The sequence below is a fragment of the Vitis riparia genome, chromosome 11 (assembly GCF_004353265.1).
Source record: "Vitis riparia cultivar Riparia Gloire de Montpellier isolate 1030 chromosome 11, EGFV_Vit.rip_1.0, whole genome shotgun sequence".
NCBI lineage: Eukaryota > Viridiplantae > Streptophyta > Magnoliopsida > Vitales > Vitaceae > Vitis > Vitis riparia.
The window spans coordinates 12,301,291-12,424,796 of record NC_048441.1 but is presented as its reverse complement, the minus strand read 5'-3'; the positions used below and the strand labels follow the sequence as shown (position 1 = coordinate 12,424,796).

The window sequence follows — 123,506 nt, the reverse complement described above, 5'->3', positions numbered from 1 at the left end:
TCTTTGATTTTTTTCTAGCACAAAAGAACAAAACCTTAGACCATTTGTGAGACAATCCCATTGATGACAGGAACTTCTCTGAAAAATCTTTCATAAGAAAATTCTTCATCAAATACAAAAACTCCAGGAAATTCAAGTGTCATTTTTACCAACCTTTTTCTCAGCATACCAAACAGATCGTGTAGAAATAGCCTACTCCAAGGGGGAAAAAAAGATGTAATGGCGTTTGGAGGCGGGTTCGTGGATAGGTAAAATGGGGAGCTAGGGGAGGAAAAAACACATCCCGTAGACAACCCAAGAAGCACAAAACCCGTACTATGATGCCATCATTTTCCCGAGAAAACACGGGAAAATTTGTTGTGTAGGGCCGGAATAGCAGGGCACCCTGTAGAGAACCTACAAGTTTTTCAGAGCCACAGAATGAAATGACTCTGCCCTTTTGCATTCAGCCCTTGCAGCCATTCAACAAAACTGAAACCCTAAATCTTCGCCAAAAAATCTCAAAAAGTAACAAATCTCTGTAGTAAGTCTCACAAAAGAAGCTCACAGACCCTATTCCTAACCCTATTAGGTGAGAGACTGAGAGAGGCGCTCCTGAGAGTTGTGCCCTAAATCTGGAGACGGAGCCAGATACAAAGGGGTCCGATCTGGAGGCTAAATGGGCATAAAGAATGAGGACCGGCCCATCGTCTTAGCCCACACGTCCATCGAATATTGAAGATGCCATGTATCTCATTAACACATTGAACACCACCCATCGAGTGGTGCTATATATATAATTCAGTTCTTATTATTTTTTACCAGAATCTTATTTATCTGTATCACGTATAGCCTTTCATTATTTTTGTATCTTGATTTCATCGTAGTACACATTGGTTTCATTAATTTATACTCCTAATCTACAACATTTTTTGCCACTTTGAAATGTCTCTTAAAAAGACACCTTCCATTATTTTTATATCAATGATACACGTTCAAAATAAATGAATTTACATTGAAGGTATCTCTTCAAGAAACACATTTCACAATTTTTATATCCATAATGCACGTTAAAAAAAATTGAATTTACATTAAAAATATCTTTTTTAAAAGACACTTTTTACAATTTTCATATTAGTTGCATAGTGAAAAAATTTGAATTTATATTAAAGATGTCTCTTTAAGAGACACCTTCTATGATTTTATAAAATTAAATTATATTAAAGACGTTTCTTGAAGAGACACTTTCAACAATCCTCATATTAGTTATCCATTGAAATAATCCAATTTATACTAAATGTGTCTTTTCAAAATACTCATTTCACAATTCCACAATTAAATTTAGGTTTTCCTTCGAGAGACACTTTTAGAATAAATTTAATTTTTTTCATAGGTAATTAATATAAAAATTATGGAAGATGATTTTTCAAAAGGCACACTTAATATAAATTCAATTTTGTGGAATTGCAAGCACGTCTTTAATATAAATTCTTTATATATATATATATATATATATATATATATATATATATGAAAATTGTGGAAGATGTCTCTTCAAAAAACACATTTCAAAATGATAAAAAAAAATGCTGTAGATTTATCAATAGTTTTGTAACTATCATATTTTACTATTTTTTAAACTAGTTGTAAAAGTTAAAAAAAAAACCCATTAATTGCAACTAATAAACCACAATAAGGTGACCATTTCCACTTCATATAAGATAAAAAACTATAAGCCATTATGGCTAAAAAAATTTCTATCATGAAGAGATTTGTTTTCTTAACATTAAATCTTAGTGGGTGTTTAGTAAACAAACTTAATAATTTAAAGTGACTTAATAATTTAATTTAAGTTATTAAGTAAATTAAGTATGTTTGGTAAAATAACTTAATGGTGTGACTCAAAAACAATTTTAAGTAATAAATAAAAATAATTAACTTATTTTTAAATTTACATTTTCATTTTATCATTTTATTTATCCTAATTACTTCCATGATTTCTTTGCTTACTCTACGACCTCTATTATTACTTGATTTCCATTGCCCTAATTATTAATTATGAAGATAAATATGTCAATTTTATAATTTAGAATAAGTTTTAAGTTAATTTTATTAAACAATTGTAATACTTAAAATAAAAATTAAATAATAAGTTTTAAGTCAACAATTTAAATATAACTTAACTTAAAGTCAACTTAAATCATTAAGTAATAAGATTAAGTTTTATCAAATATCCCCTCATGATAAGTATTAAGGAAAGAAAAAATATTAATGAAAGGGAAAAAATATAAAGGCTTCGGGATAAAAAAAAAAAAAACAAATAGAATAATACAAAACATAAAAATAAATAAGTGCATCTCTTTCTAGAATCTAGTATTACTTCAATAAATATAAATTGATAAATAGAAGATATTATAAATGAATATTTTATTTATTAAAAAATTAATAATCTTAAAATAATAAACTTATATAACATATAAATAATATATAAAATTGTATAATTTATTAATTTAAGATATTCAATTTTTTGTTTTTTAAGATATTAATTTATTTGTATTATGATAAATTTGTCTTTATCGAAATAATAGTATACTTTTAAGCCATAGTTGCTAACTGAGATTTCAATTATAATTTTTTTTTACTTTCAAATTTAATTAAAAACTATTAAATTAAAATTTATTATTGAAATTAAAAATATATACTTTAATAATAAATTATTTATATTTAAACTATTATTTCGATAAAGATAAATTTCTCATAATACAAATAAATTAATATCTTAAAAACAAAAAATTAAATATCTTAAATTAATAAATTATACAATTTTATATATTATTTATATGTTATATAAGTTTATTATTTTAAGATTATTAATTTATTAATAAATAAAATATTCATTTATAATATCTTCTGTTTATCAATTTATGTTTGTTGAAGTAATACTAGATTCTTAAGTTTAAATATAAATAATTTATTATTAAAGTATATATTTTTAATTTCAATAATAAATTATAATTTAATAGTTTTTAATGAAATTTGAAAGTAAAAAAAAATTATAATTGAAATATCAGTTAGCAATTGCGGCTTAAAAGTATACTATTATTTTGATAAAGATAAATTTGTCATAATACAAATAAATTAATGTATTAAAAAATAATAAATTAAATATCTTAAATTAATAAATAATACAATTTTATATATTATTTATATGTTATATAAGTTTATTAATTTATTAATAAATAAAATATTCATTTATAATATCTTCTATTTATCAATTTATGTTTGTTGAAGTAATACTAAATTCTTAAGTTTAAATATAAATAATTTATTATTTAAGTATATTTTTTAAATTTCAATTATAAATTGTAATTTAATAATTTTTAATTTAAAAAAAAAATAACTAAAGTCTCAGTTGGCAACTGCGGCTTTAGTTGAAAAATGAAGCCTCAGTTGGCAACTACGATTTTAATTCAAAAATGAAGTCTCAGGTGCCAATTGAGACTTTAGTTTAAAAATAAAACATCAGTTGATAATTGCAGTTTTAGTTAAAAAAATAAAGTCTCAGTTGTCAATTGAGACTTTAATTAAATTGATAAAAAAATATATTTTTTAATGATACGACGCTTACGTAACACTGAAGAGACTAATTTGAACATAAATTAAAAAAAATGGTTAAATGTTATATTTTTTTTTTAATAAAGGGCTCTTTTTGACCAAAACTCATTCTATGAGTCTACATGAAAGATACTTTTATTGGGAACGTCATATACAGAGGAAAAAGAATCTTTTTATTAATTAAAATATCAGGAAAATGGGAACTTCATACACACAATTTTGGGTATGTGTGTTTGAGTTTCCCTTTTCATTTCTTTTTTTGTACATTTATATTTTGTGTACGTTGCCAATAATTGTCTAGTATATATATATTATTATTTTATGTTTGACGTGCTCATTTTGATTTGTCCAAGAACATGCATGATTAAAAAGAGGGACGTAGAGAGAGAATTTGTGATAACAATGGATGACTAATGTGACTTCAAAAAAGCACATGAAATGTGACGTCCAGTTAGCATTATCAAGGCATCAATGTGAAGGAAAAATCACAGGCTATAGTCTCCTTGAATCTTTCGCAACTAAAAATTAATGGAACACAATGAATTTATTTATTTATTTATTTTTCAATCAAGTGAAAGGTCCCAGAACCTCCACCAGAGAGCATGCAGTTGGGTTGTCTACGTCTGCTCCCTTGCGACATCATGAGCTAATTAACATGAGCATGCAGGTGGCCGTGTTCAATGCAACTCCAGCATTTTCTAAGGTCCCACAATAGATGAGAAGTTCATGAGAATTAGTCCAACCCTATCCTTACGCCTTTTGAATTCCCAATTCCTCAGGTTTCCCGGAAAATCATATATTACTAACATAAATAACAAACATTTACAATCTTATCGGAAGGCTAATAACAACAACACATGATACCCAAAATCACAAATTATCATTTCTTCATATTAGGACAGTCTGCACCATCACCGTGGTACCAAATCAGAAATGGTGGCATCATTGACTGATAATACATCTTGCTGCGAAGAAGTGGTGGCATCATTGACTGATAATTTATCTTCATTACTTTTGATTGAAAAAGCAGGCCTTAAAGGGGCAGGCATGGCTGCAGTTTCGCTTTTGAGCATTGAAGACACTTCCAACATTGTTGGTCTGTGGTCCGGATTTTCTTGGATGCATAACAGAGCTACTTGCATGCATGCCATGAGTTTACAAGACGAAGATGAGTCATCTAGTGATGGGTCCATAAACCTCATGCCTTCTCCCTCTTTCCACAACTCGTATGCCTGCAACAATTTGGTTTCATCATCTCTTATAATGATTTAAATCTCGTACAACAATGGTGGAAATGCTCAGTAAAGTGACTTACATATTCTAGAAGGTTTAGGTTTTGGCTCAAGCCATATGTGCATGAATTCCTCCTGCTACTAATTGTTAGAGATGGTTAGATTGTTAGTTATGGATTAACGGTTAGTTATGGATTAACGGCCCTAAGTTTGTTGTAGAGATGGTTGCAAACTGTTGAAACTGATTTCTGGTAAAGCTGTGTAAGATACTCTGTTTAAAAAGACTTGCTGATCTATTCCTGTTCAAGAAGATGCTTCTCTTATTCTTTGCTTCTCTTCTTAATATGGTATCAGAGCAGTAGAGAATAGAATAGTGGAGACCTTTGTCCAACTCAACTATGGAGGCTTCTTCTTCTTCCAATTTAAAATTCGTTCCAGTCACTTTTAACCATACAATCTCAGTGAAGCTGGATAACGACAATCATCTTTTATGGAAGCAGCAGATCATGGCAACCATTAGAGGACACAAGCTTCAGGATTTTCTTGATCCAACCAAGGAAGCTCCACAGAAATTTCTCTCAAATCAAGATGAAGCGCGGGGGAAGATCAATCCAGAATTTCTTGAAAGGGAACAACATGATCAACTTCTTGTGTCTTGGCTTCTCTCCTCGATGACAGAGAGTCTTCTCACCAGGATGGTAGGATGTGATTCAGCTGCTCAGATTTGGCGAGTGTTGGATCAGTATTTCGCTTCTCAAACCAGAGCCAAGATCTCTCAGTACAAGACTCACTTACGGAATACCAGGAAAGGATCTCTCTCAATCAACGAATATCTTTTAAAAATAAAGAATAATGTTGATAAACTTGCCTTTGTTGGCTATATAATTTCTTTGTCTGATCATATAGAAGCAATTTTCAATGGCCTGACTAAGGAGTATGATACTTTTATAGTATCAGTGAATTCAAGGACATATCCATATACTATAGAGGAAATCGAGTCTTTGCTGTTAGCACAAGAGGCTCGTATTGAGAAACACAACAAGGAGTTAGATTCAGCTTCACCAATAGCTAATCTGACCACTTACAACAGGAGGCAGAATCGAGGTGGCTATAATGGATCCAATTTTAATCATCAGAATTTTAATTTAAGAACTGGAAGAGGACAGAACTCACAATCCTCTAGAGGAAGTTTCAATGGTAGTTGTGGTTTTTAGAAGCAGAACAATGGTGGTCATGGTGGTCGTAATGGAAAACAATCCTGGAATTCTAATAATCGTCCCCAATGTCAGTTGTGTGGAAAGATCGGTCATGTAGTTATACAGTGTTGGTATCGTTTTGATGAGAATTTTGTTCCACAAACTCAATCTAACTCCACCAGCAATCCTGGAAATCCTATGGCTGCAATGCTTGCTACTCCTCAATCGGTTTATGATACCAACTGGTATCCTGACTCGGGAGCAACAAACCATGTTACACCAACAATCAGCAACCTGATGACATGCATGGATTACACTGGAAATGATCAAATCCACATGGGAAATGGAACAGGTTTGCAAATTCGGCACATTGGTCAATCAAATTTCTGTTCAAAATTCAACTCTAGAATTCTCTCATTAAAACAACTTCTACATGTGCCTTCTATTACCAAAAATCTATTCAGTGTCTCTAAATTCTCCTCTGATAATAATGTGTTTTTTGAGTTTTATCCTAACTATTGTTGTGTGAAAGATCAGGTCAGCAAGGCAATCCTAATGGAAGGGAGAGTTAAGGATGGTCTCTATATTTTTGATCCACCACAGTTCACTCCAAATATCCTACAGCAACCTTCAAGAAGTCAAGAGTCTCAAGGATCTTTTCTGTCAAAGTCTGTTAATCAATCTTGTTCAATAAATTCTGAGCTTGTAAACTCAAAAATATCCCTTTGTAATCTGTGGCATGACAGATTGGGTCATCCTTCCTTTCAAGTTGTACAAACAGTTATGTCTAGTTGTAATCTGCCTTCTGTCAACAAAACAAATTTTGATTTTTGTTCTGCTTGTTGCTTAGGAAAAAATCATAAGTTCCATTTTTCCTACATCTACTACTGAATATCACACTCTACTCCAATTAATCCATACAGATTTATGGGGACCTTCACCAACACCTTCTTTTCATGGCTACAAATATTACATTCTTTTTACTGATGCTAAAACCAGATTCACTTGGATTTATCTTCTTAAAAATAAATCAGATGCTTTTCCAACATTCAAAAATTTCAAGAGTCTTGTTGAACTTCAATTAGGGCTCAAAATTAAAGCCATACAGTCCGATTGGGGTGGGGAGTTTAGAGCCTTCACTGAGTTTCTCAAAACTGAAGGTATTCACCATAGAATTTCTTGTCCTTCAGCTCATCAACAAAATGGTTTAATTGAGAGAAAGCATAGACATGTAGTAGAAAATGGGCTAACTCTTCTAGCAAATGCTTTCTTGCCTCTTATATTTTGGGATGAGGCCTTCAGAACCTCTGTTTTCTTGTTCAATAGATTACCCACACCATTGCTTCAAAACAAGAGTCCTTTAGAAGAGTTGTTTAAAATAAACCCAATTACTCTACCTTAAAGGTTTTGGGTGTGCTTCTTACCCCAACATCAGACCATTCAATAGACATAAACTTCAATTCAGATCCACTTGTTGTACTTTTCTTGGTTATAGTCTTAACTATAAAGGTTACAAGTGCTTGGACTCAAATGGTTGAATTATCATGTCTAGAGATGTAATTTTTGATGAAAATTAATTCTTTTCCCTATGCTGTCAAAAAGTCTTCTCTATCTGATTTGTCTTCTTTCTCCAAGTCCAATGTGGAAGTTTTTGTTAATCCACCTACCATTCCTTTGTCTTCTTCCATTGATCCTTCTCCTCAAGTGCATAATTGTCCCTTTCTTTCTCCTCTTCCACATACTTTTATTGACCATAGTCCTGAATTGGCACCACCTATTTCACAACCCAACTTGGATTCTAATCATCCTTCCCAGGTGGTTGCAGGTCCCCCACATCCTATGCAAACTAGGGCTAAGTCAGGCATTTTTAAACCAAAAGCATATATGTCTTCCCGTGAACCAGCTACTGTAGAAGATGCCTTGCAGCAGGACATTGGAAATCAGCTATGCAAGATGAATACTTGGCCCTAATGAGGAATGAGACGTGGTCATTGGTTCCCCTTCCTGCAGATAGACATGCTATTGGCTGCAAATGGGTGTTTAAAGTAAAGGAGAATCCTGATGGTACAATTCAAAAGTATAAGGCAAGACTGGTGGCCAAGGGGTTTCATCAGGTAGCAGGTTTTGATTTCAATGAAACTTTCAGTCCAGTGGTAAAGCCTACCACAATTAGAATCATTCTCACTATTGCTTTGTTTAGACAATGGGGCATAAGGCAACTTGATGTAAATAATGCCTTTCTTAATGGTGATTTGAAGGAAGAGGTGTTCATGGCACAACCCCATGGTTTTCTTGATCCTAATCATCCTCAGTATGTTTGCAAGTTGCACAAGGCTTTATATGGCTTGAAGCAAGCTCCTCGTGCGTGGTTTGAGAAGTTACATGGAGCTTACACTCATTTGGATTCAGCTCAGCCAAATCTGATCAATCTCTTTCTGTTCGGATCACTCCTAGTCATTGTATGTATCTTCTTGTGTACGTAGATGACATTTTAATTACTGGAAGTGATTCAAAAGAAATTGTAGCCTTAGTTTCCAGTCTACACAACACTTTTGCCTTGAAAGATCTGGGGAATTAAACTATTTTCTTGGTATCCAAGTGACCAAGACTACTGCTGGTTTGCATTTGTCACAGAAGAAGTATATTACTGATTTGCTCTGTCGAGCAAAAATGCAATATGCCAAAGGGATCAGCACGCCTCTGACCAGTGGACAAAAGCTCACAGCCTTTGGGAGTGACTCAGTGAAAGATGTACAACTTTACAGAAGCATTGTAGGAGCACTGCAATATGCTACAATCACACGACCAGAAATTGCTTATGGTGTGAACAGAGTATGTCAATTTATGCAAGCTCCTCTTGAGTCTCATTGGCAAGTTGTGAAAAGAATTTTGAGATACCTATCTGGCACTTTAGATTATGGAATTTACTTGAAGAAAGATTCAGCTACTCTTCCTCTTATTGGATTCTCAGATGTAGACTGGGCATCAGATCCAGATGACCGGCGTTCTACTTCAGGTTTTTGTGTATTCTTAGGCTCTAATCTGGTCTCATGGCATTCTAAGAAGCAACACATTGTGTTCAGATCAAGTACTGAAGCTGAATATCGCAACTTAGCGAACCTGGTAGCTGAAATGACTTGGATAAAGGCACTTCTTGAAGAGTTGCAGGTTTCTTGTAGTAAAAGACCTGTCATCTGGTGTGATAATCTCAGCACCGTTTTACTCTCAGCCAATCCAGTTCAGCATGCTTGAACAAAACATATTGACCTGGACATTTACTTTGTTCGTGAGAAAGTTGCCCGAGGAGAAATAGAAGTTCGTCATGTTCCAGCACAAGATCAAGTAGCTGATATCCTAACCAAAGCTATCTCAAGTGCAAGGTTCAATGAATTACGTAGCAAACTCAAAGTTGAATCATTATCCAACTCGAGTTTGAGGGGGGATGTTAGAGATGGTTAGATTGTTAGTTATGGATTAACGGTTAGTTATGGATTAACGGCCCTAAGTTTGTTGTAGAGATGGTTGCAAACTGTTGAAACTGATTTCTGGTAAAGTTGTGTAAGATACTCTGTTTCACTCTGTATATAAAAGCAAAAACAGAGCATGGTGAAAAAGACTTACTGATCTATTCCTGTTCAAGAAGATGCTTCTCTTATTCTTTGCTTCTCTTCTTAATACTATTTATCTGCAGAAGTAGAACTCCGAAAATATAGTGATGCATGTTTTTCAATTTTGATACATCAAGAAACATGGCAGTCTACATTTTGTTTTTCAATTTGTTATTGGAGCCAACTTCTAGAATTTCCATTTTGGATTGGTCAACTCATCACTTAAAAGTGATGCAGGTTTTTTTTTGCTAAATGTCAACATGGTGATGCAGTTTGTTTGAGCGACACCGACTGGGTCCCGTGTTTGGATTGACTTGAAGGTAGTGAATCATAGATATCCCCTTATCAACATGTTTGATAGTGGATTACTCTTTTTAGGGTATTTTATGATAGATTAAGAGGGTGTTTGTTTTTTTTTTTTGTTTTTTTTTATTTTTTCACAACTTATTATAAATTTTTTATTAAATAGAAAAAATCAAAATATATAATTTTTTCTAAATAAAAAAAATAACATATTGTTTTTTTTTTTTTACTTTTTAATACTTAATAAAAATAAAATACTACAAAAAACAAATAACCTAATATTTAACATTATTAAACATTAAAGTTTTATTTAAAATTAAGTAAAAAAACAAACGTCATCTTACCCTTTTTAGGGGTATTTTATTTTAACAGCATCAACTCGTATGTTCAATGATGAATGAGATCTCACAAATATATTATATACATTGTTTAGCATCGGTTTTTCTTTTCTTTTAAGCATTCTCCATAATTTATTTTTAAAAGTGGTTAAAATTAATTTGAGTTTGAAGTTGAAAATGAGTTTAAAAATTAATTTGATTATTGGCTAATGACAATGAATAAACTCATCAAATATCGATTTTAAATTATAAAAAATGGAAGTCTTAAAATATGGATTTGATTTGACTTTTATATGTTTGAAAACGGAATCAACGGAATGAGTAAGTTTTTAAAACTTTGCCACCGAATTGACTTTTATTATCGTTGAAAAATGAGCTGGAACAATTTTGTGGAATTTTCGATTTTGACTTACACCCCCATGGGGCTAAGACAAGCATTGACTTTGTGCTTCAGGCATTGACCGTGAGATTAAATATGCCACTCCTTTTCAAATGGGATTAGCTAGTAAAAGGCCTAGAACCGAATGTGATCTTAAAAACCATTGCATTTCCGAAAAACATCTCAATATCGTATTTGTCTAGGAGAAAAACAAAAATTGTATTTTCATTATGATCTTATAAAACACCGATTACTTGACTATGTTCATAACATGGGAAAAGCAAAAGGGGCGATAGGTCGGGTTTTACTCCAATTACTTGAAATGCGTTTGTGAACTATGCTCTCTTCATTCATTTGTGAGTTTTCCCATGTGTTAAAATTTAGTGTTCATAATTGTTGTAATATGTACATGATTAACATAAATGCCTCTATTGGGGTTCACTGAGCCACTCAAACTCAGAACCTTTCTGCCTCAGTACTGAAGTTCTCAGCGAGGCAAGACTTGGGAGATTGTTGTAACATTGACCGAACCAATTTCATGGCACGATGCAGATTTACCGTCTGCCTCAACTTCATCTCTTTTTGCTGCAAAGGCAGGCCTTCTAGGAGTAGCAATGGCTGCAGTTTCATTTTTGATCATCCAATCGACTTCTAACATGGGCGGTCTATCGGCTGGATTTTCCTGGACGCATAGCAGTGCTACTTGCATGCATCGTGTCAGTTTACACGAAGAACATGCATCATCCAGTGATGGATCCATGAACTCCATGCTCTTACCATCCTTCCATAGCTCATATGCCTGAAGTAATTTAATGCTAATTAGCAAGCCATGCTGTAGAGCATATACAGAATTTGAAATCAAAATGAAGTGAGGGAAGTCTCAAAGTAACTTACATATTCAAGAAGGTGTAAATTTTGATCCAAACCATAGAAACATCTATTCTTCTTGCCACTGATAATTTGTAATAAGAGAACTCCAAAGCTATAAACATCAGACTTCACAGAATAGGTACCCTTTTGCACGTATTCAGGGGAGACATAGCCACTGCATTGAATGAACAAATGGGATTGTGTGAATTTTTCCGAGAATTTGAGGGGAAAAATTATGGGTAAAATCGATTTTGAAAGGAAGTTTTACTTACTATGTCCCAACAATTCGGCCGGTGTTAGCTTCATTCTCATCTTTTTGGAAAATTCTAGCTATCCCAAAATCTGCAATCTTTGGCTTCATTTCACCGTCTAGTAAAATGTTGCTAGCCTTCAAATCTCTGTGAATTATCCTTAGTCTTGAGTACTCCTGTAGATATAGAAGCCCCTGAGTGATCCCTTCAATGATGTGTATGCGTTTTCCCCAGTCTAAGAGAACCTGTCCCTCTGGGTCTACATCAGATGGATTTAGAGCAAATAGTTATATTTCTTATCTAAAGAATAAAATGAATCAACATTGGCTTCTTTCAGGCTGCATAGGGGAACCCTTTGGACACCATTCTGCATGGAGTTTAGCCCCTCATATCAGAACTTGTCTTTATAGGCTGAGAACTTCCATCCAATTTCTAAAATGAGAAACAGATGGGTGTTCCTGAATTGACCTTATTCCTTGGATGCTTTGATTTGCCAATGGGATGAATTGTGCATGGAGCAGAGAGTGATCATCAAAATGGTAGAAAGTCTCATGCTGTTTGGGGGAGGCAACCCCTACAGTAACCAGCTCTGCAGTAAGCAAAGCTGCCAGGATGCATAGGATGAGTTGGTCTTTTGGGAAATGTTTTCAAAAGCAGACTCAAAAGTGATTTTTGGGAGTAATTGTTAAAAACACCTGTTAATTAATTTGAGGAATAAAATTTTGTTTAAAAACTCAAATATAAAAGCAGTTAATTTCTGGACTTTTTCTCTTGAAGGATTAATTTTCATATTTTTAATTATTACTCAAAAACATTATTAAAAAAAAAAAAAAAAAACCAACCTTAAAACGCTTGAAATTTGTTTTTGAAAACATCACACTTTTAGATAAACTTATCAAAAATATTGTTTTCTATGAGAAGTTTCTCAAACTTGTTTTATGAATAAAAAAATTAGGTCATGTTTGGTAATTATTTTTTTAAAATAGTACTTTTCTATTTGTATTTTCATTTATTTTTTGAAAATTGTTTTAAAAAATAATTATAATAACATAAAGAATAAATAAACATAAAACATTACATCTAAAAATTATTTTTGAAATATATTTAAAAGTCTAAAAAATAAATTAAAAATATTTTAAATTTCCAAACAAAAATTTATTCTATAAAAATATCAAAGAAAAGTTGTTCAATTTATTATAAAAACTGTTTTTCATAAAGGTTTTCAAATTTAGACACCAGACAAACAGGGTATTACCTCCTATTCTAAAAAAAAAAAAAAAAAATTGTTTTAAGAACAGTTCCCAAACAGATTACTAGAGTTCTAGCATTCCAAATGAAAAAGCCTACAAAGAGGACTTTGGTTTCTACTGCTGAGGATTATCAAAGGGAAGTTGATTTGCCATTGTTTTTCAGGTCCCTGATTCTAAGGGCATGGTGACCACTACTAGTAGGAAGTTCCTTCTTATGCCATCGCCCTTTAAGATACCGAGAAACTACAAAACTTCAGGCCCCTCAACATTTTCTCACTAACTACAACTGGAAGATTAAAAGAATACACGTACCAAAGAGGTAGAAATCCAAGCTTTTGTTTGGCATGCATTCGTAGATGAGCATTTTCTCCTCCCTTTGGGTGCAAAAACCCAAAAGTTTAACAAGATTCACATGCTGTAGTGTTGCAGTGAGTGTAACCTCATTCTTGAACTCCTCAAGCCCTTGATGAGAAGTTTTTGAAAGTCTCTTCACTGCTATTTCCTGCCCTTTCGGTAATTTACCCTACAAAACCACATCCATGGTCACCATTTTCTGCTAAAAATTAAGCTACACTTCAGCTCATTTTAGGTTTCAATTTCTATACAAGTAACAAATGTGTTACTACTCAACAGAACTCGGCCATGATTAGATCTCAACTGGCTCTGAATTTGGTTCTGGACATCAGGTAAACCAGCTGCTACTAACCTTCAAAAATGTCTTAGTAAAGGAGCTACTACAAAAAGGTTAGGCAACTAAAATTAGATTATTCATAATTTTCTGGAAAGCTAAAAAATGTCTATATAGTAAAAGAACCCAAAGAATTTTTTTTAAAGTTCAGACTAATGAGGTTGATTATAAATGGGCAGGGTGAATATATGGGCAACTAAAGATTTTAGACCTTCCATGTCCCCTGCTATCCTATTGTTCCATGATTTCATATATATAAGTTTCTCTTAACCAAGTAAACACGTTTTTAAAACAGAGAGGACCCTTTTGACCTAAAGCTGGGAGAGGGTTGTTACAATTGAAAAAAAAAGAATGACAAAAACAAATAGGGTATATTACGAGAGATTACCTTGTAAACAGGTCCAAATCCACCCTCCCCAAGCTTATTTTCACTTGAAAAGTTATTCGTAGCCACTTTAATAGTAGTGAAGCTGAACACTTGCAGATTAGGATCATCACTGTTGGCAGATGATATATTGCTTCCCAGTTTAATAGGCAGTGACTTTAGTGTGGTCTGCATCATGACTAAGCAAAAAGAGCAAAAGAAAATAGGAAAAATTATACTCATTTGTTAATCTTGGCAAGAAATAGTTGGAAAACTTACCTTTTATATTGAATATTGGTCTCCTTTTCCATCGATGACACATTATGGAACTTACTAGGAGAACAACTATAGCAATTGGAAGCAAAATAATTACCAACAATCGCTGCTTGTTTCCTTCATCTTGATCATCATCTTGAGCTGCAAAAGTAGGAGGCTACATCAAAACTTTTTTTGCTTTCAGTTTGTTGAACCTCTCAACACTTCATTAGATGTCCTTATAATTCTCTGTTGTAGAAATGCTAATTAATATGCTATACACTTGAGCAACCAAAGGGTCTTCAGGGATTGAATAGAACAATATGTGATAACCTTCAATCATGTGGAGTCATTAGAAATGTCTTCGGAAAAAGAGTGACAGGGTTGATACAGTAAGCACTAAAAAATAGTAATTGGAAGGTAGCTTTCCTTCAATTTTCTCAATGAAAGATGGATGAAAGAGAGTGATGTTGTGTGTCAACCAGTTAGGTTCACCAATCTTCAGTCTGTAATTCAAATTAATGCAGCAGCCTGCAGTCTCAACCTCTTCTTAATTTCTTGATGGCCAGTGAAGGGATATAGCTGAAAAATCAGCAAACCCAACTTCCATGAGAATTCATTTCTCGGAGAACAGTTTTGAGCAAATGAAGACTGCATGGAGTTAACCTGGTGTGGACCCCCATTGTATCCTAACTCTCTATTTTTCTAAAGGTCGACCCTGAAGAACTGACAGGGGAGGCTAGTGAATGCCTAAATGTTGCCACTAAACTCTCATCATGGAGTATAGGAAAACACTAAGCTATTCTTTGCACATGGGCGGCTAGAAGGTGAAATATAGATCGTTAAATAAAGGTAGAATTATATGATACCAAGCTATAAAGGAATAAAATTGAAGTACAATGAGATAAGATCAAGATAAAAAGTAATGGACCCGAGTATAAAGAATAAGACCAGAGCATAAATCAATAGGACCTGGGTTACACAGGTAGCATATGGCACAGAGCTGGGTTCAAGTCTTTGAGACCTTCTCCACCTACTTCTAGCACAAAGAAGACAAAGGGATGACTATATGGAATACAAATGGCAAACTATTACCCACCTGCCAGAGACAGCACCCAATTCTCATCATGAGAGACTTCCCACACGAAGTAACCAAGCAGCCCCTTCTCCTTTGCATAAGAAACCTTAGTTCTTATAGCCTCAACATCATCATAACCAATCCATGTTGCTCCAAAGCTGCAGTAATTCACTACATATGTAGCATTATACACAGAAGCACATTCATAACTTCGAATGAACAATTTGATGTATTTATAGCTCACAGATCCGTCTCGTGTCATGGCCAAACCTGATGCAGGTGCTCCAATACCATTTTCCTTGGGGTTCAAGAGTGTCCATGCATACCCATGGTACGCCAAACCCAAAACCAGCTTCCCAGCCGGAAACCCTCTGCCGATCCATTCCCCTATACAGAAATCAGTATTAACCCGACTCACTGGGTCGTATAGAGCAGCATGGGCATGTGTGAAGTTCACACTTGAAGGCAGATAATAGTCATAAGCCGCAACATGAACCCAATCCAAGTTCCTTCGTATCGAATCAACCTCATAACTCACTGACCCAAGAGTTGGCAAGCAATGAACTTTCAGTGTCAGAATCAGTGGTGACTCACTAGGGTCTCTTGACTCAGAATTTACTGCTGCTCGCCATTCATCAAAGAGGATTCCCATGTTGATCGTGTTGGATACTGTTCTTGGCCAATAACCACTAAGGTCTAGACCCTGGAACCCATAGAGCCTAGCTGTTTTTATTGAAGATTCAATGAAGGACTTCCTGTGTGAAGGCTGGCTGATCATTGAAGAAAAGTTTGTGGAGTCATTTTTTCCTGCCCAGATGGATAGAAGTGTTGTGATCGATGGATTCCTCTTTTTGACTATGTTGGTGAAGGTCGCGAAGTATTGTTCATCAGAGGGGGAGATATAGATCTGGTAGGTAGAAGAGTCGAGCCAAGCAAAAGCACAGAGAAGGTGAGTAAACAAAGCAGAGTTTATATCAGGAACTGGAGATTCATTACCGGAGTACCAATAACCTGCTTTGACCCAGGTCTGTGAGTTCGAAAGGCGGAAATGGAAAGCAATAAACAAGAGGAGGGCAATATTTTTGGAAGCCATTGAGGAAAGCTAGCTACCCTCATGCTTGTTAGCAGATCTTTAAATAACCTGGGCAAAAGTCCAATTAATGTGATCACAATTTCAAGTTTTGATCTTTGTCAGGTTCTTCCCTGGTACTTATTCAATGTGGTGAACTTTGTGGTGGTGTAAAACGATTCTAAGAATCAAGCAGGAATGTTGAAATTGGATGGTTTCAATCCCATTAGTCCAAGCTGATTTTTTAACTTCTCATATTTAGAACAGTAAACTGGATCCACCACTTCGAGGATTTCAAATTCTTCGGTCGACCATAATTTGATCATTTTTCCCCATAGTCAGTTTAATTGGCAATTGGAGGCATGTACTTATTACATTGATGGCCTTCAAAACTAACAATTGTGATCTTAAATTTCAAAGAACTACCCCACTTAATGGGAAGCAGGTTCCTTAATTTCTCGGCTGATGGTTTGGCAGGCTGGAAACTTCACCAACCAAACAGAAGATGAACAATACGGAAGAGATATCTAAAGTCGTTCCTACCTAACCTCATTTTCTAGGTTTGAAATTTCGTAGCCTAACATAAGACAAAGTCTTGCATTACGATCCTTTCAGATGCTTGCTCTCTCTCTCTCTCTCTCTCTCTACACCCTTCTTCTTACCAACTCAGTTTATCACATGAAAAAAAAATAAAAAAAATTCATAAAACCCACAAAGTCTAATTCATACCCATTCCATCTCCTTCATTTTTTTCAAGCACATAAACCTATAAGCCCTCCCATCTGCTTTTTCTTCCTTCCTCTCATTTCCCGGAACCTACAAAAGAATGAATCTAATCTTACTCTTCTCTTATATTTGAAAAGTAGTTAATAACATCTGTCGTTTTTATTCAATACAAACAAAATCAAAACAACGTAGTCCGCTTTTCCCTTGATTTATGCTATTTTTCCTTGTTATTTCATAAATATTATATGACAAAATATTTTTATTTCATTTACATATAATAATATTCACAAAATAAATAGATATTTTATTCAATATTAATATACAAAATCTCTAATTGTGTTTGGTTCCTAAAAAATACTAAGGAAAGAAAAAAAAATATAAAGAAAAATGATTTTTTCATATTTGATTCTCCTACAAAAATATAAAATAAAATAAATAAAATAAAAATTTTATATATGATTAATTATTTAATCTTTATATCGATAAATTAAAATAAATAAAATGAGTTTTGAGATAAATATATAAATAATTGATCGATTTTTAATATATTTATTATTTTCTTTTACTTTTTCTTTTTTTCTATTTTTCTTTTATATTTTCATTCCCTCCGTTTACAAAATCTCTAAATATCACATACCCTCTAAACTATAAATAGTAAAACATAATTTCTTAATCTAAACTATAAAATATTTGTATTTATTATTAATATTTTGAATTATTAAATGTATCATTTCTATAAGATAGGATTTTTATTTCTTTTTTTTGTACATTTATATTTTGTGTATGTTGCCAATAATTGTCTATTAGAACATGCATGATTAAAAAAAGGGACGTAGAGAGAGAATTTGTGATAACAATGATGACTAATGTAACTTCAAAAAAGCACATGAAATGTGACGTAAAGTTGGCAATATCAAGACATCAATGTGAAGGAAAAAATCACAAGCTATAGTCTCCTTGAATCTTTCGCAACTAAAAATTAATGGAGCATAATGAATTTATTTCTTTATTTTTCAATCAAGTGAAAGGTCCCAGAACCTCCACCAGAGAGCATGCAGTTGGGTTGTCTACGTCTGCTCCCTTGCGACATCATGAGCTAATTAACATGAGCAGGTGGCCGTGTTCAATGCAAGTCCAGCATTTTCTAAGGTCCCACAATAGATGAGAAGTTCATGAGAATTAGTCCAACCCTATCCTTACGCCTTTTGAATTCCCAATTCCATCGGGTTTCCCGGAAAATCATATATTACTGACAATAAACATTTACAATCTTATCGGGAGGCTAATAAACAACCACACATGATACCCAAAATCACAAATTATCATTTCTTCATATTAGGACAGTCTGCACCATCACCGTGGTACCAAATCAGAAATGGTGGCATCATTGACTGATAATATATCTTGCTGCGAAGAAGTGGTGGCATCATTGACTGATAATTTATCTTCATTACTTTTGATTGAAAAAGCAGGCCTTAAAGGGGCAGGCATGGCTGCAGTTTCGCTTTTGAGCATTGAAGACACTTCCAACATTGTTGGTCTGTGGTCCGGATTTTCTTGGATGCATAACAGAGCTACTTGCAAGCATGCCATGAGTTTACAAGACGAAGATGAGTCATCTAGTGATGGGTCCATAAACCTCATGCCTTCTCCCTCTTTCCACAACTCGTATGCCTGCAACAGTTTGGTATCATCATCTGTTATAATGATTTAAATCTCGTACAACAATGGTGGAAATGCTCAGTAAAGTGACTTACATATTCTAGAAGGTTTAGGTTTTGGCTCAAGCCATATGTGCATGAATTCCTCCTGCTACTAATTATCTGCAGGAGTAGAACTCCGAAGCTATAAACATCATATTTCATGGAGTATATCCCTCTTCGAACGTATTCAGGAGGAACGTAGCCACTGCATGGATCATCCAAAAATACAAGTACTTAAGAAATTAAGATGAAACATGTTATAGCACTGAAAGTTGAGGGCGAGAGGGCTTAGTGACTTACTACGTTCCTACAATCCGGCCTGTGCTTGCCTCATGTTCATCCTTTTGGAAAGCTCTAGCTATGCCAAAATCTGAAATCTTGGGCTTCATCTCGCTGTCCAGTAAAATGTTGCTAGCTTTCAAATCCCGGTGAATTATAGTGAAGTTGGAGTATTCTTGGAGGTAGAGAAGTCCTTGAGTAATCCCTTCAATGATGGCGATGCGCTTTGTCCAATCTAAAAAATAGCGCCTAGTAAGATCTAAAACAAATGATGGATTAGTTAAGAATACTTCAACTATAATGCATAGAAAAAAAGGAGCACAATGGACATGTGGAAATTAAGGAAAATCTTATTAACTATAGTTGGAGCAGAAAAGGTTGCAGACCAAACAGATAGAAATCCAGGCTTTTGTTGGGCATGTACTCATAGATCAACATCTTTTCTTCTCCTTCCGTGCAACATCCCAGAAGCCTAGCTAGATTTACATGTTGCAGTTTGGCTGTAAGTGTAACCTCATTTATGAACTCCTCTGCTCCCTGATTAGAAGTTTTCGAAAGCCTCTTCACTGCCATTTCCTCTCCCTTCCGTGATTTACCCTAACAAAATCAGCACCCATGGTTAGTAGTGCTAGTATGCATACATGGGAGCATGAATAGACATGCTTAATCTACTTTCACTTTGCGATGCAGTCAGCTTGGGCTAATATGTTCTCAATCAGCACCTCAATTTTCCGCGTTTTCTTCTTTTCTTTCCGTTATCCTTGAAAGAGTTGGCAGAGGGGTAATAGTGTAGGTCATGGCCTAGGGTGATGACTTGCTCTGTGGCTCACTCTGTTTTACTGGTTCAAACCATTTTTCTACATGGACAAAGCTATAGCAGAAGTTGAAGATGTGCGTGGAATTTCGCTCCTGTTTCTAGTTCTAATGAATCATAACTAGGTTATCTAACTGAAAAAAGAGCATACTTAGTCAAATCAGTAATCGGGTGAGGAGCTCCCTAATCCCTTTTCCTACATTTCCTGTTCTCCCCCTATCAAGACCATTCCAAATATCTTGAGAGAAAACATAAATAAATAGTTACAGATAGTACCTTGTAAACAGGCCCAAATCCACCCTCTCCAAGCTTATTTTCAAAGGAAAAGTTATTTGTAGCCTCTTTGATCTCAGCAAAACTGAATACTCGCAGATTAGGAGCATTACTGTTAAAATTTTCAACACCTGATGATTTGCTTCCTACTTCAAGTAGTGATATTTTGCCTAAATTCTTGGTCCCTGTAAGCAGAATGGGAAAGTTTTGACAAAACATTAGTCTCTGCATATCATATAAAATGGGAAAAATGTTCTCATAGTGAACTCTTACGGTTAACTAAAGTTACCTATTGCTTTGAGTACTCTGCTTTGTGAGTAACAACACATTATGGAGCCTGCTACAAGAATAAGTACAGCAATTGGAACCAGAATTTTTACCAATAATTCCTGCTTCTTGTGATGATCTTTGTCATCATCTTGAGCTGTTACAGAATTGATCACATTAATGGGAATGAACCATGAAGAGATCTTTACCATCTGCTCTTATAGTTTCCAAGATCATTGTAATGGGAAAAATACAAGGATGTCTTATTGTTGTTCTCTTTACTCAAAAGGTTACTGCATTAAGAGAAGCATCTTATGAGCAAACCATGAAGATCAATTTGGCCACCCACCAAACCAACACAGACTCTGGTTCAAGTTTCAGGCTGGTCCCTTAATACCTTCTTGACCAATTGATAGAAAGAGATGAAAATGACGAATAAATCAGAAACCATTACTAACCTGCCTGAGAAAGCGCCCAATTGTCGTCATTGCTAACCTGGAACACATTGTAACCAAGTAGCTTCTTCTCCTTGGCATAAGAAATTTTAGCTCTGATAGCCTGCACATCATCAAAACCAATCCAAGTTGTTCCAATAGTGACGTAATTCACTACATAAGTAGCATTGTACATTGAAGTAGCCCCATAACTTCGAAGGAACCACTTGATGTATTTATAGCTCATGGATCCATCTGCTGTCATGGCTATACCTGAAGCGGGTGCGCCAATGCCATTGTGGTTAGGGTTCACAAGTGTCCATGCATATCCATGGTAAGGCAACCCCAAAACCAGCTTACTAGCAGGGAACCCTTTACTGATCCATTCCCTAATACCAAAATCAGTGCTAACATTGCTCAATGGATCATACAGAGCAGCATGGGCGTGTGTAAAGTTCACCCTTGAAGGCAAATAATAGTCATATGCTGGAATATGTGCCCAATCCAAGTTCCTCTGTATTGCCTCAAAGTGGTAGCTCACTGAGTAGAGAGTTGGCACATAATGAACAGCCATAGTCAATATCAGTGGTGCCTTACCAGAATTTCTAGACTCCAATTTCACAGCTGCTCGCAGCTCATCCAGGAGGGCTCCCATATTCTTCATATCAGACTCGGTGTTAGGCCAAAGCCAAAACAGGTCCAGGCCATGAAACCCGTAAAGTCTAGCTGTTTTCATGGCGGATTCAATGAAAGATTTTCTGTAAGAGGGCTGCGTAACCATCAAAGACACCATGGAAGAGTTCACCCTTTCACCCAAGATGGACAAACCCGTGGGCCCTTTTCCTCCCCAGATGGACAGAAGTGTTACAACAGAAGGGTTCCTACGCTTGACTATGCCGGTAAAGGTAGAGAAGTAGTGTTCTTCAGAAGAAGATATAGAAAGCTGGTAGGAGGTAGGGTTAATATCAGCAAAAGCACAAAGAAGATGAGTGAACAACCCAGAATTGATATCAGGAATTGGAGATTCACTACCGGCATACCAGTAACCAGCTTTAATCCAAGTTTCTCCATGTGAATAGGGCAATCCGAAAGCAAGAAACAAAAGAAGGAAGTTGACAATTTTGGCTGGCATGGAAGAAAGCAACCTTAACTATGAAACTTCATAGACATTAAACCAAAACACAGGTCTTACAAAATTTGTTGGCTGTGGACTGTAGCGTACTACTGTTAGTAGTTGAAGACTTTTAGGGAACCCTGTAGGTACGGACGCCCTGTAGGAGTGACGCTGGGATTGATAGACTAAGAGGAGAGACCAAAAATCCTATGAGCCTGTTTGGGTGCTTTGAGAACAGTTTTTAAAAACAATTTTTGGTGTTTTTCAAAAAGAAATTGTGTTTGAATTTTAGAAAATAGTTTTTGTTTTAAAAAAAAAATATATATATATATATATATATATATATATATATATATATATATATATATATATATATATATATATATATATATATATATATATATATATATATATATATGTTTGATTGAGTTAATAAAATTTTTTTTAGAACAATTAAAACAAAAAATATATTTGAAAGATGTTTTTTTTTTTCCTAATTAATAAAATGTTTTCTTCAAGTAACTTTATATTATAAATTTATAAATAATTTTGAGATACACAATTCATTTAAATTAAAAAAATTATTTATTTTATTAATTTTAAAATAAAATTATTTTTTATATTTTTTAAAAATAAATCAAACATGATAAAATCATTTTTATTAACTTTTTTTTCTTGATTTAATCTTTAATTTTATTAAAAATTATAGTATATTTTATTAAGATGAGATAAAAAATTTAAAAAAAAATTAATTTAATTTTTACAACTAATTTTCACCTAACAAGTAAATAGAATAAATAGAACATGAAAATAAATGCAAAAGGAGATGGTCACTTTCCAAGGGATCCCACGGGGAGACGGTGTTTTGCTTTTACCACCTAATATGTTTTGAAATTTGCCCTTTATGTATGAATTTTTTTTTTTTACCAACCATGTCCCTTCAAAATATCTATGCAAATTCCACTATTGAGAAAAATGTTTACCCAATATTATTACCTTATTTACAAATGACTACCCTTATTCTCAACCGTCTCTCATCTTCTTCAAAACTTAGAAAAAGTCACATCTTTCTCTTCCATGTCCTTAAACAAGTTTTTTGTTTTTTTTTTCTTACACTTGATTAAAAAAAAAAAAGCTCAGATCTTAAAAAAACACGAAGAACAAATGTTCTCTTTATGACTTTTTTTTTTTTTGTTCTGTAAACAGGAAAAAAAAGGGGCAAAACACCATTTTTTTTGTTCTCTAAAAAGTGTCATTTTGAGAATACGGGAACAAGAAAAACAAAAAAAAACTTTCTCAACCAAATAAGATTTTTAGTGTTTTTTATTTTCAAGAACAAAAAATACCAAAACAAAAACAACTTTCTCAACTAAACAAATTTTTAATATTTTTTGTTTTCAAGAACAAAAAACACCAACCAAACAGGCCTATATTTTTCATGGGAGAATTGATGGAAAATATGAGTTATACTTGGCTGTGTTGCATTGGCCCACTAACCTAGGGACTGGAGTCTGGGTTAGCGATTTGGAGTGTGATCCAGAGAAGTAACCTTGTTTCACAATGAAAATTCAGTGAAAATTTTCATCTCCTGCCATGTTCTTAGTGATTAAATTTAACCATCAGAATTTTCCAATTCCTTTTGGAATATGTTTTTTTTTTTCAATTTGCTGAAGATGTCAATAAAGGCCAATTTTTGTTTTTTTTTCCAATTTGCTTCTCTCGTTAGGGGCCACATGGCAGCAGGCGAGAGGGCGGAGAGAGCCAGCTAGTACCGTCGAATTTGGGCCGGTTCTTGCCCCACCATTGGGGGCTTCTCTCGACCATTGGGCTAAAGACCCTAACAATGACAACTCGTATTTGTTTTGCTGGCTCCGCCACCGGTGGCGGAGACACCACCCCCCCCCCCCCCCCCCCCCCCCCCCCCTCTCAACCCCACCTAAAATTCTGACATTTCCTCGTGTCAAACTCAAAAACCCCGTTCCATCATTCTCAAAAACCCCGTTTTGCATTTCACATGACTGTAAACAACCAAATATATCCTAACAGTTCAACCCTCTCCCTCGGGGACTGATATAAGATTGGGTTTTGGAGAGTCAAGTATTCCATATCAACGATCTTCAATCCCTCGATTTATCAAGTTTAATAATATCTTCTATGAGGATCTCAAGAGGCCTCTCTCTTTGATTTTTTTCTAGCACAAAAGAACAAAACCTTAGACCATTTGTGAGACAATCCCATTGATGACAGGAACTTCTCTGAAAAATCTTTCATAAGAAAATTCTTCATCAAATACAAAAACTCCAGGAAATTCAAGTGTCATTTTTACCAACCTTTTTCTCAGCATACCAAACAGATCGTGTAGAAATAGCCCACTCCAAGGGGGGAAAAAAGATGTAATGGCGTTTGGAGGCGGGTTCGTGGATAGGTAAAATGGGGAGCTAGGGGAGGAAAAAACACATCCCGTAGACAACCCAAGAAGCACAAAACCCGTACTATGATGCCATCATTTTCCCCAGAAAACACGGGAAAATTTGTTGTGTAGGGCCGGAATAGCAGGGCACCCTGTAGAGAACCTACAAGTTTTTCAGAGCCACAGAATGAAATGACTCTGCCCTTTTGCATTCAGCCCTTGCAGCCATTCAACAAAACTGAAACCCTAAATCTTCGCCAAAAAATCTCAAAAAGTAACAAATCTTCGTAGTAAGTCTTCACAAAAGAAGCTCACAGACCCTATTGCTAACCCTATTAGGTGAGAGACTGAGAGAGGCTCTCCTGAGAGTTGTGCCCTAAATCTGGAGACGGAGCCAGATACAAAGGGGTCCGATCTGGAGGCTAAATGGGCCTAAAGAATGAGGCCCGGCCCATCGTCTTAGTCTCCACGTCCATCGAATGTTGAAGATGCCATATATCTCATTAACACATGAACACCATCTTATCATTCATGGTTTCTTATTGAAATATGCTTTTTCAATATCCATTGAACACCACCCATCAAGTGGTGCTATATATATAATTCAGTTCTTATTTTTTACCAGAATCTTATTTATCTGTATCACGTATAGCCTTTCATTATTTTTGTATCTTGATTTCATCTTAGTACACATTGGTTTCGTTAATTTATACTCCTAATCTACAATATTTTTTGCCACTTTGAAACGTGTCTCTTGAAAAAACACCTTTCATTATTTTTATATCAATGATACACATTCAAAATAAATGAATTTACATTGAAGGTGTCTCTTCAAGAAACACCTTTCACAATTTTTATATCAATAAAGCATGTTAAAAAATAAATTTACATTAAAAATATCTCTTTTAAAAGACACATTTTATAATTCTATAAAATCGAATTTATATTAAAAATGTCTCTTAAAAAGACACTTTTTACAATTTTCATATTAGTTGTATAGTGAAAAAAATTGAATTTATATTAAAGATGTCTCTTTAAGAAACACCTTCTATGATTTTATAAAATTAAATTATATTAAAAACGTTTCTTGAAGAGACACTTCCATGATTTCTTTGCTTACTTTACGACCTCTATTATTACTTGATTTTCATTGCCCTAATTATTACTTATGAAGATAAATATGTCAATTTTATAATTTAGAATAAGTTTTAAGTTAATTTTATTAAACAATTGTAATACTTAAAATAAAAATTAAATAATAAGTCTTAAGTCAACAATTTAAATATAACTTAACTTAAAATTAACTTAAATCATTAAGTAATAAGATTAAGTTTTATTAAATATCCCCTCATGATAAGTACTAAGGAAAGAAAGAATATTAATGAAAGGGAAAAAATATAAAGGCTTCGGGATAAAAAAAAACGAATAGAATAATACAAAACATAAAAATAAATCAATGCATCTCTTTCTAAAATGTTTGTTTACATTCTTTTAATTGATATATTTATTTCAAATTGGTTTTATCATGTGCTTACAATCAATTAGAGTCATGTAAATAATAGATAAATAAATTAGGGAGAATTGTGTTTTCAATCCAACTAAGTTGGGTAATTGAAGTAAGGTCTTTCCATCACTCATAATTAAATTCAAAACCCAATGAAAGAGTATAAATTAATATGAAGGATATTGTCTTTAAAAAATCCCTAAAATACCCTTGACTATATTAAATGAAAAAACTAACCAATCATCTCACCTTTCTCATTCTCTCTTTGACTCTTTTACCATTCTCTCACCTATTTAATAGTGGAATAAACTTGAATCATTTTTCTTCATCAAATTGAATATGAAAAATGGTTAAAAATTATTATTGCCAAATGATTTTTGAAGTGAATAACTTTTAAATACCTCATCAAATTTTTTTTTTAAAAAAAACTTACATAATATATAATAAATATTTTTTAAATATGTTGAAAAATTACATAATATACAATAAGTATGATTCTTTATTTCAAACTTATATTATTTCTCATATATATTAAATAATTTTTAAACACCTCATAAAATATTAGTATTATTTGTTTGTTCTAACTTGTAAATTAGGTATCATCAAATATTATATTTTTTCAAATTTATAGAACATATAATAAATACTTTTTAAATACCTCATAAAATATTATTAATTTTTTTTTTTCGAACTTGCAAATTAGACACATGGTGTTTATTATTTCAAAAATAATGTAAACACTCACATGCATGTGATTCCACAGTCCAATGCTGTCTGTCAGCCATTATCACTCAGTCGAAAGTAAGATTCCTGTCGAAAAGTCTAAAGTGTTACAGTAAATGTTATTGTTCACTTTTACTATTCATGCACGAGTTAACTATTCACAACAGTTGGTCAAAAAGTAAATAGTGTTTTGTCTCCTGATTGGTACTATTTAATATTCTCTTTTTGGCTATTTAAGGAGACTTGATCCTCATTTGTAAGCATTTCTCATTTTTCATTTCCAGTTTATACTCTCCCTTCTCTCTTCTTTCTCTCTCATCATGTAAGCCTTCCAGCCTAAAGCTTTCTTCAAAGCTTTCCTCCTTTCTCCCATTGTAAGATATTTATCTCCTTATATAAGTATGTTTTATGTTATACCTCCTATCATGGATGATTTTTAAGCTATGTAATATTATATAAGTATGTTTTATGTTTCCATTATACCTCATATTATGGATGGTTTTCAATTTATGTAATTAAAAGTTTGTGGTTCATTCTCTTTAAATTTCTTATTATTTATCTGGTGTATTTTCTGATTTCTCTTCTTTGTTTTGAATTTTGGCATAATTCATGTTTTCATTGCATACAACCTTGTCCTGGGTGTCTATGGTATCAGAGCCATGTGAAGGGAAGTTGGGTTTGTTTTGGGTGTTTTGAGCTATCCTAGGATAAGTAGTAGTGTGTCGAGGAGTGCGATCCCTGTCGGGTTGAGCCTGTTGTTAGCCGTGGATAGGCGTTTGTTAGGGTTGTAAGGGGCTAGGGAGACGTCTCATTAGGTTTGTCAATATGCTATTAGGCTCTAAATTAAAACCCTAAAATGAGTTCGATTTTCAGAACCATGTCTAGGAGATCCACTGATTCTCAAGATACTATTGTAAACAGTGAAGATATTAATTATCCTAAGATCCAAAATGATTTAGATGATTGGAAGTTACTCAAGGTATCTAATCAAGAAATTTATAAGAAATGAATCTTTAAGTTCTTCACAGACTACACCATTAGAACCTTTGAAATGTTAGTAAGTTTAAAACAAGACGATAAAGTCATAAGACTCTTAGATAGTAAGTCTGTTGAGAAGCATAAGAAAGACCACTACAACTTTATACACTTTGGTATGATTCAAGTTGCAGCTAAGCCTTTGATAAGATTAGGTTTAAACACCTCTATTGTCATGTGCCTAAGAGATAATAAACATCTCGACTATCGAGATTTTATTATAGGTGCAGTCCAAGCTGGACAGAATGATGGCCTTATTTACTTCTAGTGTTTCCCTAACTTCACAGTTAGACTAAGAGATGCCAATATCTTAGATTCGGTTGTCCTTCATGTTAAGACCCATAACTTTAAGTTCAAGAAAGGAAACAGTCTTGTTTCCATCATAACTAGGTTTGCATATAAGAGCATGACCACAAGCGTTGGATCTGGAGCACTGTGCACTAGTCCAAAGGGAGAGACCACTCTCTTCCACTCATATCTGATAAACAAGTCCAATTTCATAGTCCCCATGAAAATCAAGTGGAATGAGGTTGAGTTTCCTAAAAATTGGCATTTTGCTAATGCCGTTCCAGCCATTTAGTAGATATCTGAAAGGATTGAACAGATTATTCAATATCCTGATGGAGGAGGAGATCTGATTTTCTCCAACTCTTTTCGTTATTCTAGCAGCCTAGAATTTCAGATTTTGAACCCTCTAGAGCTTCAAGCTCTTCTATCCCAATCAGAACCACTAGGGAAGAAGAAGGTTCCAGTTCGACAAATCCTAAGAATATTAAGTTAACAGGTGTTAGAAGTCACACTAACGTGGTCATACCATTTTACACGGAGGATTTCAAATTCTTTGAACAACCATAATTTGATCATTTTCCCCATAGTCAGATTATTTGGCAATTGGAGGCATGTACATATTACATTGATGGCCTTCAAAATTAACAATTGTGATCTTAAATTTCAAATAACTACCCCATTTAATGGGATGCAGGTCCCTTAATTTCATGGCTGATGGTTTGGTAGGCTGGAAACTTCACCAAGCAAATAGAAGATGAACAATACGGAAGAGATATCTAAAGTCGTTCCTACCTAACCTCATTTGGCTAAATATCTGAAGTCTAGGTTTGAAATTTCATAGCCTAACATAAGACAAAGTCTTACATTTCGATCCATTCACATGCTTGCTCTCTCTCTCTCTCTTTCTCTCTCTAACTCTCTCCCCCTAATATTCTATGTGATGACTTGTATCCTTGGACCGCTGTTTACTAGTCCCTCGTGCCCATTCTATGGAGTTTTGGGTCAAAATGACTCATTTATTAAAAAAATATATAACATTTAACTACTTTTTAAAACTTATGTTCAAATTGACCTCTTTGATGCCACATAGGCATCATGTAATTAAAAAATACATTTTTTTCATCATTTTAGTTAAAGCCTCAGTTGACAACTGAGATTTTATTTTCGAATTAAAGCCGCAATTGCCAACTAAAACATCATTTTTAAACTGAAGTCTCGATTGACAACTGATACTTCATTTTTGAACTAAAGCTGTAGTTGCCAACTGAGGCTTCATTTTTAAACTGAATCCTCAGTTGGTAATTGATGCTTCATTTTTTAACTAAAACCGCAGTTGCCAACTGAGGCTTTAGTTAATTTTTTTTAAAATTAAAAATTATTAAATTACAATTTATGATTGAAATTAAAAAAAAAAATACTTAAATAATAAATTATTTATATTTAAACTTAAGAATCTAGTATTACTCCAACAAACATAAATTGATAAATAAAAGATATTATAAATGAATATTTTATTTATTAAAAAATTAATAATCTTAAAATAATAAACTTATATAACATATAAATAATATATAAAATTGTATAATTTATTAATTTAAGATATTTAATTTGTTGTTTTTTAAGATATTAATTTATTTGTATTATGATAAATTTATCTTTATCGAAATAATAGTATACTTTTAAACCATAGTTGCTAACTGAGATTTCAATTATAATTTTTTTTACTTTCAAATTTAATTAAAAACTATTAAATTAAAATTTATTATTGAAATTAAAAATATATACTTTAATAATAAATTATTTATATTTAAACTATTATTTATTTTTCAATCAAGTGAAAGGTCCCAGAACCTCACCAGAGAGCATGCAGTTGGGTTGTCTACGTCTGCTACCTTGTGACATCATGAGCTAATTAACATGAGCAGGTGGCCGTGTTCAATGCAAGTCCAGCATTTTCTAAGGTCCCACAATAGATGAGAAGTTCATGAGAATTAGTCCAACCCTATCCTTACGCCTTTTGAATTCCCAATTCCACCTCGGGTTTCCCAGAAAATCATATATTACTGACAAGTGACAATAAATAAGTAATAAACATTTACAATCTTATCGGGAGCTGAGGCTAATAACAACACATGATACCCAAAATCACAAGTTATCATTTCTTCATATTAGGACAGTCTGCACCATCACCGTGGTACCAAATCAGAAATGGTGGCATCATTGACTGATAATATATTTTGCTGCGAAGAAGTGGTGGCATCATTGACTGATAATATATTTTGCTGCGAAGAAGTGGTGGCATCATTGACTGATAATTTATCTTCATTACTTTTGATTGAAAAAGCAGGCCTTAAAGGGGCAGACATGGCTGCAGTTTCGCTTTTGAGCATTGAAGACACTTCCAACATTGTTGGTCTATGGTCCGGATTTTCTTGGATGCATAACAGAGCTACTTGCATGCATGCCATGAGTTTACAAGACGAAGAAGAGTCATCTAGTGATGGGTCCATAAACCTCATGCCTTCTCCCTCTTTCCACAACTCGTATGCCTGCAACAGTTTGGTATCATCATCTGTTATAATGATTTAAATCTCGTACAACAATGGTGGAAATGCTCAGTAAAGTGACTTACATATTCTAGAAGGTTTAGGTTTTGGCTCAAGCCATATGTGCATGAATTCCTCCTGCTACTAATTATCTGCAGGAGTAGAACTCCGAAGCTATAAACATCATATTTCATGGAGTATATCCCTCTTCGAACGTATTCAGGAGGAACGTAGCCACTGCATGGATCATCCAAAAATACAAGTACTTAAGAAATTAAGATGAATCATGTTATAGCACTGAAAGTTGAGGGTGAGAGGGCTTAGTGACTTACTACGTTCCTACAATCCGGCCTGTGCTTGCCTCATGTTCATCCTTTTGGAAAGCTCTAGCTATGCCAAAATCTGAAATCTTGGGCTTCATCTCGCTGTCCAGTAAAATGTTGCTAGCTTTCAAATCCCGGTGAATTATAGTGAAGTTGGAGTATTCTTGGAGGTAGAGAAGTCCTTGAGTAATCCCTTCAATGATGGTGATGCGCTTTGTCCAATCTAAAAGATAGCGCCTAGTAGGATCTAAAACAAATGAAGGATTAGTTCAGAATACTTCAACTATAATGCATAGAAAAAAAGGAGCACAATGGACATGTGGAAATTAAGGAAAATCTTGTTAACTGTAGTTGGAGCAGAAAAGGTTGCAGACCAAACAGATAGAAATTCAGGCTTTTGTTGGGCATGTACTCATAGATCAACATCTTTTCTTCTCCTTCCGTGCAAAATCCCAGAAGCCTAACTAGATTTACATGTTGCAGTTTGGCTGTAAGTGTAACCTCATTTATGAACTCCTCTGCTCCCTGATTAGAAGTTTTCGAAAGCCTCTTCACTGCCATTTCCTCTCCCTTCTGTGATTTACCCTAACAAAATCAGCACCCATGGTTAGTAGTGCTAGTATGCATACATGGGAGCATGAATGGACATGCTTAATCTACTTTCACTTTGTGATGCAGTCAGCTTGGGCTAATATGTTCTCAATCAGCACCTCAATTTTCCGTGTTTTCTTTCCGTTATCCTTGAAAGAGTTGGCAGAGGGGTAATAGTGTAGGTCATGGCCTAGGGTGATAACTTGCTCTGTGGCTCACTTTGTTTTACTGGTTCAAACCATTTTTCTACATGGACAAAGCTATAGCAGAAGTTGAAGATGTGCGTGGAATTTCCCTCCTGTTTCTAGTTCTAATGAATCATAACTAGGTTATCTAACTGAAAAAAGAGCATACTTAGTCAAATCAGTAATCGGGCGAGGAGCTCCCTAATTCCTTTTCCTACATTTCCTGTTCTCCCCCTATCAAGACCATTCCAAATATCTTAAGAGAAAACATAAAGAAATAGTTACAGATAGTACCTTGTAAACAGGCCCAAATCCACCCTCTCCAAGCTTATTTTCAAAGGAAAAGTTATTTGTAGCCTCTTTGATCTCAGCAAAACTGAATACTCGCAGATTAGGAGCATTACTGTTAAAATTTTCAACACCTGATGATTTGCTTCCTACTTCAAGTAGTGATATTTTGCCTAAATTCTTGGTCCCTGTAAGCAGAATGGGAAAATTTTGACAAAACATTAGTCTCTGCATATCATATAAAATGGGAAAAATGTTCTCATGGTTACGGTTAACTAAAGTTACCTATTGCTTTGAGTACTCTGCTTCGTGAGTAACAACACATTATGGAGCCTGCTACAAGAATAAGTACAGCAATTGGAACCAGAATTTTTACCAATAATCCCTCCTTCTTGTGATGATCTTTGTCATCATCTTGAGCTGTAACAGAATTGATCACATTAATGGGAATGAATCATGAAGAGATCTTTACCATCTGCTCTTATAGTTTCCAAGATAATTTTAATGGGAAAAATACAAGGATGTCTTATTGTTGTTCTCTTTACTCAAAAGGTTACTGCATTAAGAGAAGCATCTTATGAGCAAACCATGAAGATCAATTTTGCCACCCACCAAACCAACACAGACTCTGGTTCAAGTTTCAGGCTGGTCCCTTAATACCTTCTTGACCAATTGATAGAAAGAGATGAAAATGACGAATAAATCAGAAACCATTACTAACCTGCCTGAGAAAGCGCCCAATTGTCGTCATTGCTAACCTGGAACACATTGTAACCAAGTAGCTTCTTCTCCTTGGCATAAGAAATTTTAGCTCTGATAGCCTGCACATCATCAAAACCAATCCAAGTTGTTCCAATAGTGACGTAATTCACTACATAAGTAGCATTGTACATTGAAGTAGCCCCATAACTTCGAAGGAACCACTTGATGTATTTATAGCTCATGGATCCATCTGCTGTCATGGCTATACCTGAAGCGGGTGCGCCAATGCCATTGTGGTTAGGGTTCACAAGTGTCCATGCATATCCATGGTAAGGCAACCCCAAAACCAGCTTACTAGCAGGGAACCCTTTACTGATCCATTCCCTAATACCAAAATCAGTGCTAACATTGCTCAATGGATCATACAGAGCAGCATGGGCGTGTGTAAAGTTCACCCTTGAAGGCAAATAATAGTCATATGCTGGAATATGTGCCCAATCCAAGTTCCTCTGTATTGCCTCAATGTGGTAGCTCACTGAGTAGAGAGTTGGCACATAATGAACAGCCATAGTCAATATCAGTGGTGCCTTACCAGAATTTCTAGACTCCAATTTCACAGCTGCCCGCAGCTCATCCAGGAGGGCTTCCATATTCTTCATATCAGACTCGGTGTTAGGCCAAAGCCAAAACAGGTCCAGGCCATGAAACCCGTAAAGTCTAGCTGTTTTCATGGCGGATTCAATGAAAGATTTTCTGTAAGAGGGCTGCCTAACCATCAAAGACACCATGGAAGAGTTCACCCTTTCACCCAAGATGGACAAACCCGTGGGCCCTTGTCCTCCCCAGATGGACAGAAGTGTTACAACAGAAGGGTTCCTACGCTTGACTATGTCGGTAAAGGTAGAGAAGTAGTGTTCTTCAGAAGAAGATATAGAAAGCTGGTAGGAGGTAGGGTTAATATCAGCAAAAGCACAAAGAAGATGAGTGAACAACCCAGAATTGATATCAGGAATTGGAGATTCACTACCGGCATACCAGTAACCAGCTTTAATCCAAGTTTCTCCATGTGAATAGGGCAATCCGAAAGCAAGAAAGAAAAGAAGGAAGCTGACAATTCTGGCTGCCATGGAAGAAAGCAACCTTAACTATGAAACTTCATAGACATTAAACCAAAACACAGGTCTTACAAAATTTGTTGGCTGTGGACTGTAGCGTACTACTGTTAGTCGTTGAAGACTTTTAGGGAACCCTGTAGGTACGGACGCCCTGTAGGAGTGACGCTGGGATTGATAGACTAAGAGGAGAGACCAAAAATCCTATATTTTTCATGGGAGAACTGATGGAAAATATGAGTCATACTCGGCTGTATGACGTTGCATTGGCCCACCAACCGCCCTAATTGCGTTGGCCCTGGGAATATTGGAAGCCGATCTGCCACGTGGAGACTGGAGTCTGGGGTAGCGATCTGGAGTGTGACCCAGAGACGTAACCTTGTTTCACAATGTAAATTCAGTGAAAATTTTCATCTCCTACCATGTTCTTAGTGATTAATTTTAACCATCAGAATTTTCCAATTCCTTTTGGAATATCGTAAAAGGTTTTTTCATTACATATGGGAAAATTATAAGGTTGGAATACGTTTTTTTTTTTTTTTTCAATTTGCTGAAGATGTCAATAAAGGCCAATTTTTGTTTTTTTTCCAATTTGCCTCTCTCGTTAGGGGCCACATGGCAGCAGGCGAGAGGGCGGAGAGAGCCAGCTAGTACCGTCGAATTTGGGCCGGTCATTGCCCCACCATTGGGCTAAAGCCCCTGACAATGACAACTCGTATTTGTTTCAAGGCTACCCCTGATCTAACCTGCTGGCTCCGCCACCGGTGGCGGAGACCCCCCCTTCCAACCCCACCTACAATTCTGACATTTTCCTCGTGTCAAACTCAAAAACCCCGTTCCATCATTCTCAAAAACCCCGTTTTGCATTTCACATGACTGTAAACAACCAAATATATCCCAACGGTTCAACCCTCTTTCTCTCTCGGGGACTGATATAAGATTGGGTTTTGAAGAGTCAAAGTATTCCATATTAACGATTTTCAATCTCTCGATTTATCAAGATTAATAATATCTTCTATGAGGCCTCAAGAGGCCTCTCTCTTTGATCTTTTTCTAGCACAAAAGAACAAAACCTTAGACCATTTGTGAGACAATCCCATTGATGACAGGAACTTCTCTGAAAAATCTTTCATAAGAAAATTCTTCATCAAATACAAAAACTCTAGGAAATTCAAGTGTCATTTTTACCAACCTTTTTCTCAGCATACCAAACAGATCGTGTAGAAATAGCCTACTCCAAGGGGGAAAAAAAGATGTAATGGCGTTTGGAGGCGGGTTCGTGGATAGGTAAAATGGGGAGCTAGGAGAGGAAAAAACACATCCCGAAGACAACCCAAGAAGCACAAAACCCGTACTATGATGCCATCATTTTCCCGAGAAAACACGGAAAAATTTGTTGTATAGGGCTGGAATAGCAGGGCACCCTGTAGAGAACCTACAAGTTTTTCAGAGCCACAGAATGAAATGACTCTGCCCTTTTGCATTCAGCCCTTGCAGCCATTCAACAAAACTGAAACCCTAAATTTTCGCCAAAAAACCTCAAAAAGTAACAAATCTTCGTAGTAAGTCTTCACAAAAGAAGCTCACAGACCCTATTCCTAACCCTATTGGGTGTGAGACTGAGAGAGGCTCTCCTCAAAGTTGTGCCCTAAATTTAGAGACGGAGCCAGATATGAAGGGGTCGATCTGGAGACTAAATGGGCCTAAAGAATGAGGCCCGGCCCATCGTCTTAGTCTCCACATCCATCTTCTGGATTATCTTTTGTGAATATTGAAGATGCCATATATCTCATTAACACATGAACACCATCTTATCGTTCATGGTTCCTTATAATTCTAAAAAATCGAATTTATATTAAAAATGCATCTTAAAAAAGATGTTTTTTTTTCACAATTTTTATATTAATGGTATAATGAAAAAATTTAAATTTACACTAAAAATGTCTTCTTAAGAAACATATAATTTCAACAATCCTCGTATTAGTTCTTCATTGAAATAATTGAATTTATACAGAAGGTATCTCCTCAAAAGACACCTTCTACAATTCTATAATTAAATTTACATTGAAAGGTTTCGCTTCAAGAGACATTTTTAGAAAAAAAAATTTAATTTTTTTCATAGGTGACTAATATAAAAATTATGAAATGTGTTTTTTGAAAAGACATATTTAGTATAAATTCAAATTTGTAGAATTGTAAACACGTCTTCAATGTAAATTCAATTTTTTTTTTTTCTGTGACCAATATGAAAATTGTGAAAGGTATTTGTTTAAGAGACACCTTTAATATAAATTTGATTTTATGGTATTATGGAAATGATATTTTTTCAGTATAAATTCAATTTTTTTTTTTTTTTTATAATTTGTATGACTAATAAAAAAGGTTAAAAAATATATTTTTTGAAGAGACATATTTAGCATAAATTCAATTTTATGAAATTTTGAAAGGTGTCTTTTAAAGAGATACCTTTTTTGGCAAATATCATGGATATAAAAAAAATGAAGGTGTCTCTTCAAAAAACACCTTTCAAAGTGGCAAAAAAATATCGTAGATTTATCAATAATTTTGTAACTACCATATTTTAAGAATTTTTTTTTTCCAAACTACTAATTTTTTTAAGAATTATTTTTTAAACTAGTTGTAAAAGTTAAAAAAGCCCATTAATTGCAACTAATAAACCACAATAAGGTGACCATTTCCACTTCATATAAGATGAAAAACTATAAGCCATTATGGCTAAAAATAAATTCTATCATGAAGAGATTTGTTTTCTTTACCATTGAGTCATAGTGAGTGTTTGGCGAACCAATTCAATAAATTAAAATGACTTAATAACTTAATGGTGTGACTTAAAAACAACTTTAAGTAATAAATAAAAATAATTAACTTATTTTTAAATTTATATTTTCATTTTATCCTTTTATTTATCATAATTACTTTCACGATTTCTTTGAATACTCTACGACTTCTATTATTACTTGATCTCTATTGACCTAATTATAATTTATGAAGATAAATATGTCAATTTTATAATTTAGATTAAGTTTTAAGTTAATTTTATCAAATAATTTTAATACTTAAAATAAAAATTAAATAATAAGTGTTAAAGTTAACTTAAATCATTAAGTAATAAGTATTAAGTTTTATCGAATATTTCATAAGTATTAAGAAAAAAAAAATATTAAGGAAAAGGAAAAAATATATATATAAAAAAACGAATAGAATAATACAAAACATAAAAATAAATCAGTGCATCTCTTTCTAAAATGTTTGTTTACATTCTTTTAATCGATATATTTATTTCAAATTGGTTGTACCATGTGCTTACAATCAATTAGAGTCATGTAAATAATAGATAAATAAATTAAGTCAAGGTCTATCTAGCCTCCAATCATGCAGCACATGCAAGGGTCGGTGCCCGATAGGCCATGTACTCAAATCCGACGGTCATCATCTTCCAATCAGGTCAACTTTGGACCTATGAGATGATCCCAGCCCCTCAATAAACTTCTATTTTGTTCCCTGACCATAAACAGACAGATGTAGGAGAATTGACTTTGTAAAAAAAACAAAGCAGAGGTCATACTATACAACTCCTTCATCCATTACCAAAACGCGCTTTCTATATTTTTAAACACCCTAAAACAAGCAAACCCCCCATTCTTCTGGTTCCCATTGATTCATCCCTTGCATTCTCAGAAACCCTGTCTGCCGGCCGTTAGAGAAAACAACCCAGATTTTGACTAGGACCTTCAAGCTCAAAGAGAGCCCTTCCATCTCTGGGAGAGAAAGATGTGTCCTCTGAGGTTCATTTTGGTGTTCTTCTCAGCAGTTTTAGCCGGGTATTTTGCATGGAGGACGGTTCGCTCTTCTCAGGAAACTGGCTTGAGTTTGGAGGATTCCAATCTGGGAAATGTACCATCTAAGGATAAGCAAGAACTCAATTTCAAAAGGGTATGTAGAACTTACATAGTTTATTTGATTTCCTGGGGGATTGTGTGGTAGTCTGTTTGAGTTTTTATGGTTTGATTTTCAGATGATTCGAGATGGGTTTTGGGGTTTTGTGGACATGGCCAGTGGGAGGTACTTGTGGAGAAATCTGAGAGAGATGAAGAACAATGAGAAAATGAAAAGCTGCTAGAATTTGGTAATTTCTTTTGTATTTAATATACATGGGATTAATTCTTGATCTCTACGAGCATTTTGGGCTGGGTTCTCAAAGGAAGAATCAATGGGATGTAATTAAAATTTCACAACTATTTCGTAACTATTCCACTTTTTCAGAAAATTTCATTTTAGATATAATGGCAGGGGAAAAAGTTAATTTATTTTCAATGAAAGAATTGTAACAACCCTATACCCAATGGTGTAAATATTGTCTCCTCCTCGTAACTTTAAAATGCATTTACACAATGCGTTTATATGACTAAAAGGAGGGCATACTTATACAATGGTAGGGACTCTCTCCCCTATCCAAATATCACAAAAAGGCTCTGCAGAATATTGTTCTTATAATGAACAGATGGGAAGTAAATTAGTGCAGCATAAAATATTCAAATATTAACAAAAACCAAAGAGTTTATTCCTTATTTTTCTTATTATAGATAACAAAATATTGATGAACCGTTGTAATAGTTCTGGAACAATCTCATAATAGTACGTTTTTTAAGATCTCATAGAGTGCAATGTTCTTTCTTCATGCTTCCCATGTCTGTGAAGCTGCAAAAACACAGTAGAAACCACTATATTAGGTATGTGATTTATTGTACAGAACATATGAATGATATTCCTAGATGTGTTTCTCTGTATAAGGTCTGACCATGTCTAGATTGCAAACTTAGACTACTTAAAAGCTGAAAAAATTTGTAGTTAATTTTTTAAGAGTACTAACCAAGTTGAGACAGAACCCAGTTGTCATCCGCTGCAACATGCCATGCGAAGTAACCAAGCAACCCTTTTCCCTTAGCGTACGAGACCTTGGTGGAAATACTCTGAGTATATCATCATAACCTATCCAGGTTGTTCCTGCATAGCAATAGTCCCCAACAATGCTTGCATTGAACACCGTTGCAGCTCCATTCTGCGCCATAAACTGCTTTATCTGCTTATACAGCATTACCCCATCAGACCCTGTTCCCTCTCCTTTTGTCGGTGCAAACAGACCATGGTTATCAGCGTTCACCAACCTCCATGCATAGCCATAAAAGGGAAAGCCCAGCACTAACTTCTTGGCAGGCAAGCCCGCTTGAATCCAAGCTACAACCCCATAATTCCCATTATATTGACTCTCCGGGTCGTATAATGCAGCCGGAGCACGCGTCACTTGGGACCAGCTCGGGTCATAAAAATCACAGGCCATAGCGTTGATCCAGTCCAAATTTGTAGTTATTGAGTCGATAGGGTAACTCAGTGACTCAATTTTGGGTGCGTAGTAAAATGCTGCAGTTAGAAGTAATGTTGCCTTGCCGGAGTTTGAAGACTCGGCAACCACTGCATCACGCCACTCTTTGAGGAGTACACCGAGGTTGGTCATGTCGGTGTCAGTGGCGGGGTACTCCCAGTCGAGGTCTAGGCCATGGAAGTTATAAGACCTTGCTAAGTTTATTGCAGAATCAATGAAAGTTTTCCGTGAATTAGGCTGGCTAGCCAAGGAAGAGAAGTGGTTCTTGATGTCTGCCGAACCTCCTCCCCCGATGGAAAGAAGGGTTTTGACAGAAGGGTTTTTTTGTTGGACAGTCGTGGTGAAGGTGGAGAATGCATTTGTGTTTTGGGATGCAACAGTAACTTGGTAGTGATAGGTCCCAATCAAAGCTACTATAATCAGTAAACAGAATTCTTCTTAGGGCAAGAACGAGCCACAATATTTGGATTTTTGAATGACCTTTTTCTTCTTGCTGCATACTAAAATAGTTTAAATATACAAGGAAAAACCCACCTTCTCCTACTCTCACGACCATAACTACTGAAAATAAGGACTCAACCATTATTAACAAATAAATAGCTAATACTTATTCAAATAGCATAATAATAGCTAACAAACATCAGACCAAGTCTTCTAACAGAACTATGCCAGCAATTAATCTCTAACAGCTCCTTGCACGATCATCCTACTTTCTCTGCATGTTTATCATGTTATGAACCTTGGGTTTTTCTTAGGAACACGTTGCGATCTTCTTGGCTCATCAATACCCCTGTCTTGCACTGGAACCTTGTCCTCAAGGTTCACATTAATGAAGCGATCCCGCAACATTTGAGTATCCTCCCACGTAGCATCATCGAGTGGTAGTCGTTTCCATTTAACCAGGCTTTCTTCAAAAATACGTGAGCCTCTCTTAACCCAGCGTGTATCCAAGATTCCTTCAGGTTCTAGGACAATTTCTCCTTCATCATCAGTAAGAGGCAATTCAACCATAGTATTGTTGGGCTCACCCAATTTCTTTTTCAGCAGTGAAACATGGAAAATGGGATGAATTTTGGATCCTTCTGGAAGGTTTAATTTATATGCTACCTTGCCAATTCGTTGTTCTATCTGATAAGGACCATAGAATCGACTTGCCAATTTCTGAGAAGCTCTACAAAATACCGATTGCTGTCGATACGGTTGTAGTTTAAGGAAGACCATGTCGCCTACTTGATACTCAATATTTCGCCGTTTGGAGTCAGCCACCTGTTTCATGCGATTGGTAGCAGCATGTAAATTGGTCTTGAGTTGGTGTAATATTGCATCTCTGGAGGCGAGATTTTGGTCGACTGCATGAACTGGATTTGTGCCCATCAGATAGTGTGGAATGTTTGGGGGTAGACGCCCATACAAAGCTTGAAATGGTGTCATTCCTGTTGATGCGTGGTAAGTTGTGTTGTACCAAAATTCTGCCCATGGAAGAAAGAAACTCCATTTTCGTGGTTGGTGATGGACATAGCAGCGAAGATATTGTTCGACACATCGGTTGACGACTTCGGACTGCCCATCCGTTTGCGGGTGGTAGGAAGAACTCATTTTCAATTGTGTGCCTGATAACTTGAAGAACTCTTGCCAAAATTGGCTCATAAACACTGGATCCCGATCACTAATGATGGATTTGGGCATGCCGTGAAGTTTGACTACTCCCTCAACGAATTTTTCAGCTACCATTTTTGCGGTGAAAGGATGGGCTAAGGCCAAAAAATGTGCTGATTTACTCAAGCGATCTACCACCACAAAGATTGTATTCTTGCCGTTGGAAGTTGGCAGCCCCTCTATAAAATCCATTGTAATGTCATCCCATACTAGACATGGAGTGGGCAATGGCTGTAAGAGTCCCGCTGGCGCAAGAGTTTCAGATTTAACTCGTTGGCATACATCACAAGAAGAGACAAAGTCCTGCACTATTTGAAACATTGATGGCCAATAAAATTGTTGTGCAAGCCTTTTGTATGTCCGTAACACCCCTGAATGGCCCCCGATTTGAGAATCATGGAATTCTCGCAATAATTGCTTGATTATCGGAGAGTTTGGGGGTATCACCACTCGATTTTTATAGCACACTAGCCCATTTCGCCATGTGTAAGGAGCACCTGGCCTGTCCGTTGCCAATTTGCCAATTTTGTCCATGTATGGATGTTTGATAGCCTCTACTTTGATTTCATCCCATAAAGGAGCTTGTGGAACAAATAAAGCATTAAGACTAGGACTGCTTACCACTCTTGATAGTGCATCTGCTGCTGAGTTCTCCCGTCCTGGTTTATAAGTGATTTCATAATCATATCCCAGCAATTTTGCCACCCATTCTTGCTGCTCCGGTGTTGTTATTCGTTGCTCTAGCAAGTATTTGAGGCTTCTTTGATCTGTTTGGATATAGAACTTTCGTCCTAACAAATATGGTCGCCAAGTTTGGATGGTGTGAACAATGGCCAACATTTCACGAGCATAGATGGACCATGATCGTTTAGACACTCCTAAGGCGCGACTCATGAAGGCTATTGGTTTTCCTTGTTGGGTTAGAACCGCACCAATCCCATCTCCGGAAGCATCAGATTCAATGACAAAAGGTTCATTAAAATTAGGCATAGCAAGTGTAGGGGTTGAAGTCATAGCCTGTTTGAGTGCTTGGAAGGCTGTTTCGGCATCCTTTGTCCACGCGAATTGTCCTTTCTTCAACAAATTGGTAAGGGCCCGAGCAATGATGCCGTAGTTACGAACAAACTTCCCATAGTAACCTGTTAGGCCTAAGAACCCACGCAATTCAGAAATATTAGTAGGCCGTGGCCAATTTAACATTGCTTTAATTTTTTCTTGATCTACTTGTACGCCTTGCGGAGTCAAAATATGACCTAAATACTCCAACTCTTATTGGCCGAATGCACACTTGCTGATTTTAACAAAGAATTGGTGTTGCCTTAATATTTCAAAAGCTTGTTTAACATGTTCAAGATGCATGTTCCAATTGGGGCTATAAATCAAAATGTCATCAAAAAATACTAACACAAATTTGCGGAGATGTGGTCGGAATATAGAATTCATAATCACTTGAAAGGTAGATGGTGCATTAGAAAGACCAAAAGGCATGACCAAATATTCGTAATGACCATTGTGAGTACGGAAAGCAGTTTTAGGAATATCTGGAGAATGTACCCGTATCTGATGGTAGCCAACTCTGAGATCGAGTTTAGTAAAGTAAGTTGCCCCATGGAGCTCATCTAGCATATCATCAACTGTAGGAATTGGAAATCGGTCTTTGATGGTTACGGCATTAAGTGCTCTATAGTCAGTACAAAAACGCCACGTTCCATCTTTCTTTTTAACCAATAAAACAGGAGATGAAAAAGGACTAGTGCTTGCTCTTATAAGCCCCAATTTTAACATGTCATGAACTTGTTTTTCAATTTCAGCGTTTTGAAAATAGGCATACCTATAGGGTCTCACGTTGACGGGCTCGGTTCCTTCTTTCAAAATAATTCGGTGGTCAATCTCTCTTGCTGGAGGTAGTTGATTTGGCTCTTGAAAAATGTCCTCGAATGCTTCAATCAATTGTTGCATGTCTAGATGGATAGCTTGTTGTACTTCATTTGATGTTGATTGCAGGCAGATTGCGAACATAGAACTTCCTTGTCGTAATTCTTTTGAAACAGCTTTCAAGGATGCAACTTGAATGGTTTGTGTATTTGTCCCTTGTAGCTTATGTGTCTGATTTTCCCATTGAAACTCCATTGTCAGTTTCTTCCAATTGCATACAACTGTTCCCAATTGTTCTAACCATTGTACACCTAGCACCAAGTCCAACCCGGTTAGTGGTAAAGAGTAGAGAGTAAGAGAGAAAGGAATACCCTGAAGTATCACATGCACGTGCTCAAACCTCCCTTGGCACTTCAATGGTGTTCCGTTTGCCACCTTAACAGTGAATGGCTTGGTTGGAACCACAGGTAAGTGCAACATGTCGGCTACTTTCTCACTAATAAAGTTGTGTGTGGAACCACTATCAATGAGGGCAACCACCTCATGCTGCCCAATCTTAGCTATAATCCGCATGGTCTTGGGGGTTGACCATCCAGTTAGAGCATGGAAGGAAATTTCGGGTTCAGTTTGTTCGTTGATAGCGGGTTCTTCGATCTCCTCATCTATATCATATTCCTTATTTGGAATGGAGTTCCCTTCCAACAACAAGAGTTGCGGTCCTCGGCACTTATGACCCGCGGTGAATTTGTCATCACAATTGAAACAAAGGCCTTGTGCTCACCTTTTCTGCATTTCTTCCCAAGTGAGACGTTTCATGGTTGGTGTTGGCTTGGATTTCATTTGAGTAGAAAAGTCAGGCTGCGACTAATTGGGTTGCAAAGGTCGTGTGAATCTACGTTGGCGAGTTAGCTGGTCGTCTCTCATTCGTGCCAGGCTGATTACTTCTTTCAATGATTTGGGTTTGAACATCCGGATGCTGTCGGCAATTTCCGACTTAAGACCACCCATAAACGTTCCAACCAACTCCTTTTGTGTCCATCCTTGCACCCGATTTCCTAGCTTTTCAAACTCCCTTTGATAGTCTCGTAGTGAGCCCATCTGTTTCACCCTTGACAAAGCCTCATCAAAATCTTCACACTCTGTAGGTCCAAAATGAGCCCAGAGTTCCTCTTCAAAATCTGCCCACGCCACTTCTTTCCCTTCTTCACTGTAGGAGCGGCGTAACCACTGCCACCACTGATTAGCTTCACCCTCAAGATGAAATGACGCCAATGACACCTTTTGCGCTACTGGGATGCCTTGATATTCAAAGAATTGGTCCACTTTGTTGAACCATTCAGTTGGATCGTTGCCAGAGTACCTTGGAAATTCAAGCTTGGCCAACTTGGATAAGAACATTTGTTGTCCCCCTTCCATTTGTTCCTTAGAGTTGTCTCTATTGTTGCGGACACGACCCTTACGATCGTTGGTATTGCTACTGGATCCTTCTTTGTTGGAAAGCAAAGCTTCTGATAGCCTGTGGATGGTTTCCTCCATTTGATGCAACTTGTCAGTCAGACCAAGTTCCATTCGACTCATTCCGTCTTGAAGTCCTCCTAGCCCAACCTCCAATTGTTCTATTCTTTCCTTGTTAGTTGCCATCAGAGTAACCGAGCTCTGATACCAATGATAGGTCCCAATCAAAGCTACTATAATCAGTAAACAGAATTCTTCTTAGGGCAAGAACGAGCCACAATATTTGGATTTTTGAATGACCTTTTTCTTCTTGCTGCATACTAAAATAGTTTAAATATACAAGGAAAAACCCACCTTCTCCTACTCTCACGACCATAACTACTGAAAATAAGGACTCAACCATTATTAACAAATAAATAGCTAATACTTATTCAAATAACATAATAATAGCTAACAGACATCAGACCAAGTCTTCTAATAGAACTATGCTAGCAATTAATCTCTAACAGCTCCTTGCACGATCATCCTACTTTCTCTGCATGTTTATCATGTTATGAACCTTGGGTTTTTCTTAGGAACACGTTGCGATCTTCTTGGCTCATCAGGTAGGTGGTGGGATCTACATCTGCAAATGCGCAGAAAAGATGGGTGAAAAGGGTGGAGTCGATGTTGGATGCGGGAAATTCATTGTCTGGAAACCAGTAGACGGCTTTAACGGAGCTTTGGGCGGCAGAGGAGTGGAGATGGAGCAGAGAAAGGAGGGAGAAGAGGAGGAGGAAAATAGAATTAGAAGCCATTGAAGAAGAGGGGTGGATAACTATCTTGCTTGGTACGATAACAAGCCCTGTGTCTATTGCCATTCTTTGTACTTGACTAGCAGACCAACAACAATGTGGAATTTGATTTGGCGTGGTAGACTAAAATTAGGGTGTGGAAGTCAAGAAACAAGTAAAAATTAGCTAGTTTGAATTTTGATTTAGAGATTGATGTGTAAAAATCTTTCATTCAAATAAGCTGTGCTACAGAAAATTGATTAATCTCATTTAAACGCTGAAGGAGATTGATGCAGAGGAGGGTCGAGTCCTGGTGGAAGGCCAGAAAAGTCTAGGATATTCCTTCACTGGTGGGAACAAATTTCTGCCGTCAAGGATGGGGCCTTTCCATTTCCCAAACATGTTTTACAATTTGAACACGTATACGTTGCCCGTCTTTGACGTTTGTATTGACTCACACAGATCTTTCCTAGTGTAAAAGCATCGCAAGTTGCCTAACGTCAACTTACTGACATTGACGAGGTTCCAGTTGTCAAAAATAATTAGTTTCCACCATGACCTAGCAATAGTTTGATCTCCCCATAGGACGTACATTCCTTCTTTGGTAGGGAATTTCATGTTACGATGGCTTGAGTATGAGATTGCCTACATGTCGTGACCCCATGGTCACCCCATGATGATCTTATACATAGAGGGTTTGTCCACCACAACGGATAAAGTGGGACAAGTGACCAGCCCCACTGTTACAAGTAAAGTGATTTCCCTGATGGGATCGACAAGCATACCATCTAAGCCAAGTAGGGACCATACTTGTATTGGATCATGATCTCCTTGGTATCATTATTCCTATGCGGGTGGACATGAAAGGTCAGTTGTGTTCCAGGGTCGATTAGCACTCGCCACACCTTAAAATTGGCTACCCTCAGTGTAATAAGTAAAGGGCTATAATGACGATTTTTTGATTTGTCATAACTCAAGATTAGAAAATGTGAGCTGATTATGTGGCATGTAATCGCAAGTGATAGGAGCGACCACTTGGGAGGTCATTCTCTGCTCGTCTCTGTGCTTTCATGGTTCTCTGAGCTTTTGTTTTTTATTTCATATGATCAAAGGTCCTCCATTCATTGTGGCTATGGTTGTTATAATCTTTATTCCTTATCTTGATTTTCTCCCATTTAAGTTCTTTGCTTACTAACTCTTCTAATTTCTCATTTTTTACCTTTCTCCACATATTGCTTCAAATTGGGACACTCATCAGTTTAGGTTATGTTTGATTCTCAAAAAATTTTAAAAAAAATATCAGGGAAATAAAATAAAGAGAAAAGGCAAGAGGGAAGAAAACATGAAGATTATGTTTGGTTCGCAGAAAATACCAAGGAAAGAAAAAATACTAATAAGGAAAATGATATTCTTAGTTTCATTATAAAAATATAAAAGAAAATAAAATATAATTAAAATTAGTTAAAAATTTATGTATTTTAAAATTATATAATCTTAATATAATTAAAAAAAAAATAAGTAAAATGAGTTTAAAAAATTATATAAAAATAATTTATTAGCTTTTAATCTATTTTTTATTTTCCTCAATTTTTTCTTTCCTTTTCATTTTCTCACAATTTTTAAACCAAACATAACAGACGGAAAACATAAAAGTGATTAAAAATCAACGGTCATCCTACATCATTGCATGTTTTTGGGTTTTATAGAACATGAACAAGTAAAGTTATGCGTTGCATTTTAATATAATGTACTCAATATAATGCAAATTATGTGTTTCCTATTAGTTTTAAATTTGATGTGTTTTTAAATTCGATATATTATTATTATAAAATGTCACAAATATATATTATACATATATTGGGTTTTTTTTATAAAAAAAAACTTGAATATATATATTATTTCTTATTTACCATTTTTTTAGAAATTTTCTTTAAATTTTTATTCATTTTAATTGATTTTCGACCTAGTAATATATGACAAAATATTTGTTAATATTTTTAGATATATCCGTAAAATCAAATTATTGATGTATCTTTCACAATTGATATTTTCATTCTTCTCAAATCAACCTAAAAATTATTGACCGGTGAGTTGGTTTCCATTTCTCTTCCATGAAAAATGAAATGTTTGTGGTGCCTTCCTTCTTCCTTGGGTATCCTATCCATCGCTCATGGGACAGTAATTCGTGGAAAGTTATTTGAAGTTAGCTCACAAGTCATAACAAGCTAATTACATATAGTGGCCATCCTAGGAGTAAATTTGGTATAAACTTTTGTTCACCCATTAAAAAATTAGGAGCAGAAATTAAAGAGACGGTTCCTTATTTGCCTTTATGCATGTAGAAAATGGTCAAAATACAACATTTCATAATTGAAATAATATTATTCTTCTATTTTCTTGAATAACTTATCAATGGATTCAATGCTTCATATTTAAGCTTCCAAGTCTGCGAAGCTGCAAGAACAATAAAAACAATTGTATTAAGAGTGGAGAAGAAATGATTTTAGAAGAAGAAACAAAAATAAAAACAATGAAAATTTAAGGGATTGTTTGGAAATTATTTTTTAGAATAGTTTTTTGTTCTCTAAAACAAAAAAACTATTTTATGTTTTTTGTTTTTAAAATCAGAAAATATGATGTTTTCAAATAACATCTTTTAGTTGTTTTTTATTATTTTTATTTATTTTTTTTAGGATTGTTTTAATAAATAATTATATAAATACGTAAAATGATTAAAAATAAAATACTACATATAATTTTAAAAAAAAACATATTTAAAAATACTAAAAACAAGTTAAAAACATTTTATATTTACAAACAGACTTTTGTTCTACAAAAATCAAAAAAAAAATTTCAAAAATTGTTCTTAAAAAATATCTTTTAGAATTGTTTTGGAAAACAGTTACCAAACAGATCATAAGTCTTAAAAAAAACTAATATTGTTGTTAGGATTTTAATCCAAATTAACTTGATAATTATTTTTGTTTAATACTAAGGTAGCGTTTGTTATTTATTTATTTATTATCTAAATTATCTTAAAATCGGTGGAAAAGTGTACTCCAAATTTCTAATAAAATTTTTTAAAAATAACTTTTTTCATATCCAAAGAAAGTATCTTGAAATCAATAAAATTCAATTCAAACAGCAAACAAGAATAGGTAACACTTACTGAAGACTTAAAAAAAAAAAAAACAAACAGGAAATTATTATAAGCATCGATTGAAAATCAAAGTATATATTTGGAGCAAAGTCTTTAAAACACCATAAAAGAAGACAAAATTAAAAGAAAATAAAAACAAAAGCAAATTTATTAAATTAGAGTTATTGAAAAACAATTTTTGAAAATTATTTTTTAATATTTTATAGAAAAAAAAAAACATATTTAAAAATTTAAAATGTTTTTAACTTGTTTTTAATATTTTTAAATATGTTTTAATTTATTTTTTTTTGTCTACTGTTTCATTTTTAATCATTTTATTTATTTGTATAATTATTTTTTAAAACAATTCTTAGAAAATAAGTGAAAATAGTATAAAATAATTGAAAAATGTGATTTGAAATACTCTATTTTCCACTCTTAAAAGCAAGAAACGGTTTTTAGTTAATAAAACTTATTTTCCTGTTTTTTGTTATGAAGAACAGAAAACTGTTGAAAACGTTTACCAAACAATCCTTACTCTTTACATATTTGATTTATCCTAATATTTCACACATTATTTTATTTCAAAATGCAGGATGTTGAATTACGTTTAAGAATAATTGCTATTTTCATAGATTCAAGTTAGCATATTGTGCATATTTCATAGATTTTAAAGGAAAACTAAGTTATGAATATATATATATGATACGTATTAGTAAGAAAATCCATTTAATTAAACAAACATAAAAATGAGTAAGATATTTTTACCTGAAGGATTCATGCATACTATCCAAGTTAAGAGAGGACCCAGTTGTAATCCACCCCGACGTGCCATGCAATTAACCAAGCAAACTCAACCTCAGCATATGAGACCTTAGTGGAAACACTCTTGAGTATCATCATAACCGATCCAAACTGTTCCAGCATAACAACAGTCCCCAACCATGGTTGCACTGAACACTTTCACAGCCCCATTCTGCTCTATAAACTGCCTTATCTGGTTGTAGCCCATCGACCCATCTCCAGCCGTAGCCGGTCCATTAGCTGGAGCCAAAAGACCATGGTTACTAGCGTTCACCAGTCTCCATGCGTAGCCATAGAAGGGAAAGCCCAGCACTATCTTCTTTGCAGGCAAACCAGCTTGAATCCAAGCTACAATCCCATAATTCCTGTTATAATATTGATTCCCTGGATCATACGGTGCAGCCGGGGCACGTGTCAGTAACGAGAAATTTGGGCTATGAAAATCATAGGCCATTGCATTGATCCAGTCCAGACTCGCTGCCATTGAGTTAACAGGCTAACCCAATGTCTCAATTCGGGGTGCATAGTAAACTGCTGTTGTTAGAATTAATGGTGCCTTGCCGGGTTTTTTGGACACATTAGCAACTGCAGCTCGCCACTCAGTGAGGAGGACGCCATAGTTTTTCATATCTGTGGCCGTGGTTGGGTACTCCTAATCCAGGTGTAGGCCATGAAAATTACATAACCTGGCCAAGTTTATTGAAGAATTGATGAAAGTTGTACGTGAATTTGCCCGGCCTGTCATGGAAGAGTATTGGGTCTTTGTTATTGTTGTTCCATGGAAGCTTTGATACATATTAATAAGGTTAATTCAAGAACATAAAGATAAAATAATCAATATAATGGTACATGAGGTTTTAATGTGGTTTGACCAATCATATCTAGTTTACAGATAAAATAAAATATTTCCACTATATAATAAAGAATATTACAAAATATAAAACCAGATACAATTATTGAGTTCTTCAAATATCTCATATTTCCCACTTTCTTATATCTATACCCTATCACGAGCCCTTTTATTCCATTATCTATCTCTTATTTTTTCTTATATCTCTATCCATCTTATATAGTCTTTAAAGACTCATCTCCATCTCATAACTTTTTTCCCTCGTAGCCTAAATAATTTATAAAGATATTTTTAATAATTTCTCTAATTCCATATGATATATCAATTTAGGAAATATCTTATACAATATTCTTTATAAAAACAACGTTTACTAATTAGGAACTTATTGCCGCAGCACTTCCTCACCAATGGAGAGAAGGGTTTTGACAAAAGGGTTCTTTTGTTGGACAGTTCTGGTAAAGTTGGAGAATGCATTTCTGTCTTTACGGACAACTATAAGTTGATTGGTATTGGGATTGAGATAGGTAAATGCGCAGAAAAATGAGTGAAAAGGGTTGAATTGATACTAGCCAGAGGAAATCCGCTGTCTGGAAACCAGTAGGCGGCTTTCACAACGCTTTGTGCAATGGGGGTGTGGAGATGGAGTAGGGAAAGAAGGGAGAAGAGAAGGAAGAAACTAGTGTTGAAAGCCATTGAAGAGAAGAGGCAAAACAGATGATTAACTTTCTCTGATCAGAAGCATGTCGTACCTGATCTACAGCTCATATGATAAGCCTTGTGGCTGTTTTAGCTGATTTGTGGAGTGATGCAAGTAGTGAACTTGTCGAAATTTTAATGTGAAAATATTTTAGGAGAAGATATCTCTCAATTCAATAGTACTTCAAATAAGTAAACCAATTGATTTCTCTCCCAATTATTAAAATAACCATGCTAACTTGTTGCCAATTGAGATTCTTTTTTTCTTGGCTAAATTATTCTTCAGCAATACTCTCTAGCTAGGATGTGTTTGGCTAGAGGGAACTGATTAAAATACCGGGTTTGTCCAAAAGAGAGAGAGAGAAAGAGAGAGAGAGAGAGAGAGAGAGAGAGAGATGGCATGTAGTGATATATGGCAACAATGTTTTATTATTAAGAAATACTAAAATGCTTCACGTATTTCCTACTTCTCTCTCATCGTGACATCAAACAAATAAAAAGTCCATGTCCTAGGTTGATTTGTTCACCCGGGAAACATTAATTATACTTGACTTTTTAATCTATATTTTACAAAATGGAACTTCATGCATTTGAGCTCATCTTTTAGCATATTTTACAAAATGTTGAATTTGTAAGAGTGTTGTTATTTTCTTCAATTTAATTATTAAAAAAACATTATAAAATTGATTGAGATTTAATAAAATAAATTACTATGAATTTTTGTGTATCCATAGGATCTTGTTTCTCAAGGTATAGCTTCGCTCTACGGAGGTGGATCATACGATCAAGCTGATCCCTTTTCTGCTTTGATTCAGTTCTAACAAGTAGTTGAGAATTAATTAATTCATGTCGGTATCACATTTAGGAAATGAATTGAAAATAAATATGAGCATCATCCAACGTCCAAATATCAGTAGAAATTAATGAGATTATTCCTTATTTATCATGCTACATAGTACAAAACATTTCATAAAGTTGTTTTTGTTATTATTGTTTCATTTTGAATAATCTCGTACTTCCGCATTTCTTGGATCCCATGCTTCAAGCTTATGAGCCCCACGTCTGTGATGCTGCAAAAACAATAAAACCCAGCATTAGAACACACTGACATTTGGCATTTATTGACAAATGAATTTGAGCAGGCGCCTTAGCTATGGAAGAGTCAACGAATTGTAATTTGAAAGAAAAACAAAATAATATTATATGTATAAATAATAAATATACTTACCAGTTTGAGAAAGGACCCAGTTGTAATCCACTCCAACGTGCCATGCGAAGTAACCGAGCAACCCCTTTCCCTTAGCATACGAAACCTTGGTGGAAATACTTGGAGTATCATCATAACCTATCCAAGTTGTATTAACATAGCAGTAGTCCCCCACATAGGTTGAGTTGTACACTTTCGTAGCTCCATTCGCTATGACCTGCCTGATCTGGTTGTAACCCATCGAACCATCTCCCGCCGTAGCTGCTCCGCTCGTGGCAGCGAAAAGACCATGATTATTAGCATTCACCAGTCTCCATGCATACCCATAGAAGGGAAAGCCCAGTACTATCTTCTTGGCGGACAGACCTGCCTGAATCCAATCTACGATCCCATAATTGCCATTATACTGACTCCCCGGATCGTACAATTGAGCCGGCAAACGGGTTACCTGAGACCAACCGGGGCCATAGAAGTCGTAGGCCATAGCGTTGATCCAGTCCAAACTCGCTGAAATTGCGCTAACAGGATAACTCAATCCCTCGTATTTTGATGCATAATAAACTGCTGCGGTTAGAAGTAATGCAGCCTTGCCGGAGTTTTTGGACTCATTAGCAACTGCAGCTCGCCATTCAGTGAGGAGGGTTCCGAAGTTGGTCATATCGGTGGTGGTGGTAGGGTACTCCCAGTCGAGGTCTAGACCAGAAAAGCCATTGGACCTTGCTACAGTTATGGAGGAATCGATGAAAGCTTTACGTGAACTAGCTTGGCTGGCCATGGAGGAGTACTGGGTCTTATTAGAGCTTCCTCCACCGATGGAAAGAAGGGTTTTGACAGAAGGGTTTTTTTGTTGGACAGTGGTGGTGAAGGTGGAGAATGCATTTGCGTTTTCGGAGGAAATCGTGACTTTGTTGGTGCTGGGATCGAGATCCGCAAATGCACAGAAAAGATGAGTGAAAAGGGTGGAATTGATACTGGAGGCAGGGAATCCGCTGGCTGGAAACCAGTAGGCCCCTTTCACCACGGTTTGCGCAGTGGAGCGGTGGAGTTGGAGCAGAGAAAGGAGGGAGAAGAGAAGGCAGAGAATGGACGTCTTGGAAGCCATCAAAAAAGAAAGGATAATGTATATGATTATCTTGATTTCTTTGAGATAAGGGATTGCCCCTGAAACGACTTAAATACTGACCTCTACTGTGGAATTTAGCACCTTCTTGCCTGGATGATGATGATGTCATGGAATGCCTGAGGTGTCTTCCGTAGCTGATCAAAATTAACGTGGGTGGAGAGATTTCTTAGATAAAGATGCGTAGAAAAGAGAGGCTATAATAAAATAAAATCGGTTTTGCAGCGCAAGTAGTTGAATTTTTCACTGGAGATGGTGGGACAATAGTTCTGGTGGATTCCAAATGTAGCAACAATTTAAAAATGTTTTATTTAAAGTAAAATTATTTTTATATTTTTAATATCTTAATAGAATTTTGTTTGTTCCATCACATTTGAAAAAAAAAATTAATTTCATATAATTTTGGTTGATATATAGGATTTTTCATTTATTTGAAATTTTATTAAATACTTTTATTATTATTTTTTATTTTCACTCAAAATATGAGAATATTTGATAAAATTTTCAACCTATAAAAATTAGGTGTATTTAATTAATCAAATCTTAGGACTATGTGACTAAAATTAAATCTAAAAAAATTGTAAATTATGTATGAGATCTATGAATAATATCAATGACTAATTTTAAAAGTTGTATTTAATTATAAAGTTTATAGTTGGTTTTCAGAAATTTTGATTATGTATGGTTTTGGAAAATTTCAAAGAAAATGAAAGAAAATTGAGAGTAAAATGAAAATAAAAAATAAATTTAATATCAATAACTCATTTTTATATTATATTTTAAATTCATTTTATTTATTTTAAATTTTTTTATATAAACATTAAATAATTTAAAAATATATGAGTTTTTAATTAATTTTACTTTCATAAGATATTTTTTATTTTTATTTTTGATAAAACCAAGTATAAAAAAATAATTTTTCTTTATTTATTTTTTTCTTAGTAATTTCATAGAACTAAGCATAACAAATGTAAAATGTGAAAGAAAGAGTGAAAAAAAAAATGAAAAAAAAAAACAAAGGAATATAAAATATTCAATTTAAAATTAATAAATTATTTTTATATCATATTTCAAACTCATTTCACTTATATTTTACTTTTATATAAAATAAATAAATTTTTATATAATTTAATTATATTTTATTTTATTTTTATTTTTATAGCAAAAACATTAAATATAAGAAAATTATTTTTTATTATTTTTCTAAAACCAAAAATAATTTCTAAAACCGAATTGATTACTCTCCCATATATACAAAGTTTTACTGTAATCTTTGTCAACTTGTTATAGATTTTAATGTTGGGCCTGTTCTTTATCTAAATCCTAGAATCTATTTGCCTGAGGGAAAAAAAAAAAAATCAAGAGTGGGTTTTTCGAATTCTAAGGCTATGTTTGGTTCCCGGAAAATACAAAGGAAAGAAAAAAAATGCTAAGGAAAATGATTTTCTCATGTTTGGTTGTGCTATGAAAAATATCAAAGAAAATCAAATATAATTAAAACTAATTAAAAACTTATGTATTTTTAAATTATTTAATCTTTATATTGATGAGTTAAAATAAATAAAATGAGTTTGAAGTAACAAAAAAAATAATTTATCAACTTTTAATCTATTTTTTTATTTTCCTTCACTTTTTCTTTCCTTCTACTTTTCCTTTGTATTTTTTTCCCTCGCATTTTCCCTCAAATTTTCCGGGAACCAAACATAGCCTAAAAGGTTGTATGGTTGGCCAAACATCAAATCATTCGAGTCCTGGAAAAATTGGAAAAATTGGTATCACTCGTTTTCATTTTTAGGCGTACACAAATGCGTGTAGATTTGGGTCTAGAAATTGACTGGGATGCTTTGACAAAATATCGGTGTCGACATAATTTATAGCCATCAGATAAGAACGGTTGAACCAATCGTTCGGAACAGATCATTAAATTTGATTGTCTTTTACTTCATGCACTCACCACTGCCATGTATTTTTGCTCCACTCCCTTTTTTTCATGACTATCATGAGTTTTGTTAGCTGTTACCATTCAAAAGAAATGGCTTGATTTTAGCAAAAACTTGAATTCATTTTTATGAGCGCAGATAATTGAAGTGGTATGATCTATTTTGTGAGGTTTGTTGATATTTTTATGGTTTGAGATTAGATTTACTTATATACTTCATAAAAAATAATATACTTTTAAGATATACAGAGATGAGGTTTGCATTTTTTAACTTCAATTTAGATAAAAATTATTAATTTATCATAAATTAAAATTATAAATTAGTGATGTATCAGTATCATACTTACAAAATGTATGGAACAATAAAATATTGGAGGCAAATAAAAACTACTATATTTTTTTTTATAGAAAAATCTAATTTATGAATAATTTTTTTATTAACAATTCTATTTTAGTCTAATTGCTTTCTTAACACAAATAACTAAATTAAAACCACTCATTTTAAATGAATAAACTTAAGAGAGTCGAACTTGACATACATATTCAATCTATTTTATATTCATTTTCATATATTTGAAACTTTATGATTATGAATTTCTAATCAACAATTAAACATATACAACCAAATCTACCATTTTCTTCCTAAAATGTGGTTGCAGTATGGTGCAATCTTCAAAATAACAACAATTGGAAGGAAAATATTTTCACACCAATGAACATTTGAGAAAAAAAAAAACATGCATCTGTAAATTCTCCCTTCCTATTTAAAAAGATGTGAATGATCTTACAAACTGAAATGAAGAAGTGCTCCAACCTACTTAGATTAATTAATAATTTTGTTCTAATTATGAACTAATCTAACACGAGTTACTTTCTTAGGTCTCAACATTTTTTGGTTGGGTTTAAGCTACCCTAGCATCAAATTTGAAGAAAACGAAAATGAAAGAAAATAGAGAGCAAAATGAAAAAGTGAAAAAAAATAAAATAAATCAATGAATTATTTTTATATAATATTTTAAATTTATTTTATTTATTTTTATCTTTTTTATATAAATATTAAATAATTTTAAAATACATAAGTTTCTAATTAATTTTAATTATATATGATATTTTTTTATTTTTATAATACAACCATGAAGAAAAATAACTTTTTTCTTAGTATTTTCGTAAAACTAAATATAAGAGAGGAAAATTATGAAGGAAAAAATAGAGGAAAAATGAAAAAAAAAATTAAAAATACTTAAAATTAATATATTTGTGGATCCTACATTTTTCACGTACGTTCCCACTTGACGACAATATTCTAATCGCCACTTATTTTTGTTTTATTTTTTTAAAGGGAAAACAAAATAAAAAAGAAAACTATGTGTGACTCCTTATTTGGAAAATACATATCTACGAAAACCGAATCTGGATCCGGAGGTCAAGTTACCTACAAAAAAGTTACAGTGATGAGTCATAACACCCCTATAAGCCTGTATACATACGGTTTCTACTAAACGAATTAAAAAAATTATGACAATTAATTAATTAATCATAAACACCAAGATTTAAGGAACGAAACAATATATACAAAGATGATGACAAAATAAAATTTCAAGAATGTACAAAACAAATGACAATAGAATCATGCGAATTGATTTATTAAATTAATTAGAAAAAAAGATATTTGAAAGAATTAGTTTTCAAGAAATTTCAAATGATTTTATTAAAAACAATTTTGAATTAGTGATTTCAATTTATTTATTTACAAAAAAAGAAGTTTCAATTTATTTTCAATTAATGATTTGATTCAATTTCATTTGTATTTAATTTTATAAAAAAAAAGTTATTTGCACTTATTGTATCAAAAGAATTTATTACAAAATTTCAATTTAAGCACAAAAATTACTATAAAAGAATGAATTTTTATAATTTTATTTACAAAAGTATTTCAATTTGTTTTAATTTAAGAAAAGTGACTTATACAAATTATTAAAAAAATATAACTTTATTTGCAAAAGAATTTTTAATTAAAAATTAATTTTGGGACAAATTTATTTATAAAACAATTTTTGACAATTATTATTATACAAAGAAAATTTTAGACAATTATTATTAAAAAACAAATTTTCAAATTCTATTAAAAAGAGTTTTTTTTTTTTTTTCTAAAAGCATTTTTCTGAATTTTTATTAATAAAAAAACTTTCTTTTATTAAGAAGAATATTTTAAAATTATTATTTTATTAAAACATATTTATTGAATTATTTCTAACAAAATTTCTGATTTGTTCAATATTCAATTCTATACATAATATATAAATATACACAAATAAATATTTATAGAAACCAATATAAATAAAACCAAATATAAGTGGGAAATCAAATACATATACTCAAACAAGCTTACAACAAGTTCAATGTCTTCCAACAGCTTTTCGATTTTCACTTTCTTTCATGAAATTCTATGTACCACATGTTATAAATTCGTACTCAGCCAATAGAATTGCAGAATAGATTCATGCAAAAACAAAAATAACTTAAAGTGTAAATATCTAGAAATATACAAAATCTCAAACAAATATTCAAACCCATGTTCAAATTGCAAATTAGTCCAATAAATTTTGCCGATTAAAATGAGCCCAAATTATTATAGGTCTTAGCCCAAAATATTCAAATTAACAACCAAAATAGAAACACAATCAACCAAACCTAAAATTGGATAAATTAAAATAAATTCTACTAGGCCTAAATTTAATATCTCATAATTCAAGCCTAATTTAATATACACCACAATTGTCCCATGTCCAAATTAAATAGTTCAAATTGGTCAAACCCATATCAAATATTCAAGTCATCCAACAAATTTCACCCACATTAAGGGTCCAAAATTCATATCAATTAACAAGCCTACATTAATAATACAGATGGTCAAAGGAAAAAAAATGTCTCAAGCCCAATCCAATAAGTCCAAATAAATAACCAATAAGCAATAGGTCCAAGTCTAAATAAGATAAACAATATGCAATTCATATAATCCAAATATCCCAAATTAATCACCAAATGCAATATATCTACAAACCCAAATTCTATATATATATATAAATAAAAAAAACAATACATTGTAGAAATCAAGAATTTATTACAATAAGAAAATAAAAACACATAAATAATAAATAAAGAAATGAAAAGTTACGTGATTTCAAAGAAGATGAGAGTAGCAGTGGAGGTGTGGAGGGGGGAAGTGGCACCGGCAACCGGTCGATAATTGACCAACAAGTGGAGCGGTGTGGTAGGTTTGGGTGGAGAAAAAGAAAAAAATAAAAGAAAAGAGAGAAAATGGAGAAAAATGAAGGAATAGGAGATGGTGTGTGCTGAATATGGGTAGATGGCGGATTCAGGAAGGAAAAAAAATCTAAGAAGAGAAGAGGAGTCCAAGGGGGTGTCACGAAGAAGAAGAGTTGGTGAGCTTGCGAGAAAAGAAGAAACCAAGGCAAAATAGTGAGAAAAAAAAAAGGCAGAATGAAGAAAAACAGAGAAGGTCGAGAAAGAGCATCTTCAGGTAAGGTTACTTGGCTTTTACTGAGTTTTCGTTATTATCATTGTTTTTTTATCTTTTCTTCCTACAACTTGAGCTATTTTTATTGATTTTTTATGCTTGACCATCTTAAGCTTTGTTGATTCTGACCTGATTACATGTTTGTTGTTGTTGATTGATTGGAGCTAAAATATGTGCTCTAATGGCACATATTCGATATGATTTGTGCACCAAAGGACATTCAAATCACCCAACTTGACCTAAATCAATGCTAAGGCCCTAGCCATGAGTTTAATCTATACTTTGAGATTTATCTCAGGTTCAAGGGAAGAAAATTGTGCAAATTGAATGACTTTAGATTTTGAAAGATCAAGAAGGGCTAAATGAGGAAATAAGTGAGTCAAGACTCATTGAATGTAAGGAAAGGCAAAACAAGGATATCATGAGGTTGGAGGATGATAAATTACCATTATGGAGTAACAAAGAAGGCAAGAAAGCATGGGAAATGAGGCATAAAGCAAGATTGAGCTGCATGGAAATTTAGAACTCAAAAATCTGATGGCATTATATACTCTGACTTTGAGGACAAATTTGGAGCACTTTCTGGAGTCATTATATATATACTATATATCGTTTCGAAGATCGGGAAGTCAGGAGTCCAACGCTTCAAACGGTTTGCAAATCGGAGCTGAAATGAAGAAGTTATGGCCATTTGAGACAACTACACCAAGCTGAGGTCATTTCGAATGATTTCGAAATTCAACTTATGATTTCGAAATTCAACTTGTGAATTCGAAATCCACTTCGAAATGACACCAATTTCGAATTCACCCACTGCCACTTTGATGTTCCACCTCCTCCACTTCGAAATGACACCAATTTCGAATTCACCCACTGCCACTTGATGTTCCGTCTCTACTCGGGAATGCATCTAAAGCACTCCATCCGCCCTAGGTGGACCCCACACGACTAGAAATCACCATTTTATTGCTTTTTAATCATTTTAGAAATTATTTTGTAAGAAGTGGCCAATGAGAGTGTGCCACATGTTAGGTAATTGAGAATATTATATAAACTCTCTCAATTCTAGGTTTTAGGATCTTGGATTATTTTTCTAGAGAGTTTGACATTGAAGGTGGAAGAAGACGAGAACTTTGGTTTGTTTTCTTTTTTCTTCTTTATTGAAATATATTTAGTTTCTTTTGATTCAAATTATGGATTTTTACCCTATTATGGATTGTGAATGTGACATCACCCCCATGAGAGGCTAAGAGCCAGCTTGGGCTTGAAGCATGAAAACCTAAGGGCTAGGAAATCTATAGGACAATGGGTAAATTACTATAACAATGAGATTAATTATTGGTTGGATGACAATTTATTATTATTTTTATCCTATCCTTGTGAGTTCGTTTAGGAATAACACGTTATTACTCGATACTAGTGATTCTTGGTAATTCTTGATCATTTGTTTTCCTCGTCTTACCAGCCGTTATTTGCCCCTAAACAAAGCTATAAGGAGTAGGAATGGTTAAAAAGCTAAATCTTAAATTGATAATCAATCTCATTCATTTGATGGTTTTTAGGAATCTGTTTTGAAAAAGGAAAAATTAGGTTTCGGATGCAATTTTGAGTTATAGAACCCAACTTGATCGCGAGTGGCCAAGGATCCCAAAACCCTAAGATCATTACTTAAAATACCCTTGTTTTCTATAATTTCTATACCCTAGGTTGGATTGTGGAAAACCCCAAACTTGAATCAATTGAATTTAAAATCAATATTCATTTTCTCTTATTAATTGAATTTCTTTTACTTGGTTTCACATTATTCACATATTGTTTTTCACTTAAGGATTTAAACAAAAACAATTCATTTATTCTAGTATTGACAATTTTCATAAGCCAGTCCTTGAGAACGATACCCGGAATACTACAAAAGCCGTAGTGACTCTTTCTCTAGTTTTTCTTGACCAGATAACTACGTAAAAAGGCTAAGTATTTTGGTACAATAGAGAAATTTCGTCAAGAAAATGGCGCCGTTGCCGGGATTGGCAATCGTCATAACTAGGATATAGTGAATTACTTTGTTTTAGTTCTTTTATTTTTTTTTATCTTTATACATATTTTCTTCTATTTTATGCTTGGTTGGGAAAGAGATCTTTCAGGTAGACTTCAAAGAACAATTGAGAATCTCGACCAGATATGGAGGACACTGAAGAATTCAACAGTAATAACAACAGGCCACGACCACCTGTGCAGGGCCAAAGAACTATGAGAGAGCTTCTAAATCCTCCCAGGTTGAGCACACCATCGTGTTTATGCTACCTCAAAATCATGATCATGTTACCATTCGGCCTCAAGTGGTGTCTCAACTACCCATTTTTAAGGGGACAGAAAATGAAAATCCATACTCTCACATCAAGGAATTTGAGGACATCGTTTCAATTTTCCGAGAAGCCAACACTCCTTTGGAGATCTTTCGCATGAAGCTATTCCCCTTGTCATTGAAGGATAAAGCTAAGACTTGGTTAAACAGTCTTAGACCCTATAGTATCATAAATTGGGGTGATCTACAATCAGTGTTTTTGCAGAAATTCTTTCCAACACATAGAACCAGTGCATTGAAAAAGGAGATCTCGAATTTCAAGGCTATGGAGGATGAGAAATTTTTTGCATGTTGGGAAAGATTCAGGGAGATTGTTGCAGCATGCCCCCATCACGGATTTGACAATTGGATGCTAGTTTCGTATTTCTATGAAGGCATGGCACCACCAATGAAACAACTTCTCGAGACTATGTGTGGAGGAGATTTCATGAATAAAAACCCCGATGAAGCATTTCAATTCCTTGATTATGTTGCTGAGGTATCTAGAAGTTGGGATGAACCAATCGTCAAGGAACCATCTAGAGATAGAACAATGAACAGAGCAAGAGCTAGTGGAGTGTATACCTTACCAGAGGGTTTAGATGTCCAAGCAAAGTTAGCAACCGTTATGAGAAGGTTGGATGATTTGGAATCCAAGGGAGTTCAAGAGGTACAAATAGTCAATGAGGGGTAACTCAACTATGCTTGATATGTAAGTCTACGGAACATGGTGTGCAATCTTGTCCCACTCTACCTGCAGTGCAAGATATGTTTACGGAGCAAGCCAATGCCTTAGGGACATACAAGCAATATTCTAGCAACTCTCCATATTCCAACACTTATAATCCGGGTTGGAGGAATCATCCAAATCTATCATGGAGGGGAGGTAACAATGGCCAGTTTCAACAGCAAGGAAACCGATTTCAGGGTAATCAGACTAATGGGCAGCAAGGCTTTCAACCACAAGGTATGCCATCTCAGAATTTTCAACAGCAACATCAAACCTCATCATCTAACTCAAGCCTGGAAGACATGATGAGAGAGTTTATACAGAAGCAAGACAAGCGTAATGAAGATCAAAGTAGGATAAATGCTCAAACATCTCAAGAACTAGTGGATATTCGAACCACTTTGAGCCAACTTGCTGAGTTTATCTCAAGAGAAAGAAAATTCCCAGCTCAACCACAAAAAATCCGAGAGGAGTAAATGAAGTTTCTGAAGTGCAAAAGGAAGATTGCAATGCAGTTATCACACTCAGAAATGGGAAAGAATATGAAGGGCCCAAGTTACCTATAAGTGAAGATATTCCTGCTAGAAATGAACCAACTGTGGAGAAAAATGTTAGAAATGAGAAAGCGTCTGAAAATGAGGAAGTCATTGTGAGCAAAAATAAAATGAGTGTTTCCAATCATTTGCCTTTCCCTTCAGCTATGCAGAGACACAAAGTGGGGGATAAGACTTTAGAGATTTTGGAAGTTTTGAAGCAAGTGAAGATCAACATTCCACTCCTTGATATGATCAAGCAAGTTCCTGCTTATGCAAAGTTCCTCAAAGACTTATGCACTGTGAAGAGAAGGATTAAATTAAGCAAGAAAGCATTCCTCACGAGCAAGTCAGTGCCATCATTGAGAATAAGGCAATGGTGAAGTACAAAGATCCAGGTTGTCCTACCATCTCAGTCCAGATTGGAGATTCATTCGTGGAAAAGGCTTTGTTAGATTTGGGAGCTAGTGTGAATTTGCTTCCATATTCAATCTATAAGCAATTGGGATTGGGAGAGCTTAAGGCTACTACCATTACACTCTCTTTAGCAGACCGTTCGATTAAAGTACCCAGAGGAGTAGTCGAAGATGTTTTGGTGCAAGTTGAAAAGTTCTACTACCCAGTGGACTTTGTGGTGTTAGATACAGAACCATTGAAAAAGGTATGAATTCTATTCCAATTATTCTTGGAGACCTTTCCTTGCTACAGCCAATGCTCTCATTAACTGTCGAAATGGATTGATGCAATTATCTTTTGGGAACATGACAGTGGAAATGAATGTCTTCAATTTATGCAAGCAACCAATGGACCATGATGATGTGGAAAATGAGGAAGCATGCCTTATAGAGGCCTTGGTGCAAGAACACACAGAAAAGTTAATGGAAGAAAATATAGATGAATTTTTCTCTACAATCGTTAAGGAAGAATGTGTTCAAGTTGCTACAGAATGGAAAGAAAAAGATACGATTCAATCTTTAAACAGTGTTGAGAATGATGAAGAAAGCAAAAAGGAAGAGTGGAGATCAGCAAACCAGAGTTAAAGCCCCTACCACATGGTTTAAAGTATGTATTTATTTAGAGGCAAATGAAGAAAAACCTTTCAGCTACACTGAAGAGCAAGAAATTAAACTTTTGAAGGTGCTTAAAGAGAATAAAGGAGCGATTGGTTGGTCCATTTCAGATTTGAAAGGGATAAATCCCTTGATTTGCACGCATCATATTTATTTGGAAGAGAATGCAAAACCAGTAAGGCAACCACAAAGAAGGCTAAATCCCCTTATGCAAGATGTAGTCAGAAATGAGGTATTGAAGCTTTTAGATGCAGGTATTATTTATCCTATCTCTGATAGTAGTTGGGTGAGCCCCACTCAAGTAGTACCTAAGAAAAGCGGGATAACTGTGATGAAGAATGATGAAGGAGAGCTCATTCCTACAAGGTTGACTACAGGTTGGCGAGTATGCATTGATTTTAGGAAGTTGAATGCAGTCACCAAGAAAGATCATTTTCCATTACCTTTCTCAGATCAGGTTTTGGAGAGGGTAGCTGGTCATGACTATTATTGTTTCTTGGATGGCTATTCAGGCTATTTTCAAATTGCCATTGCATTGGAGGATCAGGAGAAAACCACATTCACATGCCCATTTGGCACCTATGCTTATAGGCGCATGCCTTTTGGTCTTTGTAATGCACCAGCCACATTTCAAAGGTGTATGCTTAGTATTTTCAGTGACATGGTAGAGAGAATCATGGAAGTTTTATGGATGATCTGACTGTTTATGGGAAGACCTTTGATGATTGTCTCTTAAATTTGAAAAAAGTTTTGAAAAGGTGCATTGAGAAGGATTTGGTCCTAAATTGGAGAAATGTCACTTCATGGCAACCTCAGGGGTAGTACTTGGTCATATCATCTCTAAAGAGGGCATTCAGGTAGATCCAGCAAAAATTGAGCTCATCTCAAAGCTACCTTCGCCTACTACTTAAAGAGGTGAGACAATTTTTGGGACATGCAGGTTTTTATAGAAGGTTCATACAAGACTTCTCAAAAATCGCTCAACCTCTTTGTGCTTTACTACTTAAGGATGCAGAATTCGTATGGACTAAAGCATGCAAGAAGCTTTCAAGAGGCTAAAGTCACTCCTCACTACTGCACCAATTGTGAGATCTCCAAATTGGTCTCTCCCATTTGAGTTGATGTGTGATGCTAGTGACTATGCAGTGGGAGCCGTACTAGGTCAAAGGAGGATGGAAAACCATATGTGGTGTACTATGCTAGTAAAACCCTCAATGATGCTCAGAAGAACTACACAACTACTGAAAAGGAGCTCCTTGCAGTGGTGTTCGCACTTGATAAATTCAGGAACTACCTTTTGGGAACTTCAATAGTGATTTTTACTGATCATTCGGCCTTGAAATATCTACTCAACAAAAAGGATGCCAAAGCAAGACTTATCAGATGGATCCTTCTCCTTCAAGAATTTAACATTCAAATCAAGGATAAGCAAGGGGTAGAGAATGTGGTTGCTGATCATCTTTCCGAGTTAAAGTAGAGTCACATTTCGAGGAAGCACAAATTAAATGATGAGTTTCCTGATGATGCACTTTGTGCAGTGGAGAAGTTGCCTTGGTTTGCAAATATAGTCAATTACTTGGCAACCGGAGAGCTTCCATCAGAATGGAACATGGAAACAAAGAAGTATTTTCTTTCAAGGGCAAAACACTATGCTTGGGATGATCCATATTTGTATAAGTTTTGCCCAGATCAAATTATGCGGAGATGTGTTCCAGAGGATGAACAACAAGACATATTGCGAATGTGCCATGAAGGAGCTTGTGGAGGTCATTTTGCTTCAAGGAAGACTTCAGCAAAAATTCTACAGAGTGGATTCTATTGGCCAACTATGTTCAAGGATTGTAACACTCATTGCAAAAGTTGTCCACAATGTCAACAACTGGGGAAAATCAACACAAGGTATCAAATGCCTCAAAATCATATTTGTGTTGTTGAGGTCTTTGATTGTTGGGGCCTGGACTTTATGGGACCATTCCCTCATTCTTTTGGCAATCTCTATATTTTGGTGGAGTGGATTATGTCTCTAAATGGGTAGAAGCAGTGGCATGCAAGAGCAATGATCAAAGTGGTGCTCAAATTTTTAAAGGAGAATATTTTCTCTAGGTTTGGCATTCCGAGAGCAATCATTAGTGATGGAGGTTCACACTTTTGTAATAAGCCTTTTCCACTCTTTTGCAGAAATATGGAGTGAGCATAAAGTGTCCACCCCATATCACCCTCAAACGAATGGGCAAGCTGAGCTAGCAAATCGGGAAATTAAGAAATCCTCACCAAAGTAGTCAATACTACAAGAAAAGATTGGTCTATCAAGTTGAGTGATGCACTTTGGCATATAGGACAACCTATAAGACTGTCCTTGGCATGTCACCGTACCGAATTGTTATGGTAAAGCATGTCATTTGCCTGTAGAACTCGAACATCGTGCATATTGGCTATAAAGAAGATGAACTTTGATTCGGATCAAGCTGGAGCTAAAAGGAAATATGATCTGAATGAACTTGAGGCATATCGAAATGAGAGTTATGAATGCCTACGAAATGTAAGGGAAAAACACAAATTCTACCATGACAAGCTTATTTTACGAAGGAAGTTCAAGCAAGGTGAAAAGGTGTTGTTGTACGACTCCAAGCTTCACATTTTCCAGGAAAGCTTAAGTCAAGGTGGAATGGCCCTTATGTGGTAAAGGAAGTCTTCCCTTATGGCACCGTGACCATTCAAAATCCGAGGACAGGTAATGAATTCAAAGTTAATGGTCAGCGCCTAAAGCATTTCATTGAAAGATTTGAGACACAAGAAGAGAATCTCCATTTTTTGATGGGGATGTTCAAAAGTTGAAGCATTTTCTGAAAATCCAGTAGGTAAAACTTTTATTTTGTTTTATTTTATTTTTTTTTATTTTCCTTTATTTAAGTTTTGCATTTTCAATTAGTCATTAGCAATATGGTAGCATTTTTATTTTTTATTTTGTTTTTAACTTACTAATGAGTTTATGAGTTGTAGCAACTTAGCTTGCAAACATCCGAGTGATATAGGTAAATGCGAACTTCAAGAGAGTGAAAAGGTAGCCTCACATGTGTTCAAGGTGACAAAGCTCCTACAGTTTATATGAAGTCCACATAACAAACTTCTCACTTGATGATCTTGAGGTAACATATTCATTTTTCCTTTCTTTTGACCCATTATCCTACACATTGGGGACAATGTGTAATTTAGGTTGAGGGGGAAAGGCTCATTAGCCTATTAGCCCTAATTTTTTTCAAAAGTTTGCATGTCATCTTTGGTTAGCTAATGAGATTCTTGATTTGCCTTGGTAACTCATGGTTTATTTGGCATGAGAATGCTTTAAGTAGTATTATTTCTTTAGAATTTGAGAAAAAAAAAATGCAGTTAGAGCAAGAGTATTAGTTCACTTACCTTATCTTTATATACCTTTAAGTGCAAAAATAGTTAGGTTGAATTCTTGGAATACCTTCAATTTTTCTTTCATGGTTATTTTCTATTTAAGACTCAAAGCACACACAAAGCACGTGTACCCTTATGGTATCTTGATTAAGATAATTTCTTTAGCTTAAAAAGAGTTGTTCTAAGCAATAAAATGAGGAAATGAAAAAAAAAAAAAAATTGAAAATGACTGATTTAAGCTTGAGCAATTATCTGAGGGGTAATGGCCTTGTGTCTTCAAGCCCTGGTGCCCAAAACCAACTGGTTAGGAGTCATCGGTATCTTGCTCGTTACATAAGCTAAACTCAGTTTTTTTTAAAAAAAAAAAAAAAAAAAAAAAAAAAAAAAAAAAAAAAAAAAAAAAAAAAAAAAGATAAATGAAAAATGAAAAAAAAAATGTTTGGGAAATTCGACCTTGTTCTACCTTGAGCTAGGGTGATACCTGAGGGGTAAGTGGCCTATAAAGGTCCTCAATACCTGGTACCTTGGGTGAAAACTCGGGAGTTGCCGGTGGATCCCTATTAAGCCATATAGAAGGAGATTCCTAAACTAAGAAAGAAAAATCAAAATAAATTTTCCTCCTCTTTAACTTAAAGAATGATGAAATTTGAGTTTAAGAAAAAGTCTTAAGAAAAATACTATGAGAGGACACCAAAAATAAGCACATGAGGTTTAGGTGGAAAGAACCAATCAAGGGAAAATCAAGAGACACTAAGAGGAATGCTAAACATGGAATCACATTTATGTATACGAAGATAAGGTGAGAAAACTAAGAAATTGCATATCTTGTGTCATCTTGCTCAATTCTAGGAAATTTGTCTACTTGGGTATCTTGTGTGTGAAACATGTTATGTTGAGTTAATATGGTTCATGAATCTCATTACATATTTTTCATTCTTCTTTATTCTTTTCATTTGCTAGGGACTAGCAAAGTTTAGGTTGAGGGGGATGATTGGAGCCAAAATATGTGCTCTAATGGCACATATTCGATATGATTTGTGCACCAAAGGACATTCAAATCACCCAACTTGACCTAAATCAATGCTAAGGCCCTAGCCATGAGTTTAATCTATACTTTGGAGATTTATCTCAGGTTCAAGGGAAGAAAATTGTGCAAATTGAATGACTTTAGATTTGAAAGATCAAGAAGGGCTAAATGAGGAAATAAGTGAGTCAAGACTCATTGAATGTAAGGAAAGGCAAACAAGGATATCATGAGGTTGGAGGATGATAAATTACCATTATGGAGTAACAAAGAAGGCAAGAAAGCATGGGAAATGAGGCATAAAGCAAGATTGAGCTGCATGGAAATTTAGAACTCAAAAATCTGATGGCATTATATACTCTGACTTTGAGGACAAATTTGGAGCACTTTCTGGAGTCCATTATATATATACTATATATCGTTTCGAAGATCGGGAAGTCAGGAGTCCAACGCTTCAAACGGTTTGCAAATCGGAGCTGAAATGAAGAAGTTATGGCCATTTGAAGACAACTACACCAAGCTGGAGGGTCATTTCGAAATTCAACTTATGATTCGAAATTCAACTTGTGAATTCGAAATCCACTTCGAAATGACACCAATTCGAATTCACCCACTGCCACTTTGATGTTCCACCTCCTCCACTTCGAAATGACACCAATTTCGAATTCACCCACTGCCACTTTGATGTTCCGTCTCCTCTACCTTGGGAATTGCATCTAAAGCACTCCATCCGCCCTAGGTGGACCCCACACGACTAGAAATCACCATTTTATTGCTTTTTAATCATTTTTAGGAAATTATTTTGTAAGAAGTGGCCAATGAGAGTGTGCCACATGTTAGGTAATTGAGAATATTATATAAACTCTCTCAATTCTAGGTTTTAGGGATCTTGGATTATTTTCTAGAGAGTTTGACATTGAAGGTGGAAGAAGACGAGAACTTTGGTTTGTTTTCTTTTTTCTTCTTTATTGAATATATTGTTTTAGTTTCTTTTGATTCAAATTATGGATTTTTACCCTATTATGGATTGTGAATGTGACATCACCCCCATGAGAGGCTAAGAGCCAACTTGGGACTTGAAGCATGAAAACCTAAGGGCTAGGAAATCTATAGGGACAATGGGTAAATTACTATAACAATGAGATTAATTATTGGTTGGATGACAATTTATTATTATTTTTATCCTATCCTTGTGAGTTCGTTTAGGGAATAACACGGTAGGTTATTACTCGATACTAGTGATTCTTGGTAATTCTTGATCATTTGTTTCCTCGTCTTACCAGCCGTTATTTGCCCCTAAACAAAGCTATAAGGAGTAGGAATGGTTAAAAAGCTAAATCTTAAATTGATAATCAATCTCATTCATTTGATGGTTTTAGGAATCTGTTTGAAAAAGGAAAAATTAGGTTTCGGATGCAATTTTGAGTTATAGAACCCAACTTGATCGCGAGTGGCCAAGGATCCCAAAACCCTAAGATCATATTACTTAAAATACCCTTGTTTTCTATAATTTCTATACCCTAGGTTGGATTGTGGAAAACCCCAAACTTGAATCAATTGAATTTAAAATCAATATTCATTTTCTCTTATTAATTGAATTTCTTTTACTTGGTTTCACATTATTCACATATTGTTTTTCACTTAAGGATTTAAACAAAAACAATTCATTTATTCTAGTATTGACAATTTTCATAAGCCAGTCCTTGAGAACGATACCCGGAATACTACAAAAGCCGTAGTGACTCTTTCTCTAGTTTTTCTTGACCAGAGTAACTACGTAAAAAGGCTAAGTATTTTGGTACAATAGAGAAATTTCGGTCATTGATACATCCTCTATTTTGTTTGGCATTGTTGGGATTCAACTGATCTCTATTTCGTTTTCATTATGTGGCATTTGTAGCATTGATTTCTTTGATTCACCTCAAGACTCTTTACTTGTTTAAGCTCATGGATTGAAACATGAAATGTGGCTTTTGTTGGTTCATTTTGTTTCCATTTTTGGTGCTCTGTTTTTTTTTTTTTTTTTTTATTGTTTCCACTATTTCTGGTTCTCATCCCAATCAACCCCATTCCATATTTTCAAAATCTGCTCTCTGTTCTGGAATCGAAAATTGAGGTTTGATGTGGACTGTTCTACTAAAGGAACGACATCAGTAGTGAGGCATTCAGATGGAGAAGATGCTACTGCCAGATGTCACATGTGACGACATCAGTAAACACTTCCCATTTTCTTGTTTTACCTCAATATTATTCCACTTCTGGTGGTGCAATAAGGCTTTCATTTTCTGAGAATTTGGTAAATTATTTATATAAGAACCATGGTATTGGAGATTTCTTCCACGACCACGACCATGTCCTTGTCATCGTCCATGAGTTTGGGACAATATTGCATTCACTTCAGGGAATGATTCAGATCTAGTTGGACGAGACTGGTGATTTCTCATCAAAAGCTCATTTTTTGTTAAACCTTCATGGAGATGATGACGAAGGAAAATCAGTGTTTTTGCGCAATCCTACAGGGATGCTTGATTTCCTTATTTGATCATAGCTTCAAGATTCATTGACAATTTTGTTTTGAATAACTTCTAGTTATACAAGAAAATTATAAATTGTATGCATAGTTTCTAGCTATGAAATTATTGTTAATAAAAATTGTTTTCCATAATTTATGTTGTGAAAAATAAGTGAGTACAAAATAAAAATTAAAAGTCAATATTTTTCATAACTTTGAATTATGATCATTTTGTCGAAAAAAGAAAATACGCAAATTTGTACATAGCTTCAGGCTTTGAATTATTTATGTATAACTTCTAGTTACACAATATAATTAAAAGAAATTAAAGAAATTAAAAGTTAATATCTTTCATAGCTTCAGACCATGATTATTTTGTCAGAACAAGAAAATATTTAAATTTGTACATAACTTCAGGCTATGAACTATTCATTGGGTAGATTGTGCATAGCTTCAGGTTATGAACATTTATTTATTTCATAACTTTTAGCTATAATATTGTTTGGTATAACTTCTAGTTATACCGTATAATTAAAAATAAATAATTGGGGATCATATACATAACATCTAGTCATGTATTTGTAATTCTATAATTTTTCCCCATAACTTCTGGTTATAGGAATTGCACATATTTTTTCATAACTTTTGGTTATGGATTTATCTCATAATTTATAATTTATCCCATAACTTCTAGTTATAGGGATTGTACATATTTTTCATAACTTCTTATTATAGGGATTGTACATATTTTTCATAACTTTTAGTTATGAATTTACCCTATAATTTATAATTTATCCCATAACTTCTGGTTATATGGATTGTACTTATTTATGCATTCGAATAAAATAAGTAAAAATAGAGAGTCAAAGGTAATAAAGTAGAAAATCATGATATAAGTTTATCACATACTTTTTTGTAAGAAAGAAGATAAAAGAGTTTTTCTATTTCTCTGAAAAGGAGAACACCTTTCTATTTCTCTAAATAGAGAAAAATCTTTATATTTTTTTTGTAGAGACTAGTCGTGTTGATAACGTGTTGTAAAATTATAAAGTGAAAGGGGAAAAAAACAAGAAAGAGAAATTAGAATGTAGGAAGAGAATAGAATACATAGAAAAACTCTATTAAATTTCATTAGGGGTATCTCCCTTTTATAGGGAGTTACAAAAGATATTTATGGATGATCATCCACAATTTACCATAGTGGTACATAATCTCATATTTTATAACAATTTATGAATAATTTTTTTTATTAACAATTCTATCTTAGTGTAATTGCTTTCTTAACACAAATAACTAAATTAAAACCACTCATTTTAAATAAATAAACTTAAGAGAGTCGAACTTGACATACATATTCAATCTATTTTATATTCATTTTCATATATTTGAAACTTTATGATTATGAATTTCTAATCAACAATTAAACATACAAAACCAAATCTACCATTTTCTTCCTAAAATGTGGTTGCAGTATGGTGCAATCTTCAAAATAACAACAATTGGAAGGAAAATATTTGCACACCAATGAACATTTGAGAAAAAAAAAAAAAAAAAAAAAAAACATGCATCTCTAAATTCTCCCTTCCTATTTAAAAAAATGTGAATGATCTTACAAACTGAAATGAAAAAGTGTTCCAATACTTAGATTAATTAATAATTTTGTTCTAATTATGAACTAATCTAACATGACTTACTTTCTTAGGTCTCAACATTTTTTGGTTGGGTTCAAGCTACCCTAGCATCAAATTTGAAGAAAACAAAAATGCAAGAAAATAGAGAGCAAAATGAAAATAAAATGAAAAAATGAAAAAAAAAAAATTAAATCAATGAATTATTTTTATATAATATTTTAAATTTATTTTATATAAATATTAAATAATTTTAAAATATATAAGTTTCTAATTAATTTTAATTATATATGATAAATTTTTTATTTTTATAATAAAACCATGAAGAAAAATAATTTTTTTTTCTTAGTATTTTCATAAAACTAAATATAAGAGAGGAAAAATGTAAAAATAAAAAATTTAAAAATACGTAAAATTAATATATTTGTGGACCCTGCATTTTTCATGTGTGTTCCCACTCGACGGCGATAATCAAATCACCACTTATTTTTGTTTTATTTTTTTAAAGGGAAAACAAAATAAATAAAAAAAACTTTGTGTGACTCCTTATTTGGAAAAAAAACATATTTGCAAAAACCGAATATGGATCTGGGGGTCAAGTTACCTAACAGTGGTGAGCCATAGCACCCCTATAAGCCCGTATATATATGGTATCTACTAAACGAATTAAAAAAATTGTGACAATTAATTAATTAATCATGGACACCAAGATATGACAAAATAAAATTACAAGAATGTACAAAACAAATGACAATAGAATTATGAAAATTGATTTATTTATTTAATTAGAAAAAAAATATTTGAAAGAATTAGTTTTCAAGAAATTTCAAATGATTTTATTAAAAACAATTTTGAATTAGTGATTTCAATTTATTTTCAATTAATGATTTAATTCAATTTCATTTGTATTTAATTTTAAAAAAAGTTATTTATACTTATTGTATCAAAAGAATTTATTACAAAATTTCAATTTAGACACAAAAATCATTTTTACTTGTTTTTACTAGAAAAGAATGATTTTTTATAATTTTATTTTCAAAAGTATTTCAATTTGTTTTCATTTAAGAAAAGTGTCTTATACAAATTATTAAAAAATATAACTTTATTTGCAAAATAATTTTTAATTAAAAATTAATTTTTGGGACAAATTTATTTATAAAACAATTTTTTGACAATTATTATTAAACAAAGAAAATTTTAGGCAATTATTATTAAAAAATAAAATTTCAAATTCTATTAAAAACAATTTTTTTGGATTTTTCTAAAAGCATTTTTCTGAATTTTTATTAATAAAAAAACTTTTTTTATTAAGAAGAATATTTTAAAATTATTATTTTATTAAAACATATTTATTGAATTATTTCTAACAAAATTTCTGTTTTTTTCGATATTCAATTCTGTACATAACAAGTAAATATACACAAATAAATATTTACAGAAACCAATAGAAATAAAATCAAATATAAGTGGGAAATCAAATATATATACCCAAACAAGCTTACAACAAGTTCAATGTCTTCCAATAGCTTTTCGATTTTCACTTTCTTCCATGAAATTTCATGCACCACGTGTCATAAATTCGTACTCAGCTAATAGAATTGCATAATAGATTCATGCAAAAACAAAAATAACCTAAAGTGTAAATATCCAGAAATATACAAAATCTCAAACAAATATTCAAACCCAATTTCAAATTTCAAATTAGTCCAATAAATTTTGTCGATTAAAATAAGCTCAAATTACTATAGGTCTTAGCCCAAAATATTCAAATTAATAACCAAAATACAAACACAATCAACTAAAATTGGATAAATTAAAATAAATTCTACTAGGTCTAAATTTAATATCTCATAATTCAAGCCTAATTTAATATACACCACAATTGTCTCATGTCCAAATTAAATAGTTCAAATTGATCAAACTCATATCAAATATTCAAGTCATCCAACAAATTTCACCCACATTGTGGGTCCAAAATGCAATATATCCACAAACCCAAATTCTATATAAAAAAAACAATACATTGTAGAGATCAATTATTTATTATAATAAGAAAATAAAAACACATAAATAATAAATAAGAAAATGAAAAGTTACGCAATTTCAAAGAAAATAAGAGAGCGGCAGTGGAGGTGTCAAGTGGGAAAGTGGAAACCGGTCGATAATTGGCCAACAAGTGGAGCGGTGTAGTGGGTTTGAGTGGAGAGAAAGAAAAAAAAAATAAATAAATAAATAAAAGAAAAGAGAGAAAATGGAGAAAAATGAGGAATAGGAGATGGTGTGTGCTGAATATGGGTAGATGGAGGATTCAGGAAGGAAAAAAAAAAAATCTAGGAAGAGGAGAGGAGTCCAAGGGGGTGTCACGAGGAAGAAGAGTTGGTGAGCTTGCGAGAGAAGAAAAAACCAAGGCAAAACAGCGAGAAAAAAAAAAAAAAAAAAAAAGTAGAACGAAGAAAAACAGAGAAGGTAGAGAAAGAGCATCTTCAGGTAAGGTTACTTGGCTTTTCCCTAGTTTTCGTTATTATCATTGTTTTCTTATCTTTTCTTCCTACAACTTGAGCTATTTTTGTTGATTTTTTATGCTTGACCATCTTCTATCGTAAGCTTTGTTGAATCTGACCTAATTACATGTTTGTTGTTGTTGATACATCCTCTGTTTTATTTGGCATTGTTGGGATTCAACTGATCTTTATTTCGTTTTCATTATGTGGCATTTGTAGCATTGATTTCTTTGATTCACCTCAAGACTCTTTACTTGTTTAAGCTCATGGATTGAAACATGAAATGTGGCTTTTGTTGGTTCATTTTGTTTCCACTTTTGGTGCTCTGTTTTTTTTTTTTTTTTTTTATTATTATTATTGTTTCCACTATTTCTGGTTCTCATCCCAATCAACCCCATTCCCTATTTTCAAAATCTGCTCTCTGTTCTGGAATCGAAAATTGAGGTTTGATATGGACTATTTTACTAAAGGAACGACATCAGTAGTGAGGCATTCAGATGGAGAAGATGCTACTGCCAGACGTCACATGTGACGACTATCTCTTCGACATCCTTCTGGGAACAATGGGGACTTTGATAGCATTGTACGAGCAAGTAGTTAGGATGCATGATTCGCCAGTCAACATTAGTGTTTACCATCAATCTGGTGTGGATTGGGAATGCTGAAAGTGGCTTGCCTTCTGATATGTGATTTCGAGTGACCATGGAGAAGACGAGATGCCACCTTGAATCCAAGCTCGCTAAGATACAGTTTACTTAACCTCCTATTTACATTGAGCAGAGTGATGTGGATTTAAAAGAGAATGGAACCAACATTTGCAATAGAAGAATGCACAGTGAGACTCAAAGTGGGACAAGAGTTTCAATCAACAGTCTGTTAGACCGAGTAGGAATATAATGGTGAAGTCATGACTTTGAAGCACTTGATGGAATGATGGTGGCCATGCAAGAGTAGTCTACACTTGGTCTTTACACATTATCAATCAGATTTATTTTTTGGGTTTAGGTGGATGTTGTTTAAAGCTATATGGGACAAGTTTTCAGATTTTCGGAATGATAGTCGTCACAATGATAACTGCGTTGTTGGGCTTCTTGTCCTCTCTCAACTGAGGGGCCTCATGACTACCATAGACGTTGTTACTCAGATGCTTGCATCCATGATCAAGTCTCTCACCTTCCAGTCCGTACCAAAACAATATATATGGCCAAGGTAATTCTCAGTCAGGTCTCTCATCACCTAAGCCACCCACTGGACCTCATCTTTCCAACTCACTCTACATGGCCACCTTTGCAAAGCCTCCATCAAAGCCCCACCAAAACCAAATCTCATCACCTCCACCACTCAAACCATTTTCAGCTTACTCTCCACCCATTTCCCATTCAATCCACCATTGCACCCGATTTTAGCTCATTTCTTTCCACTTTCTCGTGAGCACTCTTGGCCATGCATGGCCACCTTGCTCAAGATAACCGCGACATACCCGTAGTTACCGTTTGGCCCGTAGATGTGTTCATACATGTCCAGAGGCCAACACTCTATAGCAAGCTGTTGCAAATCAAGACTTGTCGTTATTTGAAGGGTCAAACTCGACACCGACGCTGGGCCTTTATGCTCGGGAGCTGAAAATCCGGTCATGGAATTCATTGAAAGCTTATTCTCCTCCACATCACTTGTATGAAACACAAGAAAAGATGCAACTGTCGATGGCGGCGACGATGTTGGGTCTCGCTTATCAGGCTGTTTCCATGCCACTATTGAGATATTATGGGTTTAGTTACTACAATGCCCAGTTTTATCATCAATTGTTGCACTTGCATAAGCACCACCGTCTTCACTTAGTGAAGCCAAAATCCAACAACTCACTGAGGAGATGAAGGAACTGATTTAAGGGTCCTTCAGAGATAGACACTTTGACGCAAGTTCAATATTGCTAGGGTTCGGAGTTTTTGAATCAATTGGAGGAGAAGTCAACACGTGGTTCAGAACAGGAAAGTTATTCCCATGACCTCATCTCTTTCCAGGAGCAACTATCACACCATTATGGGCAGCTGTAGTAGCTTTTGTTCTTGCAATGCAGAAAGGGAATTAAACTGCCAGAAATCTTGACATTGCATTGAATGGGCTAAATGTGCTGCTCTTCATATGGAAAATCCCTACCGAAATCGAAATAGTATTCAAAGTGTTTGAGTTTGCTAATTGGCCTTGAGGAGCTTCCATTCCAAATAGAACTTGATAGGTTGAAAGAAGAAATTTTGAACTTGCTTGGGGTCAGAAAGCTTGTATATGGCGATGATGATTATCTTATGGGTCTTGCATTTGCCAAAACAATTAAGAATTTGGAGTTTGTGAAGAGGTCCACGGCTAGGCTTGGGAAGAGGTGCACAAACCCAATGTTTCAACATTTTAAACATTATTTCGATGACTCAATTCAGAATGACGTTGCATGGCATGGGTGAGAGTATAAATGGAATAAGATAGACAGGAAAGTAAAGAAAATGGAGAGATTTGTTGCGGTTATCTCACGAGTGTACCAAGAATGGAGTTTCTGGAAACAGTTGAGATACCAGTATATGTGTGGTCTTACAGCATGCTGGAAATACTATTTCATCTTGTCAATCTCTGAAGCAGCTGTCATTATTTCTGACCTGGGATTCAGCGGGTGGACAAAATCTTCCCCACCAAAATCAAAGTGGGACGAGCAAAGAATGTCCACATTTTTGGTGTTGAGTTGGCAAAAAATGCAGTAACACTACCCCTTAACCCCTCCACCCCGGGCCCACGTGCATGAATCCAATTTGCATGGCCACCTTTGACATGTAGTTCCAAATGCCACGTGTCATCCTTTTTATTTTTTATTTTTTGGTGTCAAAATTTAATTTTCAAAACTCCAATTTTCAAATAATTTTCAAAACTCCAATTTTCAAATTTAATTTTCAAAACTTCAATTTTTCAAATAATTTTAATTTTGTTTTCTTCTCCATTCCTTAGGGTTTAGGGTCATAAAAAAATAAAATTAAAATTAAAAAAAAAAACGTTTTTAATAAACTTGTTACCTTTCTCTTTAAGTAAACACTCTCACAAATTTTCTTTGATTTAAAAATAATTTTCCGTTTTTCTCGATTTTTAATAAATATGAATGAATTTTCATAATTCCAAAAAATGGAATTTATGAGATTAATTCATGCAAAATCAATTGGGTTTTGGTGAGGGCCCTACATGTGAGTTTTTTCCTTTGATTGTCAATTGTCATGTATAATGAATATTACTTGATTTTTGGCTTACTCTTTGATATTTTTAAGTGATAATTTTATACTTGAGCTAACCTTATTTCCATAATAGTGCACTATTACTTGCTGCTAAGGTATGATCTCACTCTCACTTTGCTTATTCTTATGCATGATTCGTTTTATTATTTGATCATTTCATTGGTATCCATTGATTTCTTTATCAATTGTCACACTTACCTCATCTTATTTAGTAGAGACCCGTTTTTAGGGACTTAAAGGGGTACTAAGGTGTTTTACCGTACCTTCCCAATAGGTAACTTGACCCTATGACTCAATTTTAGTTTTCCATAAACTGTTTTTTCCAAATAAGGAGTCACACTTAGGATTTTATTTCTTATTTTGTTTTCCCATAAAACAAAAATAAGTGGTGACTTACTGTCTTTTTCAAAAAAATCAAATTTTCACCAAATAAAAAGCTAGTCTAGTTGTCGAGTGGGAACGCATGATGCAAAAAATACGGGTCCATAATAATACTTTTCAAAGTAATTTCACTTATTTTACATTTTTATATAAAAATTAAATAATTTTAAAAGCATATAAATTTTCAAGTAATTTTATTTATATTTTTTATAATAAAAAACCAAAGATAAGAAAATTATTTTTTAATATTTTTTTATTCTTTAGTATTTTTCTAAAACCAAAGATAGTATTAGTGTTAATTATCCAAAACAAAGCTTAAGTAACCGAATTGATTACTCTCCCGGATATTCAAAGTTTTACTATAATTTTTTTCAACTTGTTATTGGTTTTAATGTTGGGTTTGGTCCATCATCTAAATCCTAGAATCTATTTGCATGAGAAAAAAAAAAAAGGATTTTCGAGAAAAAAAATATTGTAATTTTAAAAAACAAAACAAAAACGGTTGTATATTTTGGTCTAGAAATTGACTGAGATGCCTTGAGACGATGTTACAAACCTTCGCACATGGTCTTTAATAGCTGGTATGATTCTCTGTGGGCATAATTTATAATTAGTGGTCAACGAAAGACTTCTAAAATTATTGAAAAGAGATTATTAGCAGAGAATTTTACCCTTGAAACACAAATCCTATTTTAAAAAATAGAGATCAATGATAAATTAAATCCATGTTAATCAATAAAATTTCTATGTGGAAAACCAATCATCAAATTTAATTATCTCCTGTTTCTTCAAGAATCTCACAACTTTCATGAATTTTTTGTTGCTCTCCTCTTTTTCATGACACCTTGCTCAACCCACCATCATGGGTTTTGTCCCTATTTCTTTTATTTAATAGAAATGTCGCACAATCTGAATATAGATTGCTTTGTTATATTGTTGATTTTAGGATAAACTTACATTGGTTGTTTTTACGAGGGTCGATAATATTTTAGATGAATTATTTATATATGTAAAGAAAATAATATAGTTGAGATATTGGAGATAACTAATATTAAGGTCAAAATTGTTTTTTGGTAGATATAGATTAATTCAACTTAAATATAAATATAATTTAATAAAATTAAGTATTAAGTTGATTATTTATTTAATATTTTATTTTTAAGGGTTTCAATACATAAATAAACTGAACTGAACCCACTATCTCATATATCTTGGAGTTATTTTTTGAAAACAACATAATATTTGGCATCGGGTCCTGAAGAATAATTATAGTTTTTGGCATGTTTGGATCTTTCTATCTTTTTCAACCTCTGATTACAAGCACAAACGGTGATGTATTTGTTGTAAGCATATTTATGGTACTAAATAGAAATATAAAAAAATGTTTTGAGGAAAAGTGAATTCATATTCTAGTTGTCTGTATGTGATTTGAATCATGATAATTATAATAAATATTTTTCTAAAGTTACATGCATAAATCATAAGTAACTATAGGTGATTCACATAATTGTTTTTATATTTATAATCATTTTTAATTTATTTAATTTTACCTTATTAAAGTAGAGAGTTTTAAGAATATAGGCTTAATAATTTAGTATAATTTATTAATTTAATTTTTAAAACTTATTATTTAATGTTATGAAAGTGAATATATGGGACTTAACAATTTTTAAAACCTTTTAACATGTTTTAAAGAATGTTAATACTTGGAATAAAGAAAAATGTATTAAGATATTAAATTAAAAAAAAAATCATTTTACATTATTTCATTATTTTAGGTTATTAAATATGAGGTTCTCGATTTTACTTTGGCATCAAAGTGCATTTGATTAAAAATTACTTCAAAATAAATCGGATAATTTAGTGCAATCCTAATTTAATAAACAATTGTAGATATACAAATTTGAGTGATTTAAAGTACCACCAAATTGATCATTAAAATCATGACTCCTTGTTCAACAAATTTTGGACAGGATTAGTGATCAATCATACACATTGACATATGACAAGCTATTCAAAAGATGACACGTGGTAAAGTGTGGAAGGTTACAAAATCAAGTCTTATAAAATAAAATAATTAAAATCAAAATGGAATAAATATATATATATATATATATTTGTTGGTAAATTTCCTTAACATATGAAATGAATTTCCTAATTGAAGTAGAAAGGGTATTAGAAAGTAATATTTTCTTATTAACAAATTTACTAGATGAAGGAGACAAGCTTATAAAATCAAGGAGTCAAATTCTTTTAATTAAGCAATCAAATATTGGGGATTTCAAATCCCTTCCCCTACCTTCACTTATAAATAAGAGTGACCTCCTTGTTAGACCAAAGTTAGGTATTATAATTGTTAGCATAAGTGTGGACCCCGTATTTTCGCTTAATGCATTCCCACTCGATGGCGAAACTCGTTTTTTTTTTATTTATTTGGTGAAAATTTATTTTTAGAAAAAGACTTGGAGTCGTCATTTTGTGAATCCCGCATTTTCGCTCAATGCGTTCCCGCTCGATGACGAAACTCGTTTTTTTATTTATTTGGTGAAATTTTGATTTTTTGAAAAAGATTTGGAGTCGCCACTTATTTTTGTTTTATTTTTTTAAAGGAAAAACAAAATAAGAAAGAAAAACCCTAAGTGTGACTTTTTATTTGGAAAAGTAGGTCTGTGAAAAACCGAGTCGGAGTTCGGGAGTCAGGTTACTTATCGGGAAGGTACGGTGATGAGCCGTAACACCCCTCCAAGCCCCTAAAAATGGATCTATACTAATAAAATGAAGCAAGTATGACAATTAACTAGGAGATCAATGGATACCAAAGAGATCATAGATTTAAAGCAAGTCATGATAATGAATAAATGAACAAAGTGAGAGTGAGAGCGTACCTTGGCAACAAGTAATGAAGCGCTATAATGAAATAGGGTTAGTGCGCAATAACAAATACAAAATATATCACATGCATATCAAAGTGCAAAACAAATATTAGACAATATTCATTAAATATAACAATTGACAATCAAAAGAGAAAACTCATATGTGGGGCCCCCACCAAAGCCCAATTAATCTTGTATGAATAAGTCTCACAAATTCCATTATTTTAGAATTTTGAAAAATGTCTTCTTGCTTATTTAAAATCAAGAGAAATAGAAAATTATTTGGAAACCATAGTGGAATTAAAATTGTTCGAGAGAAAACTGGATTTTTGAAATTTATTTGAAAATTGGAGTCTCGAGAATTATTTGAAAATTGGAGTCTTCGGAATTAAATTTAAGAATTGGAATTTTGGAAATTAAATTTGAAAAAAATTAGAATTTTAAAAATCATTTGAGAATTGGAACTATGAAAATTGGAATCTTGAAAATTATTTGAAGATGGAAATTTCTAAAAGAATAAATTTGAAAATTGGAATTTTGAAAAATTATATTTGAAGATGACATTTTAAAAATTAAATTTGGTATTTTGGAATTTTGGAAATTTTATTTTAAGATGGAATTTTAAAAATAAATAAATAAATAAAATAATAACGAAAATAATAATGATTAAATAAATAAGTGTGAAAATTGGAATTTTGGAAATTGAGAATTAAATTTGGAAACCGGAATTTGGAATAATTATTTAAAGAGTAGAATTGTAAAAATGAATAAATAAATAAATAAAATAATAATAAAGAAAATAATAATGATTTAAATAAATAAATGCGAAAATTGAAATTTTGGAAATTGGGAATTAGAATTTGGAAACCAGAATTTGGAAGAATTATTTAAAGATAGAATTTTAAAAATAAATAAATAAATAATAATAATAATAACAAAAATAATAATGATTAAATAAATAAATGTAAAAATTGGAAATTATAATTTGGAAACCGAAATTTGGAAGAATTACTTAAAGATAGAATTTTAAAAATAAATAAATAAATAAAATAATAATAACGAAAATAGTAATGATTAAATAAATAAATGTGAAAATTGAAATTTTGGAAATTGGGAATTAGAATTAGGAAATCGAAATTTTGAAGAATTATTTAGAGATGAAATTTTAAAAATAAACAAATAAATAAAATAATAATAATAACGAAAATAATAATGATTAAATAAATAAATGTGAAAATTGGAATTTTGGAAATTGGGAATTAAATTTGGAAACCGGAATTTGGAAGAATTATTTAAAGATAGAATTTTAAAAATGAATAAATAAATAAAATAATAATAATAACGAAAATAATAATGATTGAATAAATAAATGTGAAAATTGAAATTTTGGAAATTGGGAATTAGAATTTGAAAACTAGAATTTGGAAGAATTATTTAAAGATAGAATTTTAAAAATAAATAAATAAATAAAATAATAATAATAATAACAAAAATAATAATGATTAAATAAATAAATATGAAAACTGGAATTTTGGAAATTTGGAAATTGGAAATTAAATTTGGAAGTCGAAATTTTTGAAGAATTTATTTGAGAATGGAAACTTGAAAAATACATTCAAGATTTGGAATTTTGAAGAATTAAAAAAATATGGAGTTTTTTTTAAATATATATATATATATATATATATTTAAAAACTGAATCTTTGAAAATTTTAAATTTGACATGTAGGATAAAAAAATGAAATAAAATAAAAAAAGATGATACATAACCATTGCATGCCAAATGTGGCCATGCACGGGTACAGAAACGGGCCCAAGGTCATTGAGATTGCACCATTAAGATGGGCCCAAAGTGGAGAAAAGCATTTAAAGGTTGTGCATGGGCTTGAGCATCTAGCAGTGCATTGTCCAGCTTAGGTCCAACTAACATTCATCTTCATGGACCTACCCAACCTAGAGAGAGGATTTCGGTCAGGCACGCCTTTGAACCCATTCCGAAATAACCCTTTTTCCATTGCCAACTGGATTTTTATCAGAACCATTTTTAACTGCCCACAATTTGTCATTGGCAATCAAAGGTGCTTTCTGATTCAATTCAGAGTCAGAAATTCCATTATTTGGTTTACCTCCAAACCTAATAATGTCTTCACTGTTATCAACATGAGCCCACTTGGATTGAACATAAAATCCAAAATAAGCTTATAGGGTAATCAAAATCAACTAGAACACTGCCTTGTTATTTCGAAACCACTGAGAACCAACCCTACTACTTCTAGCTTCTCTTCTTGGGGTCCGACTTGAAAGCGATCTTCGAAATGAAGGAGAGTTCCTAGGAGTTGATCTACCTGATAATGTCGACTTCAAGCTTCCACCTGGCCTTAACGGTGACTATCTAACTACATTTCCATGAAAATCCCCTCTACCATTATTTTCCTCCATTAGTTCTTCAACTATATTACATTGCCAAAAGAACCAAAATCCAGATTGTTGGAATGATATCTAAACCAAAACCAACATTGAAATACTAAAAGATTGTGGATCCAACCTATATCATGGAAATACTTCAAAATAACATTCTTCTATAGCTCCTCAAGTTTTGATTCAGATTTTCTTGAAATCAAGTGTCATTAAACCCAGACAAACAAATGGATCTCCTAATCCACACCAAAACGGCAAACTGGTGCCCATAAAGACAGCTAAAAATGGAAATCCAACCATATAACAAAAAATGAGAAACTAATAAACTACAAGAGTTGTACCTGGAAAGCTCTCCTCAAGCCAAGAGTTACTCATCTCCCTCCGTCTTCCTCCCCTAAGCTACTCATGAAAAAAATCCCTTTGTCCCCGCCCAAAAGAAAAATGTGTCTTTCTAAATCACCCAGCAAGCTTGTCAAACCTGCTCCCCTGTTCCCTACAACTGTGTTTTCGTACCCCCACCCCCGCTTCTTGTCCTCTTCAGCCACCTAAATACAACTCACCCATCAGCTGCTTTCTTTCCTTTTCAGTCTCATCTAGCTGCCCAACACAGCTCAATCTCGGGGTGGTAAGAAGAAGTCATGAAGAAGAAAGAAAAAAACATAAGAAAACAAAAAAGAAAAAATGCCCTCCATCTGAGAGGGTCTACAATAAGGTTTGTATTAAAAAGAAATAATCATTTATAAAAATCTTAGGTGAAATGGAATAATTATATGTTTGTGCACTCTTAATGATGTCATCATATGCATGCTATATATGTGTTGCACTTTTCTAAAATGCATGTTTTCCCATTTCCTTACATTATTTTTCTAAATCATGTTTTAAATCGGAAATGCTCTAAGTTTGAGCAAACTTTTATTTGAAAAACATTTTTAAATGAAAAAATGGGAGAAATAGTATAATGATTTTATTTTACATATTTCCACGGAAAATATGTCATGCTTAATATTCACATTTTTAAAATCATTTTTAGTTAATATCATGATTCCTTCACCATGCTTAAATGAGATTTTTTGTTGATGACAAAAAAGAGAAGTAATGGTAAGTTGCTAACTTGGGGAAAAAATAGTACTAAATTGTTAATATTGTTTTAGTAATGCTATCAATATTAATGCTATGTACAAAATGATTATATACATGCATGCGTCTTGTTTATTATCTTGTCGATTGCTATTGTTCTTTGTGTTATTTATATTTGATTATATTATTTTTTAAGCATCATTAATATACTCCTAAAAGCTTTTAAACTTAAATATTTTCTAATATTAAGGAGCATATATTGAGGGAAAGCAATTTCGCAACCTTAGTTTTGTAATCATAAAAAATGAGAGATTATGAGATCAAGGTTTGGTTAATCTTAGTTTTGATGATAACCAAATAGAATTGAGAACTAATAGTTTATCCTAAGTGTCTTTAGACAAGATTATTTCTAAAGTGCGAATCACAAAAAATAAACAAATCAAAGAAAAATCAAGAAAAATGAGAAAACCTCAAAGACCTCTTTGTACGGTTATTGGTACACTAGAATCATGTATTTTATTTTTACTTAAGCGCCTAAAATTATTCAAGTGTCTAAATCAATTTTATTCTTTTATAAATTGGACAAGAAATCTTTTTAAATGAAAACTACATTTATTTAATAATATTCATAGTTAAAAAGGTTTTCAAAATGACAAATAGTTTATTTAGTTAGGTTTTCAAAGAATTTTTTTTTTCATCTAAAAACTTAAGATTTCCCAATTTCCAACAATAAATCAAAATCTTAAATTTTTTTACTATTTTGATATTAAAACGAATTAAAAAAAAAAAAAAACTAACCCTAATCTAGATTTGGGTTTTCCAAAAAAATATCTAATGTGTTTGAAATTAATTAATGAATCTAAAATATTGATTTAAGGGTTAAAATATTACCTATAGAGATTTGTTATTCAAACCCTGAAATTCGACTCCAACCTTACGTTTTCTGGAATTCTGTGAACAGGAATGCTATTTAGAAAAGAACAGGAAAAACAAAATTTCTAATTTATACCTAGGGTCTTTATTCATAAAATTACATTTTTACTCCTCTTTCAATTTTGTTAAATTGATTAATTAATTAATTTAATTATTATTAATACTTTCCTAAATTACCCCTAAAAAAACTTGGGTGTTACAATATTTGTGCTCTTTTGGTTAGATTAACAATGATTTGAACTTTTCATTAAAAAATAACAAAAGTTGTTTAAAAAGTTAGATAGTTTAGATGAAAATTTGCAATTTTTTAATTTTTGAATCCCTAATACAAGACGTAATGTAGGGGTTGAATGTATGTATAGTGCATGTTTGTTGCATTTGGGGCTATTAGATCAATAATGTTCTTAGCAATAATAACTTCAGCATTATGATACTAAAAAACATTCCATCTTTATAAAAATATTTATTTCTAATAAAAAAAACAAAGAATCCAAGTTTTAATGTTTTTTAATAATATAATTCATGATTGTTCTAATACATTGACATATAGTAATTAGACAAAGCGGCTTGCCACTACTGATATAGGAAAAAAGATTATCATTCTCCATGACAACTAGGAGCAGGAGTAGGAGTAGGAGGTAGTCATGTGGCTTTAAGGTATTTTTGTTTTTTTTTCATGTTTCATTCTTATGAGTGGAAAAAATTGAAACTATCTCATAGAGCTGATGATGGATAGTATTTCACCTACATAAGAATAATTTGTTATATTTTATTTTAGAAAGAAACTAACGTTGTTTAACTTTGTTTTTCTTTCTTGTGAAGCTAAAAATTATTATCGTTACAATTCATGGATTTGGTGCTTTTCATGTTGCTTATTAGGAATATGCGAGTAAGCCTACTAGTTGAATGATATTCATGTATATCTACGAGCTAGGGGTCTATTGGTCTACAAGTTTTCCTTTTATGATGAATCACTAGTTCATCAACTACATATCAATAGATCAACAATAGAATAAGTTAGAATTCAAGTTCATTGACATTGCTTTTGGGATAAATTAATTCATTGATTTTTCATTTGCTTCAATATCTAAAGATACTTATTACAAGTGGGTATTGATTTCTAAGAATGAATTTTTGGTTGATTCTTATTTTTATTAATTTTATTATAAGTCAAATCCAAACTTAGTTATGAATCAATCTTCAAATCTTATATATGATTTTTTTTGGGCATTTAACAATGTGATTATGTAAAAAAAATTTATTAAATTTTGAATTTTATCATTAAGTTAGATTTAGCTAAAACTCTTCATAATATAAATTATTTTTTTCTTGTAATGAACTCAAAGGAATACAACCCTATTTTAATCCTTTATTACTTCAATTGTTTTTCAAAAAAATAGGGATGTGAACAACCTAAAATAGTTTTAATATATAGTGTCAGTACACAACCAACAATGTCCCATCCGACTAGCCTTCCCCAAGTGAATGGTGAACGCACCTATTACAAGGAGTGTTTGGATGGTTTTTCTGGACACGTCCCTTTGAATCTTAAGTTAGTATAGGGAAGAGACGAACAAAAATTTGTTAAGGATTTGTTGCGTACTTAGATTCTGATGTTTGATGACTATTTATCTTAGTCAATTTGTAACGTTTTTCATGTGCCTTAATTGGCTTGTGCATAGTGGTTTCTGTGCTTTAAAATTAGATATTTATACTCATGAATAGCCTTAATGTCACGGTTACAACATTCAGAATTGTAATATTTAGTGTTAGCTAGATAACAATAAATGATATCTAGATAGTATTTCGTCATCTAGCTTCTTAGACGGGTAAGGACACACGCCACGGAAAAGGGCCCATGCTACACGGATGCAAGGATCCCACATATAGTATTATTTAATATAATATTTAATACATAATATTTTATATTATATATATATATATATATATAATAAATTGATTATTTTTTAGTATTTTCATCATGAATACTATTAATAAAGAAATAAAGATTAATTACTATATTATAAAATGTATTAATGATTTGTAAATGATATTACATGGGAGAGATTTCTTTTTTTTTTAATAGCAAACTTTAAGGTGTAATATATTTTTTATTTGTAAAAGAAATTAAACATTGAAATGTAATATTTTTTATTCATTTTATAAATAAAATATGAGCATGGCATATACATACCTTATGGATATAATATTCTAAGTTATAATTTCCATCTAATATAAGAACAAGGATATCATGTCATTTCCTATTCTATCAACCAAACATAATTTATATATAATTATTAAATTAACTTAATTATTTAATATAACTTAATAATCTTATTTAAATTTATTTAAAAACTTTTAGATAATTTTAAAAACCAATTACACTATCTCAATTTTTATACAAGTTGAATGAGAAATAAATCTACTATAATTAAAAAAAAAACTATCATTAAGAAAAAAAAAAAATCGATATGACTAAAATAAGTTTTATTTTGTCCATTTTTTCTCTTATCTCTTAGATCAAAAAAATTTCTTATGAAAAGAGAAACTAAACAATATATAAATTGCTTAGATTTAAAATAAAATATAGAACCAAATACAACTATTGAGTTCTTCAAACATCTCATATTTCTCCACTTCTTATATATATACTCTATCACGAGTCATTTTGTTCCACCAGGTATCTCTAATTTTTCTTTGTATCTCTATCCATCTTGTATAGTTTTTATAGGTTCATCCCCATTTCATAACTTTTTTTCTTTATAACCTAAAATATTTATAAAATATTCCTAATAATTTTCCTTATCGCATAACGAAATATGATATTACAATAATATATAAATTTAGGAAATATCCTATACAATATTCTTTATAAAAATGATAACTTGGATACTTCCCAACAGTCAACACTTCCTCACCAATGGAGAAAAGGGTTTTGACAGAAGGGGTCTTTTGTTGGACAGTTCTGGTAAAGTTGGAGAATGCATTTCTGTCTTTAGGGACAACTACAAGTTGATTGGTATTGGGATTGAGATGGGCAAATGCGCAGAAAAATGAGTGAAAAAGGTTGAATTGATACTAGCCAGAGGAAATCCGCAGTCTGGAAACCAGTAGGCGGCTTTCACAACGCTTTGTACAATGGTGGTGTGGAGATGAAGTAGGGAAAGAAGGGAGAAGAGAAGGAAGAAACTAGTGTTGAAAGCCATTGAAGAGAAGAGGCAAAACAGATGATTAACTTTCTCTGATCAGAAGCATGTCGTACCTGATCTACAGCTCATATGATAAGCTTTGTGGCTGTTTTAGCTGATTTGTGGAGTGATGCAAGTAGGGAACTTGTCGAAATTTTAATGTGAAAATATTTTAGGAGAAGATATCGTCTCAATTCAATAGTACTTCAAATAAGTAAACCAATTGATTTCTCTCCCAATTATTAAAATAACCATGCTAACTTGTTGCCAATTGAGATTCTTTTTTTCTTGGCTAAATTATTCTTCAGCAATACTCTCTAGCTAGGATGTGTTTGGCTAGAGGGAACTGATTAAAATACCGGGTTTGTCCAAAAGAGAGAGAGAGAAAAACACAGAGAGAGATGGCAGGTAGTGATATATGGCAACATACTTTTATTATTAAGAAATACTAAAATGCTTCACGTATTTCCTACTTCTCTCTCATCGTGACATTAAACAAATAAAAAGTCCATGTCCTAGGTTGATTTGTTCACCCGGGAAACATTAATTATACTTGACTTTTTAATCTATGTTTTACAAAATGGAACTTCATGAATTTGAGCTCATCTTTTGACATATTTTAAAAAATGTTGAATTTGTAAGAGTGTTGTTATTTTCTTCAATTTAATTATTAAAAAAACATTATAAAATTGATTGAGATTTAATAAAATAAATTACTATGAATTTTTGTGTATCCATAGGATATTATTTCTCAAGGTATAGCTTCGCTCTACGGAGGTGGTTCATACAATCAAGTTGATCCCTTACCTGCTTTGATTTAGTTCTAACAAGTAGTTTAGAATTAATTAATTTATATTGGTATCACATTTAGGGAATGAATTAAAAATAAATATGAGAATCATCCAACGTCCAAATATCAGTAGAAATTAATGAGATTATTCCTTATTTATCATGCTACATAGTACAAAACATTTCATAAAGTTGTTTTTGTTATTATTGTTTCAATTTGAATAATCTCATACTTCCGCATTTCTTGGATCCCATGCTTCAAGCTTATGAGCCCCACGTCTGTGATGCTGCAAAAACAATAAAACCCAGCATTAGAACACACTGACATTTGGCATTTATTGACAAATGAATTTGAGCAGGCGCCTTAACTATGGAATAGTCAACGAATGGTGATTTGAAAGAAAAACAAAAAAATATTATATGTATAAATAATAAATATACTTACCAGTTTGAGAAAGGACCCAGTTGTAATCCACTCCAACGTGCCATGCGAAGTAACCGAGTAACCCCTTTCCCTTAGCATACGAAACCTTGGTGGAAATACTTGGCGTATCATCATAACCTATCCAAGTTGTATTAACATAGCAGTAGTCCCCCACATAGGTTGAGTTGTACACTTTCGTAGCTCCATTCGCTATGGCCTGCCTGATCTGGTTGTAACCCATCGAACCATCTCCCGCCGTAGCTGCTCCGCTCGTGGCAGCGAAAAGACCATGATTATTAGCATTCACCAGTCTCCATGCATACCCATAGAAGGGAAAGCCCAGTACTATCTTCTTGGCGGACAGACCTGCCTGAATCCAATTTACGATCCCATAATTGCCATTATATTGACTCCCCGGATCGTACAATTGAGCCGGCAAACGGGTTACCTGAGACCAACCGGGGCCATAGAAGTCGTAGGCCATAGCGTTGATCCAGTCCAAACTCGCTGAAATTGAGCTAACAGGATAGCTCAATCCCTCGATTTTTGGTGCATAATAAACTGCTGCGGTTTGAAGTAATGCAGGCTTGCCGGAGTTTTTGGACTCATTAGCAACTGCAGCTCGCCATTCAGTGAGGAGGGTTCCGAAGTTGGTCATATCGGTGGTGGTGGTAGGGTACTCCCAGTCGAGGTCTAGACCAGAAAAGCCATTGGACCTTGCTACAGTTATGGAGGAATCGATGAAAGCTTTACGTGAACTAGCTTGGCTGGCCATGGAGGAGTACTGGGTCTTATTAGAGCTTCCTCCACCGATGGAAAGAAGGGTTCTGACAGAAGGGTTTTTTTGTTGGACAGTGGTGGTGAAGGTGGAGAATGCATTTGCGTTTTCGGAGGAAATCGTGACTTTGTTGGTGCTGGGATCGAGATCCGCAAATGCACAGAAAAGATGAGTGAAAAGAGTGGAATTGATACTGGAGGCAGGGAATCCGCTGGCTGGAAACCAGTAGGCCCCTTTCACCACGGTTTGCGCAGTGGAGCGGTGGAGTTGGAGCAGAGAAAGGAGGAAGAAGAGAAGGCAGAGAATGGACGTCTTGGAAGCCATCAAAAAAGAAAGGATAATGTATATGATTATCTTGATTTCTTTGAGATAAGGGATTGCCCCTGAAACAACTTAAATAATGACCTCTACTGTGGAATTTAGCACCTTCTTGCCTGGATGATGATGATGATGATGATGTCATGGATTGCCTTATAGGAATCTGAGGTGTCTTCCGCAGCTGATCAAAATTAACGTGGGTGGAGAGATTTCTTAGATGAAGATGCGTAGAAAAGCGAGGCTATAATAAAATAAAATCGGTTTTGGATGATTGTGGAGCGATGCGAGCAGCGCAACTAGTTGAATTTTTCATTGGAGATGGTGGGACAATAGTTCTGGTGGATTCCAAATGTAGCAACAATTTAAAAATGTTTTATTTAAAGTAAAATTATTTTTATATTTTTAATATCTAAATAGAATTTTGTTTGTTCCATCACATTTGAAAAAAAAAAATTAATTTCATATAATTTCGGTAGATATATAGGATTTTTCATTTATTTGAAATTTTATTAAATACTTTTATTATTATTTTTTACTTTCACTCAGAATATTTGATAAAATTTTCAACCTATAAAAATTAGGTGTATTTAATTAATCAAATCTGAGGACTATGTGACTAAAATTAAATCTAAAAAAATTGTAAATTATGTATGAGATCTATGAATAATATCAATGACTAATTTTAAAAGTTGTATTTAATTATAAAGTTTATATTTGGTTTTAGAAATTTTGATTATGTATGGTTTTGGAAAACTTCAAAGAAAATGAAAGAAAATTGAGAGTAAAATGAAAATAAAAAATAAATTTAAAATCATTAACTTATTTGTATACTATATTTTAAATTCATTTTATTTATTTTTTATTTTTTATATAAACATCAAATAATTTAAATATATAAGAGTTTTTAATTAATTTTACTTGCATAAGATATTTTTCTTTTTTAATGATAAAACGAAGTATAAAAAAATAATTTTTTTTCTTAGTATTTTCATAGAAATAAGCATAACAAATGTAAAATGTGAAAGAAAGAGTGAAAAAAAAAATTAAATGAAAAAAAAATATATATATATATATATATATATATATAAAATATTCAATTTAAAATTAATAAATTATTTTTATATCATATTTCAAACTTATTTCACTTATATTATACTTTTATATAAAATTAAACAAATTAAAAATAAATAAATTTTTATATAATTTAATTATATTTTATTTTTATTTATATTTTTATAGCAAAAAAATTAAATATAAGAAAATTATTTTTTATTATTTTTCTAAAACCAAAAATAATATCAGTGATAATTGTCTGAAACAAAGCTTTAGTAACCGAATTGATTACTCTCCCATGTATACAAAGTTTTAATGTAATCTTTGTCAACTTGTTATGGGTTTTAATGTTGGACCTGGTCCTTTATCTAAAGAGTGGGTTTGTCCAATTCTAAAAGGTTGTATGGTTGACCAAACATCAAATCATTTTTACGTGGACACAAATGCGTGTAGACTTGGGTCTAGAAATTGACTGAGATATTTTGAGAAAATATCGGTGTCGACATAATTTATAGCCATCAGAAGACTTTAAAAACGGTTGAACCATTCTTCGGAACAGATCATTAAATTTGATTGTCTTGTGATTTATCAATATCATACTTACAAAATGTATCGAGTAATAAAATATTGGGGTAAAATAATGGAGGCAAATAAAGACTACTATATTATTTTTTTATACACTTTGTAAGAGAAAAATCTAATTTATGAATATTTTTTTATTAACAATTCTATTTTAGTGTAATTGCTTTCTTAACACAAATAACTAAATTAAAACCACTCAAACTTGACATACATATTCAATCTATTTTATATTCATTTTCATATATTTGAAACTTTATAATTATGAATTTCTAATCAACAATTAAACATATACAACCAAATCTACCATTTTCTTCCTAAAATGTGGTTGCAGTACGGTGAAATCTTCAAAATAACAACAATTGGAAGGAAAATATTTTCTCACCAATAAACATTTGAGAAAAAAAAAAAAAAAAACATGCGTCTCTAAATTCTCCTGTCCTATTTAAAAATATGCGAATAATCTTACAAATTAAAATGAAAAAGTGTTTCAACCTACTTAGATTAATTAATAATTTTGTTCTAATTGTGAATTATTCTAACGCGGCTTACTTTCTTAGGTCTCAATATTTTTTTTGGGTTCAAGCTACCCTAGCATCAAATTTGAAGAAAACGAAAATGAAAGAAAATAGAGAAGCAAAATGAAAAAGTGAAAAAAAAATTAATCAATGAATTATTTTTATATAATATTTTAAATTTATTTTAAGCTTTGTTATATAAATATTAAATAATTTAAAAATATTTAAGTTTCTAATTAATTTTAATTATATATAATTTTTTTATAATAAAACCATGAATTAAAATAATTTTTTTCTTAATATTTTCATAAAACTAAATATAAGAGAGGAAAATTGTGAAAGAAAAAATAGAGGAAAATGTAAAAAAAAAAAAAAAAACTTAAAATTAATATATTACTTTTCAAAGTAATTTCACTTATTTTAAATTTTTATATAAAAATTAAATAATTTTAAAAACATATAAATTTTCAAGTAATTTTATTTATATTTGATTTTTTTTATATAATAAAAAACTAAAGATAAGAAAATTATTTTTTAATATTTTTTATTCCTTAATATTTTTCTAAAACCGAGATAGTATTAGTGTTAATTATCCAAAACAAAGCTTAAGTGACCGAATTGATTACTCTCCCGGGTATTCAAAGTTTTATTGTAATTTTTTTCAACTTGTTATTGGTTTTAATGTTGGGTTGGGTCCATCGTCTAAATCCTAGAATCTATTTGCCAGAGAAAAGAAAAAAAAAAAATTGGATTTTTGAGAAAAAAATATTATAATTTTAAAAAATAAAACACAAATGGTTGTAGATTTTGGTCTAGAAATTAACTGAGATGCTTTGAGACGATGTTACAAACCTTAGCACATGGTCTTTAATAGTTGGTATGATTCTTTGTGGGCATAATTTATAATTAGTGGTCAACGAAAGACTTCTTAAATTATTGAAAAGAGATTATTAACAGAGGATTTTACCCTTCAAACACAAATCCTATTTTAAAAAATAGAGAAATGATAAATAAATCCATGTTAATCAATAAAATTTCTGTGGAAAACTAATCATTAAATTTGATGATCTCCTGTTTCTTCAAGCATCTCACAACTTTCATGAATTTTTTTGTTGCTCTCCTCTTTTTCATGACACCTTGCTCAACCCACCATCATGAGTTTTGTTCCTATTTCTTTTATTTAGTAGAAATGTCGCACAATCTGAATATAAATTGCTTTGTTATATTGTTGATTTTAGGATAAACTTACATTGGTTTTTATGAGCATGATAATATTTTAGATGAATTATCAATATATGTAAAGAAAATAATATAGTTGAGATATTGGAGATAACTAATATTAAGGTCTAAATTGTTTTTTGGTAGATATAGATTAATTCAACTTAAATATAAATATAATTTAATCAAGTTAAGTATTAAGTTGATTATTTATTTAATATTTTATTTTTAAGGGTTTTAATGCATAAATAAACTGCAATTAAGCCACTATCTGATATATCTTGGAGCTACTTTTTGAAAACAACCTTCTTTTGGCATGTAAACATATCTCGGAGTAAAAGGCATTGGATCGTGGAGAATAATTATAGTTTTTGGCATGTTTGGATTTTTCTGTCTTTTTTAACCTCTAATTAGAAGATTAGACAGTGATATGTTTGTTGTAAGCATATTTATGGTACTAAATAGAAATAAACAAATACAATTTATATAATCAATCTATTTTTATATTCATTTTCATGTATTTCATACTTTATGATTACGAATTTCTAATTATTTTTTATTATGTTAATAATAATAATAATGTAAAAGAAGAAAGATCCAAAGAAAAAAAGTTTTGAGGAAAAGTGAATTCATATTCTAGTTGTCTTGTCTATGTGATTTGAATCATGATAATTATAATAAATGAAAAGAAGAAGAATTGGCTGAATTAATATTATTGATGTTGAAGTGCGTATTTATACAATGAGGTTTGAGATCTTTTTCTACAAGTCAGGAATCAGCTTACCATATTCTAGACTATCCAACTATAAGTCAGGAATTACAATAGGAAAACTAACATATATAGATCATCTGTTCTTAATATGGAAGATTTAGGAAGATTGACTTTCCAACACTCCCCCTCAAGTTGGAGAGTGGATATCCTGCACTCCTAACTTGCGAATCATAGGAGCAAAAATCTCCTTTCCCAATGGTTTAGTCAGAATGTCTACAAGTTGGTGCGCTGAGCTCACATGTCTTGTAATAATGGAACCATCTTGGATCTTGTCCCTAATATAGTGACAATCCATCTCAATGTGTCTAGTACGCTCATGGAAAACAGGGTTGGCTGCAATGTGCAACGCTGCCTTGTTGTCACAATACAGCAAGGTAGGTTCCTGATGTAAAACACCCAAATCTTTCAAAAGGTACCGAAGCCATGTCAACTCACAACAAGCTCCTGTCATTGCACGATACTCTGTTTCGGCTGAAGAGAGTGACACTGTTTTCTGTCGCTTTGATCTCCAAGAAATCAGTGAAGGTCCAAAGAATACACAGTAGCCTGTAGTGGACCTTCTAGTAAGTGGACAACCTGCCCAATCAGAATCTCAGTAGGCTCTCAATCTGAAATCATTATTCGAAGAGAAGAACGGACCCTGACTAGGTGCATTCTTAAGATAACGTACAACTCTGAACACTGCTTCCATATGAGCCTTTCTCGGTTGATGCATAAACCGGCTTAACACATGAACTGCATAAGTGATATCTGGCCTCAACACAGTTAGATATATTAACCTTCCAACCAATCTCCTATAACGACCTTGATCCTTGAGCAAATCGCTCTTATCAGACAATTTCAATCCTCGTTCCATAGGTGTATCAATAGGGGCAGCGCCCAACAATCCTGCATCCTCAATAATCTCTAATGCATACTTACGTTGGGAAATAAAAATCCGATTTTTAGAAGCAGAAACCTCAATGCCAAGAAAGTATTTTAAATCACCCAGATCTTTGAGATGAAAATGACTATGTAGAAATTTTTTTTGTTATAGCAATGCTCATAGGATCATTTCCAGTAATCGGAATATCATCAAGATATATCAAGAGGGCAGTAAAGGACTTGCCTTGTTTTTTGGTAAACAAAGAATAATCGGCTCGAGATTGTGCATAACCGGCGGATTGAATAGCTTCTGAGAACTTGGCGAACCATTGGCGAGAAGCTTGTTTCAGACCGTAAAGTGATTTATGAAGGCGACATACCAAGTTTTCCTCCCCCTGTCACCGAAGCCCTGGCGGCGGAGACATGTATATTTCTTCATGTAAGTCGCCATGAAGAAAAGCGTTGTTAACATCCATTTGATGAAAAGACCAGCCACGGGCTGCGGCCAATGCAAGCAAGCAGCGAACAGATATGATCTTGGCGGTGGGGGAAAAAGTATCCTGATAATCGACACCTTCTAATTGAGTAAAGCCTTTCGCTACCAATCGTGCTTTGTAACGCTCAATAGACCCATCTGAACGGTGTTTAATTTTATACACCCATCGATAGCCAATCGGTATCTTGTCGGCCGGAAGTGGAGTGAGAGACCAAGTGCCATTAGCTTGGAGAGCCTGCAATTTAGAACGCATTACCTCCTGCCACTCAGGATGAGCTGCTGCTTCCGAATAAGACCTGAGTTCTGTGACAACACTATGTTGAGCAACAAAAGATCTATATGCAGGCTTATATCTGTGATAAGAAACATAATTGGCCAGTGGATATCGTGTACCTTTAGTTGGACCTAGAATCAAGGAAGACGATTGATTGGAGGAAACGTGGGAGCAAACATAATCGTGGAGCTTGATTGGCGGGGCGATATGACGGCTGGAGCGACGGAGCGGAGTGGCTGGTTTGGGTGAGTGTGTTTCTGGTGAAAAAATGGGTGTTTCGGCTGGAGAAGCGGACGGGATGGATGCAAATGGTGACACCGGAGAAGGCGATACTAGAGTTGTAGAAGACGGTGGTGAAGGGTTTGGATCAATCTGAGAAGAAGGTTCGATAACGAGTTCGGAAGGTCAAGAAGGAGAGGAAAAGTCGTCATTTTCTATGGTGGGAGACGGTGTGCTTGTGTGGTTGGAAAGAAGAGGGGAAAGTGCGTGAGAAGTAGAGTCAAGGGAGGAAGAGATGTCGTGGGCCACCAAGGGGATTGGACCAGAATTATGGGTCAATGAAAGGAGAGTAGAGTTGGGCTTGAGAGAGACATAAGGAAAAATATCTTCATGACATTTGACATCTCGGCTAGTAAAGACCTTTTTGGTTGATAAATCAAATAATTTGTATGCTTTCTGACCAACAGGATAACCGATGAAGATGGATGGCATGGCATGGTAATCAAATTTGTGAAAGGTGTGAACATTGGTGGCATAGGCTAAACATCCGAAAACACGGAGATGGGAGTAAGAAAGTGGTTTTGAGTAAAGCAATTCAAAAGGAGTTTTGAAAGACAATATTGGTGAAGGTAACCGATTGATGATGTGTACGGCAGTGAGAGCACACTCCCCCCAAAATTGAATGGGAACTTGAGCATGGAATTTCAAAGCTCGGGCTACTTGTAAAATATGACGATGTTTGCGTTCCACAACCCCATTTTGTTGAGGCGTGTAAACACAAGAATGCTGAAAGATGACGCCATTATCTTGAAAAAAGGAACGAAGTGAGGTAAATTCTCTACCATTGTCACTTCGAAAAGTTTTAATGCGAAATTCAAATTGTGTGAACACATAGCTGAAAAAACATTTTAAAAGTGATTGTGCTTCATCTTTATGTCGCATTAAAAATATCCAAGTGAAACGTGTATAATCATCGACAATAGTGAGAAAGTAATGGGCACCAAACAGAGAAGGGTGTCGATAACGACCCCAAATGTCACAATGAATAATCTCAAAAGGTTTTGTAGAAGAAATAGCACTACTACCAAAAGGTAAACGACTTTGCTTAGCCAAATGACATATAGGGCAAGCATTATTGGACTGAACAAAAAAATTCAAAAAATTCTTGGTAATGAAACTCAAACGAGAAGGTGACACATGGCCTAAGCGATTGTGCCAGAGATCAGTGGAAGAGATGACGAGATTGCAGGTTGGTTGGTTTGTGGATGAGGAATGGTTGGTTAAAGATTTCTCCGTCGCTAGTGCCACCAAATAGTATAGTCCATCACGTTGTTTACCCAAACCAATCGTCCTCCTCGTAGCCAGATCCTGCAAAATACACCAATAAGGGAAAAACGTCACTGAACAATTTAAACCTCTTGTCAAAAGACTAACTGATATCAAATCAACTTTGAATGTAGGCACAGATAAGACATCATGCAGATAATAGACGGAGTTCAGAGGCAAAGTCTTTTTCGTAACAATATTCGATTTTTCTCCACTAGGCAACAATACGGGCGGTAACGAGCAATTTTTATCTTTATGCAATAACTTAGAGGATGAAGTAATATGATCTGTCGCCCCACTATCAATAATCCAATTGCGGGAAGCGACTTTGGACAAACCTGGCTTTGTTATCGCATTCACTTTGGAACTAGAGTTTTCATCTTGGTTATTAAGAAGTGACGAAAGTTGCTTGAGTTGGGCTTCTAACAATGCAACTGCAGGTTTCCCTTCATCTGCCTCAGAAACTTGGTTAGCCGCAGAAAAACTTTTATTCCGATTTGAGTTTGAGCCTAAGTTCATTCTTGTTTTAGGATGGCCTGGTGGGTATCCATGTAGTTGAAAACACTTTTGGACCCAATGACCCATATCTCCACAATACGAGCACTGAGGGCGTCCTCTTCCACAACCCATGCGGCGCCGATCTTGATCAAAAAATGGTATGCCATCTTGTCCTTGAGAAGACCGATTCACCTGGAAATTTTGAGAACCAGAGGGGCGATCAGTCGGTTCCATCCTTCTGGTGTTCGATCAATCTATTCCGTCCTTCCAAGTTGCCGAAGACTTGCCGTTGTTGCACACGGCCATAGCAGCACTTGTGGCAGATTCCGCTGCTGCGTTCGTCGAAGTGAGGAGGCGTTGCTTTTCTTCTTGAGAGATAGAGGAGCATGCTTGGCAGACAAAAGGGAGAGGATTCATCAGGAGGATTTGCCCGCGAATAGCACTGTAAGATTCATTCAAACCCATCAGAAATTGCATCAATTTTTGTTGATCTTGTTGTGCCCCATGTGCTGCAGCGTTGTAGGAAGCCAGTTCATCCCACAGGCCTTTCAATTTTGTGTAATAGGCAGAGACAGAGAGTTGTTCTTGTCGAAGACAAGCAATATCTCGCTGAATTTCAAAGATGCGAGACGCATTACTCTGAGAGAATCGCTCACAGAGATCTTCCCAAACTTCATGAGCAGTAGAATAATAGATTACACTATCCGCAATTTCTAGATTAAGAGTATTGACGATCCAGGAGTGAACCATGTCGTTACACCGTGACCAAGTTGCATAACCTTCAGGATCAATTTCTTCTGAAGGAGCCTTGATCGAGCCATTAACAAAACCCAATTTGTTCTCGGAATTTAAAGCTAGAATCATAGCCCTTTTCCAAGCCGAATAATTGTCTCCATTCAAAGATTTGGAAATCAAAACCAAACTTGGGTGATCTGAATGGTGAGTGAAATAGGGATTGGAGAGATTTGCCTTTGAGAAATCCGTAGGAATCTCTGATTTTGCCATGATGATTGAAGAAAAGAGATGCTACACAAGATATTAGAGTGCAGTAATGAATCAGGATTTTAGTCCTGCTCTGATACCATGAAAAGAAGAAGAATTGGCTGAATTAATATTATTGATGTTGAAGTGTGTATTTATACAAGGAGGTTTGAGATCTTTTTCTACAAGTCAGGAATCAGCTTACCATATTCTAGACTATCCAACTATAAGTCAGGAATTACAATAGGAAAACTAACATATACAGATCATCTATTCTTAATATGGAAGATTTAGGAAGATTGACTTTCCAACAATAAATATTTCTCTAAAGTTACATGCATAAATCATAAGTAAGATATGATGATTCACATAATTGTTTTTATATTTAAAATCATTTTTAAGTTATTTAATTTTACCTTATTAAAGTAGAGATTTTTAAGAATATAGGCTTAATAATTTAGTATAATTTATTAATTTAAATTTTAAAACTTATTATTTAATGTTATGAAAGTGAATATATGGGACTTAACAATTTTTAAAACCTTTTAACATGTTTTAAAGAATGTTAATACTTGGAATAAAGAAAAATGTTTTAAGATATTAATTTTAAAAAAAATCAATTTACATTATTTTAGGTTATTAAATAGGAGGTTCTCGATTTTACTTTGGCATCAAAGTGCACTTAATTAAAAATTACTTCAAAATAAAATGGATTAATTTAGTGCACCCCTAATTTGATAAACAATTGTAGATATACAAATTTTAGTCAATTAAAGCATCGTTAAATTGATCATTAAAATCATGACTCCTTGTTCAATAAAATTTGGATGGGACAAGTGATCAATCATACACATTGACATATGACAAATTATTCAAAAGATGACACATGGTAAAGTTTGAAAGGCTACAAAATCAAGTCTTATAAAATCAAATCAAATAATTAAAGTCAAAATGGAATAAAAAAGATATATATATATATATATATATATATATACACACATATATAAAATGAATTTCTCAATTGAAGTAGAAAGGGTATTAGAAATTAATATTTTTCTTATTAACAAATTTACTAGATGAAGGAGACAAGCTTATAAAATCAAGAAGTCTAATTATTTTAATTAAGCAATCAAATATCGGGGATTTCAAATTCCATCCCCTACCTGTTAAGATATGGACTTATATATCTAACAATAATTCATGACTAAGCTATTCACCTCTTACAATATTTGTTTTCTGTTCGTTCAAGAGTATGGGCCACATATGTGTAGAGCCCAAACGCCATCACGAGTCTTAGATGATGGGCCTAAGACTCGTGAGGCCCAATAACCCAATGGGTATGGTCCCTAAGGCAGAATGGTATAAAAGGTCAAGGGTCTGTTCATTTTGTAATATCACATTTTTTTTAATAGAACAGAACCCTAATCTCTCCCGCTTCCCATTGCCAGAGAGAATCCAGTGACGGTGGTTCCCCTCCTCAGCCTTAGAAGATCCATACATCTCAACCAAAATTCAAAAATGAATTCGGGTATGTTCCATGTGAATAAATGTATGTTCTAAATGAATTGATAATAAAGATGTATGACAGTGGTTCCCCTCCTCAGCCTTAGAAGATCCATACATCTTCAACCAAAATTCATAAATGGATTCGGGTATGTTCCATGTGAATAAATGTATATTCTAAATGAATTGATAATGAAGATGTATGACGGTGGTTCCCCTCTTCAACCTTAGAAGATCCATACATCTTCAACCAAAATTCATAAATGGATTCGGGTATGTTCCATATGAATAAATGTATGTTCTAAATGAATTGATAATGAAGATGTATGACGGTGGTTCCCTTTCTCAGCCTTAGAAGATCCATACATCTTCAACCAAAATTCAGAAATGGATTCGGGTATGTTCCATGTAAATAAATGTATGTTCTAAATGAATTGATAAATATATCCTGCATATGTTTTGGTGATAATGGAGATCAAAGATATATATATAACAATTGCTATCAGAGCAAGGTTTCGATTCCATTTTCACCAAAAACAATCTTTAAAAACAAAAACGAAAGATCCAAGGGAAACAACAAAATAAATCTGGGCCATTTTGGGCACTGTAGGCGTTCATTTCAGGTGCATTTCAAGCACCATTTAGGCGCCATACCTGGTGCTATTTGGAGAGCCATTTCAGGCCCACTCCAGATGTAATTCAAGCGTCGATTTTCCATTGTTTCGGCGCCGTTTTGGTGCTGTTAGGTGCGCCACTGCAGGAGACATCCGCCTTGCATTCCCTCCAGACGCCGTTCTTGGCGTCGTTTGTCGATTGAAACGTCATTGAGCGACGACTTTCAGGCGCCGTTTTGGCGCCGCGGGTGGGGCTGCGCTGTTTTGGCGCTGCTGGTGCACCACTGTAGGGCCGCTGGTGCGCCGCTGCAGGGTTCCCTGCAAATGTAGTCATGGGTCTCAAATGCATCCTATTTTATGGCATAATTTAATAATAAATAAATAAATAAATAAATAAAAATTGTATGGGTTTATGCATGTAAAATAAATGCACTCTCTAAGCTTTTTCAATAAAGGACTAGTGGTTTGATCATTAATATATATATATATATATATATATATATATATATATATATATATATATATAGATATGCTTTTGGGAACATCACCAAATAAAATTATGGGTGAGCCATAGTCCAGTAGCCTAGAAACTATAAGGGGTGCAATACCTGAGGAAACACAAGCCAAGGCATTCTTGGACCAAATAGCAAACCGATTCGCTGCAAACGAAAAGGTTGAGATAAGCATTATTCTTAGTAAGCTTGTCTCTATGCGGTATAAAGGGAAAGAGAATATAAGGGAGTACATTATGGAAATGTCTAATCTTATGACTAGACTCAAGGCACTGAAGTTAGAGTTGTCGGAAAACATACTCGTGCACTTGGTCTTGATCTCTCTGCCTACACAATTCAGTCCATTCAAAATCAGTTACAACACTCAAAAGAAGAAATGGACTTTGAATGAGTTTATTGCTCAATGTGTACAAGAGGAAGAGAGATTGAAACAAGAGAAAATAGAAAGTGCTCACTTGGCTTCCACATCTCAGGATTTGGTGCCAACAAGAAAAGAAAGAGGGACAATAAAGGAAAACAAACTGCAATTTCTGAGACATCAAAGCAGAAGGTGCAGAAGAAACAAGATAAGGAGATCACTTGTTTCTTTTGCAAAAAGGTTGGTCATATGAAGAAGACATGTACCAAATACGCTGCTTGGCGTGAAAAGAAATGTACACTTCTCAACTTTGTTTGTTCATAAATTAATTTAGTTGTAATGCCTATTGACACTTAGTGGATAGATACGGGTGCAACTACTCACATAAGTGTCACTATGCAAGGTTGCCTAAGGAATCGAATGTCAACTGATGGTGAAAGATACATCTATGTGGGAAATGACAACAAGGCTGCAGTCAAGACTATTGGTCTTTTTATACTACAGTTGGACTCTGGATGTACTTTGGATTTGGAAGAGACTTTTGTAGTACCGTCGTTTAGATGGAATTTAATTTCTATTTCATGTCTGAACAAATTTGGATATTGTTGTTCATTTAGAAATGGAATGGTTAGTCTTTATCTAAATTCAAATGTTATTAGTATAGGTAGTCTAATAGACAAATTATATAAATTGAACATAAAGGCCACTAATGGAAATGAAACCTTGCATTCAAGTAATTATGGCATTAAGCGAAAATTAATAAATGAAAATTCATCAATGTTATGGCACAGGCGTTTGGGTCATATTTCAAATCAACGTATTCAAAAGCTTGTGTCAGAAGGAATTCTTGATACACTTGATTTCTCATACTTTCAAGTATGTATAGAGTGCATTAAGGGTAAACAAACAAATATGAGGAAAAATGATGCCAATAGGTGCAGTGACATCTTGGAATTGATACATACGAACATTTGTGGTCCATTTCCTACCCCGGACAACAATATTTTATCACTTTCATTGATGATTACTCGCCCTATGACTATCTTTATTTGATTCATGAAAAGTCTCAATCATTGGATGTGTTCAAGAATTTCAAAGCTGAAGTTGAGAACCAACTAAGCAAGAAAATAAAGATCGTCAGATTTGACCATGGAGGTGAATATTATGGTAGATATGACGGATCCGGTGAACAACGTCCAGGGCCATTCGCCAAATATTTGATGGAGTGTGGTATCGTTCCTCAGTATACCATGCCGGGGACTCCGAGCCAAAATGGTGTAGCAAAGAGGGGAAACCGTACTCTTAAGGATATGGTAAGAAGTATGATCAATCATTCCACCTTACCAGAATCACTTTGGGGCGAAGCCATCAAAACTACAGTTTACATTTTGAATAGAGTATCAAGCAAAGCAGTAGCCAAAACCCCATATGAGTTATGGACTAGCAAGAAACCTAGTATTAGGCACTTGCATGTTTGGGGTTGTCCAGCTGAAGCTAGGCCTTACAAGCCAAATGAAAAGAAATTGGACTCTAGAATAGGGAGCTGCTATTTTGTAGGGTATTCTAAAAGGTCGAGAGGTTTCAAATTTTATGACTCCTCATCTAGATCCTTCTTTGAAACGGGTAATGCTGAGTTCATTGAGGATGTTGATTTAAGTGGAAGAGAATCATTAAGAAATGTGGTATTTGAAGAGGAATCTGTTAGTATTCCTACGATTGGATATGGTCATATTATGTTTGATGACACTATTTAGAATGTACAGTCGATAACAGAAATTCAAGACACACCTGAAATTTCTCCTGCTCAAGTTATGGAACCGATTCAAGTTCATGAAGAGATAACTTAACAACCTCAATAACCTCAAGAACCTCAAGTACAAGTGCCACTGAGGAGATCCACTAGAGAAAGGAGAAGTACAATTTCAGATGATTATGTTGTATATCTCCAAGAACATGAGTTTGACATGGGTCTAGAAGACGGTCCAATTTTAGTTAGTCAAGTCAAACAAAGTTCTAACTCTGAAAAGTGGATAGAAGCCATGAAGGAAGAGATGAAATCAATGAAAGACAATGGTGTTTGGGACCTAGTAGAGTTGCATGAAGGTGTAAAACCGATTGGTTGTAAATGGATTTTTAAGACTAAACGGGATTCAAAAGGCAATATTGTTAGGTATAAGGCGCGCCTAGTCGCAAAAGGTTTCACTCAAAAGGAAGGCATTGATTATAAGAAGACCTTTTCACCGGTTTTGTCAAATGACTCCTTTAGAATCATCATGGCACTTGTAGCTCATTATGATTTAGAGCTGCATCAAATGGACGTTAAAACTGCGTTTCTTAATGGTAACATTGATGAAACAATATACATGGTGCAACCGGAGAACTTTGAGTCTAATGATTCAAAGCAACTTGTATGCAGATTAAAAATATCCATATATGGTTTAAAGCAAGCATTTCGACAATGGTACCGAAAGTGTGATCAGGTGATCACTTCGTTTGGTTTTAAGGAGAACACCATTGATCAATGCATATACCTCAAGTTCAGTGGGAACAAATTCATTATCTTGGTGTTATATGTTGATGATATTCTACTTGCGAGTAGTGATGTGGGACTTTTGCATGAAACCAAGCGATTTCTATCTAGTAAATTTGATATGAAAGATTTTGGCGATGCATCTTTTGTGCTGGGTATACAGATCTATAGGGATCATTCAAGAGGTATGCTTGGGCTATCACAAAAGGCCTACATCGATAGAGTTTTGAGTAGATTTGGCATGAGCAATTGTGCACCAGGAGACACGTCTGTGGCAAAAGGCGATAAATTTAGTTTGCACCAATGTCCAAAAAATGAACTTGAGAAGAAGGATATGGAAAGGTTTCCCTATGCCTCGGCAATAGGAAGTCTCATGTATGCACAAGTTTGTACACGTCCGGATATTGCGTACATTGTTGGAATGTTAGGCAGATATTTGAGTAACCCAAGTATGGATCACTGGAAAAAGCCAAAACGGGTTATGCGATATTTACAAAGAACTAAAGATTATATGTTCACATACCGTAGATCCATTCATTTAGAGATCGTGGGATATTCAGACTCCGATTTCGCAGGATGTCTTGACAGCAAGAGATCCACTTCAGGCTACATCTTCATGTTGGCTGGAGGAGCAGTTTCATGGAAAAGTGTTAAACAAACACTTATTGCTTCTTCCACCATGGAGGCAGAATTCATAGCTTGCTACGAGGCATCAAACCATGGGATATGGTTGCGAAATTTACCACTCGGTTGCGAATTGTTGATGGGATTGAGAAACCATTGAGAATCAACTGTGATAATAAAGCGGCAGAATTGTATTCTAAGAACAACCGAAGTTCGTCAAAGTCCAAACACATTGACATCAAGTTCTTGGTTGTGAAAGAAAGAGTTCAGAGTCTTCAAGTATCGATTGAACACATAAGCACAAACTCCATGATTGCGGATCTACTCACTAAGGGTTTACCACCCAAAGTATATCATGAGCATGTCACACATATGGGTGTTGTACACATTGATGATGTGCTAGTATAGTGAGAGTTTGTATTTAGATTTTGTGTTTGTTTTCTTGATGTGATATTATGTTATGTTATATGTACAGACTTTGTTTTTTTAAAAAGACTATTGTGTTTGAACACTCTGAATTAAAATGACGACTTTTAGAAGCGGTTCAGCATCAAATGTTGAAAGTGGAATTTGACTATTTTTAGTCATAAAGTAGGACCAATTGGAAATAGACATATTAAATATCACATTCTATGTAATTTCCATACTACACATCCATACTTGATCCATGTTGCTTATTTTTTGTTAATGTTGTGATCATTGATGGGTCTAGTTAAATTATGATTAACGAAGGCCGCTTTAATCCTATGTTAACATAATTAGTAGACCAGATTGTTTAAGGATATTAAGATAGAATAGCAAGATGAGCTCAATAAAGTACTATCATGAACATTGTTTTGTAATATATGTGGTCCAAGTGGGAGATTGTTAAGATATGGACTCACATATCTAACAATAATTCATGACTAAGCTATTCACCTCTTACAATATTTGTTTTCTGTTCGTTCAAGAGTATGGGTCACCTATGTGTAGAGCCCAAACGCCATCACGAGTCTTAGATGATGGGCCTAAGACTCATGAGGCCTAATAACCCAATGGGTATGGTCCCTAAGGCAAGAGGGTATAAAAGGTCAAGGGTTTGTTCATTTTGTAATATCACATTTTTTAATAGAACATAACCCTAATCTCTCCCGCTCCCATTGCCAGAGAGAATTCAATGACGGTGGTTCCCCTCCTCAACCTTAGAAGATCCATACATCTTCAACCAAAATTCGGAAATGGATTCAGGTATGTTCCATGTGAATAAATGTATGTTCTAAATGAATTGATAAATATATCCTGTATATGTTTTGGTGATAATGGAGATCAAAGATATATATAACAATACCTTCACTTATAAATAAGAGTGACTAGCTCCTTATTAGACCAAAGTTGGGTATTATAATTGTTAGCATAAGGTTTGAATTAAAAAGAAATAATTATTTATAAAAATATTATTTGAAATTGAATAATTATATGTTTGTGTACTCTTAATGATGTCATCATATGCATGCTATGTGTTGCACTTTTCTAAAATTCATGTTTTCCCATTTTCTTACATTATTTTTCCTAATGGTGCTTTAAATTAGAAATGCTCTAAATTTGAGCAAACTTTTATTTGAAAAACATTTTCAAATGAAAAAATGGGAGAAATAGTATAATGATTTTATTTTACATATTTCCACCGAAAATATGTCATGCTTAATATTCACATTTGTAAAATCATTTTTAGTTAATATCATGATCCATTCGCCATGCCTAAATGAGACTTTTTGTTGATGACAAAAAGAAGTAATGGCAAGTTGCTAACTTGAGGAAAAAGTAGTACTAAATTGTTAATATTGTTTTAGCAATGCTATCAATATTAATGCTATGTACAAAATGATTATATACATGCATGCATCTTGTTTATTATTTTTTCGATTGCTATTGATCTTTGTGTTATTTATACTTGATTATATTATTTTTTAAGCATCATTAATATACTCCTAAAAGCTCTTAAACTTAAATATTTTCTAATATTAAGGAGCATATATTGAGGGAAAGCAATTTCACAACCTTAGTTTTGTAATCATAAAAAAGTGAGAGATTATGAGATCAAGGTTTGATTAATCTCAATTTTGATGATAACAAAATAGAATTGAGAACTGATAGTTTATCTTAAGTGTTTTTAGGCAATATTATTTCTAAAGTGGGAATCACAAAAAATAAACAAATCAAAAGAAAATCAAGAAAAATGAGAAGACCTCAAAGACCTCTTTGTACGGTTATTGGTACACTAGAATCATGTATTTTATTTTTACTTAAGCACCTAAAATTATTCAAGTGTCTAAATCAATTTTATTCTTTTATAAATTGGACGGAGAATTTTTTTAAAATGAAAACTACCTTTATTTAATAATATTCATAGTTAAAAAAAGTTTTCAAAATGACAAAGAGTTTATTTAGTCGGGTTTTCCTAAGGATTTTAAGTTAAAGATGTAAAAATTGCAAAAACTATAGAGTTCATTTATGCATCTTTTCATGTTTTTATAAAAAAAAAAAAAAATGAGATTGATTGTTTCAAGAATAAAAAATGTATATTTTGACATGTATTTCAACATTAAAAATAATAATCTTAATTTTTCATATTGAAACAATTTAAGTCATTAAAAGTCATTTGTGCATCAATTTTCCATATTCTATATATGTTTGACCAAAATAACTCAACCCATTAGTATTCACTAAACTAGTTAATGTCCAATCGATTTAAGTAGTTACTATTTGCTTAATCAATCAAGGACCAATTGAACCAATGATCAATTGATCGAGCTCTTATGACCTAACAATCACTTTCTGGACCTTTTGCCACCCAATGACTATAGTCCATTCAATTGGTTGGTCGATTTGATTCAAAGTATACCTAACGACTAGTTTAAGCTTTTAACTCCTATTTAAAAACTTCAAACTTTTTGTTTTGCATAAGGAAGATTTCTAAATTTTTCTTAAATATTACTTGAGCCTTAAAGGAGTATTTTTAGAGTACACTTGCTTTCAAATTTATAATTCATCTTAATGCATCATTCAACCTTAGTTTCTTTATATTCCATTTGAGTAAATATTATAAATTAGGATCCTTTCTTCATGTCTATCTCTTGAGAGGGTGTTTTGGAATCATAATCCAAAGGGAATAGTATGGAAATTTTGACTTTTAACCTTGGTGTAAAGGTCCCTTCAAACCATAATCCAAATGAAAAGCTTGAAGACTTGAAAGCCTTAATTGGTAGAACCCTCACTTGTATAGGAGTTCGAGGATAGTGAATATAGGTCGAGTTTGTGTTGAATCTTTATAAAAACTAGTGTTTGTGTTTCTTTTTTTCCTACTCTCTTTATTTATTTCAAAATTTTCTTATATTGATTTTTCTTATATTATTACTTATATTGTCACTTGCATTCTCTAAGTTTAAATTTTCAAAAATGACCATCACCTTATTTACCCTCCCACTATAGCGATTACCTTAAATTGGTATAATTAAAATTTTAACACCATGATTATATATTTATTCCTCATGTCCATTTTCTTCATTTTCTTAATTTTTTTTATATAACTCATTTTTCAAAATAAACAAATTTGATCGTACAAATTAAATTTTTAGTTCAAAAAAGAATATTTATAGTTTTAATATATTGTGTTATTTAAAATAATACTTAACATTCACAAAATATTTTTATATATTTAATTGCATAATGTAATGTTGTTTTATTTACAAATTTTAAATATTTAAATTATGAATATCATTAACAAAAAAAAAATTAAAAGATTACTTACTAAATTAAAAATTATAGAATGATTTCCAAATAATAGTAAATATAAGAATATTGTTTTTAATAACAAGCATTGGAATATAATGAATTTTTTATTTTAAAAAATTATTGAACAACAATATGCTTCTATTCCCCTTTTTATTCTTTAAGCCAAATATATATAGAGCATAACATATTTTAAGATAAGATATGTTAAAATATCATTTCCATTAGATAAATAGTTAAGATATCATATATATATATATATATATATATATATATATATATATATATATATATATATATATATATATATATATATATGATATCTTAACTATATATATATATTCCATTATTTATTGTATTCAATATTCAACCGAGCATGTAATAAGTATAGAAAAACTTATCTGATTTTTATTTTTTTTCATCCACATGGAATATAATATCTCTAAGTTGAAGTTAAGAGATGAGATATACATACTATATGAATTATAAATTTATTTTTTTGTCCACTTTCTTTATTATTATTATTTTTTTGATGTTACTCATTTTTTTAAACAAAATTTTTAATTAAAATAAATTAAATTTCAATTCAATTGTTTTTAAAAAATAGGGGTGTAAACAACCTAAAATAGTTTTAATATATAGTGTCGATACACGACCAACAATGTCCTATCCAACTAGTCTTCTCTGAGTGAATGGTGAACGCACCTATTACAAGGAGTGGTCGGATGGTTTTTCTGGGCACGCCCCTCTGAAGCTTAAATTAGTTTAGGGAAGAAACAAACAAAAATTTGTTGAGGATGTGTTGCGTACTTAGCTTCGGATGTTTGATGACTATTTATCTTCACCAATTTGTAACGTTTTTCATGTGCCTTAATTGTCTTTAATGTCAATCATTGACTTGTGCATAGCGGTTTTTGTACTTTAAAATTAAACATTTATACTCATGAATAGCCTTGATGTAATGGTTACAACATTCAAAATTGTAGTATTTAGTGTTTGCTAGATAGCAATAGATGATATCCGAATAGTATTTCATCGTCTAGCTTCTTATACGGGTAAGGACACACTATACGGAAAAGGGCCCATGCTACACGGATGCAAGGATCCCACATATAGTATTATTTAATTCAATATTTAATACATAATATTATATATATATATAAATATATTTAACAATAAAATGATTATTTTTTAGTATTTTAATAATGAATATTATTAATAAAGAAATAAAGATTAATTACTAAATTATAAAATGTATTAATGATTTGTAAATGATATTAAACGGGAGAGATTTCATTTTTTTAATAGCAAACTTTAAGTTGTAATATATTTTTTATTTGTAAAAGAAATTAAACATTGAAATGTAATAATTTTTATTAATTTTATAAATAAAATACGAGCATGGTATATACCATACCTTATGGATATAATATTCTAAGTTATAATTTCCATCCAATATAAGAAAGAGGATATCATGTCATTTCCTATTCTATCAATCAAACATAAACCATAAATAATTATTAAATTAACTTAATTACTTAATATAACTTAATAATCTTATTTAAATTTATTTTAAAACTTTTAGATAATTTTAAAAACCAATTACACTATCTCAATTTTTATACAATTTGAATGATAAATAAATTTACTATAATTAAAAAAAAAAAAAAAACTATCATTAAGAAAAAAAAGGATAAGACTAAAATAAGTTTTCTTTTGTCCATTTTTTCTCTTATCTCTTAGATAAAAAATTTTCTTATCAAAAGAGAAACTAAACAATATATAAATTGCTTAGATTTAAAATAAATCGATAAAATTTTAAAACATAAATCAAAATTGTATCAATGTAACTACTATTTTCGTCTCATAATTTATCAAATTGTCAATGAAATTAAATTTTATAAATTTTCTATACATTTCTCATTCAGCAAAGAAAATAAATGATACTAGAAACCATAAATTTAGATTGCAAACGAAATAGTTAAAAATTTTCAAAAGTCTATAACTAATTTTGAAAAATAAGAAAAAATTATGATTCAGTGTTCTTTCCCAAAAAATAAAAAACCCAAAACTTAATCAATTAATTTTAATAATGAAACATACATTTCAATCACAAATCCATCAATATGAAAATACACCAATTAAAAAAATAAGTATTAATTTTAAAATTTTCTAACTTTTTTCAATAAACCAAACATAATTAGAAATCATAATTATTATTTAATTATCAATTTCTTACTAATTACGTGTCATGCCCCCAAAACCCATTCCAAGGGCATGACGATCATTTCACACCTCAAGCTCAAAGGTTCAAAGTGGAAACGACACAAATATTCGTATTGTAACTTGAAATTTATCAATTACCAAATTCATGTTCAGAGTAGTATGACAAAATTCTAAAATCTCAAAGTATCAACTTTAAAAATAAATAAAAAATAAAAAAACTAATACATCAACCAAAATATTATTGTCCAAATAACTCCAAACTCAAAATAATTCAAACAAGAATTAAGTTTTAACATCTAAACAATGTCCAAAATAAAGAGAGTTTAAACAAATGTCCTAATAAAGCTAAATTTCCTTCCTAACAGTCACTCCTCACCCGAATTGAGGTTACCTGAAAGATTATCAATAAGAGGTATGAGTTCAAAGCTCAATAAGGAATATTAATACAATTTCATGGATCAAACATTTTCAATCATGCATGCTTGCAAATAGGAGATATAACATATACTTGTTTTCATAAAAACTTTTGAGTTCAAAATACTAATACATTCAAACTTTTCAACAAAACTTTCTCATATCCATTTCAAAACAATTTCTCATCAAAACCAAATCGAATACATTCAAAATATCTTTACTTTGGTTATCGTATGACAAATGGTGTCCAATTAGGTGAGACTTCACAACTGAGTAACTAGTTTCAAATTTATTCCATTTAAGGTGAACAAAACCAAATGTCAAAAATTATAACTGTGAAACCAAGGTTTCGTTAATCTCAGTTTTAATGATAATAAAACAAGGTTTAAAACTAATGATTATATTTCAAGTGTGATTAGGTAAGACGATTTTCAAAGTGGCAATCACAAAGACAAAATTAAGCGAAAGAAAAATCATGAAGAAGAAAACCACCTCAAAGAGAAGTGTTTTTCAAGACCCAAGCTTCATAAGATCTCTTTGTGAGGTTTTTGGTGCACTAGGATTTTCATGCATTACATTCTTTACTTATGCACCAAAATCATTCAAGAGTTATTTTGTTTTATATTTTTTAAAATTGGATAATTTTGTGTTTTCAACAAAAACATGTGTCAAATGTTTTCCAAACTTGTTTAAAAGGTTTTAAGTTGAAAAAATTGGTTGTTGAGCCAAAAACGGCTCAATCGGTTGAACCAGATAAGGAATCGCTCGACTCCCCAGCTCAACTAGTCGAGGGGTGCAAAAAACCTTCTATTTCTTCTAGAACGATTGTTCAACTGATCAAGGTCTAAACAGTAACCGGTCGACCCCCACCTCAATCGGTCAAGGTATGAATAGTAATCGATCGAAGTCCAACGGTCACCTACTAAGCATTTAATGTTAATGGCTAGTCAACCAGTCGACCCCCAGCTCGATCGATCGAACCCCAATGACTAGTTTGACTTTTTTTCTCTATAAAAAGGCTCCAAATCTTCATTGTTTATTCGTTTAACCTTCTTAAACCTTTCTTGAATATATTTGAGCCTTGTGAGAGCGTTTTTTAGTGCACCATTCTTCTAAAACTTTCATATCATTAATGCACCTTCCAATCCTAATTTTTCTTGTATCATTTGAGCTTAAAGTTTTTGTACTAGGATTTTGTGAGATCATTTATTTGTAAATCTTTGAGAGGAAGAATCTAAGTGTGAGATATCACTTAGGGATTCTCAAGTGTGGGGTATCACTTGAGGGGTTATTCAAGAGTGAGGTATCTCTTGAGGTTTGTAAAGAGTGCTTCGAGCCAAAAGTCCAAGAGGGTGAATTAGAACCATAATCCAATTGTATTGCTTGAAAGCTTAGTTTGGAAGCCTTGAATTAGTGGAACCTCAAGCTTGGGATTGAAGCTAGAGAAGAGTGGATGTAGGCTGGTTTGTGCCGAACCACTATAAAATCTTGTGTTTGCATTCTCTTTTCCTTATTCTTTTACTTTATATGCAATTGTCTTTATATTGTTTTATTATATACTTGAATATAATTGTCTCTTACATTCATACTTTTTAAATTTGCAAAAAGAGACCATCACCCTTTTCATTCCCCCCTCTCTCCTTAGGATGATTACTTTAGGTTTGATTAGTCTAATTTTTCTAACAATAACCTGTTGACTAGGGTCATAAGGTCAACTATTATAACTCGTTGACTAGGGCCAAAAATGTCAACAATTATAACCTGTTGACTAGGGTCATATAATCCAGAGTCAAACACTTTATTTCATTAATTTAAACTTACAAAACAAAATATCACATCTCCTCAATTTTTCATTTTTCATAAACAATGAAAATTCTCAAATATACTTTCCATACAAAACACATATTTAATCCATGCGTAAAGATAAAAATAATATTTTTACACATTTCAAAATACAATATAAAAATGAAATTATTTTATTTAATAAAAATCTGCATTAATTTCCCTTACCTTGAAGAAGCGTTCAAAAACTTGAAGTATTTAACTTGACGAATTTACTCCTCACCTGGAAAAATTTGAATTTCAAACTTTAGACTTTCAAACCTTTAACCCTACGTTCTCCAATTCTCTAATTTTTTTGTTAATAGAGTTTTCTAAATAAAGAAGACAAAAGGAAAATCGAATTTATACCAAGGATTATTAATTGTGAAAGGACTCTTTTACCTTTAATGGGTTTAATTAATTAATTTATTTATTTATAATTTACTATTTTGCCCCTAAAGTTTATTTTGGCGTGTGATATCTTCCCCTCCTTAACAAAAGTTTAGTCCTCTAAACTTGACATACATAAATCTTCAAATAATGAGGACGCTTTTCTTTTATCCCCTTTTCTAATTTCTAAGTGACCTCTTGAATACTGAGATTGCATCACTAAACCTTTATCAACTTGGCAATAATAGATTGTAATTTTTTATTTATTTTTTTCTATCACGCACCACATAAGCATAAAACCTTTAACAACCCTTTCTAAGCAAGGAACTAGCCCATAAAGCTAAGATCATACACAATGGTCTAATCACATGTTTTCTGTCAAAACTAAACACATGTTAGTTAGGAATGTGGATAGTCACCTTTTTTACCAAAATAATTAATATAAACATTGAAGGAAACTAACCAATCCATCTCCAAAATCACATCAAAATTCTAATGGTCAAGAATTACTAAGTCAACTAACATCTCCATATAACTAGTCATCATAAGATAACCTCTAAACATTATATTATCCACAATAGAATGTCTCATAGGAAAAGAAACAGTCAAATGAAAGTTTAGGCTACCAACAAGCATACCTAACAAACCAACAAAAGATATAGAAACTAAGAGTGTGTTGAGTTTTGGTCAATCAAGGCTCTAACAATAAATTGCAAATTCGAATAGTACCTGTCACCACATCAGAAATGGCTTAAGCATCTTGATGAGTCATAGCAAACATCCACCCTTAGACTCTAGGTTTCTGTTTATCCTCCTTATTATCCTCCTTAGGCTTTCCAATCATAAACTTCTTATTCTTTGGAAAATCACAAATCATATGTCTATGTTTCCCACAATCAAAGCAAGCTCCAAACTCTTTATAGCAAGGCTTACCTCAATGTTTCTTACCACAAATAGAACAAGTCAAATTTCAATTTTGCATTGTTTCCCATTTATTCTAACTCTCAATTGAAACGAACCTTTTAGTTCTTTATTATCATGGGCACCATCACTCCTACTCATTTTCCTTTGTTGTTCTTTGTACTGTTGAAGCTCTTTATTATCCTTTTCCCCTACAAGGGCTTTATCTACAACTTCTGAATAGACGCTAAGCTTCAAAATAGATATTTTGTTCTTTAGATGGGGTTTCAATCCATCCTAAAACTTTAATGTCTTTTTCTCCTCTGTAGCAATCAATTGCGGAACAAAACATGATAAATCTGTAAATTTAGCCTCTTATTGGGCCACTGTCATATCCTCATGTTCCAAACGAACAAACTCTCTTACTTTTTGTCGTCTAACACTATCAAGGAAGTACTTTTTGTAAAATGTCTCCTTAAATTGTCTCCAAATTATAGGTCTCTGATCCTCTAAAAGCCTTTTGGTCATATGTCACCAATGATATGCTTCTTTATCTAATATAAATGTTGCATAAGAGGCTTTTTTCTCCTTAAAGCAATTTATAACATCAAAGAATTTCTCTATCTTAAGAATCCAAGCTTATGCTTCCATTGTGTTTGAATTACCAGAAAAGTAATGAGGACCTAACTTCTCAAAGTCATCAAATGAGCTACCTTTAGAAGATGAGTGTTGTCCAAGAGCTTGAGTCTCAATAGCTCTAGTCTGATACTCAACCAAACTAGCTAAAGTATCAAGATACCTATAAAGCTCTTCTACATTCATGAGAGGCAAACCCTCAAGTGGAGGAGGTTCATCATTATTAGTCTAACTATTTTGGGAAGATGTTGTTCTTCTTGGTGCCATGTTGTCCTATAAAGCATTAGGTATAATTAAATTAGTCACTAAGAAACCAATTAAACAATTTAGATTCATAAGGAAGAATAGGTATCTATAGAAGATGAAACTGAAACTTAAACTAATGTGTCACTCATCTATCCCCAAAGTAAACTAAAATAAGTTCCCAACAAGATCATAACCTAATGCTCTGATACCACTCTGTCATGCCCCAAAATCCACTCCAAGGGCATGACGATCATTTCACACCTCAAACCCAAAAGCTCAAAGTGGAAACAAAACAAATATTCGTATTGTAACTGGAAATTTACTAATTACCAAATTCATGTTTAGAGTAGTAGGAAAAATTCTAAAATCTCCAAATATCAACTTTAAAAAAAAAAAAAAAACTAATACATCAACCAAAGTGTTATTGTCCAAATAACTTCAAACGAAAATTAAGTTTTAACATCTAAACAGTGTCCAAAATAAAGAGAGTTTAAACAAATGTCCTAATAAAGCCAAATTTCCCTCATAACGGTCACTCCTCCCCTGAACTGAGGTTACCTGAAAGATTATCAATAAGTGGGATGAGTTCAAAGTCCAATAAGGAACATTAATACAATTTCATGGATTAAACATTTTCAATCATGCTTGTAAATAGGAGATATAACTTATACTTATTTTCATAAAAACTTTTAAGTTCAAAATACTAATACATTCAAACTTTTCAACAAAACTTTCTCATATTCATTTCAAAACAATTTTTGATCAAAACCAAATCGAATACATTCAAAATATCTTTACTCTAATTATTGTATAAAAAATGGTGCCCAATTAGGTGGGACTTCACATTAAGTAACTAGTTTCAAATTTATTCCATTTAAGGTGAACAAAATCAAATGTCAATAATTATAACCCATTGACTAAGGTCATAAGGTCAACTATTATAACCTGTTGACTAGGACCATATAACATCAACTATTATAACTCGTTGACTAGGACCGAAAATGTCAACAATTATAACCTGTTAACTAAGGCTGAAAATGTAAACAATTATAACCCATTGACTAAGGCCATATAATCCAGAGTCAACACTATATTTCATGAATTCAAACTTACAAAACAAAATATCATATCTCCTCAATTTTTCATTTTTCATAAACAAAGAAAATTCTCAAATATACTTTCCATACAAAACAAATATTTAATCCATGCATAAAGATAAAAAATAATATTTTTACACATTTCAAAATATAATATAAAAAAAATTTCTTTTATAAAAATCTGCATTAATTTCTCTTACATTGAAGAAGCGCTCAAAACACTTAAAGTATTTAGCTTGACGAATTTACTCTTCACCTAGAAAAATATGAACTTTAAACTCTAAACCTTCAAACTTTTAGTCTTACGTTCTCAAATTCTTTGATTTTTGGTTAATAGAGTTTTTTAAATAAAGAAGACAAGAAGAAAATCTAATTTACACCGATGATTATTAATTGTAAAAAGAATCTTTTACCTTTAATGAATTTAATTAATTAATTAATTAATTTATAATTTACTATTTTGGCCCTAAAGTTTATTTTGGGTGTTACATTACATATTTAATAATTATAGAAATTTCATTATGGTATAAATTCTAATATTATGAGATATTTGGAAATATTGTTTTTTTCTTTCATATTATTATTTTTTAAATTAAAATAAGAAGAAATAAAATATTTAATTTTATAGATTTTTTTTCATATAGTGATTATTTAAACATTTATTCCATTTCCTTTTCTACAATAATAATAATAATTAAAGACACACAATTATAATTTTTTATGAAATTGAGAATATTCCGACTCGTGGATTGTCACATGGCTACGACCATTCATATCCCATTCAATTTATTCTCTATCAAAATTCTCCCCGGCAATAACAAGCTAAATTAGCAGTCTATTTTCCTTATCATTATGAGCATGTTATGAGACACGTGACTAAATTGCAGGCATTTGATCACTAAGCAAAAAGGTCAACGTCAATCGGACGGTGCAAAAACAAATCATCATGCAGGCTTGTGAGTGATGGTGGGTTGTTTGGTGGGGGCGTAATCAGGAGTTCAGAGCGCGGGCAAGTAGGCTATGTTGAGCGCGTGGTTCCACGCGCCCACCCTATTTATCCACTCCGGTTCCTCTCCTTCCTCTTCGTCCAGTCGCTTGCCCATGGCCACCTCCGTTAGAATTGCCGTCGTCGGTGATGTGGTCAGTTCTCTCGCCTTCAAAGCCCTAGGGTTTTATGTGTTTGTACCCGCTTTTTTCTTTTAATTTATTTGTAAATATTTGCTTGCCTTTTTTCTTTCGTCGATGAAATTTGAATTTTGAAGCATGACGATTGGAATCTACAAGAAGACACGAAGGCCCTTCAATTTCTGCAGGTACTTTTCTATTTTTTTTTTTTTTTTTTTTTTGTTCTTCCATTTTTGTTTTTTGTTTTTTTTTCTGTGCTCATTTTTGCTAGTTCTGGTTATCTCTGTTGGTTCTGATGTTAATTTTGTTCTACATGACTGTTTTTCTGGTTTCTTTTTCTGAAAGCAAAAACTTGAAAATGGCGCCAAAATTCGGTTGGAAGTTTGTTTTGGAGACTATTTTCGAAAGATGCAACATGAACAAAGGAAATGCCCTGTAATTGCTGAATGGTGATACATGGTCAACTGACATGGGAATGTCAATACAAATTAGAAAAGAAAAAAAAAAGATTGAATTACTTTTTTTTGTCTCTGTCTCTTTTAACTGTGCAGTGATTTTGTGCTTGGTTGTGTGATTTGAATTTCCCATTTGTATTTTTAACTTGACATTTTTTCTTCCCAAGTATTTGGTTTCAGTAGGTTGTTAAATACAATATTGTTGGATATGTTATATGCATGTTTCTTCCACCAGATCTAACCTCTTCTTTTGTTGAATTGCAGCCAGATTTGGTGCTGTTTACAGGTGGGTATTTTTTATTCTCTCTTTGCTGTTTATCTGCCTGATGTTGTGGTTTTAAGAGTGATGCTACCTTTCCAGATGGGTCCTCCTGGACGACATGATATATAAAATGGCCTGGATTCTGTATAATATTAGTGGACTTGTCATTGTCCATGTTAGATGAGCAATTCAAAAAACTCACCTGGAAAAAGGATCATTCTCTGCTTAATTTAGGATGCTACTCTGGCTCTCCTTCACTTAACTTTCTCCTATTCGGACTGATAAGATGGTTGATCTCCTAAATGGCTAAGCCTATATCTTTTTCTTTCTTATTTTGGTTTTGCTTTTTGTGTGTTTCGTTTTTTTCCTCTTCTGGGCTTTGTCAGGTGATTTTGGTAACGAAAATGTTGAACTCGTTAGAAGTGTTGCTAACTTGAAATGGCTAAAGCGGTTATTTTAGGGAACCATGATGCCTGGACTACTCAGCAGTTTTCTGGAAAGTAAGTCCAAATGGATTGCCCATGGTTTCATATTGCTCCTTATGGTAGGCCATTATAGCAAAATGTTCCAATCATAAAAAGTATGTCTTGCTTGGCTTCTTAACTTGTGCATATAAATAATTTATTTGTAGGTTTCTGATGAATTTATAATGATATAATGAGTTTTGAAGTATGACACAACATTAAAAGACTATTCTGTGAATTATATTTTAAAGGAACTGCTTCTGTCCCTCTATGTACATATATCGAATATTTTGGAGTTAATGAGTCTTGTGTTTTAGTTTTAAGGATGTGAGGTCTAACTTCCATTCTAAATGTTTCATTCTAATTAAATCCTTGATTTGAATATTAGGAAGAAAGATGGTGTTCAACTTCAGCTGGAATGGTGAGCTCATATAATCTTCATGGCTTCAACATCAAGTTTGGAGATTTCTTTCTTGTTTCTCTTACTGCTTTGCTTAGCATTGTTTGCATGTTATCCAATTTTTCTATATCTATTCTAGCTTCCATTTTCTTTCTTGTGAATTATTTTGCTGTAGCTTATGCTATGTCAGCTGTCTTTTTCATTTTCCATTTTCATCTTTCCTTGTCATGTGATAAATTGTATATAAGAGTTGGATCATTATTTATAAAACCATGATTTCTAGTTCTTATTGATCAATAATTGATGCGTTTTGTTGTTTATGAAAATAAAAAGCAGAGCATAATTTCACCCACTACTAGGCCTTTGCCACTTTGATAGGTAATTAGAGATTATGTTTATTAGAAAGCAGGAACAGCCCAAAATACAAGATACATTTGTATAGTAACAGAGGCCAAACATAACTAGCTAAATAATCAGAGTAATGAAAACAAAAGAGCATATTGATAATTCTCTTATGCAGCATCATCATTTATGCTTTTCAAATTATTGTATGGGATACTCTGTTATTGGTATTTCTAGAGATAGATTCCCATAATTGAATTATATCAATTATCAAGGTATTGATCTAAATTTATTATCTTGGATGATGTTGACACATTAATGATATGGTTAATGTAGTTTCCATGCTTAGGCTACAAAGAAGTTGAGGGTTAGGATGGAAGGTTCTAGTCTATAATTCCAAATAGCAATTAATATAGTTTTTCCAAAGAGATTTGTTACCTATCAAAGAGATTCATTAATATAGTCTATAATTCCAAAATACCATTAACAATATTATCCATGAATTTCTTGATTTCATTAATAAGAAAGTAGTTTTTCCAGTTGAAGGTGTGACTGGGGCGGGGGAGGAGAGGACCATAAGCAGTGTGGTTAAGGTGCTCAAAAAGACATGATGGCCTAAGGCATAGCAGAGGACATAGCCATCCATATGAATGCAAACATTTGGTTAAGCTAATCCCAAGAAGTTGGGATTCAGACTTTGTTAAGGGTTCACCAATCTTGGGAGAAACATTTTGCAGTTTCATTTATGATAACAATAATTTAGGAATTCTGGTCCCCATAGTAGATCAAGATGCAACAAAACACTACTGTATATTATATTTTATAGCTTTCATTGTATTATATGTGAATTTTTTTATATGGTTATTTACTACCAGAACATGCCCTTGCAAATTTTGACAGTTTTTTGCTTATTAATAGTTTTATTAGTGTCTTTAAGTTTATTTTGTTATTTCATATGGCTTCAATGAAGATCCATTTTCTTCCAATTTTCACACTTTTTTGCATGATATAATAATTGTCAAGGATATATCCATCAATAAATTTATCTTTTTGTGTTTTTGTTGGTGTACTGCATATTGTGATCAAATTACTAGAGCTGTGAAGAGTTTCAGTTGATGAATGACAATTTTTATGATCAGTCTCGGCAAGGAGCATGTAGGTTATCGGCGTATGGACTTTCCTGTGTTAAAGTTGAGTGTTGTTGGTGGACGCCCATTTTCCTGTGGGGGCAAGCAACTGTTTCGTAAAAGGCTTCTGTCTGCAAGGTTTATGTTAACTTGAAACCAGAGATATTTTCCTATTTGAGCTCATTTATATTCATAATAGCATTTGCGTTGTTTCTTCATAATCTATTGCGTCTTGTAAGGTTCTGTTGTTTTGCTCTGAAGGACTAAATCTAATTGCAGCTCTTCTTTTTGATCTCCTTCATTTTATGATTATGTGATTGCATATGTTGTAGACTATAATAATCAGCATTTGTTCTTAACATTGTTCCATATTGTTCCCTAAAGAAAAAAAGAAAGAATAGATTGTTCCCTCATACATCCAATTCAAACTTTGCTGCAAACTACTGTCAGTGTGTTGGATTCTCCAATATCTTCATATGACATATGGTAGCGTAAAAGTAAAACCACATGGCTTCCTGCAGCATGAAAGTGAGATTCTCAATATGGAAGCATGCATTTGTTCTTGTTCTTGTTGGCTGCATTGCAACTTATTGAAATGGATTCTCCTTTTAGATATGGAATCCATGACATGGAAGCTAGCGCAAAGAGAATCTATGAAACTGTCTTGGGAACACCAGAGGATCATGTTGTACTCTTTCTTGCCCACAATGGACCCACGGGTCTGTCTACAAAAATCTATTCCAATTTGGCTATTTGTCTCCGAAAGGCAAATTATTATTACATATGAAAATATTCATTCTTTGTGCAGGTTAGGTTCTAATATGAATGACATCTGTGGAGTGGACTGGGTGTATGGAGGTGGTGATCATGGTGATCCAGGTACTATCCTATCCATTCTGGCTCTGATTTAGTATAAATTACTTCTTGTGAGGTTTACAGATAATAATGTCATATAAGGTCAAGATAGGTTGCAATTTTCACTGGAAAAATTTTCTGTCCTAGTGAGTCCATTATTGCTCCATCTTTTCATTGGATTACATTATGATTTCATGGTGCCTTGTGGCAAACCGTTATTGGTGACCTAATGAATGTCAAGTGGCCAATCAAGAGAGGAGACAATCATATACTTCATCATGCAGTACATGTGTCTCTTATGAGATGTAATAAATATATTTACTCTGTTATGTTTACCAAAGCATCTTGTGGTACAGATTTAGCACAAGCCATTTCCCACTTGAAAGAGACAACCAAATTCTCCATCCCCCTGGTTGTATTTGGCCACATGCATAAAGAGCTGGCACATGGAAATGGCCACAGAAAAATGATTGTTGTTGGGGAAGACGACACCACATACCTGAATGGGGCCATCGTTCCTCGGGTTAAACTTTGATCAATGAACAAGGAACCAGTAACACAAGTGTCACAAATAGTGAAGCCCCTCCTTTCACACCTGAATCCAAAGGTACAATTCGGGCATTCACTGTGGTTGAGATTCTTGATGGAAGATTGGACAAGATAGCAGAAACTTGGGTTTCAGTCATAGGAGATGAGACCAGAGTAGAACAGGAGATATATTATTTAAAGCGGCATGGAGCTTTCTTCCTAATTGGATTGAGACACTATACATTGTTGTGCCATGCATCAGTGTACTGGAGAGAGGGACGCTTCCTTCACCAACCCATGTATATAATTGTTAAAGCCCTTTAAGGGTGTCAAACTGGTGAACCAAATATGGTTTATGTAGTGAATGGGGAACTGGATTTTAGCATGTAAGCATACAAGTGCTGTGAGGACTACTTTGAAATGACATCATTCCCAGTGTTCCCATAGGTTATTGCTTTATGTTTGTTTTCATCTTATTGTCATCCATTCATATTGGAGACCAGTTTTCTTCCTTTGACGCTACAGTAGCATGGGGTTTTGCTTTTTGGAATCCAGTAGTCTTGCCTATGGAGATTCACTGCTATGCTGATTGAATCCAACCATTATGATAAGAAAAAATGCAGAGGAACCACTGGCTTAAGGTAACTGGTCCTACACATATTCTGAATGAGAAACTTGGAATCTGAGATTGGATGTTTGGGAAGAATGGTACTAAATGGTTATCTTAGAGGGTTGCCTTGATTGGTGCACCAACTTCCAAGCATTCTATGGGCTTTTTGACCCAGTCTTTTCCTTTGGTCTAAAGCTTTCTCTCACTGAAAATTACACTTCGGTCCACATCTTTGTTGGGGGTTCCTAAGACACATGCCTTCTTTTTTGTTGAAAAAAGAAAGTGAGTTTGTGATAATGGGTTCCTAGGTAGGGCACCCACCCCACAAAAGCATCAAAGTGACTCTGACCCAATCCACTTGTGGTAATGAGATGATACAAGGGTCTGTTTGTATTCTACCATTATTATCTCTGTTTTTCCTCCTCTCTTGCTGTCCTTAGGTTGTCTTGGCTCAAGCACATGTTGGTTCA

The 123,506-nt window shown here is 33.1% G+C and overlaps 6 protein-coding genes, 1 long non-coding RNA gene and 3 pseudogenes across 10 annotated transcripts; 3 read left to right on the top strand and 7 right to left on the bottom strand.

The window, feature by feature from the left end:
• The first annotated feature begins 6,068 nt into the window (after positions 1–6,068).
• Positions 6,069–6,853, top strand: LOC117925376. The gene is made up of 2 exons (XR_004652977.1): positions 6,069–6,374; positions 6,560–6,853. It is a non-coding gene; the product is annotated as an uncharacterized LOC117925376 (long non-coding RNA).
• Positions 6,854–10,973: 4,120 nt separating this feature from the next.
• On the bottom strand, positions 10,974–16,785 carry LOC117925373 (cysteine-rich receptor-like protein kinase 19). Its single transcript, XM_034844378.1, has 7 exons — positions 15,428–16,785; positions 14,353–14,490; positions 14,098–14,273; positions 13,334–13,544; positions 11,793–12,030; positions 11,545–11,695; positions 10,974–11,449 (listed from the first exon to the last, which is right to left on the bottom strand). The coding sequence occupies exons 1-7, from the start codon at positions 16,497–16,499 to the stop codon at positions 11,138–11,140; spliced, it is 2,298 nt and encodes a 765-aa protein (XP_034700269.1). The 5' UTR covers positions 16,500–16,785; the 3' UTR covers positions 10,974–11,137.
• Positions 16,786–18,504: 1,719 nt separating this feature from the next.
• On the bottom strand, positions 18,505–22,118 carry LOC117925372 (cysteine-rich receptor-like protein kinase 19). The gene is made up of 7 exons (XM_034844377.1): positions 20,996–22,118; positions 20,560–20,694; positions 20,274–20,455; positions 19,570–19,780; positions 19,205–19,442; positions 18,959–19,109; positions 18,505–18,875 (listed from the first exon to the last, which is right to left on the bottom strand). The coding sequence occupies exons 1-7, from the start codon at positions 22,101–22,103 to the stop codon at positions 18,555–18,557; spliced, it is 2,346 nt and encodes a 781-aa protein (XP_034700268.1). The 5' UTR covers positions 22,104–22,118; the 3' UTR covers positions 18,505–18,554.
• A 7,918-nt stretch (positions 22,119–30,036) lies between these two features.
• On the bottom strand, positions 30,037–35,414 carry LOC117925370 (putative cysteine-rich receptor-like protein kinase 35). 4 transcript variants are annotated; one of them, XM_034844373.1, is made up of 8 exons: positions 32,700–35,414; positions 32,264–32,398; positions 31,985–32,166; positions 31,289–31,499; positions 30,924–31,161; positions 30,678–30,828; positions 30,324–30,594; positions 30,037–30,281 (listed from the first exon to the last, which is right to left on the bottom strand). In XM_034844373.1, the coding sequence occupies exons 1-8, from the start codon at positions 33,805–33,807 to the stop codon at positions 30,232–30,234; spliced, it is 2,346 nt and encodes a 781-aa protein (XP_034700264.1). In that variant the 5' UTR covers positions 33,808–35,414; the 3' UTR covers positions 30,037–30,231. The 4 variants fall into 4 exon arrangements, with proteins under 4 accessions (XP_034700264.1, XP_034700265.1, XP_034700262.1 ...); XM_034844374.1 differs by having other exon boundaries at positions 30,037–30,594; positions 32,700–32,799; positions 32,949–33,057; XM_034844371.1 differs by having other exon boundaries at positions 30,037–30,594.
• Positions 35,415–37,460: 2,046 nt separating this feature from the next.
• LOC117924960 lies at positions 37,461–38,254 on the top strand. Its single transcript, XM_034843711.1, has 2 exons — positions 37,461–37,746; positions 37,829–38,254. The coding sequence occupies exons 1-2, from the start codon at positions 37,585–37,587 to the stop codon at positions 37,931–37,933; spliced, it is 267 nt and encodes an 88-aa protein (XP_034699602.1). The 5' UTR covers positions 37,461–37,584; the 3' UTR covers positions 37,934–38,254.
• LOC117924961 lies at positions 38,236–44,976 on the bottom strand (annotated as a pseudogene).
• Positions 44,977–48,886: 3,910 nt separating this feature from the next.
• LOC117924766 lies at positions 48,887–50,438 on the bottom strand (annotated as a pseudogene).
• Positions 50,439–51,343: 905 nt separating this feature from the next.
• On the bottom strand, positions 51,344–52,776 carry LOC117924644 (class V chitinase-like). The gene is made up of 2 exons (XM_034843330.1): positions 51,670–52,776; positions 51,344–51,511 (listed from the first exon to the last, which is right to left on the bottom strand). The coding sequence occupies exons 1-2, from the start codon at positions 52,748–52,750 to the stop codon at positions 51,489–51,491; spliced, it is 1,104 nt and encodes a 367-aa protein (XP_034699221.1). The 5' UTR covers positions 52,751–52,776; the 3' UTR covers positions 51,344–51,488.
• Positions 52,777–89,030: 36,254 nt separating this feature from the next.
• LOC117924657 (class V chitinase-like) lies at positions 89,031–90,475 on the bottom strand. Its single transcript, XM_034843355.1, has 2 exons — positions 89,357–90,475; positions 89,031–89,198 (listed from the first exon to the last, which is right to left on the bottom strand). Exons 1-2 carry the CDS (start codon positions 90,435–90,437, stop codon positions 89,176–89,178), a joined length of 1,104 nt encoding a protein of 367 aa, XP_034699246.1. The 5' UTR covers positions 90,438–90,475; the 3' UTR covers positions 89,031–89,175.
• A 27,364-nt stretch (positions 90,476–117,839) lies between these two features.
• Positions 117,840–122,750, top strand: LOC117924765 (annotated as a pseudogene).
• Positions 122,751–123,506: the final 756 nt, after the last annotated feature.

Excerpts from the sequence above, each read along its gene's own strand:
- LOC117925372 (XM_034844377.1), bottom strand. The coding sequence starts at position 22,103 with ATGCCAGCCAAAATTGTCAACTTCCTTCTTTTGTTTCTTGCTTTCGGA. Across the intron at positions 20,456-20,559 it reads CAGAGTACTCAAAGCAATAG|GGACCAAGAATTTAGGCAAA; the intron begins GTAACTTTAGTT and ends TTCTGCTTACAG. Across the intron at positions 19,443-19,569 it reads CCTGGATTTCTATCTGTTTG|ATCTTACTAGGCGCTATTTT; the intron begins GTCTGCAACCTT and ends CATTTGTTTTAG.
- LOC117925370 (XM_034844371.1), bottom strand. The coding sequence starts at position 33,807 with ATGGCAGCCAGAATTGTCAGCTTCCTTCTTTTCTTTCTTGCTTTCGGA. Across the intron at positions 32,167-32,263 it reads CAGAGTACTCAAAGCAATAG|GGACCAAGAATTTAGGCAAA; the intron begins GTAACTTTAGTT and ends TTCTGCTTACAG. Across the intron at positions 30,829-30,923 it reads GGCCGGATTGTAGGAACGTA|TGGCTACGTTCCTCCTGAAT; the intron begins GTAAGTCACTAA and ends TGATCCATGCAG.
- LOC117924960 (XM_034843711.1), top strand. The coding sequence starts at position 37,585 with ATGTGTCCTCTGAGGTTCATTTTGGTGTTCTTCTCAGCAGTTTTAGCC. Across the intron at positions 37,747-37,828 it reads AAGAACTCAATTTCAAAAGG|ATGATTCGAGATGGGTTTTG; the intron begins GTATGTAGAACT and ends TTTGATTTTCAG.
- LOC117925373 (XM_034844378.1), bottom strand. The coding sequence starts at position 16,499 with ATGGCTTCCAAAAATATTGCCCTCCTCTTGTTTATTGCTTTCCATTTC. Across the intron at positions 14,491-15,427 it reads TTGGGTGCTGTCTCTGGCAG|CTCAAGATGATGATCAAGAT; the intron begins GTGGGTAATAGT and ends CTACTTTTGCAG. Across the intron at positions 14,274-14,352 it reads ACCAATATTCAATATAAAAG|TCATGATGCAGACCACACTA; the intron begins GTAAGTTTTCCA and ends CTTTTTGCTTAG.
- LOC117924644 (XM_034843330.1), bottom strand. The coding sequence starts at position 52,750 with ATGGCTTCCAAGACGTCCATTCTCTGCCTTCTCTTCTCCCTCCTTTCT. Across the intron at positions 51,512-51,669 it reads CTGGGTCCTTTCTCAAACTG|CATCACAGACGTGGGGCTCA; the intron begins GTAAGTATATTT and ends TTGTTTTTGCAG.
- LOC117924657 (XM_034843355.1), bottom strand. The coding sequence starts at position 90,437 with ATGGCTTCCAAGACGTCCATTCTCTGCCTTCTCTTCTTCCTCCTTTCT. Across the intron at positions 89,199-89,356 it reads CTGGGTCCTTTCTCAAACTG|CATCACAGACGTGGGGCTCA; the intron begins GTAAGTATATTT and ends TTGTTTTTGCAG.